At 35.8% G+C, this 129,025-nt stretch overlaps 1 protein-coding gene and 1 pseudogene across 3 annotated transcripts; one reads left to right on the forward strand and one right to left on the reverse strand.

Moving 5' to 3' along the window:
• Positions 1-3,034: 3,034 nt before the first annotated feature.
• Positions 3,035-118,177, forward strand: Arih1 (ariadne RBR E3 ubiquitin protein ligase 1). Of its 3 annotated transcripts, XM_076851053.1 has the most exons (15): positions 4,137-4,314; positions 30,559-30,626; positions 54,880-54,947; positions 74,932-75,076; positions 83,393-83,485; positions 83,978-84,033; positions 96,846-96,912; positions 98,412-98,518; positions 101,306-101,348; positions 101,851-101,922; positions 105,444-105,574; positions 110,283-110,340; positions 111,953-112,213; positions 113,701-113,813; positions 114,815-118,177. In XM_076851053.1, the coding sequence occupies exons 1-15, from the start codon at positions 4,296-4,298 to the stop codon at positions 114,897-114,899; spliced, it is 1,386 nt and encodes a 461-aa protein (XP_076707168.1). In that variant the 5' UTR covers positions 4,137-4,295; the 3' UTR covers positions 114,900-118,177. The 3 variants fall into 3 exon arrangements, with proteins under 3 accessions (XP_076707167.1, XP_076707166.1, XP_076707168.1); XM_076851052.2 differs by lacking the exons at positions 4,137-4,314; positions 30,559-30,626 and adding an exon at positions 3,035-3,736 and having other exon boundaries at positions 112,016-112,213; XM_076851051.2 differs by lacking the exons at positions 4,137-4,314; positions 30,559-30,626 and adding an exon at positions 3,036-3,736.
• Positions 60,807-60,914, reverse strand: LOC143396195 (small nucleolar RNA U13; annotated as a pseudogene).
• Positions 118,178-129,025: the final 10,848 nt, after the last annotated feature.

Below are 129,025 nucleotides of genomic sequence, written 5' to 3' on the forward strand. Positions count from 1 at the left end.
AAAGGTGAAAGAGATTCAGTAATATGCTCAAGATTACAGATAGAGATGGGAGGGGCAAAGGCAAATTCAGATCTTCTTCAAGGCCTAAGCTATTAACCTTCATCCTATGGTGCTTTTCAACACTACTGACATAAACTCTTATAAAATTGTATCTCCAGTTCTAAATTTTTATTTCAGTATTGTACATTAGTATATGGAATTGCCTACTCAATGACTCTATTTTGATGTCTAATAAGCATCTCAAAGTTAACATGTTTCAATATATAGTACCACCATTCACCCACTTGCTCAAACTCTAAATTTAGTAGGCATCCTTGATTCCTCTATAAAACCCAAAGTCAAGCCATCAGTGAATTGGCTTTGCTTTCAAATTATAATTGAATCTGACTATTTCTTAACATCTCCACTGTTACAACCCTAGTTTAAACCATTATTATTATTCACAGAGATTACTGGATTACTGATTTAGCCTCATAATTGGTTTCTGCTTTCATGGTTCATCCTCTCCAAAGCAACCAGAATTATTATTTACTTTTGCAATACATAGGGGATCAAACCCAGGGGTGCTCTACCACTGAGTTATATCTCCAGCTCTTTTTAGTTTTTATTTTGAGATGAGATTCTCCTTTAGTTCCTAAATAGATCTTAAACTTGTGATCCTCCTGCCTCAGCCTGCTGAGTAGCTGAGATCATAGGCCACCCTACCCTTCTCAGGGTTTAAAAACACAGATCAGGGTGGGATGTAGCTAGGTAGTAGAATGCTTGCTTGGTGTGCTCTGGGTTCCATCCTCAGCACCAAATAAAAAGCACAAAAACACAGATCATATCGTCTCATTCTTCTGCTTAAAAGCCTTTAATATTTCTCATATTAAATAATGTGATACATATAAATATAGCTTGTAAGAATCTACTGGGGCTGGGGATGTGGCTCAAGTGGTAGCGCGCTCGCCTGGCATGCGAGCGGCCTGGGTTCAATCCTCAGCACCACATACAAACAAAGGTGTTGTGTCCCCCAATAACTAAAAAATAAATATTAAAAAATTGTCTCTCTCTTAAAAAAAAAAAAAAAAGAATCTACTGGCCTCTGTCTTGATCTGCCTTTTCTGACTTTATCTGTTGTACTCTTCTTTGCCCAGAATGTTTCAATTACATTGGTCCTGGAGTTTTCAAATTTCTCTGTGACTTGAAGTCATCTGCTTTGAGAAGACTCAAACTGAAGAAGGTATGAAAGAGTAGCTTAGAGTGGGAGAACAATTTGGAAAAATTTAACAGGATTGTTGGGTAGCATTCAGCTTTGCTTTGTGATTGAAATTCAGGAATAGAATGCATATGGCTATTCATATTTCTCTAATAGTGGTCAATTGCTCAACTGCTCCAGTATCAAAAGGTAGGCAATCCTTCAAGGTATGGGTAATATGAAAAAGAAAAATGGGACAAATTTGAGGCTCTGACAACTTTTACTTTTTTTTCCCCATAGGAATAGCACACCAGAGATGGGGAGAAGGGTGCTTGTGTCCAAGGCTTGCCTGAATTGCAGCAACAACCTAGAACTGCTAAAAGAAACACTAAATAAAAAGGACCAAGACAGCCTAGAACTGAGGTTCAAAGCTTTAATTGATATATCCTGGTATTAAGACATCTTATTATTTAATGGACAAATTAGTACAGACATATTTATATTAATCTTTTACTTTTCCAAATCAATTTCTAAAGTGAATCTATGTTAAACAGTACAATTTACCAGTAAGTTAGAGATTTATATTTTAAGATTTTCAGTCTGGCCAATCTTTCAAATTATCTGAAGAGAGAGCCTTCTGCCTCTTTTTCATTCAGAACACTGCTCTGATTCTTTTGATCTGTTTACAAAGATTTATGTTCACTTCTAATTTGCTCAACATTTTGCCATTTACCTCCTTGCAGTGTAAGTTTCACACTATCAACTACCTCACACCTTCTTATGTTTTTGTTTAGTTGTTCTCTTAGGCTAGATCATCTTAACTTACCTTCTCTGTTGAACTCCTGGCCTGCACACGTCAACATGAACCTTACACAACACACTTCCAGATAAGAGTCAAGCACTATCTCTGCAACTACATTTTATCTTGTAGATAGATATTTCTCTTATTGCCTCCATTGTGGTATAGTACAATGCATTTTATACATTGTGCTGTATATAACACAAATTATGCATCATAAAGCCTTTTTGATTGCTGTTTCGGGGCACCCAGAAGCTAAAACAGGGCAAGTGCGTGGTTTTAGTTAAGTACTATCTTTTCGTGGTGGTGGTGCTGGGGACCGAACCCAGGGCCTTGTGCTGGCTAGGCAAGAGTTCTACCAATGTCACGCCTCCAGCCTTTCTTTCTCTTTCTGAGCTTCATATCCCTCAGGTATAAAATGGGTACTAACGCTCAGTGAAAACGAGAGTCAATCTACGTAAGTCCCTCCGACAGTGCACAATTAAGGAAAGTCATGGCTGTTTACATTGTTTAGGGTCCTCCAGAGGTGCTGGTCCAGCCGACTTCAGTAAATGCCTCTTTAAAATGACGTCACCGTAGAGACTTGAAAACCAATGCATGTCTGTACAAGTGGACAGCACCACTACCTACCAAAAGTGAGGTTCACCTGCCACACAGTTTAGAGGTTCCGCATACAAAAGATTTCCACTTAGCTTGGGCAACAGCACTTTTAATTCAACAGCTCAGGGCTTCCTTGGGCGGGCGGTAAATGCATTTACTCCGAGGTAGGAAGGCTGGATCCCTATGGCCGGAGGCAAAAGCCACCACCTGGGCGGTCCGAGGGCCTCTACTTCCCGCAGTTATCCGGAGGCCGCAGCCTTTTCGTTTCAAAAGGTCTACCCGTCTCCGCCAGGCGCGCAGAACTGGCGCAGACGGAACCACCAAGACGATTCCCGCGCCGCAGCGATCCCAGGCCCTCGGAGGCCGGGCCGTGGGGTCTCCCCGCACACCACGCAGGGGCAGCGGGGCGGGGCGCAGTGACGCACAGAGGAGTGACGCGACGACGCAGCGCGACGCGGTGACGCACGCCCCTTTGTTGGCTCAGTAGCGGTAGCAGCGGCCGTGGAGGTGGCGCTGGGGACTGTTTTCTCTCGGAGGCCGGAGCGGAGCCGAGTCTGACTGAGGCGGGCAGCAAGCGGCCCCCTCGCTCCCTCCCTCCCTCCTCCGCGCCCTCCCCGCCGCCACCAGCCGCCAACCGCCAACCGCCGCGCCCGGGGAGGAGCCGCGGCCCGCGGGCCAGAGCCAGGCCTGCGTCCGGACATCAGCCGGAGCCGGAGCGAGAGCCGGGGCCTCGGCGTCCCCGCCCTCTCCCCGCCTCGGCCAGCGTCCGCCGGGCCTCCGCGCGCCGCGCCATGGACTCAGACGAGGGCTACAACTACGAGTTCGACGAGGACGAGGAGTGCAGCGAGGAGGACAGCGGTGCCGAGGAGGAGGAAGACGAGGACGATGACGAGCCGGACGATGATAACCTGGATCTGGGCGAGGTGGAGCTGGTGGAGCCCGGGCTGGGCGTCGGCGGGGAGCGGGACGGACTGCTGTGCGGGGAAACGGGCGGCGGCGGCGGCAGTGCTCTGGGGCCCGGTGGTGGCGGTGGCGGTGGCGGCGGCGGCGGCGGACCAGGACACGAGCAGGAGGAGGATTACCGCTACGAGGTGCTCACGGCCGAGCAGATTCTACAACACATGGTGGAATGTATCCGGGAGGTCAACGAGGTCATCCAGGTGAGGGGGGCCGCCGCGCTGCCTTGATCGGGCTGAACCGGGGAGCTGATTCTGGCGGCCTGCGCGGCCCTGAGGGGCAGGCCTGGGCCTGGTGCGCAGCCCAGCCCGATGCCTCCTGGCCCTGTCTTCTTCACTGCCTCTACTGGGGACAGAGGGTGTCGAAAACAGATATTCGCCAGATAGCCGGGTGTAGGGAGTTGCACTGGGGGCGGTGCTTCCCAGGACCTGCTAAGGCCGAGAGGCCTGTGGCCGCGAAAGCCTTCTTTTGCGGATAATTCCTGCTAGTTCCTGGGCCCAGTGTCCTTCCTGTGGCCGGAGGATTGCCTTACGGGGGCCGGGTGGGTAGGTAGGGAAGAGTCTGGAAGAATTGGGTCCCTACCAGGGTTATCAGCCTTCTGTCTCTTGAGCACTTCTGGGAGGGATTATGGTAGGCCTGTGAGGATCTTGGCATACGGTTGCCCCAAGTGGGCACCAGTTAATAAAGAAATGGATCTCCTTGGCAGTCTTAAGTGCCTACTTAAAGGTGGGGGAAGGGAACTATTTCTCGGAAGAGGCGCTGATGGGACTTCTTTTTGATGGTGAGACTTCTGCTTATATCTTTTATTAAAAATTTTTAAAAATGTTTTTGCTGTTCGTTTGGGATTTAACTGCTACTTTTCCCAGGCCTAGTTTAGTATGTAACTTGCTGAAGCTGTTGGAATAGTTATTGCAGATTGCCTACCCATCCTTGCAGCTACAACACTAAACAAAACGCAGTGTTGTCTAATTGGACAAGACTCTATTGTGATTAAGAAAGCAGACGCTTTCTGCTTTTGAACTAATTCCTCTGACAATTTCTATTTTATGCTCACTAAGGTATGTTTGGTTTAAGTAATAATCACATCTCATTTAACCTAGTGCTTCAGATTTTGCATTTTTGAGCTTTAGGATATACTTTTCCACTTGGGAAAAAAGTTGAGGGGTAAGGGATGACTGGAAAATAAAAAATGAAGACTTGATTCAGTGCAGCTTTTAGAAAATATTAGTTACGTGGAGGGAAACTATACATAAAAAAGCAAGTTATTGCTTTCTTGCAGGTTACTCATTACTTTTTTCTTTAACTTAAAGTGGTTGGTTAAGTAAAGGTTCACTGACAGATCATCAGTATGTTGTCTACTTGTTGACTTTCCATTAACAGATTTTTTTATAGTGTGTAATCATAAGTTTTGAAAATGAAACTGTCTATTTAGACAATATTTGAAGATCATGTTTTAAATAACACAAAAATCTCATACCTAGTGCTGTTACTAAAATGTGGAAATCTCAAACTTTAGTATAGATAATGAGGTCTAAGAAGGATATAGAAGGATTGTGGAGGTAAGATAAGTTTACCTGCTATTTTTCTGATCTGCTGGGGTTGTGGCTCAGTGGTAGAGCGCTCACCTCCTACGCCTGAGATCCTGGGTTCCATCCTCAGCACCACATACAAAAATAAACAAGTGAAATAAAGATGTTATGTCCAACTACAACTAAAAAAATAAATATTAAAAAAAATACGACAGTTAAGTTCTTCAGCCACTAAATGAAGACATTTTCTTTTTTGGTACTGGGGATTGAACTCAGGTTGTTTTATCACTGAGCCCAGCCCTTTTTATTTTTGAGACAGGGTCTTGCTAAGTTGCCCAGTTGGCCTTGAACTTCTGCCTCAGCCTCCTGAGTCACTGGGGTAACAAGAGTGTGCCACCTCCATTTTCTTTGCTTTTTTAAAGGGAACTTTTATTAAAGAATATGAGGTAAAATTCTCTTTATAAATCTGCAACTATATGAAATCTGATGTTCTTAAGCTTATTACCTAGCTTCCTGGCATTTTAATTAGCATTTTCAAGAACCCGGTGACATAATATTTAATATTTTGACTTATTTCTTAATGTCTTTTTTTCCTGTAGTTAAATCTCATTCAACTTTCTCAAGTCTTAGGTGTGTCTTGATACTGAGGCCAAAAGCAAGTTCTTTATGTCATTTCTGGAATAGAAATGTAGCTGAATCTGACATTATTCTTTCTTGGTTTAGATGGGAGAATAAATGTTGATGAAATTAATCAGACCTACAAAAAACTAGGGATTTTTTTTTAGATGTCTTAATTTATATTCTGTTTTCATTGCTTGAAAAACTTTCTAGTCTACTTCATTGTAAGGATGTTTTTAAGTAGAAATCCTAAATGTGTAGCATCCCTTGTTGAAAGTTCATATTTAGAAATACTAGTGCAATCAAAGGGGTAATACTGTGTATTCTAGACTATCTTCATATGGTATATTTACTTGTTCTAAACTGAGTTTGGTTATGTTGCAGGTTGTGTTGATGTTAATAGAGTTAAATTAAAAAAACATACAAATAGTGCACATTTTAAGAAAAAACTGATTAGTCAAGAAAAAATTAAAAGACTGAAGTTATCTTTCCAGAGCTCTGAATAACTCTACACATTTTTTAAAACAATGGAATCACAAAGTATATGCTTATTTTCAGTGGGAAAAAAACAGGTTGCAAAATCAGAAAGAATCTCAGAGCAACTTTCTCCTGTCAATAAATAACTATTTTTGAAGAGCTTAGTGATTACCGATTACTAATTTATATAATCAGTCTGCTATTGGTCTTTTTATTTTCAGTTTATGGCTTTCATAAGCCCCATTGAGAATATCCTCAATAGGTCTCTCTTTGAATGTTTTATTACTTTTTTTGGGATATGTGAAATTGCAGAGTCAAATAATTTATTACTTTTAAAGATTTTGATATATATTACCACATTGCTTTCAAAATGGTCATTTAAAAAAAACTATCAAGGTTGAACTTTTAGCATGTTTATTGGGCTAAGTATTTCTTTTGTAAATTGTCCTTTTTTTTTGCCCATTTTATCCCTTTTGGAATATTTATTTTTTTATTGGTTTATAAGACTTATTTGTATTCAAAGAGCTTTTAAATGTCAGTTGGATAGGATTTCAGTTTTTTTTTAAAATCAGTTTGGGTTTAATATGTCAACATGTAGGCCTCAGCATGCTAAGCACAGGCTCTACCACTGAACTATACCAATTACAGGTTTTATAAAGTTAAAAAAAATTAAATTCTACTTGGTGCACACTAGGGAGCTTACTATAATTAACTCTAAAAATAAATTCCTTGCTCCCTTATGCTACTTTTTCAGTATGAAATCATATGTTATTAGTGAATTTTAAAATACATTTATAGGAGAAAAAGTTTGAAATGTGAAAAGATCACCAAGTTAATTTACTATTTCCATGGGAATTTGTTTACTTTTTCTGAGGTTTTTTTTTTTTTTTAAACTATTTCTGGGCCAACAACAGATAAATACTATTCTTTGCCCATATTTGCAGATTAGTTCTGTCTCTTTGTTTTTGTTTTTGCCCTGTTACAGATTAAACTCAGAGCCTCAAGCATAGTAACATGCATTCTATCAGCACTCAGTTTTGGTCTTTTTTATTTTGCAGTAGGAGGGATTAAACCCCCCCCCCCCAAGGGTCTCATTAAGTTTGCACTGGCTGGCCTCCTTTTTCAGTTTCCCTGGTACCAGAGATCATAGACATGTACTGCTGTGCTTTGCTAGTTCAGGTCTTTTAAAGTCAGCACTGTTTTTCTTTTTTAATTTGTTTATTCTTTTTGTAGTTGTTTTACTTTTATGTGGTGCTAAGGATCGAATGCAGTGCCTCACATATGCTAGGCAAGTCCTCTGCCACTGAGCTACAGCCCCTGCCCAGCACTGTTTTTCTTTTAGAAGACTCTTTGTTTTCTGGCTTTATGTAACTCCCTGATTGTTTTGTTTAATATGATCTTGTTTTACTTAACTCTTTTGTGGCAACCTATCTTTTTAAAAAATTTTTTTTTTTAGTTGTAGTTCGACACACTACCTTTATTTTATCTATTTTTATGTGGTGCTGAGTATTGAACCAAGTTCATTGCACTGCTAAGTGAGCGCTCTACCACTTAGTCACAACCCCAGCCCGGCAACCTACCTATCTTACCTTTTGAGCTTTTTAAAAGAAATTCAGAGATTTTCTTTAGTGTTACCTATACCAATGACAGAGAAGTACTTAAAGTTTTCAGTTTGTTTACTAGGTTATTTAATTACTATTGGTAATATTAAAAAGTGGTTTTCTGGGCCGGAGGTATACTACCATGCAGGAAGCCCCGGGTTCTATCCTTAGAACAAACCCCCCCCCCCCCCCCCCCCCGAAGAAAAAAAGAGCTAGTTAATAATAATAAACTAGCCATTACACATGTCTGCAATTGGGGAATGTTTAAACTTGCCATTTTGTATTTCTACAACAATGTTCAGAAAAATTAGTTGTGCCTCAACCAGGCTCTATGTTAAGTAGATGTGGTTTTTGCCTAAGGAGAGCATATAGGATGGGAAACATAGAGATAGAGGTCCTTGGGCTCTATTTCCAGCGATTCTTATAAATAAATAAGAATAGTTAGGTCTGAGGTGGAGCCTCAGCATCTATGTATTTTAGCTACTTCAGTAGTGATAATTTCTTTATCATCATGATTTTGACCCAGGGAGAGTGAGTAAAGTGAGAAGAGTACCAGCCCTTAGGAGTACCATATTAGGTGGTATGCTGATAAAGAGGGACCTGAAACTATGGGATATGAGTGGTCAAAGTGGAACTATAAAGAAAAGTGAGTATGAGTTTTTCTTTTGTAAGGTTATGCTAAATAGCCTATTCTAGATTTTTATTTTCTGGTACTGAGATTGAACCTAGGTCCTTGCACATGCCATATCCCCAGCCTATTTTAAAACCTATCAGCTGGGTGCAGTGGTGCATGCCTGTAATCCCAGCAGTTTGGGAAGCTGAGGCAGGAAGATCAAAAGTTTAAAATCAGTCTCAGCAATTTAGGGAGACAACCCGAGCAATTTAGCAAGATGGTGTCTCAAAATACAACATAAAAAGAGTTGGGGATGCGCCTCAGTGGTTAAGCCCCTCTGGGTTCAATTCCTAATACCAAAAACAAAAACAAACGAAAAACCCCCAAGAAATATCTAGCCTTATATATATATATATATATATATATATATATATATATATATATATATGTATATTTAGTGTAGTCGGACACAATACCTTTATTTATTTATTTTTATGTGGTGCTGAGGATTGAACCCAGTGCCTCACATGTGCAAGGCAAGTGCTCTACTGCTGGACCGTAGCCCCAGCCCCTATCTAGCTTATTTTAAAGAACAGAAATATCTAACCCTGTCTGAGGAAGTTTTGTTGGCTGTTTAATTATATTTCACCAATTTAAAGTGAGTTACAAGCATAAACAGGGAGGCAGTGTATTCTGGAGTATTGGTTGGAAGTCATTTCTGGCCTTGTGTTTTCCTCTAACTGGTAAGTTAACATCTCAGAACCTTTAGTGTTTGTTTTAATCTAAGAGGTGAAAACAAGAAAGTTGAACTTCTAAATCAGTCTTTTACTTTACTTTTAACATTGTTTTAAAAACCTGTTAATTATAGAGATGTTCATTGCACATAAGACAGTGAATTCCAGTATGCATATTAAGTTAAAATTAACTTAATTGGGAAAGGATATAAGGTCTCAAATACTTTAAATGGACCTATTCAGTAAAGGAATTGGGAGGAGGGTGTGTTTTGAAGCTGTTGAACTTTTTTTTTATTATTTATTTTTTATGTGGTGCTGAGGATCCAACCCAGGGCCTCACACATGCTCTACCTCTGAGCCACAACCCCAGCCTGAAGCTATTGAACTTTTATCTTTTCCCAGCTGATCTCCTTGAGCTGTGAGTCTAATTTTAAGACTCATTTAATTGGTTATGGAAGCATTCCTGTGAATCAAACTCTGAGGTTTAGTCATCTGGTTTAATAAACCTTCCAGGTGTTGGTGATGCAAGCTAAAGTTTGAAAACCACTGGTGTAGTTGAATTTTAATGCCAGATTTTCTCCACATATATCTACTGCTAAAATATGTTAATGACAGAAGTTTTTTTTAAAGAAATTAATAAAAGAAAAATTTCCAGATATTGAACTTAGGATTGGAAGGAGTTTGTCATTATTGGTGTTATTCTTCAGATAAAGTAGCTTTCTTCTTTTTCTTTTTTTCTAAGTTTTTTTGGGGGGCTGGGATTGTACCTGAGTGGTATAGAGTGCTTGCCTCCCATGTGTGAGGCCCTGGGTTTGATCCTCAGCACCACATAAAAATAAATAAAGATATTGTGTCCATCTACAGCTTAAAAAAATAAATAAGTTCTTAAATTTTTTTTTTGTAATTGTAGATGGACAGCATGCCTTTATTTTATTTGCTTATTTTTTGTATGTGGTGCTGAGGATTGAACCCAGTGCTTCTCACTTGCTAGGCGAGTAAGTGCTCTGCTATTGAGCCACAACCTGGCCCCCTTTTTCTTTCTTTCTTCCTTCCTTCCTTTCTTTCCTTTTTCTTTTCTTTCTTTTTTTTTTTTTTTTTTTTTTTTTTTAAGACAAGCTCTCACTGTGTAACTCAGGCTGGCCTTAAACTTCTAGGCTCAAACAATTCTCCTGCCTCGGCTTCCTGAGTAGTTGTGATTATGGGTGTGTGCCAGGGTACTGGGCATAAGGTGGCCATTACTCAATTTCAAACATGCAAAGAAAGCAGACTATTGCTATCTAACATTCTAGATCAGAGCACTTGACTTTCCTTCCACTCCTTTTTCCTTATTTTTTTTTAATATAATAGTTGAATTCCTTATTAATATGCTGGAAGTGTAGTATAAGGTCTCAAATACTTTGAATGAACCTACTCAGTAAAGGTACTCAATATCGAAGCCGACTTATTCTCAAGGAGACTTAAAACACTCAAAGCTATTTGGTCAGCAAGTAGTTTAATGAAGTGCTAAGTAGATAGCAGTAGGTGTTCATGGAAGAGAGATGCATGTTTTCTGGAAGATGGCCAAGATTTGGATGAATAGAAAAGAGGGATAGGATACTTAAGATATTGCATGAGATGGGAATGAGAAGGCTGTCTGGAAAATGATGAGATCGCCTAAAGTAGAACTGAGTATATAAATGGTGGAGAATTATATAGAACGTGGGAGATTTGGTACTACAAAGAAAGGCAAAAGTTATTACACTGTAGTGGGTATATGTATTGGTTATCTTTCTCACTATTTATCTATCCCCAAACTTAGTGTCTTAAAAACAGCATTCGTTTATTATCTTTCAGTTTTCTGTAAGTCTTGATTCTGGGCACAGCTAACCCAGGTGCCTGTGGCTTCAGGGACTCTTTCAAGGCTGTTACCAAGGTGTCAGATGGGTTGGAATTCTCAAGACTTGACTGGGGAGGATCCCCTTCCAAACTCATTCTTGTGACTGTTGGCAGGCCTCAAATTTTCACTGGCTGGTTGTTGGCCTCCCCCATAACATGGTTCAAAACATAGTAGCTTCTTTCTTTTAGAGTGGGAATTTGAGAGAAGGCCCCTCCAAGGTAGAAACCACAGCTTTTTTTTTTTTTTTTTTTATATAATTTTAAGTTTTTAAAAATTTTTTATTTTGTAACTGGATACAATATCTATTTATTTATTTTTATGTGGTGCTGAGGATCGGACCTAGGGCCTCACATGTGCTAGGCAAGTGTTCTACCACTGAGCCACAATCCCAGCCCCGACACAGCTTTAAAAAAAAAAAAAAACTTTATTTGTAGGTGGACACAATGCCTTTTATTTTTACTTATTTCTTTATGTGGTGCTGAGGATTGAACCCAGTGCCTCACCCGTGCTAGGCAAGCACTGAGCCACAACCCCAGCCCCACAGCTTTTTTCTAACTCAATATCAGAAGTAACATTCTATTATTTTGCTCTCTTCTATTTGTTTTAAGTGAATAGCTAACTCTAGCCCACACTCAAGAAGAGGGATTATACAAAGTTGTGACAATCGAGAGATGCAGCTCTTTGGGGGCCATCTTAGACTACTCACTACTTAATACATTCATCCATCCATCTGTTAGTCAAGAGATGAAGGACAGACCTGGGGTTGTGGTTCAGTGGCAGAGTGCTCGCCTAGCACGAGTGAGGCACTGGGTTCTATTTCTCAGTACCGCATATAAATAAATACAATAAAAAGGTCCATTGACAACTAAAAAAACTTAATTGTGTAATGTGTAACAATTGTGTAATGCTGATATCTATCCTGTCAATTTGTGTATCACTGTGAAAGCATAGTTAGTTTGGATATTTTTTGTGGTAGTGGAGATTTAACCCACTGTACTTTACCACTGAGCTGCATCCCAGCACTTTTTATTTTTTGTTTTGAGATATTGTCGTAAGTTGCCAAGGCTGGTCTCAAACTTGTGATCTTCTGGCTCAGGCTCCCAAGTTGCTGGAATTACAGGCATGTATGACCCTCCCTGATCAGAATTTTTAAATTTTTGACTGATCATTTTATGCCTATAAAATGATGTGCATTTCTAATTACTTTTCAGTGGTTAAGATCAAAATAATAGTGTGTGCTTAGAATTGGCAGGAATGTGAGACTCTATAGTCCACTGATTTTTTTTTTCTTTTCTTTTTCTTTTTAACCCTAGTTACACCTAGCAAACAAACAAACCTAGTTACACACCACAAACCTAGTTATACCACAAACAAACAAAACACCCTAGTTAACCTAGTTACACCACAGACAAACAAATACCCCAGTTACATAGTGAAATCTCCAGAGAGTATGTTCATTATGCTTCTTAGATAATTGTAAATTTATTTATTTTTAATATTTTTTTGTTTTAGGTGGACACAATATCTTTATTTGATTTTTATGTGGTGCTAAGGAGCCAACTCAGTGCTTCACATGTGCCAGGCAAGCACTGTACCGCTTGAGCCACAAACCTAGCTCGATAATTATAAATTTATATTCAGTTGCAAGAAATAATGCAGATATTCTCAATACTCTTTGATTTTTCTGTAGTATCTTAGAAATAATGTCTTAATAAAACATCTTGCACTTTATCACAACCAGGATGTTGACATTGATGCAATCTTCTCATCTTAGAGTTTGTTACTTCTGGGTGTTGTAAAGTTCAGGAACCCAGACTCCACTCAAGACCAGTAGATAGGCCATTGTGGATTTGGGCCAGGCAAAGCCATTAAACAAAAATCTTCCTGGATTATTTTAGTGCACAACAAGTGTTGAGATCCCCTGTTCTTGTTTAATGTTTCCAAGAATTCCTTTTGTTATTCTCTTTGCTTAACTACAAATAAATGATGGTGATCTGTTTTGTGATGTAACTTATTCCGCTAAGTGACTCCTGATTTTTTTTTAAAGTGGAAATAAAATATGTTTCCATGTTAGCTTTCACTCTGTTGTTCCTAGAGTGAACCGCCCCCCAAAGTTTGTTTATTTATTTATTTACTCTTTTTTTATATAACTGTCATTTTGGAAGCCTGGGGGGGCGGGGAAATACTCCCTTAAGTTAATCAATTTACCTTCCTTCCCTTGTCCTTCATTCTTTATTTCCTTTTTTGACAGTGAATCTTTCCCCCCACCCCTTTTTTTTATTTGCTAGTTCTGGGGATCAAACCTAGCATGCTATGCTAGGCAAGTGCTTTACCATTGAGCTACATCCCCCAATCCTTAATTCGTTTTGTTTTTCCTTCAGTTTGTATTTTTTTAATTTGTTCTAATTAGTTATACATGACAGCAGAATGCATTTCGATTCATTGTACACAAATGGAGCACAACTTTTCATTTCTCTGGGTGTACAGAAGTGGTCAGCACCATATGTGCAGGTCATACATGTACCTAGGATAATGATGTCTATCTCATTCCACCATGTTTCCTGCCCCCATACCTCCTCTCCACCCTTCCCTCCCCTTTGCTCAATTCCTTAATTCATTTTTTTTTTAGTTAGTTTTGTTTTAAAATGGAGTCTCACTATTGCTGCCCATGCTTGTCTGCTTCTGGGCTCAAGCAGACCTTTTGCTTCAGCCTCTCCATTGTTGGGACTACAGACACATTACTATGCCAGGCTGAACCTGTATATTTGATGATGCATTTTGCATAGTTCTCTATTTTGCAGTTTATACATTCCCTTTTTAAAAAGACACAGCATCAAAGACTAAAATCCTTGACAATATATATGCAGCCCAGCCTTTGATCTTGACACTATAACTTTATAAATAGTTTAATAACTACTATTAAATGTTTCGATTGGCATTTTATGATTACTTGCTGGATGAAAGAATGGGTAGTCTTTTAACTTGGTGAATGAGATCTTTTTGGATCTGTGGAGATAGTGGCATTCCTTCCATTTTCAGTTAAAAAGCCTGAGTTTCTTTGTTTTTGTTTTTAACTGCCAACTCACTTTATTATAGGGTCAGTACATTTCTGTAATCATGTATGATTTAAATTTCTTAATGATTTTTGCTCTTTTCCTAATTTTCTACTCACCCAGTGATAGGTGCTCACCTGGCTTTATTTTTAGATATTTTAACAGTACATATTTTTTATATAGAACAGTGGACTTCATTGTGTCCATATGTTATATTCATTATGTTCATATAATATGTTATATGCATATATGACTATGCTTTTTCACTTTGCTTCTTCCATTCCTTCTTTTTAGTCATATATGCATATTACATATTATATGAACACAATGAATATAACATACATGTATTATGTGTATATATGTTATATGCATATTACATGCATAGTCATATGCATACAACATATTTTGATCATATAACAAATTTTGATCATTTTCATCGTATCACCCTCTTTCACTAATGTTTCCTTTCTACATTGATGTTGTCTTTTTTTTTTGCATCCCCAGAGTCTACATAAGAGAGACAAAAAAGTGATATTTGTTTTTCTGCATTTGGCTTATTTCACTTAATGTGATGATCTCTAGTTGCATCCATTTTTCTGTATATCACATGATTTCATTCTTTATTGGTGAACAATACTCCATTGTGTGTATATATATATTACATTATCTGTATCATCTCTTTGTTGATGGGCACCTAGACTGTTTTCATAATTTGGCTGTTGAGAAGTATGCCTCTATAAACACGAGTATGCAGATAACTATTTCAATAGTATGCTCACTTTAATTCTTTGAGATCCATGCAGAGGAGTGATATATATCTGACTTTATTTTGAATAATGTTTCATTTGGTGTGTCGAGGTGTATAGTAGAAGTCCAATTAGTATTGGAGTTAAATCGATGGGTAGTTTCCATTAATGGTATATCAGAAGGCATCTTAAAAAGTTCTTATTTTTGCCAGAGCTAGCATCTGCTCTGGCAAATCAACTTTTTAGAGCCCCACTTTTCTTTTTCTTCCCATTTTAAAATAAAATATTGTTTTAAGGTCAAAAGGTTGTGAGGATCTTTTTTAAAATTTTTTTTTAGTTGTCAATGGACTTTTTTTTTCGGTGGGCACAACATCTTTATTTTTATTTTATGTGGTGCTAAGGATCGAACCCAGTGCCCCACGCATGCCAGGCGAGAGCATTACCGCTTGAGCCACATCCCCAGCCCCTGGACTTTCATTTTATTTATTTGTATACAGTGCTGAGACTTGAACCCAGTGCCTCACACATTCTAGGCAAGCACTCTGCCACTGATCCACAGCCCCAACAAGTTGTGAGGATTTTAAATGAGAAAAACCAAGTATTGTTCTGGAAGTTTTTCCATCTAACTTTTTTTCTCCATGTAAACATTGTTTTCCCTTTTTTTTTTTTTCCCTGTGTTCCATTAAAAGAAGTGTCAGAAGTGACCTGACACTTATTAATACATTTTGGCAAAAAGTATAGCAGATGATGAAGTATTATGTAACATTTCCATATTACTGAGACAATTATTTAGACAATGTTATGAATAGCTGTATCTCAGACACTTCTCAGGCTCATTTTCTTATTCCTTTGAAACTGTCATACTTTTAATTCAGATATTGCTGACTCCAGTTACTTGATAATATGTCCTTTTTTTTTCTTTTTAAGACAGAGAGAGAGAGAGAATTTTTTTTAATATTTATTTTTTAGTTCTTGGCGAACACAACATCTTTGTTGTATGTGGTGCTGAGGATTGAACCCGGGCCGCATGCATGCCAGGCGAGCGCGCTACTGCTTGAGCCACATCTCCTGCCCAATATGTCCTCTTAATCACAGTGTTAACAGTTTTCTAGAGATTAAGTGTAAACTACAGATAGTAGAAGTATTTTCTACATTCCGTTTTTAAAAAATAGTCTCCTCCTTTATTAATATTTTTAAAACCTTTTTATTGCATATAAGGAAAAAAATGAATTTCCAGAGTGACATGAATTCTGCAACAGAGCTCAGGTAAAAGAAATTCACTTTGCTTCCTCCACCTCTTCTCTGTAAATCCTCCTTTTCCACTTCCTTGAAGTTTCTGAGAAAAGTTTGAGGAGAGAGAGGATGGGGTTGTTTTCCTCTAAAAGGAAGCATCCAGCTGGGTGTGGTATCACATGTCTATAATCCCAGCAACTCTTGAGGCCAGCCTCAGCAATTTAGTGAGGCCCTCAGCAGTTTTGACTCTTGCTCAAAATAAAAAGGGCTGGGGATATGGTAAGCACCCCCGGGTTCAATCCAAAACAAAACCCACAAAAACAGTATTGTACAACATGAAAGAAGAGACCTATATTGGCTCTTAAAATATCACAAGAATATTAAAATTTACTTAATATAGACTAAACAGGGATGGCAAGTACTTCCTTCTCCCAACAACTCTGCTCAGTAAGAATTGAGAATATGCAAATTATTATAAAGTTTCTGGTCTTCAAATTGTTAATTTATTTATTTGTCGAAGGTTTTTGAAATTTTTATTGTTTCCACTTGACATGGTGAAAGAAAAATATATATTTGTAAATCCACATTGAGGGAAATGCCTTTTAACACCTCTCCCACCTGGTGGGCTCAGCTATCTTTTTCTTCAGCCACAGCTTCCAGACCAGTTTGGGTGGAAGTTGCCTTGGGCGTAAATTGTTTAACTTTCACCCCAATCACTTGGTGCAGCAGAGGTTTCTGAGCCAGATCCCAGATAGTATTTTCTACATTTTAAACAAGTATTTATAACAAAAACCTCTAATGTGGTCACTTAGAATTTTTATCATTTTGGACAGAGGTTTCTCTTCTTCCAGAGATAGGTGGTTCTTCCTTTGATTGACTTTTCTATTATGGATTTGTGGAATTTGAGAGTCATTCTTGATTCTTTTCTGGCATTTTCCACATCCAGTTAGCTCTGATCATACTAGGTCTTAAATTTGTTTCATATTGTTGCCATCCTTTTTATTTTTACTCATCCTTAGTCTAGTGCCTCATAATTTTACCTCCTATTTCTAGGCTTCCTGTCCATCTGTTATCCTGCTTCTGATCACAAATGTAATAGTTATTCTCCTGCTAAAGAGACTTATTGAAAGTCTGTTCCAGTCTCCTTAATTTGGCATTCATGGTGGTGGCGCTAGTGGTGGCAGTGGCTACTGCCTCTACTGCTGCTTCTTTTTTTCAAATATGTGCATTCATGGCTCTTACATCTTATTGTCAGATTTCTTTTTTTCCCATTCTCATCTGCTACTGTTGCTCATTCCCCCCACTTTTACTGGTTATAATTCCTTATTATAACATATATTTGTGTTTTCCTACTTTTGTACATGCTAGTCATTCTTGTGATACTCTTTCTGTCTTTAACTGATGTATTCCTTTTCAAAATCCCCTCATACATTACCTCATCTCTTTCCAGGTACTCCTCCGCTACTTTTCTAGTTCATCATCAACTATGTTTGCATAGCACTTCATTTGGATATTTGGTGTAGCCCATAAGAACTTGTAACATAGCCTAGCCATCTTTATACCTAAATCTGTCTAATTAGCTAGATATGAGGGTTTTGAGTGTGAGAGCTTAACTCCTTGGTCTTTATGTTGATAGCATACAGCACATTAATAGTCTTTGATGTTAGATACTAGGTAAATATGGGAAGTATGTTCTTGCTTATTAAATGCTACTGCTTCAGTTTTCTTAATCTTTAAGCCAAAAAGGGTGCTAGGTGAAATTTTCTTCTGGTACTTGTAAATTATGATTTCTAGATAATCTCAAAGTCCTGGTGTAAGAAGATGATAAGAAAATGTTTAAATTCCAAGAGGACAAGCTTTATCAGGCCCCTCAATATATACCACAGCCCTTTTATTTACTTGTTTTTGGTGGTTCTAGAAATTGAACCCAGGGCATCACACAATGCTAGTGGGCCTCACACCACTGAGCTACTATATTCCCAATCCTATAGCAACCCTTTTAGATTGACATTTTATTGTTTGCATATGGTTTCTTTACACTTCATAGGAACTGACACAGTGATGTTAATTGAATCATATTAAAACAATAGTTTTCAAAGGATGATCCTCGAGGAGCAAAACTGTTTGATTTATATGAACTGACACAGTGATATTAACAGTTGAATTGCTTTGAAACATTAGTTTTCAAAGGATGATCCACAAAGAGCAGAACTATTTGATAATATCTGGGCACTGTGGCACATGCCTCTAATCCCAGCTACTTGGTGAGGGTAAAGCAGGGGATCTCAAATTATGGCCAGCCTGGGCAACTTAGGGAGTCCCTGTCTCAAAATAAAAAATAGAAAGGTTAGAGTACTTCTGGGATCAACCCTTGGTACCATCCCAAAGCAAGTAAATAAACAAAAATCCAACTATTTGATTAAGACATTATTTGCTGTTTTAAATATTCCAACATTTGTAGTGATGGTGCAAAAGCAATGGATGGGTGGGTAAAGCCACTGGCACCTTAGCCCAAATTAAATCATTGATATCCTACCTGATAGTAAAAACAAAAACAAAAACAAAAACAAACAAAAAAAAAAACAGTTCCGGGCTGGGGTTGTAGCTCAGTGGTAGAGCGCTTCCCTGGCACAAGTGAGGCACTGGTTTTCATCCTCAGCACCACATAAAAATGAAAAAATAAAGGTGTTGTGTCTATCTACAACAAAAAAACTTTTTAAACAATTTTTTAAAAAGTTTTACTTTCTGTTCTAAATGAGGCAGTAAAAGTTTTTAGTTTTATTTTATCCTTAATGTGTACCGCTTCTTGATAGCCTGTGTGACAGAATGAGACACATGCATAAAGCACTTCTGCATACTTGAAGTATGTTGATTTTCTCAAAGAAAAAAAATGTACATTTTTGACTTGGAAGCTTAACATTGATGAGACACTATTTTTACTTCAGAGAATGACAAAACCGGGGCTGGGGTTGTGGCTCAGTGGTAGAATGCTCATCTAGCATGTGCAGGCACTGGGTTGATCCTCAGCACCACATAAAAATAAATAAGTAAAATAAAGGTATTGTCTCCAACTACATCTAAAAAAAATTAAAATAAAAAAATGACAAAATCATGGTTATATAGATGTGTGGCAAATATATGGTATTTCTTCACACGGAGTATACCTTTTATTTCAAGGAAAATAGCTATAACTTTTGTTGCTAATGGGAAAATTAGAGGTTTGGAAAACTATCTGCTGTTGTGAAAACTAATTGCTTTCTAGTACTGAAGCTTTTCTGATGAGATAGTATATAATAAAATATAGCAACATTTGAAAGATCTGTTTAATGTAATCAACCAGTGGGAATGGTATGAAATGCTTACTTTTTTCAAGGACCTAACAGAGACGCTACTTAACATATCTCATCTAATTTATTTATATTTTGATTTTGTACACTAAGATGAAAACTTGATGAGGACAGGGACTTCATTTTGTTTATTTTTTTGTACCAGAGCAAAGAACAGTACCTGGTGTATGCAGTGGGCACTTAGTAAACTTTTTGTTGTAAATATTTTTATTTTATTCCCCCCCCCAATGCTGGAGATTGAATGCAGAACCTCACATATGCTAGGCATGCTGTTTACTACTGAGCTACGTTCCTAGCCCTACTTAAAAAAACTTTTAATATTTTTTAAAAGGTTCTTCCCGTACTTTAAAAATTCCATTGTTTTCTGATTTCCGAGGTTTCTGTTAGGAGGAAGGTAAAGGGTCTTATTGTTGTTGTTGTTTCTTTTCTTTTGCTGTGTTATTTTGAACCTGGGTGGGTTTAAATTAAAAAAAAAAAGTCTTTGGAATATGGATTTAAAACCAATTAATGTGCCAGGTGAGGTAGTGTATCTGTAATAAAAAATAAAAAGATCAGGGGATGTAACTCAGTATAAAGTGCCCTGGGTTTAATACCCAGTACCAAAACAATATCAAATGAGCATCCCCCACCCCTAAAAAAGAAAAATACTAGTTAATATGTCCAGTGGAGGTTTTCTTTGCTTTTTTTTTGGTGTGTGTGTGTGTGGGGGGGGGGGTTTCAGATTCTTTTGACTCTTTGAGAGTAATGTCTTTTTATCAGTTTTTGGAAATTCTTAGTTCTGTCTCATTGTTTATCTTTTTTCCTTCTGAGATTCAGTTATACATTATTTACAAGAGTTTTAAAAATTATTATGAATGTGTATGTGTCCAATGGCCTTTTGAATTATTTTCCATCCTTTTTTCTGTTTCAGTTTGAATAATTTCTATTGATTTACCTTCTAGGTTTCTAAATCTCTCTTATGTCTAATCTGTTATTTTTATTTTATTTTACTTTTCTTTTTTGGTACTGGAAATTAAATTCAGGGGTCTTCTACCATTGAGCTATGTTCCTCAAGCACACAACCCCCCTGGTTTTTTTGAGTCAGGGTCTTGCTGAATTTCTCAGGCTGGTCTTGAATTTGTGATACTTGTGTCTCAACTTTTGGAGTTGCTGGAATTACAGGCATGCACCTCAGTGCCTGGCCTATTCTGCTGTTAAACATACCCTGATTAGTGTTTAATCTCAAACTATTAATTTCTGGAATTTGTTTGACAAGTAAACTATCAAACTTAGATTATCATTTTCTGGCAATCTGTTTTCATATATCTTTAAATTTTTACTCCATTTTCTCTAGGATATGAATCATTAGTTTTTTTCAGCAAACTACAGAATCTGAATAATTTTAGAGTTTCTTTTGGTATCCCTAGGATTTTGGTCATATGTTGCTGTCATTTGACCGACTTGATTGTGTGCCCTGTATTTTCTTAAAACACTTTAGAGATTCTAGGTGTTGGATTCTTTCTTCTGATTGGTCGAGTAGTGAACAAAAATTTAATCTAGTAAGGTTGAGTTTTTACCCTGCTCAGTCTCTGTCTGATCTGCTTGTAGTCCTTTAGAATTTTTAATTTGGAACTTGCTGGGTTCTTAGCAGTCTCTTTTCTTTTTCATCTTTGACTGAAAGTATTAGTCTGTGTTACTTAAGATTTTTAGCAAATACTGAGGGAAAAATGATCCATTCTTTGAGATACCAGTTAAGAAAGAATCTTTTGGTTACTCTGTGTATTAGTTTCCCGTTGTTTTTGCTCTAAAAAGTTACCGCAGTGTATTATTTTAAGAGTTCTGAAAGTCAGTTGGGTATGGTGTGGTGATGTACACCTATTATCCCTTGGCTCTGAAGGCCGAAGCAAAGAGGATCACAGGTTCAAAGCCATCCTCAGCAACTTATTGAAGGTCCTGTCTCTAAGATAAAAAAAAGGGCTAGGGATGTGGCTCAGTAGTTAAGAGCCTTGGGTTCAATCCTTGGTGTACCACTCCAGCCCCCAGGGGGGGAAAAAACACCAAAAGAGACAGTTCTGAATGTCACATATCTGAAATGGATCTCACTAGGCTAAAATCAAGGTGCCAGCATACTGTATTCCTTCTGGAGGTCCTTGGGGAGAATCCATTTCCTCGACTTTTCCACTCCTAAATGTCACCTAATTTGCTTGGGATGTGACTTCTTCCTCCATCTTCGGTGCCAGCACATAGCATTTTTAAATTTCTTACCTCCATTTTGCCTCCATCTTCCACTTCAGTGTGAATAATTAAAGTAACTTGGATCATATAGAACAATCTCCTTATTTCACAGTCAGCTCATAACCAACCTTAATTCTGTCTGCGATATTAATTTTCTCTTGCCACATGTAACATAACATCATCATAGTTTCTACGTACTAGGATGTGAACATTTTGGGGGGATAAACATATTCTACTACAATGTCTACTAGCAGTGTGCTTTGGTTAATCTGCTTTCTCCCAATAGCAACTGTCAAGTGCCTGCAGAGTAAAGGCTACTGCAGATGTAAGATCACAAATTTCTTCAGTTCTTGTTATTCTCAGCAGTTCTGTGTTCCTTCTAAGACGTAACTTTTCTCATCCCACTGTTTGTCTTGAACTTGACACTCTTGGATTTTACTGTCCCTGAAACCACCGTTTTATCTTTTTAGCATTATGTTCTGTCAAATCTATACTCAACCTTGCCTCTATGCCTCTTCCAGTACACGTGCTTGACAGTAAGTATACAAAGACCAATGCAAAAGATTCCTTTTTCCCTAGAAAGGGAGACTGACCTGTAAATAAATATTTGGTTTAAAAAGGCAATAATTCAGAACTTACCTTGACTATCTTTATCCATGTATAACCTGTTCTGTTTCTGGATGCAACCTGGCCTAGTCCTTTATTGAGATATATGGTATGTTGCCATTACCCAGAAATTCCACACCTTATCAATTTGTCGTTTGAAATGTTATTTATTTAATTTGATGCTGGGGATTGAACCCAGTGCCTTGCACATGCTAAGTATGCACTTTGCCATGAGCTATACCCCAGTCATTTCTTTCTTTCTTCCTTTCTTTCTTTATTTATTTTAATATTTATTTTTTAGTTTTCGGCGGACACAACATCTTAGTTTGTATGTGGTGCTGAGGATCGAACCCGGGCCGCACGCATGCCAGGCGAGCGTGCTACCGCTTGAGCCACATCCCCAGCCCCCCCCAGTCCTTTAGATGTTACTTTTACAAGATGTCAGTCCTGGTGTGGTTCATTTTGTTGACTATTGACCCTTCCTTGCCCCTGGATTAAGAAGCTCCTTACCTTCCAAAGCGGTCAGTTAGTTTTTAGGAAAAAAGGAAAGCACAGATCTTTGTGAATAAGGAGTCTTGTTAGAAAATATGAGCAGTTATTAGAAAAATTTAAAAAATGATGATTGAAAATGGAGCTTTGCAGCTTGTGAGTATTTTATAGTCACCACAGATTCCCCCCCCCCCCACCTCCAGGGAATGCTGGAATGTTTCCTTTTCTTGCACAGGTTAGTTTATGACAGGGTAAAAATTTTTTTTTTGTGAATATATAGCCTGAAGGAATACTTGAAATCATTATCATTCTTGATAAAGGGGTGTGTGCAGTGGTGGTGGGGTAGTACAGAATAGGAAACAATAAAGAAGAACCTCCTTAGCAGAACCTGTTCTTGAGCCTTGAAGTCCCAGTAAATAAAGATGCATATTAGAATAAAAGATTATTTAGTGCAATAGATCAGGCTTTTCATAATTTTACCGTATCTTCCACTTTTTGAATATCATCCTTGCAAAGCAAAATAATGATACTTCTTGTAAAAATTTTTCTTTTGTCTCTATGAGGGTTTTTCTTTTGCTTTAAATGTTTTTCCTTTCAAATACATTCATATTTCAATACCTACCTTTAAAGTTTCTTCCTTGAATCCTTTCCTGTGAGTAGGTCTCAGAATTTTGTACAGACTTTTTAAAAAAGCTCTTATTATTATATTTCCACTATGGATAGACTCTAAATTCCTTGAGGGTAAGACCAATATACTGGTTTTGGTATTCTTGTTGATAAGCACATTTCCCAGAACAGCTAATAAATGTTATTAAATAGACAAGAATGAATGAACTGACTTTCTTCCTTTCTGGACTTATGCATGGTATGACTGAACTGTATCTTGAACCCTGAATTGATAAAAATAATTTGAGTATTACCTCTATTTTTTATTTTATGAATTGTTCACATTTCTCTTGCTGACTTCCCTGAATTAGCTCTTCTTTCATTCTCTAACATACTTTGTTTTTTTCTCTTCATCAGTTATCTCAAGGGATTTTAGTTCAAATGACATTTTTACTGTTTTAAGGGTAAGGAAATTGAGACTTAGAGGAATTAAATTGCCCAAGTTTTCATAAATGGGATCGGAACTCAGCATTTTATGTCACTACATAAAAACAAATATATGGGATGGGCATGATGGTGCATGCCTATAATTCCAATTATCCCAGCAGTTTGGGAGGCTGAGGCAGGAAGATCTGAGTTCAAAGCCAGCTTCAGCAATGGTGAGGTGCTAAGCAACTCAGTGAGACCCTAAATAAAATACAAAATAGGGCTAGGGATGTGGCTCATTGGTCTAGTGTCCCTGAGTTCAATCCCTGGTAAACACTCCTCTCCCGAAACAAAACAAAACAAAACAAAAACAAATGGATAAAAAGTCCATTTAGGTATTTCATTGTATGTATGTTTTACATCCCTAGAAAATGAATCCTAAAAGTTTTCCTCCTGTGTATTGTCCTTGTGCTACTTTGTGGTCCATGATGCCAGCTGAGGTTATCAATACGATGAAACCAAACTGACAGATGGGAATGCCATTTTTCTAGATCTTTAGCACATCAAATCTGGGGCTGATCACTCTACACTTGTTTAAGCTGTCTGTAAGTTTAGAACAGTTTTCCCAGCTCTTTGGTCTTCATGATTTCAAATTTGCCTATGTAACCATGCTTCATCATCATATAAATCAGATGATGACTTTGGAGCGCTGCCTAATAAGCATCTGGCATTTTGCCTCTCTTTTTGGTATTGTTGATGCTTTTGAGAGTATCAACCAGGACATTCATTCATAGTGTCATGGCAGCTGAAAAGATGGTGGAAAGGTGAAAACAAACGAATGTTACCATCTTGTGTGCTGGGTATTTTCTGTTTACCTCTTCAGATGTACACTACCTTTTTCCATTCTGCTCTGAGCTGTAATACACTGACCTGAATAATGTTTATTATTGGGCTCTGACTTGTGACTTCACTACTATGACATATGAATCCAAGTAAATAATAAACAAAGAGTGGAATAGAGTCAGAGGTCTATTGCACACCTCATTTTAGATTTTACATCTTAAATGTTACCTTTCTAAAGAAAATTTTAAGCCAAAATTTCTATAATAACATTTATTATTTTCTAGCCCATTGTAAACATGTGAAAGCACAAAGTTTTATATATAATTCCAATGTTTGAAGCTATGGAATGTATATTTTGTAAGATTTATTCATGATTTATGCATGAAATCACAAACTTAAATCAGTGGTTCACAGAGCCCAGCATTCTCTTTCTGATGGAAGCACCCCAAAATTTTGAAAGAATAGCATTGTGAAATTGTTATGCGTGCATTAGATAACAAATTATGGTTCTGGGGAATCAAACCTAGTGCCTCCTCGCACATGCTAAACAAGGATTTTATCACTGAGCTATACTTCAGCCCACAAGTGCTTCTTTTAAAAGGGAGAAGAGCTGATTATGCTTATTTTGCTCAATAATAAGAATATAGTTCTTAAGTGAAGTTCTCAGATGAGTTCATGATACCCATACCCATCTCAGATGAGTTCATTTACCGATCAAATTTAAGAAAACATATTTACCTTTAAACTTATTGTTTATCACCTCAGTTCTTATGCAGGTGAAAATTTAAGGAGAGCTTCAGATAACTTGACAATTAATCATGAAATAGTCCTTAGAAAAGAAAGGCTGTGCTTGGTGGAGCCTGCCTATAATTTCAGCAAAATGACAGGCTAGGCAGGAGAAGCATGAGTCTGAGGCCTGTCTTGGCAACTGAGTGAGACCCTGTCTAAAAATTAGAGGAGCTGGTGATGTAGCTAGTGTTAGAGTGCCCCTGAGTTCAATTCCCAATAATGCATGAAGAAGAGAGAGTGCATACATAATTTCACTTACTGGTTTGTTATTATTTTTGCACAGTACTGGGAATGGAACCCAGGGCATTGTCACACATGCTAGGCAAGTGCTCTACCACTAAGCTACATCCCTAGCCCTTTTTAAAATTCTGTTTTGAAACAGGGTCTAAGTTACTAACGCTGGCCTCCAATTTGCTGTACATGTGCCTCAGACTCCTGAGTAGCTGAGATTACAGGCATGTGCCACCATGGATGGCCTGTTGGTTACTGCATTTTTAAATGTAGTGGTTCCACCTCACTGGCTCCTAAAAATTTTTGTCTGCTTTTTAAATTATTTTATCACATATTTCATTAGTGTAGTTATAGCTGGGTCTTTGGGATATATGACAGTGTCTGAAGCTTTATTTTAATGATGTATACTATCCACTTAAAGCCAAAGTTGTGAGAATGGAACTTAAAATCATAAAAATAGTCACTCTTAGAAATAAAAATATAACATTTAAGTAATAGTCGAAGAATTACAGATGACAGTAAACTTGCTTAATGTTACTGGGTTCATATCAGAATGAACACAATTTTTGATTTACATATTCAGAATAACAAGGTTGGAAGGGATTTTAGTTGTTATCCAGGCCATTTGTTAAGTACCACTTCTTCCCTTTTGGTGATCCCTGAGCTTGCTTTTTAAAAATGTTTTTTTTTTTAGATGTTGATGAACCTTTGTTTTTTTCATTTACTTATATACTGTGCTGAGAATGGAACCCAGTACCTCACACATGCTAGGCAAGCGCTCTGTCACTGGGCTACAACTCCAGCCCCCTGAGCTTATTCTTAAACCTCCACGATGCCTAAAACCTCCATATGGTCTTCTAGACATCAGCACATTTCATATTTGAGCAGCTGCATGTACTAATATCAATCTACCTGTACTTTTTAACTTGAGCCTACTTGATTCTAACCCTTATTATAGCCTTTCTATAATTTTAAAGACTTATTTAACATGTTGGAGACTACCAATACATTAACCTATATCCTGATAACACTTTTTTTTTGGTAGGCAGAATCCAGAATAAAGCTTTTACTTTTATACTAAGAGATCATTTGTTAGGAAGATTTTCTGCATTGGTATTTTGGAATCAGACCTCTTCATGTCTACTCAAGCATAGTTACACAGGGTAAAATGCCATAGCAGCACATAGGCACTTTGTTCAATTAAATGCCAGCCAAAAGAAAGGGAGATTTGTTTTTTTTATACCCTTATTGCAGATATTGGTGGGTTTTGCAGTTAAGAAAAGAACAAATTGCCCTGCCCTACTGGGGATTGAATTAAGGTTTCTCTATCACTGAGTTATATTCCTAGCCCCTTTAAAAAATATTTAATTTTGAGACCAGGCCTCTCCTAAGTTGTCCAGGCTGGCCTTGAACAATCCTTTTACCTCAGCCTCCTGAGTTGCTGGACTTGTGTGTATCACCTGCCAGACAAGTCATTCATCTTGATATTACTGTATTAAGAGTTTTGAAGTTTTAAACTGTGTACTTCTCTTTCCATTTATAAGAATTAAAGCAGTTGTGAAACAATGTTAACTAGGGAGCTCTGAATAAAACATCTTCTACTATCTTAGGGTTCTGTTATTTTAAGGTTCTGGGTAGTTTAAATGAAGAATATTGAAACTGCAGTGCAAACTTACCTTTGTGAATCAGCCTTGTGTGTGTGTGTGTGTGTGTGTGTAATAAAAACAGAGAGGTAAGTTGAATGCTGAGGCCAATGTGACTGAACTCTACTCCATAACCTCTGATTTAAAAAACAACAAAACCTGAAAGTTCTCTTAGTGTGGTAAGATAAACCCTTGATCAACTTCTTTCAAGATTTAATTTTTTAATTACTGTACCATGTGTATTAAATTGGGTGAAAATTTAGGAAATGTAAAAGAAAAAAAAAATCTACCTTTAAATATCTCTCCCTCAGGCAACCACTATGATTTCTTATTATATTTTGGTGCTGGGTATTGAACCTAGGGCCTCATGCATGTTAAGCATATGCTTTCCTGCTGAGCTACTCTTCTAACCAAATAGTATTATTAATATCATAGTTCTTTTTTTTTTTTTAATGTGGTTCTAGGGCTTGAACCCAGTATCTTTTACCACTGAGCTATATATAGCCCTGGTCTTTTTTATTTTGATAAAAGATCCCCAGAGTTGCCTAGGTGGCCTTGAACATGTGGTCCTCCTGCATCAGCCTCCTGAGGACCTGGCTTTTACAGATGTGCACCCAGCCAAACTCTTTAAAAATATTATTTATTTATTTATTTTTATGTGGTGCTGGGGATCGAACTCAGTGCCTCATGCATGCTAGGCTAGCACTCTACCACTGAGCACAAACCTCAGCCTCCTGATTTTTTATTCTTGTAAGATCCCCAATATTGTGTTACTATTATTTTCTGAATTTCTGAGGTGAATGAGTCCCTAAAACAACCCTTCAGTTTAATTTAGGAATAGTATGTAACTAATTTTTTTACCACGTAATATTACTTGAAAATACAGATGTTGAATGACTAAGGCATGTATAAGTAAATTACAATAAAGTAATGCTTAATGATAGAAGTTTAAGGTCGGAAGGACTGACAAATCCTGGTAGAGTTGAAAGCTGGGTTTTGAAAAATGAATAGTTAGCTTACTAAGCAGACTAGGGAGGAGGAGGCATAGAATGTACAAAAGGCAGAAGCTGTTAGTGGTCTGGTGTGTTGAGTGAATAGTAAGGAATTATGGGAAATAGAATGGTCAGAGCAGGCACTATATGATCAGTTTTTGAAAGGCTTTTAGGGTTGTGCTGAAATAAACCCTAGATAAACTCAAAGGCTATGTGAAACAACTTTATAATTTTAAATTAGTATTTAGAACAGACTGCTGGCATTATAGGGAATAAATGAGAAAACAGGTAAGACTAGAAAACCAGTAGAGTGGGGCTTAGTGGTAGAGCGCTTGCCTAGCACATGCGATGCCCTGGGTTCAATCCTCAGCACCACATAAAAATAAATGAATAAAATAAAAGTATTGTGTTCATTTACAACTAAAAAAAAAAAATTAACAAAAAACAAAAGAAAACCAGGAGAGTGGTGAGAAGTCTGTTAGAATAATCAAGACAAGAAAAAGTGGTGAGATTAGCAAGGCTGAAATGGAGAGTTGAAGGAAATCATTCATAATATTAGGAGGTATATCAGTGAGAAATGATGAATTAGTTTATCAGGAGACAAAATAATTTAGTTGGTTAAGCCATTAACATCATATAGACCTAAGTTGGTTTCTAGTTTTGTCAACTTGTATGACTTTGTTTCAACCTCTTTTTGAAACAGTTAACAAATTGTTGCCTTATCCGTAAAATGAGTATTATTGGTTTAGTTACAGCTTTATGCAGCTTCCATGTAACTAATTTGCTGAATTAATAGTTGCTCTCTTCATTGTCTCATTAACACAGACTTATTTGATATGTATGACAGACTCTCAGTTTGATGGCTTTCCCACATAAGTAAATGGGAAAATTAATCACAGTGTTATATTAGTCATATGAAATTTCCAGAATAGCTAAATCCAAGGAGACAGAAAGGAGATTGGTTGGCAGAGGCTGGGTGGGGGAGGGAGAGCTACTAAATACTTAAAAAAAAAAAGTTGCTGAGGCTGGCCTTATATGCAGTTTCTTTTCAGGATGATGAAATATTCTAAAATTAATAGTTGATACAATTATGTCACAACTGTGAGTATCAAAACCTCTGAACCACTTTATTAAGTATAACTCAATGTGGTTGTCATTATACACACACATGCACACACACAACACAGTGACTTTAAATTTCTTCAGTTGTCCAGTGTACTTTGTTTGTAGGAGTGTGCTGGGGATCAAACCTGGGGCTTTAGGCACGCATTCTACCACTGAGCCACATTTCTAGCTTCAGTGTCTTTTAATAGCTTTTCTTCTTTTACTCAAGTGTCGTGCATTTCATTTTTGATTATCATGTTTCTTCCCCTGCTCATGTTTTTGATGGGTTTTAATAATAAGAATGTATAAATGGTTAGATTTCTTGGAAATAGAAGGGGGAACATTTTTCCTTTTTAAAATGTAATATAGATCTAGTTTATTTTAGGTTTATGCAAAATAAAATATTTGATTAAAATTGATTTTTGCCTGGGAACAAACTTGAAGATGGGTGAAATAGGCATTTGGGAGTAATGTCTGAGTGAAAATTTCTCTATCAAAGTATAATACTTAAGCTGTTGGCATTTTGAGATAATAAGGTTAAAAAAAACCTTAAGCTTCTTGAAGTATGTTTAATCTTTTGAATCAGTTTGAAGTTACAGAATACTACATAGCTTTTAAAGTTACTGTTGATAATTTTCTCTATAAATATGGTACTATAGCATGGTAATTGGCATCAGTGGCACTATTATGTACTGTTTTAAGCCTCTGTAGTTATCTTGTTGTGGTGCTAGCAATTATCTGTATATAAGGCAAGAAAATGTAAAATGCTGAAAATTTTAGTTATTGATTCCAAGTACATCTTATTACAGTGACAGTAATATTACAGTAGAAATTTTCTACATGTAATAATTGTCATTTTAATTTTGGTATAGAAATTCTTCTGAAGATAGCCTGTTGTATATGGAAGAGCAGTTTATTTTGAAGAAACACTGTGGCATGGTTACAGAAGTGCCTGCTATATCTGTTTAAGTGTCAGTGTTATTAAAAGTACTGGTCAATTTATTTTGCCTGTTACAGTGCTACTATTTTATTATACATTTAAGAAGGAAATATGTGTTTAATAATAGATTATTTGGGTAGTCTGTGGGAGGGTTGCAGACATCAATTTCAGGAATTTTATTATAGAATATATATAGATATATTCTCTTGTAGTTTCCCCCACCCTTTTATATATCTTGATTTTTAATTTTTATCAAGTCTGTCTCTCTGGCCTTTGCCGCTGTGGCCCATTGATCTGTCCATCTGTCTGTTACAGTGCATATTGAGTACTTCCAGAAGTATGAATTCAGTGATGCAAAGGACAGGCGGGCTGCAGCAGCAAAGGTAGGACAGAATCATTCCAAAGACAAGTCATTAAAAGGACCATTATAAGCACACAAACTTGTATCATACACGTGTTGGCAGCAAGTACCTTGTTATTTAAAGGCACACTGTTTATTCTGTAAACCTTAATGGGAAAGACTGTTCTGTCATGATAAATTTAACAAATTTGTAAAGTGCACAGTTTTATTTATTTTGGGATGCTGGAGATCCAGACCAGGGCCTTATGTGTGCATACTAAGTGAGAACTCTACCGCTGAGCTATATCACTAGCCCTATTATTTTTTTGAAACAGAAACCTACTTGGCATTTAAGCAACAAAGTAAAATTGGCCTTTGCCACTATCATTGTTTAAAACACTGAATAATAAATAGATACTCAAATGATGGATATTAATGATATTAACTTGATTCATGCACCTGGTTGATTTTCAGAAACTATGGTGACAAAGGATCCCATTTTGTAAACAGTGGGAAGAGGAACCACTAAAGGTTCATATTTATATGTTCATATTTATATGTTAATATATATTTGTATGTTAATATTTGGCAGTACTGGGGCTTGAACCCAGAGCTTCACCTGTGCTAAGCAAGCACTCTCCAACCTTTTATATTCTTTTTTTTTTAAATGACAATACCTTTATTTATTTATTTTTATGTGGTGCTGAGGATCCAACCCAGCGCCTTGCACATGCCAGGCAAGTGCTCTGTCACTGAGCCCCAGCCCCAGCCCCACTTTATATTCTTGATTTTGGAATATTTTGATGAAAATTATCTAAATTTTCAAGGTGGTTCTTTGGATGACTTTTTTATAAGGAATTTTTAAGGATTTCTATTTAAATATTTGTACCGTTTACTTAAATATTTGTATCCATTTACTTGCTACGTGATAGCAACTAACAATATCAATTCCCTGCTGCTGCTGCTTTTTTCTTTAAAAAAAAAAAACCTAGTTAAAATGGAAGAGCTATAGCATTTTTATATTCAATTCTAAAACCTCAATTATAAAGATTTAAGAACTTCAGCTAGGACTAAGGATGTAGCACAGTGGTAGAGTGCTTGCCTGGCATGTGCAAAGTCTTAGGTTGGGTCCCCAGCATTGCAAACAAAAAACTTAAGCTGTACAGTACAAAACATTCAAAGAAAAAGAAAGAAAATGGAAGGCTTATAAGGTTAATGTTAAGTTGCTCATATCATGCTAGTATTAACTGTAAAGTGAGGTACTAGAGAGATAGCTGAGTGATGCAGATTTTGGTGTAATTTTCTTTTGCTCTGTTATGCTTCTGAAAAGAGGCTGTGGATTTTCTAGATATGTTAATAATGTGCTACTCAAATGAGAAGGTGTAGAGTCAAGTCAAATTGTAAACCCTAAGATCTTAAATATCCACAGCCCAAATTCTGGCTCAGAAGACTGACGCTGGTGGTAGTTAATACTGCAATAAAGTCCAAATACTATGTTGAGGAAATCTAGTCTACTATTTCTTGAGCGTGGAAATGTATTTTGAAGTGAAATTTCATGATATATTGCAGTATTGCAGGAAGGGTATTTTGAATTAAGTATTAGAATAAGGTGTTTTAAAATGGCTTTTTTTTTTTTTTCCTGGTCTTGGAAACCATTTTGGTTTTTAACTTTTTGCTTTATATTTGGTTCTTAGCATCTTCTTCTGAATGTATTCTTGGTATTTCTGGTGCAGTAAACAGATCATAAGCCTCTTTTTAAAAATATTTTTATGGCATGGTAATATTAAAATAAATATTAATCATCTATAATTTCTTGAAAATTGTCAGGCCTAGCAGCCCAAATTCAGATAAATTCAAATAGTTCTACATTTTAAACAACTAAGCTCTAATCCTGGCACAGCCAGTGTTAACAAAAGTAACTTCTATATTGGTTGGTGATGCATACCTGTAATCTCAGCAGTTTGGGAGACTGAGATAGGAAGATCTCTAGTTCAATGCCAGTCTTGAAAATTAAGTGAGACTTTGTCTCAAAATAAATTTTTTTAAAAGGGGGTTTGGGGCCAGGTGCAGTGGTGCATGCCTATAATTCCAGTGGCTTGAGACACAGAGGCACAAGGATTACAAGTTCAAAGCCAGCCTCAGCAAAAGCAAGGTGCTAAGCAACTCAATGAGACCCTGTCTCTAAATGAAATACAAAATAGGGCAAGGAATGTGGCTCAGTGGTCAAGTGCCCCTGAGATCAATCCCTAGTTACTTACCCCCCCCCCAAAAAAAAAAAAAGGTGGGGGGTTGGGGGTAATGTGGCTCAGTGGTAAAGCACCATTCCCCAAGTACTGGGGAAATAAAGTAACTTCTGTTTTTCACTTTTCTTCAAAAATAAACGTTGAGCTGGGCTTGGTGGTGCATGCCTATTTTTTCCAGCCACTTGGAAGGCTGAGGCAGGAGGATCACAAGTTTGAGACCATTCTCAGCAATTTAGCTGAGGTGCTTTACCAGTGAGCGACATCCTAAGCAACTTAGACTCTCAAAAATAAAAAGGACTGGGGATGTGACTCAGTATCTAAGTACCCCTGAGAATACCAAATACCAAAATGAAGGAAAGGAAAAAGAAAAGGGTGCATGTTGGTGGTGACTTAAAACAAATTGGTTAACCTGTATTTATGGAAAGAAGAGGGTAAAGGTGACTAGATCTAAATTATCACTCAGAGTGATTTGATTTTTTAAAAGCCATTTTTTAGTTGTAGACAGACACAATACCTTTCTTTTATTTTATGGGGTGCTGAGGATCAACTCCAGTGCCTTATACACTCTGCAACTGAGCCACAACCTCAGCCCTGATTTTTTAAAATAGTGTTTTCTTATGTCAGTAAACTTTTAAATATAAAACTGAACTGTTTAATTTTAGAACAATATATTTTTTGCACATTTCTCTCTTCTTACTCCACTTCCACTTTTATTAAGTGGCTGTTTTTTTTTTTTCTTTCATAGTATACTGTGGATTTGACAATATTATAGTATTTTCTAATGTGACCACATCAGTTTATAATTTTCCCTGTTGTTGGACATTTAGTTCATTCTATATTATATCTCCTATTTCCTTTTCTTACAGTTTATAAATAAGGCTGGATGTTTTCCTAAAACGTTGAGGGTTTATCTTTATACCAACAGTGTGTGAACTAGCATTTTTCTCTACACTCTTGGTGACAACTATTAAGAATATTCAGTAGGCTGGGGTTGTGTACCTCAGTGGTAGAGCACTTGCCTAGCACATGTGAGGCACTGGGTTTGATCCTCAGCACCAGATAAAAATAAATAAAGGTATATGTTCATCTACAACTAAAAAAAATTAAAACAAAAAAATTCAAATTTTTATTCTGGTAAAATATTATTTGGTAATTTTAATTTATGCAATATCTTTTTATAACCTTTGTGTCTATTTTAATTTTTTTTCTTTTTTTGTATTGAGTATTGAACCCAGAGTGAGTGACATACCCTAGCCCTTTTTACTTTTGTTTTTGAGAGAGGATCTCACTGAGTTGCTGAGGGCCTTGCTAAGTTGCTAGACTGGCCTCAAACTCGGCAGTCTTCCTGCCTCAGCCTTGGCAGTTGCAGCAATAACAGGTATGGGTGGAGCTTTTTGCACCTTTCTTAATGTATCATTGTTATTGTAGCTATTTAATTTGTTCTTGAGGGGGGAAAAAAAGGAATACATGCATGTGACAACAAATGGAAAAAGTTATAGTTTCTAATAATCACATTATAGCCTTTCTATAGCTCCCTTTTCTTTAAAAAAATATGTATATATTTTAGTGGTAGTTGGGCACAATACCTTTAATTTATTTTTATGTAGTGCTGAGGATCGAACCCAGGGACTAGCACGTCTAGGCTAGTGCTCTACCGCTGAGCCACAACCCTAGCTCAATATAGCTCCTTTTTCCATTGGCTTTTGACATTCTCTTTCCTCCTTTTGACATTTTCTTTTTCCTCTTTGAAAATCCCTCTCAGCCTGAGCAATTTAATGAGGCTGCAAGCAAGTAACGAGACCCTATCTCTAAATAAAGAAAATATTAAAAGTGCTGGGGATGTTATGGGACTCAGTGGTGGAATGAATGCCTCTGGGTTCAACCCCCAGTAACCCCCCCCAGCCCCCCCCAAAAAAAGGAAGAAGAAAAAGAAAGAAAATCCCTCTTTATACTAACTCTACTCTTATCAAATCCTTGCCTTAGGATCATAATCCAGTCATAAATTTGCTCATTGCTAGATTCTTTTAAATGACACCATTGAAGGTTTATAAATATTATTCAGGAATATTCCAAATAATATATTATAATCAGATGATTATTGGTTATTATTTTTCTTGTCTCTCTCTCTCTCTGTGGGCCTTGCACCTGGTGGGAAAGTGCCCAACCACTGAACTACTCCTTTGACCTTTGTTTTTGTTTGTTTTGAGGGGCAGGGGTGCCAGGGATTGAACTCAAGGGCATTCAACCACTGAGCCACATCCCCATCTCAATTTTGAGTTTTATTAGAGACAGGGACTCACCAAATTACTTAGTACTTTTCTGTTGCTGAGGTTGGCTTTGAACTCATGATCCTTCTGTCTTAGCTTCTCCAGCTGCCGGGATTACAGTGTGTGCCACCACACCCCGCACCTTTGGCCTTCTTTATTTTTAATAGATCTAGTATCAAATGCTTGGCGTCAAGTGTTTGATTTATTTACACTCTTTGGAGCCCTCCATTCTGCTCTTTAAATCAGTGTAGCCTTCGCTCAAAGCCTCTTACATATAGCTTTTAATCATGGACTTTGTGTCATTATTCTGTGATTCATAGATCATTTGCTTGATTTAATCTTACTTGACTTCACTACATTGTCGCAGTCTGGCTGGGCACAATTCAGGAGCCACTTGTCAAAAGAAACTAACTTTATTTTTAGAACCACACTCTCCAAACCACACAGCTCCTCAGGAAAAAACCCTCAGAGCCCAACTGCCACCACCGGCTTCCCACAAGCCACACTCCCCAACCACCAGCCTCCACACCTCCCACAATCCTCTTCCTCTTGAGGCCGGTTGGCTGGGTCGCATGGGCGGAGCCAAAAAGTCCCCCAATGAGCAGCTCCGTGGCCTGAAAGGGCAGGGAAACAGCCCAATGAGCTTCACCACAGAGGAGCCAATCAGCTAGAAGTTCCTCGGGCCGCTGTGAGCCAATCATCAGCTGGCAGTCTGAAAGTTTGCTGGGGCCCCTTTGCCTGTGGCTCTCAACACTACATTCTTAATTTAATCCCCCAAAACTTTTCTTAGGATGTTAATTCATTGTGGCCTTGATAATGTGCTTTACTTTTCCTTCAGATTTGATTGTGAGATTGGTTAGATGGGAAACTCTTGTTGGAATCTTTATGAAAAACATTTCCTTCTGTATTCACTGTTGCTAATAAGACTGATAACAGTCTGGTTCTTCTTTGACTATTTAAAGTTTCAGTGTTTTTATCTTGGGTGTTTTGAAGATGTGTAAGGGTGGATCTTCTTATATATTGTTCTGGACCTTCAGTAGGCTCATTCCATGGAAAGACTTTTGTTCTTTTGAAGCTTTTTGAAGTTACTTTTGTTACTGCTTTAGTAGTTTCCTTCCCTCTTTTTTTCCTTCTGTAGTTCCTTTTAGTTGAAAATTAAAAACAAAGATAGTGGTTTAGCTAAAAATTATGTAAAATTATGTAAGAAAATTAGGGAGAGGTGGGCACATGTAGAAGTGCTCAATCCTTTAGGTGGTAGTTTCTACAATGAAATTAAGAACTATGAGACTGGCATATTATTTTAGGAATAAAATACTAGAAGAAACAAGGTAGAAGAGTTTAAAATGGTTACCTTAGAAAATTACAAATCAGTAGTGACTCAGGTATGATAAAGAATAATTAAACCTTGTACCACTGTAAATATGTTTAATAAAATAATTTATAGCAGTGGTTTAGTTCAATCCCCAGTTGTATACAAATAATATCTTATTCTTTAAAATCCCCTCAGCAAATATACATAGGTGTGCTTTTATTGTTTGCTGTTTTTTTTTTTTTTTTTTTTTTTTTTTGGTACCAGAGATTGGAGGGGCAGGTCTTAACCACTGAGCTATATCCCCAGCCTTTTTATACTTTTATTTAGAGACAGGGTCTTATGTGTGCCACCATGCCTGTGTTTTTAGTGAGCATGTGTAGGTCATTTGTTCCTTTGCCATGATTTTTTTTTTTTAATTTGTAGATGGGCACAATACCTTTATTTATTTTTACATGTGGTGCTGGGGATTGAACCTAGTGCCTCACACATGCTAGGCAAGCACTCTACCATTGAGCCACAACCCAAGCCCCTTTTGCCATGATTCTTAATTATTGAGCTACGTTTTTAAGAGTAACAAGCAAGCAAATGTACTTGTGATTTATGTGGTTTGTTATGACTTGGTTGTAAAACTTCAGGCATTCAGGAGTGTGATCAAAGTTGTGATCCTTCTGCCTCAGCCTCCCAAGTTACTGGGTTTACATGTGAGCACTACCATGCCTGGCTTATGATGCCCCCCCCCCTTTTTTTAATTAAGAATTTTTCTTAGAAAACAGTTTGTGAGTGTCTTCTGAAATAAAATAAATACTATTATTTTTTACTTTTTATTTTTTGGTACTGGTGATTGAATCCAGGGCCCACATACTGAGCAAGGACTCTCCCACTGAGTTGAGCTGTATCTCCAGTCCTTTTTATTTTGATCAGGTCTTACTGAATTGCCTAGGCTGTCTTGGACTTTGAGTCTTTCTGCCTCAGCCTCCCACATAGCTGGGTTTATAGGCACATGCCACCATGGAACCATGATTTTTAAATAATATCACTTATGTTTGTTCTTGTACAAAATTTAATGTACTATATTCATATCCATATAATATGAATAAGTACAAATAATGAATTGCTAATCAGAATTTTACCATTATCCATAGCATTTTGAATTGCTATATGGGAAGGGAAGGATAATAGTAAAAAGATAAGATTTGAGAGCGCTGTTTCAGATACTTGTTAAAATTTGTAATTTAGAAGTCATTGGGGACTGGGGGTGAAGGTACTTAGTAGAGTACATGCTTAGCAAGTGTGGGGCCCTGGGTTGTCCCCAGCATCACCAAAACAAGTAGTTGGGAATTTTGTATAGGGATTTCTTTTTTCCTTTTTTTTTTTTTTTTTCCTTTCCTTTGCAGTTTGGCATATTGAACCCAGGCCCTTTCCCATGCTAGGCAAGCATTTTACCGCTACATCTTTTTATTTTATTTTTCAGATAGGGTCTTGTTGTGTTGCCTAGGCTGGCTTTGAAGTTGCAGTCCCCCTGCCTCCATAATCCTGAGTAGCTGAAATTACTGGGTGGGCCACCTTACCTTGTTTCTTTTAAAAATTTTTTACTTTAGATCATTTATTTTCAGAGAAAGGTTAGCCACATACCATATTTAAGAGTACTCAGTTCAAGTTACAGAACTAAATTTTGGACACCCAATTCTAGATAGTTTGGAATGGAGGTATGTTAAAGTTACCCAAATGTTTTGCTTAGGTGTTTTGGTGGAACAATTTAAGTGTGCCACAGTAGGTAGGCATTAGAATGCTAATACTTTGGGTTTTACCCTTGGAACACAGAGGTGAGGTTGTGAATAATATCCCTCACAATTTTGAACCACAACAAAAAATAATAAAGTAGCATGGATTGGTCTGTATTTGTGGTTTAAATTAGCTTTATTTGGCCAAGGCAGTTTTGAATTGGAGTTAGCTGGTTTTTGGTCTTACCTTTAGTTCTTTAATCTTTTTGTCTACAGAACACCCTACTCCCACCTGTCCCAAGGAATAACCAGTTTTCTAACTGCAACCAGAAAATGTTGCCTGAATTGGGGCCTCATGTAATGGTATAAATTTGAAATCAGGGTTATATATGTTGGTGGTGACTTGATTTTTGATGCTAAAGCATTTTGCTATTTAAAATGTTGTTTGTTTTTCTGATGAAAAAAATGGAAGTTTTATCTTAGAAATTATTCTGTTGTTTATATAAATATATTCCACCCGTTACCCCTCCCCCTGGTGTGCAGTTAAATTTTTATTGAAAAAAATCATTATGCATTGATACCATCTATCCTTCCACTTAGACATTTTATTAGACCTAGAGGTGACATTTTTATGACCTTTCAAACTTGGGGTGACATGGAAGGAAATAATTTCCATTGTAAAATGTATGTATAAGGACAGGTGATCTGTAAAACCATGAAGGCTTATTGGCTAGGTGCATTCATTTACAAGTTTTGGTGCACCTGGATTACTTTTGTAGTTCAAATGCATACTTTATCAAAATTTCAAATTTTCATGAATGTGCTACAGGATTACAGTTAATCAAACTTTTTTGGTGTTAATTTTTTTTTTTTTTTAAGTAATCTCTAAGTGTAGTGCTAAAATAATCTGACAGGCATCTTCAAGGAGGAGATTTCCCAAGAGTATACTTTGAACCTTTCCCCCTTCTCTTTTACCTTCCTTCTTCTGTGGGTTACTTAGAGGGAAATATTCATAAGTGGTATTTGGGTGATTATCATTGTTTAGTTGTAAATGTTTTTTAAACATATGCTACCTTCAAGCCATCTGGAGATTGTGAGAATTGTACTACTTGGTAGGCTAGAACATAGTAGGTAGTAGGGCTTACTACTGAACAGTCTTCTTCAGTTTCCTGGGATATCAAGAGACTGTTGTGGTAAAAGTAGCAGCCAGATTTTTGTTTCAGTGTGTATATTTGTGTGTCTATGAGGCATTTGTGTCTGTGGCAACTTCCTGATTTCTAGCATTTTAATCCTTGGATCATAATTATCTGCTGTATGCTCTTCAATTTAGTGGCTCCATATGTGGCTTACTGGAGGAGAGCTTCTTGTGATTTCAGTTTTGCAGTGTTCTGGTAGTCACTCCTGGAAGACTGCATGTTTATAGACCTTTAGCCCTTCCAATAATTATGCTTCTAATTTGTTTTATTAGCTTCCCTTTGCTCACAATATCTAGTTTCTGTTTCTATCACCAAATTTTGATTGATCCAAGTCATGAGCATCCTTTGGTGATGAAATACTGCTCTTTTGTAGGTGTACTGCTTGAACTTCAGATATATATTCAGCATTTATTCTGTGGTATGTCATTGACTAAGCATTGATATTATCAATAATATTTTGCAGCCTTTTAATGACTTAATAATTTTTTTTAAATATTTATTTTTTACTTGTAGTTGGACACAATACCATTATTTGATTTACTTACTTTTATGTGGTGCTGAGGATCGAACCCAGGGCCTTGCACATGCTAGGCGAGCACTCTACCGCTGAGCCACAACCTCAGTCCCAAGACTTAATAATTTCTTAGAAGGAAATCGAGTGTTTAATCATGATATTTCATTCCAAAACCATTACAGATTTTATGCCAAATTGTTTTGCAAATAAGTGGGTTTATGATTATAGAAGTACTCTCCCTCCCCATCTTTTATTTATTTTTTGTACATTTGTGCTGTATTAGTTAAAAACCTTTTGTTACTAAACTGTCTTTGGTCCAAGATTGGGATGCATGAAACACCCGAGACTTATGTTAATATTTTGGGTGAAGTGTGCAGTATCTGAGAAGAATTTGGAAACAGTTACAGTTACAGTGTAACCAACTCCCAGAATGTTACTTCCTGTAGTGCTTCTCAAATTTTAAAGTGAATACAGATCACCTCAACTTATTGGTCTGGTTGAAATGAAGTCAAGAAGTGTGGGTTGGGACCTAGGATTCTGCATTTCTAACATACTTCCAGGTAATTGCAATTATATGAGCCACATTCTTCAGAAGCAAGGCCTGTACCATATAGTTATTTATTATATAGGTGATATTTTAAATTCCTATTTATAAGTTAAAAGCTTTCATCCCTCATCCAATCCTCAGGAATGACGATTGCCAATGGTAGCTTTAATGTTGAGAGCCACAGCCAAAAAAAATCCCCCAATGAGCAGCTCCATGGTCTGAAAAGGCGGGGAAACAGCCCAATGAGCATCACTGCAGAGGAGCCAATCAGTTGGCAGCTTGAAGTTGCTGGGGCTGGCTGATGCTTTAATATATATCCTTCTAAACTCTTTCACTGACATTTATTTAATTTTCAGAAAAATGGATTTTATACACTGGTGTGTGATTTGCTTTTTCCATTCAGTGATATCATGAGGATGTCCTCCTTCATCTGTGCATATGGATCTGGTTTTTTTAATGATTATAATTTCAAAAAACAGTCTCTTGGAAAAATTTGGAAATGGAAAAATGCTTTTCCAAATTAGTTGATGTGAAAATTCTTATGTATTTCTGTTAGGTATGTTTCCAGAATTTCTAGTTCCTAGTTCATGTGCATTTAAAATTTTGATCATTTTTGCCAAACTACCCTCACAAAAGATTACTAAAGTTGTCCTTCACTAATATATTACAACACATTATGATCCTTTCCCATACCTTTGTCACTGTATATTATTTGTGTCATGGGTTTAAAACATTCATTGTATTAAAGAGGTAGAATACTTTATATTTTTTTCAGTTGAACTCTCAAAGTTAATCTGAAATAGAATTAAATATGCTAAAGACTTCACTCAGTTGAATTCTGTGAATTTGAATTACTTGTCTTTTATGGTTCATGTATTTTGCTTTTTTTTTTTTTTTTAACTGTGTAGACTGTGGGATTCTAATATTAAGAAGTCCTACAAAACAGTAGCCTTTAATTTTTCAACTTTCAGCAGCTCTCAAGATTGTAGATTAAATGAGGTGGGGCTGGGCCCAGTGGCTAATGCCTGTAATTCCAGCTGTGTAGGAGGCTGAGGAAGAAGTTTGAGGCCAGCCTCAGCAGTTTAGGGAGACCCTGTCTCAAAAAAAAAAAAAAAAAAAAACAAAATACCAAAATATTCAACTGGGGGTGTTGTTCTGTGGTAAACCGCCCCTGGGTTCATTCCTCACTACCAATAAATAACAAAATAGGTAGAAACAATACAGACTCATGAACCTATTCTTATATAGGCAAATCTTCAAACTGAGTGAAGTCTTTAGCATATTTAATTCTATTTCAGACCAACTTTGAGATAAAAGAAAAACTAGGTTTTGGAGGCTATTTGTTAATTGGGGTAAACCTTTTTTTTCTTTTATGGTTGTATGACAGACTACTATTTTTGTTATAAGACATCTAATATTTATTAAACTTTCTCCTAAAAAACAAGGTGGTCTATTGAAGAGAAAATAAAAATAAAAATGGTTGTGTCCCACCTTACTAAATTTAGGAATGTCATTCAACAACTTGGTGTTGATTTTGCCTGGAGACTGTCACATTTTTTTTTTTCCCCTTGTCTCTCTCTCTTCTTTTGAGGGGGCAGTTCTGGGGATCAAACCCAGGACCTTGTGCAGACTAGGCAAGCACTCTTATCATATGTCACATTCTTGATTGAGGGGCCTCTCTGTACACATATGTGCATCTAGAATTGGAGTTCTCTAGTTTGACTGCTTATTGGAATTGCCTGGAAGCATTTTAAAAACTGGTAATATCCAGGTGTTCTCCCCTCCCCATTCTGATGTATTTGGCTTGAAGTGTGGCTTTTGTACATCAAGGGGTGTGTGTGTGTGTGTGTGTATGTATGTATGTGTGTGTTAAGCTCCCCAGATAATTTGGATATGTTTCTAAAATTGGGAACCACTTGATCAAAGAATAGAGAATGATGGTACATCTAATGTTAAAACTTTAGCCAGGACAGTTGGCATATTTAGACTCATGAATAAATGCTTTAAAAATGCAAAAATACAATTACGGAGGTGCTTTCAAAACAAACACAGCAGTTATAAACCATAGATGGTAATTTTCTTTTATTACTAAATACGACACTCCTGTGTTCATTTGGGAGTTCTACAAATTACTTTTTTCAGAGCTTCTTATACTGGGAAATTCTTTTTTTTTTTTAATATTATTTTTTAGTTGTAGTTGGACCAGAATATCTTTATTTTTATGTGGTACTGAGGATCGAACCCAGGGCCTCACACGTGCTAAGCGAACGCTCTACCGATGAGCCACAATCCCAGCCCTATTGGGAAATTATTCTTCTTCTTCTTTTTTTTTTTTTTTTTAAGAGAGGGAGGGAGGGAGAGAGAGAGAGAGAGAGAGAGAGAGAGAGAGAGAGAGAGAGAGAGAATTTTAATATTTATTTATTAGTTATTGGCGGACACAACATCTTTGTTTTGTATGTGGTGCTGAGGATCGAACCCGGGCCGCAGGCATGCCAGGTGAGCACACCACCGCTTGAGCCACATCCCCAGCCCCTGGGAAATTCTTTAAAGCAGTAATTTCCAATTATGACTATATAAGTATTACCTGTGGGAATTTTAAAAACTTGGGGTGAAAAATATGCATATTCATATCCTACCCCAACAGATAAGAATTGCTAGGGGCAAGGCCCAGATATTGGTATTTTTAAAGTTCTCCAGGAAATTCTAATATGTAGTCAGAATGGGGAGGAGTACACTGTTTTAGGGCTTATAACTAGATAAGATGTGACATTTTTTTAGGTTACATTGCAATCCTTAAAGTTAAGTGTACTGCTGTTATTATTTGTATTAGTTTTCTAATTATAATAATTTTTGCTCAATTTTTCTTGTTGTTGTTTAGTACTGGGGATTTAATCCAGGGCCTTGTGCATGCTAACTGGATGCTCTTCTACTTAGCTACATCCCAGCCCTTTTTAAAATTTTTATTCTGAGGCAGGGGTCTCCCTTAATTGCCCAGGTTGAGCTCAGATTTGCAGTCCTCTTGGCTCAGTTTCCCAAGTAGCTGCAATTACAGGTGTGTGCCACCCTGCCCAGCTTTAAAGTTCATTTTCTTTTTCGGGGCACGGGGGTAAGTGTGTTGTTATTGGTGGTGTACTGGGGATCGAATCCAAGGGCTATGTTCTACCACTGAACTACATTCCAGCACTTTTTATTTTTTATTTTGAGACAGTCCTTGCGTTGAATTTGGGATCCTCCTTCCTTAGTCTTACAAATTGCTGGAATTATAGGAGACTCTGAGATTACAAGCAGGTTAGAAATGGTTTGGTTTGTTTTGTTTCTGTCTTTTAAAAAATAAAAAGCACCAGTAAGACCTTTTATTTCAGCCAAGAGGTGAAATTGATCTTTGACTAAAATAGTTAACTTTCAGTTTGGGTATCATAAGTGTGGATTTTTCTCCTTTGACCACTCTGTAGGAATGGTGCTATAAGCATAAACATTTTAAAAATTTCCTCTAATAAATATTCAACAGCTCCTAACCTATGTGATTTGGGGCCAAGTCACTTACCTCTCTAACTTCATCTGTAAAATGAATAATGCCTACCATACATAAAGTATTGATCTGAGGTTTAAACATAACTGTAATGTAATATAGTGAGTTTTTTTTATTTTTTATTTTCTGTTTTGGTTTGTTTGGTTTTTGGTGCTGAAGATTTAACCCATGTATGCTCCACTACTGAGTTACATCATCAGCCCTTTTCGTTTTTCATTTTGAGATAGGATCTCACTAAGTTACTGAGGCCAGTCTTGGCAACTTCCTGCCTCAGCCTCTTGAATTGTTGAGATTGTAGGCATGAGGGTACTGTACCCAGTAAAGTGTTTAGCAATTGTGTCTAAGTAATTTTGAATTTGTTCATCTGTTCATTTTTTGGCCAGGGGTAAGGGGGAGTGCTGGGGATTGAACCCAGGGTCTTGTGTATGCTAGGCAAGCACTTTCCCAACTGATCTATATCCCCAGCCCCTGTTCATTTCCTTTTGACACTCATTTTTCCTTTTAAAAGAACTATGCTGTGGGTTCTGTGCAGGTTGGATTACTTTTATAATTTAGTATTTAAAATTTTTTAAAAAAATATTTACTTTTCAGTGTAGTTGGACAAAATACCTTTTTTTTTTGGTTGTAACTGGACATAATATCTTTATTTTATTTATTTATTTTTATGTGGTGCTGAGGATCGAACCCAGGGCCTCCCATGTGCTAGGTGAGCACTCTACCTCTGAGCCACAACCCCAGCCCCTAATTTTTGAAATTTTACATTATATACAATGAAATGTACTCTTTGGGGTATGCAATTCTGAGTTGACAAATTCCTGGAACTGTGTAAGCTACCCAGCACAATGTTTATAAACAATCCCCCCATCCCAGTCTCTCTCTCTCTCTCATTTATTCAGTCAAACCCTTCCCCACTCTTCATTCTTGGCAACAATAGATCTGTACTTCATCCCTATAATTTTGCCTTTTCTATTGTATCAAATAATCATACAAACCCATTTCTTATTGTACTGCTGAGGATCCAACCTAGGACCCTCAAGCGTGCACTCTACCACTGAGTTACATCCCCAGCCTCATTGTAACTTACATTTTTGTTTTCTTGTTAGAGTTTAAGAGATTTAAAAATATAGTTTCTAGATACAAGTTTTTTAGTGTTGATGGACCTTTATTTTATTCATTTATTTATATGTGATGCTGAGAATTGAACCCAGTGCCTCACACATGTGAGGCAAGCACTCTACCATTGAGCCACAATCCCAGCCCCTAGATATAAGCACTTTGTCACACGTGTGATTTGCAAATGTTTTCTTCCACTTTGTGTTGTATTTTTTTAAAAAAAAAATTTTAAAGAGCGAGAGAGAGAGAGAAAGAGAATTTTTAATATTTAGTTTTTAGTTTTCGGTGGACACAACATTTTTATTTTTATGTGGTGCTGAGGATTGAACCCAGCGCCCTATGCATGTCAGGCGAGCACGTTACTGCTTGAGCCACATACCCAGTCCAGGTTGTTATTTTATTTATTTATTTTTATGTGGTGCTGAGGATTGAATTATTTGCATTCTGCTAATAGTGTCTTTTTACTTATTTACTTACTTACTTATTTATTTATTGACACTGGGAATTTAACCCAGGGGTACTCAACCACTGAGCCATATCCCCAGCCCTATTTTGTGTTTTATTTACAGCCGAGGTCTTACTGAATTGCTTAACATCTTGCCCTACTGAGGCTGGCTTTGAATTGTGATCCTCCTGCATCAGCCTCCCGGCTATTGGGATTATAGGTGTGCACCACCTGGCTTCCTCCTTTTACTTTTGATGAATTCCAGTTTATCAGTATTCTTTTAAGGATTGTGCTTTGGATATTGTGTCTATTAACTATTTGTCAACTCAAGGTCACAACGATTTTCTCCTAGAAGTGTTGTAGTCAGATTACATTTATGGGTTTTTATATAAAATGTGAGATACCGTTAAAGTAGATTTTTTAAAAATGTCGGTGTCTTAATTATTGCAGTATTGCTTTTTAGAAAGACCTATTTTCACCATTGAATTGTTTATTATTATTATTTCATATAAAGTCATTTGCCATCTATTTCTGGTCTCTAGTCACTTAATGTGTGTAACCAATGTTTTTCCCAAACTGTAGTTTTAAAAGAGAAGTCAGGTAATATTCTTTTTCAAAATTTGGTGATTCTGGTTTTCTTGCTATTCCATATAAATTTTAGAATCAGTTTGATAACTACCAAAAAACAAAACAAGGGGCTGGGGATGTGGCTCAAGCGGTAGCGCCCTCGCCTGGCATGCGTGCGGCCTGGGTTCGATCCTCAGCACCACATACAAAGATGTTGTGTCTGCCGAAAACTAAAAAATAAATGTTAAAAAAAATTCTCTCTCTCTCTCTTAAAATAAAACAAAACAAAATAATTTACTGGGATTTTGATCGTTGCTGAGTGATATACAGGTCAATTTGGGAAGAATTAACTTTTTTATTTGTTTGTTTGTTTTTGTATTGGAGATTGAACTCAGGGGCACCCTGAGCCACATCCCCTGCCCTATTTTGTATTTTATTTAGAGACTGGGTCTCACTGAGTTGCTTAGAGCCTTGCTTTTGCTGAGGTTGGCTTTGAACTCCTGCCTCTCCGCCTCCTGAGCCACTGGGATTACAGGCTTGTGCCACTGGGCTTGGAGGAAAAAAATTTAACTTTTAATTGTTTTCTTTCAGTCTGTGAAGATGGTACATCTCTCCATTATTTCCGTGTTTCATCAGTATTTTGGAGTTTTTAGCACATCAGTCCTTTACATGTACTCTAGATCTTGCTAAACTTATTTATTCTAGCAATTTTTGGAGGGAGAGCCATATGGTTTTTTGTATAGTCAGACACATCCGTGCCTAGAGACAGCTTTCTTCTTTTTTCCTCTCCTCTCCCTCCCTCTGTTTCTTCCTTCCTTGGTGTGCTGAGGTTAGAACCCAGGGCCTCATGCATGCTAAGTGAGTTTGGCCCATTAACAGGCAAAGAGTTTTCTATAGCATTTGTCAAAACATTTGAAAACTTTTTTTCTTATTATATAAGTATTTTGTATGATAAATTTTTGCATAAACTCTTGTCAGCTACATCCGGCAAAGTTTGATGTACTTTATTTTCATTTTTTTTCTTTGAGATTTCCTTTTTTACCCTTGGGTTATTTTAGTAAAAAATGGTATAATTTCCAAGTAGTTTCTTGGTTTAGAGAATTAATGAGAGAAGAATATTGAAATATCTAAGTATTGTGGATTTGTCTGTTTTTCTGTAATTTCTATTGGTTTTTGCATATTTTGAAGCAAAAACCAATAGAAATTACATGTTGGGGACATATATTTAGGATTACATCTTTTTGGTGAATCATTGCTTTTTACTATTGCTTTAGGGTTTTGATTGTTTTTGTTTTATTTTTATTTATTTTTTTTAACTTTTTAAATATTTATTTATTTTTTAGAATTTGGCAGACACAACATCTTTGTTTGTATGTGGTGCTGAGGATCGAACCTGGGCTGCACGCATGCCAGGTGAGCGTGCTAGCGCTTGAGCCACATCTCCAGTCCCTGTTTTTCTTTTAATAGAGTTTTTTTTTTTTTTGGACCAGGAATTGAACCCAGGGACATTTTAACACTGAGCTACATCCCTAGCCTTTTCTATTTTTAATTTTCAGACAGTGTCTTTCTAAGCTGCTTAGGGTCTCCTTAAATTGCTGAAACTGGCTTTGAACTTGTAATTCTCCTGCCTCAACTTCCTTAGTTTCTGGGATTACTGGTGTGCTCCACTGCGTCCTACCCATTGTAAGGTTTTTGACTGATAATTTTCCTTGTTCTTGTTTACTTTGCTAGAACTATAGCAACTGCAGCTTTTATTTGGTTAGTGTTTGCATGATGTATTTTTTCTGCCTTTTTGCTTTTAATCTGTATGCTTTACTACCTTAAAAAATGGTAGTAAAACATAGTTTTTTGTTTGTTTGTTAAGGGCAAAACTAAGCTGGCAATTTGTCTTTTAAATGGTTTGTTTTGAATATTTACAGTTAGTGTAGTTATTGATGTGATTGGATTTAGGTCTTCTTTTTTTCCTTGTTTTTCTGCCTTCTGGACTATTTGAAATTTTAAAAATATTCTTTTATATGTGTGTTGCTTGCTCGTTCATTCATTCATTACCCATTGCAGGGGCGTTTTAAACACCTAGCCACATTCCCAGCCATTTTAAAAAATTTTTATAGGGCCTGGAGTTATGGCTCAGCGGTAGAGCGCTCGCCTCCCACGGGCGAGACCTTGGGTTCGATCCTCAGCACCACATACAAAAATAAACAAGTGAAATAAAGGTGTTGTGTCCAACTACAACTAAAAAAAAAAAAATTAAAAAAAAAAATAAAAACTTTTTTTTGGAGACGGTGTCTTGCTAAATTGCTGAGGCTGACTTTGTTCTTGGGATCTTCCTGCCTCAGCTTCCTGAGCTGCTGGGATTATAGGTGTTGTGTCCAGCTATATGTTCCTTTTTTTTTTTTTTTTTAAAGTTATATCTATTGGTCTTACTTTTTAAAGTGATTGTTCTGGGGTTGTGGCTCATTGGTAGAATGCTCGCCTAGCATGCACGAGGCACTGGGTTCGATCCTCAGCACCACATAAATGTAAAATAAAGATATGGTGTCCACCTAAACTTAAAAAACCTTAAAAAAATAAATATATAACTATTCACACTCCACTCAGAATTGGTATTTTTCCACTTGAAGTTAAACCATAGAAACCTTAGTTATGTATAGATTACTTTTATCCCAGCCTCTTTATATGATATTTGCCATGAGTTCTGTCTGTATACATTTAAACCACCACACATTCTCATTTTTTCACTTTTAACGGTTTTATGTTCTCAAGAACTCAAGAGGAGAAAAATAGTCTAAAATATGTACCCAGATATTTACCATTGCTGTTGCTTTTGTCTTATATCTAGTTTGAGCTTTCTTTTTTGTATTATTTTTCTTCTACCTGAAGAACTTCTTTGGGCATTTGTTTTAGAACAAGTCTGCTAGCCTTGACTTTTTCCCCCTTTCTTTTGTCTGTGAATGTCTTTGTCTTTATTCCTGAACTTTACTTTGCCTGAATATACAATTCTGGGTTTACTCCTTATATCCCACAGGGCCCTGAAGGAGAGGATTCATTATTTATAAATTTATCTTATTTATTTTTTTGTGTTTATAGGGAATTGAACTCAAGGCCTTGCACAGACCTGTACTCTATCACTGAGCTACACCCCCAATCCTGTTCATTATTTTTTCAAAAGAATGTATCTGTTGAGATTTTATGGGGCTGGGGATGTGGCTCAAGCGGTAGCGCGCTCGCCTGGCATGCCTGTGGCCCGGGTTCGATCCTCAGCACCACATACAAACAAAGATGTTATGTCCGCCGAGAACTAAAAAATAAATATTAAAAAATTCTCTCTCTCTCTCTTTCTCCCTCTCCCACTCTCTCTTTATAAAAAGATTTTATAATTTTTATTGATATTTTTTCAAGTTCACATGTGTGGGCTTTCTCTCATCCAGCAAGGAGGTCCACGGAACAGAGTAGAGTGTGGCTGCAGAGTTGCTAATCAAGACCTCCACAGAGATCAAGGCTGGAAGCAGGTCTGATTTTATTGTGCAGTTACCATGTGTATATACTCAGGCAGTATCTAAGCAGATTTCAGGCAGCCACCAATACAGTTTCTTGCCAACTGTCCTTGCAGCAACCATTTGAGAAGTAGGCTGTGGAGCAAGTGCAGGGACTGAAACATGTGGCCTCACACCCAGGACTGTGACTACTAAGGGGTAAGCAGTTTACCGCCTAGGCACCTAGCCCGAGGGGAATGGTTTGTTACTCAGATTCCCTTAACATATGCCATGTATACAGTACCTCCATGCACTTTCCCCACATTCACTGAGTTCTCTGTCATATCCTTTCTGACAATGAGCCAATCCCAGTGAATTTTGTGGTTTTTAGTTCCAAAATTGCCATTTGTTTTTTTTGTGTAGTTTGTTTGTCTTGTTTCAAGATGTTCACTCCAACCTAATGGATCATGACTCTAATAGGTGTTCTAAAATTCTTTGATTATTCCAATATTTGGGTCATGTAGGGGCCAGCATCTATTGTTTTCGAAAAATGGATCTGTTGTCTCTTTTTAGAGTAAGATTTTGTTGTTTTGCCATGTCTGATAATTTAGATTCTTTTTTTTTTAAATATATATATTTATTTATTTTTTAGGTGTAGATGGACACAACATAATGCCTTTATTTTTATGTGGTGCTGAGGATCGAACCCAGGTCCCACTCTGCTAGGCGAGTGATCTACCACTGAGCCACAATCCCAGCCCCCTAATTTAGATTCTATATTGGACATTTTTCATGTTACATGAATTCTGGGTCCTCTTAAAATCCATTAGAAAATGTTGAAGATTTACAAGTCAACCAGGTCAGGAAATAACTTCAAGTTCTTTCTCATTTTACAAAGATGGTGGTTTTGTAAGTTTCCAGAGTCTTTGCTATGTTTGAGTTTGCACCTCCCAGTTTCACTTAGTTTAATCTAGAACTTAGGCAATGATTTGTTTTATAGTTTTGTTGTTAATAGTTGTCCTAGAATACTTTGTTGTTGTTGTTGTTTTAGGAACACCTAAGGCTGTGCTAGTTCTCAGCGCTGTCATAACAAAGTACCACAAACTGGATGGTCCTAATTTTGGAACCTTTTGAAAGTCTGATGTCTGAAATCAAAGTGTAAGCAGATGAGCTCATATCATAGCATGGATCCCTAAAAGACCTTGAAAAGTCTTCTTTGTCATTGAGATATTTCAGAGTTGGGTACCTGAGTTATAACTGTGAAAACAAAGTAAAAAGTAACTTGGTATTTCTCAGAGGAAAAGGAAGGAAATATTATTATTGTTGTTGTTGTTTAAATTTTCAGCACTGTTAATCTTTTTTTAAAATATATTTTTAGTTGTAGTTGGACACAATATCTTTATTTATTTTTAGGTGATGATGAGGATTGAACCCAGTTCCTCACACGTGAGACGTGGGCGCTCTAACATTGAGCTACAGCCCCAGCCCAACAGTCATTTTTTATGATTTCTGAATCACAAACAATATCTGTGTTTTCTTAGAAAATTTCTGACCTCTGTTGTATCTAAAATTTAGTGTTAGTGAAGTATTTTTCATCTTTCTTTTATACTACCATGAAAAGAAAATAATACTGCAGTAAATATGACAACACGATATAGTTTCTAATATGCTCAAAATGTTTGAGCAGATTATGAACCCTATAGAAAATTTAAAAACTGCATTTGAATTCTGTGGGGGAAAAAAAAAGTAACGGTCTGACTCCTGGCCATATAATAAACAAGCCTACAAATATTTGTGTAAATGCACTTGAAATTCTAAATAAGGTTTTAGGGGCTGGGGTTGTGGCTCATTGTTGTAGTGCTTGTCTGGCACTTTTCAATCCTTAGCACCACATAAAAATAAATAAAAATAAAATAAAGGTATTGTGACCTACAACTTAAAAAAAAATAAAATAAATAAGGTTTTGATCCACAAATTGCTTTTATAAAGTATCAATGTGGTTTAGAAAAAAAAGTGCTAGCAGACCCACATTTACCTCACAGAGGACACAGAAGAGTTCTTCTTAACTCTTTCTTGTTTCTGATAGTTGCTGCGAATCCTTTGTATTACTTGGCCTGAAGATGCCTCATTCTGATCTCTGCCCTTGTCTTCTCTTGGTTTCCTTCCTTGGTCTTCTCAGTGCCTCTGTGTCCTGTCCTATAAGTCTTAAGCCTTGTTCCACATATGCACACCTTGCAGGTTAGCCCAGGACTTGGTTCAGATACATTATGGAGTTTACTTCTCCATGTGTTATATTCTCAGCGATGTCCTCCAAACTCTTCAATTCTATGGGCATTTTCTTTACTTCCCTAGTCAGAAACCTGGAGTTCTTTCAGTTTTAGTCTCCTGCCCATGCCTTGGAGTGAAAGAACAAGGAGGGTGGTGGATAAAAAGGTGGGGAGGACAACCCTCCTATTCTCTTCTTGCCCCAACAGCAGCCTACTTTCTAATTTCCTCTGCTCAGAGTGCTACTTCACAAAGTAATTTTGTAACTGGTGGTGGTCAGGAGAAAGAGAGGAGGGGAAAAAAAGAAAAGAAAGATTCTCTGTACATTCTCTAGGAGTTTTTACCTCATTCTCTGCCCCACCCCCCAAAAAAATGCACTTCTCTTTTTTGACTGATCACATTCATTATGTGATTTTCCTAATTGGTCCAACCTACCATCTTATTGGTTGTTCTTCACTGCCTTCCCAACCCCCATTTGGCCTGCTTTTAATTTTCAGAGTTCTCTCTGAGTTGCACTTTGTTTTCTGTCCATAATTTTTAATTGTAAATTAAATGGGAGATAGAAACTACAGTGGGCTGGCTATACTCCATAATGACTAGAATCAAAAGGCAGATTGATTTGTTTTGTTTTCAAATAAATGAACATTGCAGTAATTTTTCTTTATTTGCTGTTTAGCTTGTTCTCCATGGTTTCCGTTACCCATTGTCAATCAATAGTATGAAAATATTAAATGTTCCAGAAATGAACAATTAATTGTTGAATGCAGAGGTGCTTAACCACTGGGCAACAGACAGGATCTCACTCAGTTGCTGAGTCTGGCTTTGAACTTGTGATCTTTCTGCCTAGTTGCTGGGATTACAGGTATGCACCACTGTGCATGGCCTAACAATTAAATTGTGCACTGTTCTTGGCACTAAGATAAAATCTGAAATCTCAAGAAGTGAACCATTCCTTTGTCTAGTGTATTTACCTTGGCTACACTCTGCTTTGTTAATCACTTAATAGCCTTCTCAGTTATCAGATCAGGTGTTGAGGTATCACAGTATCAGGTGTTCACAGGTGTGCCCTGTGAATAACATGTAAACATACAAGTTTTATGAGACTAAATGGACCCACTTAAGGGTAGAGTTTTGAATTTTGAGAAATGTATACCCTCAATCACCTGCATGAGATTAATTTTTTTGTAACCTTTGGTGCTTAGTTCAAAAAGGGAGTCAGGGCTGTGGTTGTGGCTCAGAGGTAGAGTGTTCACCTAGCCTGTATGAGGCGCTAGGTTTGATCCTCAGCATCACATAAAAATAAAATAAAGATATTGTGTCCACCTATAACTAAAAAATAAATATTTAAAAAAAACTTAAAAAGAGAGTCAGTACATTTACCTTACAGAGTGTTTTGAGAATTAAATGAGGTACATAAAGTATCTTGTACAGGGCCTAGTATACAATAAACACAATGTAAGCATGATCCCTCATCAACTTTCCTTATGTGCAGTGCACATAAATGACTAGCCATTGATACAGTGACTATCTAAAAATTGTTTAGTGCAATAGATCAGGTACTGAGCAAGGAAGAGCCCAAGGAGGCTTTTCCCCAAACCTATTAAATGAAATTATTAGGATAGAACCTAGGTATTTATAAGACTTTGCATAGTGAGTTTTGATAAATTAATAATGGACTGGAACCAGTGATTAATATTGGAACTCAAGACACAGAAGAGGCACACTGGCAACAAGTCATTCTCTCTCTCTCTTTTTTTGCTTTTGCAAGTTGAGACTCTTGACAATTCCTAAAACATTTTTGCCCAAGCCCACTATGTAGTGGAGGAGAATGTAGTGTGCTGGATGTCATATTAAAGCGAAATGATTCTAGTGAATACCATTAAACTTAATTCTCTCAGTTGATTTCATACAAATAAACATGTATTTATGATTAGTTCATAGGTTTCTTTTACATTTTAACAGTTTTTAGATTGATGATGTTTTTCTGGAGTTTTGAGTTAAAGAAGGATTGTTAAGGTGTCTTGGTCTAAGAAGTAAGAAGCACAAAGGTAAATTAGGAAAATGTGCCTGGGTGGGTGGAACAGTATCTGTGTCCTTTGCTTTTTTGTGAGGTAGAGTAGACATGAATGTCTACAAACAGCAATGTTAGCAACAGTTTATATCCCTTTCATGACATTTTTATAGAAGATTATTTTAAATCAATAGTTAACTAGTACGTTGATCTAACTACAGAGAAATTAAAATTTTAGTCTATAGAGATCACTTTTTTTGTGGGGGGTGGGTAGTACTAGGGATGAAGCTTGGGACTCTGGTTTATTCTAGGAGAATAAACTACTACTGCTTTGTAAGTTGTTATTATATATGAAAAATAAAAAGCCAATTCAGGTTTGAGTTCTACTTCTAACATTGTAACTTGTGCTAGTATCTTTGAATGAGTCAGGTTTTTGCTAAACTCTTAGACCTGGTTGTGCTGTAAGTCAAAATTCAGTACCCAGATAGTGAGCACATTAGTTTTGTGGGAAATTGAGGTGTTTTTTTTTTTTTTTTTTTTTTTACCAGCACTGAATGATAGGGCAGTAAACTTTGGTTTTATTTCATGTTGGCTTATTGTTCTAGAAATAAAATAGCTACTAAAGGTGAAAGTGCAGCCTAAGTGCATGCTGTATATTATTACATGATACAGATAATTTTTCATTTAGATTAACTGTGAATGAATGGTTTCAACTCATTTGAACTGTTTGATACAGAAAGTCTCAGATATTTTTATTGATTATATTTAGTGTGCTCATTGGTAGTCTGTTAAATCTCAGTTGCAAAAAAAAAAAAATTTTTAATTAGAGCCTGATTTAGTGTAGTAACTTACTTTGTAATTTCCTTTTCTTTTGGCTTATTTTGACTCCTATAGAAACCTGAAAGTGTGGCGGAATATTTTTAAATAGTCTTACCTTGCAGTTAAAATTTTGTATATTCTTAAAGGGAATAAAAATATATTCAAGGAAAGGAAACTTGGCTGGAGTATTATGGAAACTTAACATTTATTGAAATTCTAGGTTAAATTTAACAATGCAATTAAGTTAAAATGACTCTCTTTCCCTCCTCTTTAGAATCCAGCTACTATCACAAGAATACTTCTTAGCCACTTCAATTGGGATAAAGAGAAGTTAATGGAAAGGTAAGGAACTATATTTTCAGCTTTGTATTTAGAACAGAAAGCCTGTTGAACTGAACTTGTAAGAAGTATGGAGTTAATATGTGAATAAACCAATGTGCAAATAATATAACTACTTTAATTTCTTATATTTTTTATCTGTGCACTTTGCAGTAAACTTAGTATTAGGGAATTCAGACTTAATTGTCTTATTTTGGAGGGAAAGTGAGTGCTCTACTTAAGTACCAAGAATTAAAAGTAGATTGAGGGAAAAACGGCACTCGATACATTCTTGGAGCACACAAATAAGACCTTCCTTTAATTGCTTAAAAACATGTTTTGTTCATAAACCTTAAAGTCCATATTAGGCATTAAAATGACATTTTATTCAGTGAAAACAAAATTGAAAAGTTGTCTAGTGTTTCCTGGGCACCAAACCAGCTATTTGTGTGGTTCTCTGATTTCAGGTAGGATTCTAACTTATTTATTGGGTATTTTTCTATTTTCTTTGAAAATCTTTCTAGTTCTAAAAGAGAAAAAATTATTTGGATTGGAAACTGTCAATGCCATCATTTATCTTTTTCTGGGTCTTAGATTGAAAATTTGGGACATTTAATAAGGAGGTAGAACTTGTATTTATTCTCTCAACCTTATAGTTAGCGATCTTAGTTATAATAAATAATTACGACTCCTTTTTTGGGAACTGAGAATTCAATATTGGGGGAAATAAGTGTAAAATATTGTCCATTTGGTTGTAAAACTCACAGAGCTTTGTAAAACAGATATTAGATAATACCAAGAATGTAACCTATTTCATGCACCTTGTGTCCTCTCTAAGTTCAGTAGTAACATTAATAACTATCAATTTTTGAGCACCCTCTGTGGGGCATTATTAGATTTTATCCACCAGATAGTTTTATGAGGTTAGAAACTATTATCACTACTTAATTGATATGAAGACTAAGTTTAGAACTTAAGTGATCTCCATTTATAACACAGGGATTTAATTAGCAGCAGTATAAAAGTGTTCCTTTTTTCTATTTTCAGAAGGATTTATTGGATTCCAAACCATATATTATAAACAGCTTGACCAGGATTCATGAAGGACTAGTGAAATTAAAAAAAAAAAAAAAAATCTGTGCTAGGAATTGAACTTAGGGCCTTACCCATGCTAGGCAAGTGCTCTACCACTGAACTATATACCCCCAGTTGTGTTTTTATTGGAGCACTATAGTGATGGTCCATGCACACAATGTAGCAATATAATTTGGCCAATATCACTCTTCAGTGCTGCTTCCCTATTTCCCCATCTCTTACCTCTTGGCCCCTTTCCTTATTAATCTCCTTTGGTTTTCATAAGATTCTTACCCCACTCCCATCCCTTTTCCTTTTTCCTCTCTAGCTTTTAAATATGGGAGAAAAGATACAACCCTTGACTTCCCGAATTTGACTTATTTTACTCAACATAATGGTCTCTTAATTTCATCAACTTTTCTGCAGATGACATAATTTCATATGGCTGAATAAACTCCATTGTGTATATATACACACCTCATTTTCTTTCTCCATTCACACACAGGCAGTTTCATAATTTGACTGTTGTGAATTGTGCTTGTGCATGTATCACTGTAGTGTGATGACATTAATTTTATATAAGTATAAATATTGAGTAATGATACAGTTGGGCCATATGGTAGTTCCATGTCTATTCTTCTGAGAAACCTCCATACTGATTTCCATAGTGGTTGTACTAATTTACAATCCCACCAACAGTATAAAGGTGTTCCTTTTTCTTCACATCTTACCCAGCATTTATTATTGTTTGTAATCTTGATGATTGCCATTCTAACTGGGGTGAGATAAAATTTCACTGTAGTTTTGATTTTCATTTCTGTAACTGCTAATGATTTTGAACATTTTTCATACATTTGTGGCTATTTGTATTTCTAATTTTTGAGAAGTGTCTGTTTTAAATTAATTTACCAAATTTCTAATTAATTTATTTACTTTTTGTGGTGCTGGGGATTGAATCTAGGGCCTTGTGCATGCAAGGCAAGCACTCTATCATCTGAGCTATATCCCCAGCCCCAAATTTGTCCATTTATTGATTGGGTTATTTGATTTTTGTGGTGATACTTTTTTTAAATTTGTTAATGGATCTTTGTTTATTAATTTATATGTGGTGCTGAGAATCAAACCCATTGCCCCACACATGCTAGGCAAGCGCTCTACCACTGAGCCACAACCTCAGTCCCAGTGTTAAGGTTTTTGAGTTCTTTATATATTTTGGATACTAATCCTCTGTCAGAAGAGAAGCTAGCAAAGATTTTCTCCCATTCTGTAAGTTGTGTTTTCTTATTCCTAATTGTTTCCTTTGCTGTGCAGAACAGTTTGAGGGGTATTGGCATTGGTTCTTCTTTAAGGTTTTGTAGAATTCAGCTGAGAATCCATCTGGTCCTGGACTTTTCTTTGTTGGAAGGCTTTTTGTTACCGTTGCTATCTCATTACAAGTCTGCTTAGGTTTTCTATGTGATCTTGATTCAGATATACCATTTGTATGGTGTATCAATTTTCATCCTTTCACTTTCAGCCTGTGGCTATCTTTGCCTATTAAGTGCATCTCTTGCAAATAGCATAAAGTTGATTTTGTTTTTTAATCCATCCTGCTAGCCTGTGTCTTTTTTTTATTATTTTTATTTAAAAAATTATTTTTTAGTTGTAGTTGGACACAATACCTTTATTTTACTTATTTATTTTTATGTGGTGCTGAGGATTGAACCTAGGACCTCATGCATGCTCGGCGAGCACTCTACCGCTGAGCCACAACCCCAGCCCCTAGCCTGTGTCTTTAATTGGAGTGTTGAAATCATTTACATTTAATGTTATTACAGAGAGATGTTTATTAATTCATGCTGTTGATCATGTTTAATTTGATCCCGTTTCTCATTAGTTAAGTTCTGTGGAGCTGGTTTAGTAGTCATCAGTTCCTTTAGTTTCTACTTGTCTTGGAAGGTTTTTATTTCACCTTTGATTTGGAAGGATACCTTTTTCTGGATCAGCAGTCTTGATTGTTGACAGTTACTTTCTTTCAGAACTTGGAACACATCATTCCAAGCCCTCCTGGCTTTTGGAATTTGTGCTGAGAAATCAGAAGTGATTCTGTTTGGCTTGCCTCTAAATATTTTCCAACTTTTTTTCTCTTGAAACTTCTAAAATTCTGTTGTGGAGAGGTTCTTTTTTGATTTTATCTATTTGGGGTTCTGAATTCTTCCTGTTCCTGGGTGTCTGTCTCATTCTGATGCTTTGAAACTTTTTCTGTAATTATTTCCCTGAAGAGGTTATCCATTCCACTAGCCTATTTCTCATACCTCTCCTGAATTCTAGTGATTCTTAAATTTGGTCTCTTAATGTTGTTCCAAAGTTCTTATATAATTATGGTTACTTATTTTCTTGTGTGTGTGTGTGTATTTATTTATGGTGCTGAGAATTGAACCCAGCACCTCACACATGCCATGTAAGTGCTCTACCATCGAGCCACAACCCTAGCCCCTTATTTTCTTTCATGTTGTCTGAATATTCAAGGATGGCTACATGGTCTTCCAGCTCTGAGATTCTGTCTTCAGCATGGTGTACTCTATTAGAGAGGTTTTCAACTGAATATTTTATTTGATTTTATTGTGTCTTTCATTTTCAAGCTTTCTTTGGTTCTTTTTCAGTATTCACCTCCTTATCGAATTTCTCATTTATATCCTGTACTGTCTTCCTTAATTTATTCCATTCTTTTTCTATGTTCCTTGGAATTCATTGTCATTTTTATAATGATTCTTTTGAATTCTTCATGTGATATTTTATCTACTTCAAAAATTTTGGGGTCAGTTGCTGGTGAATTATGGACCTTAAAAGGTGTTGTATATGGCTGGGGTTGTAGTTCAGTGATAGAGCGCTTGCCTAGGATGTGTGAGGTGCTAGGTTTGATCCTTAGCACCATATAAAAATAAACAAGTAAAATAAAGGTATTGTGTCTATCTAGAACTAAAAAATATATTTTTTATTAAAGAGATGTTACATAGCCTTGTTATTTTCCTATTTCTTGTATTTTTCTGTGTTGAGTTTTATGCATCTACTCTTATGTGTGGGCCTTTTTAGGGCACAGTGTTTAGCTGTCAAAATGTCCTAGAGTGATCTAGATTGAGAACCAACCTCCCTTGTACCTGTGGTATTCAGAGCCTTTGTGTTAAAGAGTCTTTTTGCTGTAGCCATTTCTACTTGGGGCCTGGTCCTAAGATTGGGATTTTGTCTATTCTATTCTTTGTGTTAAAGTGCAGCTGAAGTTTGAGTGTCATTAATTTGTGTGTGGAGCAGCGTGCAACTAAAGCATTTTGGTTGAGTTAAAGTTCAGCAGCAGACTCTCTACCTGTGAACTTGTAGTGTTCCTTTAAGTTCCCAGGACCTCATGGAAAGAGCAAAATAAATAATAGCAACAGCTGGTGAAAACAATATATAGCATTAAAGTAAATAACCTGATTCCTACTATGATATCTACAATGATTTTAAGCCACAAACCCCCAAAATGGTAGAGTCAACAATTACCAACAGCGAAACAAACAATCAAAAAACCACCACAACAAAAAACCCACATGCCGCAGTCTCTGGCTGGGCACAAATCACCAGCCACCACACAGCTTGTAGATTCAAACAGCAATTCTTTATTCCCATCTCACACCCGCCTTCTACAAACACGTTCTGGGGAAATCCACGTTCTCTGCCCAAATCCACTCTCTGCCCAAATCCACTACTCCTGGGCTTCTGTCTCCCAAAATATACTGTCTGACCCTAAGAACTCAAGAGGAACTCAGCAGCAGGATATGCCCTATTCTAAAGGGGGAACACCCTAATCTCCTATTATGCTAAACCCTAAACACGGATCCGCCCTGGTCCTTGAGCAAGGTCACCTTACATGCAATGTCCTGCAAAATGTCCTATTTCCATGAGTCCTTCCACTAAAGAAACATGGGGGTACGCTGGCAAGGAAATTGTCATACCTACTTGGCTGATGGCTCCCAGCACCCACACATAAACTAGTTCTGGCATTAAAGCAAACAGAAATCAGTTATGCCAGCCACCACAGTAATAACTGCACCAACATTAATGATGGGCTCAGGAGTTACATAAACCAATTATTCCTAAAAGGTCTTAGAAATATAGTTAATATAAGGAAATATGATAGAAAGACAGAAGAGTTTATAGTTTGAAAAAGTGAACAGAGAGAATGCAGAAAAGATGTAGCAGGTGATGGTTACAAGGAAGGAGTAGAAAATAAATGGAGAAAGAAAACAAAGTTTACGTGTTAGCAGGAAAAGAAAAGAGAGAAAGGGAAACCAGAGAAACAAATGAAAGCAATACAAAGCAAAAAGTAAAATATATAAACCAAGACCAAATAACTCTCAAAAGACAAGATAAGGAAAAATAACTACAGTTAATAAATACTAAGAATGAGGAAAAAAAGGAACAAATACATATATGTGTCCATGAACCCATCAACACAGTAAGAACACACACATGGTTTTTAATGAGCAAGTGTCTGAGGGGTTGTTAACCCCTTCCTGTTTTTGTTTTGCCCTTTGAGCTGCCGGTTAGAGTGGCCCAAGACTAAAGCTTGTTGAGATAAGTCTCAGCTCCCTTTTTTTACTTGTGTGAGATAGGATGAAATGGGAAGGTACTACTGTCAGTTCGAATTTTGTCTACTTAGACCAGATTGATGCATCACGTGTGACTGCTTCAGAATTTTATCTGAAGTTAGTAGTGTTTCTTAATTTTGGTATTATTTTTAGGCTTATTTATGATATCTTTATTAGGAAAAGAGTGTGGTTTTAGTGGTGGTGGGATCCACGTTGGATACTATGCTGATGTTGCAGAAAGATTTAGAGGGAGGCACACTTCCCACAACAGCTTGAAAAATCCAATTATCATGCTTATGAACTGAAAAGGAGTTTTCATTGTTATATTTGAAACTCCTTTGGTGGACTAGGTTGGCTCAGAATTTGTCTTTTATTAATATATTTATCTTAAACACATTCTGAATTTTATCCTGTAACAGAGCTGTAAGCATTTTTCAATTAAATATTGTGATTAAACATGGTAAATATGAATTAGAAGATAAGAGGCTTTTGGAAAACTTATGCAAGTTGTGAACTGTTTTTGGTTTTACCTTGTGGTTTCTGTTTTTGTGTTTCTGAAGAAAATGACTTGGGTAACTCAGGATTTATAATTGAATCTTTTAAGTAGTGTATTGAAATGCTAGAAGCACATAGTTCAGTGGCAAAGCACTTGCTAGAAGTGTATAATTCAGTGGCAAAACACTTACTTGCCTAGCATATGTAAGGGTCTGGGTTTGATTCCAGCATATCTTTTTGTCTCATTCACTAATTTTCATATTGTAACATTGCCACACTTTTTTTTTTTTTAAAGTTTTTGATACTTTAAAAAACAATTTAGTCTTCCTGGATTATTTGGCCTCAGGTATATCTTTTGTAATCAACATGTTGGTGATTAAAAATACAACCCCCAAAACTAGGGCTGGGGGGATATAGCTCAGTGGTAGTGTGTTTGCTCAGTGCCCTAGATTTACTCCCCAGTACAATGCCCCCATGCCCCTCAATGAACAAACAAACAAACAAACAAAACCCCAACAAAAACAGTCTATAAGTATACCTTTTCATAGCTGAGATTAATAACGCATCAGTATTTTATGCTAAAGTTATATATGTTACTGCCATTTTAAGATTTACTATATCTTCTACTTGGGTATTTTGTTTGCTTCATCAAATTTTACTTTTCTCTATTAATTTCAAAGTATTATTTTATTTCAGTTTTTCTAGTAGTTATCCTTTTAATTTGTATATACATATTTAAAACTAAGTTTATAACAATATTTCTAGTATTCATATCCATCCCCTGCACAAGACAAAACTATAGTATCTCTTCCTCCTGCCTTCTTCCCCTTTCAGTATGGTAAATTGATGATAATTTAAATTTTCATTTATGGTAAAGCTTTTTTAATTATTTATGTATCCTCCTGGGGAGGTGTGCAGTTTGTTTCTTGTTTTTTCTCCTTTAGAATATATTTCGAAGTAAGTCCAGTTTCATATGTGGTAAAATAAGAGTATTATAAGAGAAATTCCTAAGTGTTCTGAAATACACTGTAATATTTTTAGATGTGAGTTTTGAAGATATAACTACTGGGCCCTTTTTAACCAGAGATCTCATGTTGTTGTTTTGAAAGATTCTTAATTGTTATTTTATTCAGTGTGCCTTTCTTCCATTCTCTTGATTCTTTTTGAAATTGTTAGTCACTTGCAGCCTCTTTTTTTTTTTTTTCAAAATACTACTTCTGTATTGTCATATTTATATTCTGTTTGGTTAAAGTTCCTCAGATTTTTTTAATTAATTCACTTTCCTTCTTGGGTTCTCTTTAACCATCTTGAATTATTTCAGCAATATCCAAGATATTCTATTAACTTCATTCTTGGTGTGTGGGAGCAGTTTATTTTCTTTGTATATTAATTTGTCCACCTTGTTATATTAACTAAAATAATTAGAACTAAATAATGAACGTACAAATGAGAGAAGCACCTGAAGAGGTACCGTGAAATTTATAGTCTTAAGTGACTTTGTTAAAAAAATAGAATGAAGAAGAAGTAGAACCAATCTTTTGAATCAAGGGGTGAGAAAAATAAGTCCTAAGTAGATTAGGTATTTAAGATAAAAGCAAACATTAATGAAATAGAGAACAAAAAAAAATACATTAAACAGAAAAATCTCTGAAAGTAGATTTTAAAAGGGGAACATTAAGAGAATGACAAGAAAAGCTATAGACTAGGAGAAAATATTTGCATGTATTAGAATGGCAGAAACCCAAAACACTGCCAACACCATATGCAGATGAGAATGTAGACTAACAGGAACTTTCATTCCTTGCTGGTGGGAATGCAGAATAGCACAGCCACTTTGGAAGACTGTTGCAGTTTATTGTAAGAAAATGTACTGGTACCATACGATCCAGCAGTTGTGCTACTTGATGTGTACCCAAATGAGCTGAAAAGTTCAGTCCACACAAAAACCTGTATGTGGACATTCAAAGAAGCTTTATTCATAATTGCCAAAATATTGAAGCAACCAAGATGTCCTTCAGTAGGTGAATGGATGAGTAAAGTGTGGTACATTCAGAAATGGAACGTTAAGGGATGAGGTTGTGGCTCAGTGGTAGAGCGCTTGCTGAGTATGTGTGAGGCACTGGGTTCGATTCACAGCACTGCATATAAATAAATAAAAGATCATCAACAACTGAAAAAATTTTTTTAAATGGAATATTAATCAGTGCTAAAAGGAAATGAGCGTCAGACAATTAAAAATAATGGAGAAATCAGAAATGCATGTTATACTAAGTGAAAGAAGTCAATCTGAAATGACTACGTACTCTATGATTCCAATTATGTGACATTTTAAAAAATCAAAACTGGAGACACTGTTACTCAGCATTAAAATTGATGGAGTTGGAGAATATCATGCTAAGTGAAGTAAGCCAATCTCCAAAAGCCAAAGATTGAATGTTCTCTCTGATAAGTAGATGCTGATCCATAATGGGGGTGGGAATGGGAAAAATGGAGGAACTTTGTTTGGGCAAAGGGGCGGGAGGGGTGGTAAGGGAACATCGGGGCAGGAAATTGGTAGAATGAGATGGGCATCATTACCCTAGGTACATGTATGATTGCACATGTGGTGTGATGTTACCTTGTGTACAACCAGAGAAATGAAAAGTTGTACTGCAGTTGTGTATAATGAATCAAAATGCATTCTGCTGTCATACCTACCTAATTAAAATAAACAACTGGAGAGAGGAGAAGGAATAGTGGTTTCTAGGAGTTAAGGGAGAGGGAGAAATGAGCAATTGGAGTGCAGATGTTTTTTACGGCAATTAAAAATAGTTATATATTTTTTTTTGATATTGTAATAGAGAATACATGTCCTTGTACATTTCTCCAAACTTGGAACATGGAACATCAAATATGAATCCTAATGTAAACTGGATTTTAAGTGATAATATTATGTCAATGAAGGATATTCTAATGTACCATTCTAAGGTTGTCTGGTAATAGCGAAGGATGTTGTCTTTTGTTTTTGGGAGAGGGCACAAACAACATTGGAAATGAGACATAGTTAAAAATAGGAAAAATATTTCAGAATTATAAATGAATATGGTGTACTTGAAAGCTTGGAAATAACCAAGACTGTCCCCCAAGAAGAACACTAGTAGAATAAACTAATAACCATAGAAAAATATAGTGAACATAGTAAAAGATCCCTCTGCTTCCCCACAAAGCACTAGATGATTTTGTAAGAAAGTTCTTAAACCTTATACTTTATAAGAAAGTTCTTAAAGTAGCTTAAAGTAACAGTCAGTTGCCACTGACAATTAACCTTAGGACATGGAAAAGATAGGATTATCATTTATTTATGTTAGTAAAACTCTGGTTCCAAAATTTGACAAAAACAGTGTGAGAAAACAATATTATGAATGTAGCTATTGAATTTATAAATAAAATAACTCCTACTTTGAATGAATTAATGGTTCTGGTAGAATTTCTCCTAGGACTGTAAAAATAGATCATTGTTGGGGAGGGTTATCTTTAGCATTTACTATATTAACAGATTAATGAAGAGAAACCAAAAGGCAATAATAATAAAAGCTAGTTATAAAATTAATAAAATTGTACATTTGCAATTCATGATTTAGTAAAAACAAAATTGTTACTGAACTGAAAAGTTAGTTTTTCAGCTTGATAAAGGGTATCAATTAGCATTGAAGCATTAGAATGCTAATGTAGATCACTTGAGCCCAGGAGTTCAAGGCCCGCCTGGGCAACTTGGCAAGATCCAGTCTCAAAAGACAACAGCAACAAAACCAAAAAGAATAATGATTGACCCTACTATTTGTACGTATTGGAAATTCTGATCAATAAAACACGAACAATAAATAAGTGGCATAAAATGAGAAAGGAAGAAAAATTGTGTGTAAATAATATAATTATGAAATGAAATCCAAGAGAATCAACTTAAACAAAACAGAACAAAAAACAGTATCCAGACCTATCCTCTTTATACTGTCCTCCCTTAGTCTCCTCAGAAAATGAAGAAACATGGACTGTGTTTAACTTTGGTGACAGTGTTACAGGGCTGAGGCCTTCCAGGAAACTAAGGCAGTGGAGAGTTCCTCCTTCAAACACTGAGTCATGCATTCAAGTCAAATATTTTAGAAATGTTGCTTAGTATTCGTAATTGGCATGAGTTTATTAGAAGGGACGGAAAAGGGAATACTCTGAAGGGAGAAAATAGGTTTTCTCAGAAGTGTGCCTTCCTTCCCCCCAGTTTTATGGGAGCCCCAGGAATATCCAGAGTCACCTCTTGACTTTTAACTGACGCCAGAGGACATCATACTCATTGCCTTGACTATTCTGAGTTCCTTTAGCTCATACTAAGTGGTTCTAATTGGAACTTGTTCTTACAAGTTTGGTGGGGGAGGTGTATTGGGGTTTGAACTCAAGGGGCACTTGACCGCTGAGCCACATCCCCAGTCTTTTTATGTATTTTATTTAGAGACAGGGTCTCACTGAGTTGCTTAGCGCCTCGCTTTTAAAGCTCAGGCTGGCTTTGCACTTGCTATCCTCCTGTCCCCGCCTCCCAAGCCACTGTGATTGCAAGTTTATGCCACCACACCCAGCTTGTTCTTAAGGATTTTATGATTAGGGGGAATTATCCTTATCTCCCTGAATTCTGTGTTCTAGTCTTTGTGAAGGTCACAAAAGTCTCCCCCTTTAGGGTAACTTGTGTTCCTCTTATTGACATTTCTCCTGCAAATAAGAAATAGTTTGTTGAAGAATGTGACATATCCTAACCATTTAAGCCAGGCAGGACTTCAAGTAAATTGCTTCTTGGAAAAGAAAGCATGTGGAAGTCAGCCCAGTGGGCCCATTTTATAGAATATTGCTTTAACCTCATGTTCCTACCACTCACATTTCCCTGTCCTCTACCAACACTGTGCTACTTATCTTGAGAAGAAATGGAGATTACTTGTAGGATAATCCTATAACTATTTAGGATCCCAGCAATCAGGAAAAAGGTAGAAACAACATGGCCATTACATGGCATAGTGTCTTTATAATACTGGATAATAATGGATTTATGTAGTATCATCAGTCTGTAGTTCAAATGAATTTGTTCAGACCCTAAGAATAAATGTGGTTTATTCTTTTGAAAAATAAATTCTTGGTGAAGAGGAGGAACTGGTGGAGAACGTACAATTTTAACTTTATGGTCTCTCTTTTATCCGTTATAGCATGCTTCCAAACCTTTACCCCTTCCTTCCTTCCTCCCTCCCTCCCTCCCTCCCTCCCTCCCTCCCTCCCTTCCTTAACTTAAGCCTGTTTTTTTTCAAACTTTGCATTGTACTTGCCCTTCTGTTTTATCAATTAAACAAAAATTTTTCCCTAAACTGGTTTTCTTCTCGTGCTTCTCCAGATGAAACAAAGCAAAGCAGAGAATCAGAACTGCAGCCAAAAAATATACCTGTTAAACCTACTGTCCTGTTTATTCTGGGATATTGCTTCCATTGTTTCATTTGTTGTATCTTAAGCCTTCTCTGTTGATGTTTTATCAGAGTTGTTAGGTGTAATCGGATTTTAAGAGGATAAGTGATATTAATGATAGAATTGATAGGAAGATTTTATGAGCCAGAAATTCATGAGCCAACCTGGATAACATACTGAGGACCCCCCACCACCACTACCACACACACACCATCCCTTCACTTCTCCTCACAAAATTGAGAATCAGATGTGAAGGCTGCATCCCAGATAATGCTCAAATCACAATGTTAAAACTGTCTTTTAGTGGTGGCACTGCTGTTATTGCCATAGTGTAATTCTCGGAGGAAGAGACCACCAAGAGACTGACTCTATGCAATAAGCAGGAGGGGGTTTATTGAGATACCAGCATGCTGGGTGAGCAGCCCAGAACCCAGAGCAGAGGTCAAGCAGTGCTTAAGTATACTTTTTGAGGAGGGCGGGGGCTTTGTATACATCAGAACAAATCATCATGAGGCGCGGGAAAATTGAACAACAACTCTGAGACATGATTAGCACATTCATTGGCGGGAACAGATTGGGCGTGGGTGATTGGTCACTCCTAAGCGGGGTACACATTCAAACTGATTGGTTCCGGGCCCTGTATGCCTATGTGACAAGCTGCACAGGGCCCTAGGCTATTAATCAGCTTAATGGCTAGTAGGGCATTGTCTTAACTGCCTCAGGAATTTCAGGTTCTGGGTGTAGCAGAGGAACTTAACAATACAATGCCCGGTCTTTTACACTTTAACTCAGGCTTTGCAGCTTAGAAGCAGCTTAGAAATTTTACCCTTTCAATAGGGCACAGGCATCTCATATTGGTATTGAGCATGTGACACCAGGACTAGAACCTCTGATCTTGGAGCCTCTGAAAGCTGGTTATCTCCTTATTCTTTCAGAATAAGTTCCTCATTGAACCTTCTTCAAATATAAAGTTTTGATAATCTCTTGGTCTCCCTACTCCTGCTATGCTTGAGTCTTCTCAATGGGTAGATGGGGAAAGTGAGTTGTTCTCCTCCTCCCACCTTTTTCTTTCTTTTTTGACAGCAAGGCTCTTAAAAACCCAGGTTCTGTCTACCTTTCTGGCATCTTCTTTTCTATATCATTTCTGTTCCCAATTACACTTAAGTAGTAGTACCAAGCTTCTAAAGTAGGTCACATAGTTAAATTTTGTGCTGCCTCAACTTTGCATGTGCTTTTTTCTTTTATTTTTTTTACATGAGAGGCCTCTGTGTGGCTCGGTCTAGACTGTTTCCTATATAGCTCTAGGCAGCATCTTTCAAATTGTACTGTCATTGACCCAGACCTGACTTGCCTTCTTTATTGTCCTTTTTCTAAATGTCTTTAAAAACCCAGCCTAAGTATTATTTCTAAGAACTTTTCTTATTTCTCAATGCATTTAATCATTACCTCTATTGTACCTTAGTGTGTATTTAATATTTTACCATTTTTATCAAGGTTCTTTGTACAAAACCTCTTTTTAAATATCTTGTATTCCTACATAAAATGTAATTCCTAAAATATAGTGTCTAAATTTTTAATTAAAATAACCATTTTCATTTCTGCAATAGAATTTTTTTGAAATTGTGACATGAATATAAATCAAATTTTATTTTGATGGGATTTAGAAACAATGCAGCCAAAATGGAACTCCTTTAGAATTCGAAACAAAAAATTGTCTCTCCTAGCTCATATTTTTTTAAAATCTACTTTTGTAAATTTGTAAATTTAAGTAATTTTTGATGAGTATATAAGGTGAGTTAGCTGGTATATTTATAGCAAGAGGTAATAACTTTTAATAGACAGAATCAAAGAATTCAGAAGAATGATTTCAGTCTTTCCTGGACTGTGAAAATGGCTTTCACTTTTCATTATGAAGCATTACTATTTTCCATTTAATGAACAGCACTTCTGATTATGATAATGTTGGGGAAAACAGACTGGTAGAGAAGCAGCAAGCAGCACTCAGGAGTAGAACTCTAAAAGTTTTCTTTACACCTGAGGCCCCAGAGAAAAACAAAATTTCAAATTCTGAGCCCTAATCCACTGTTTCTCATAACATTTATAGGTTATTTGGTGTCATTCATCCCATCCTATCATTGGGGCTTTTTTTCCTCTTAAAAAAATTTTCCATATCTGCTTGACTGCCTTGTGCAGGGTCTCTAACAAAGCATGCCTACCGAAACAGATAGGAAATGGCTCTTTTCACAGGTATCTGTTACATTCCAAGAGGGAGTAGTCAAATTCCTAGGGCTTTTTACAATCCAAAAGGTAGGGACCCATGGTTAATTAAGCTTCCTGGAAGAAGGCTGAGGAGGAATGGGGAACTGACCCTTTCCCCAGTTCTTACCATAACATTTTTTGTTATGTTAGTTTCTTACCATAACATTTTTATAATTTCATTTCACAACCAGGTCTGGTTTTGCCATTACAATAACATGGAAGTTTTCTTATTTATCTTAGTAATATATTGTTTCATAAATAAGTTTTGAGATGTGAAAGTGAATTTGGTTTTTAAAATCCTTGCTTTTATGGTGTTTATTCTTTTATAATACAGTGAGATTTTTCCTGTTTAAATAATTTGGGTATTATTGGGAAGTGTAGTATATGGAAAGAGGCAGACGTACCATCACATGATAGTGTATTAGTTGAGAGCATGGAATCCTTGTTCCATCATTGACTAGTTACCTTGTTTTTCTCCCTAAGTTACCTTGTTTGAAGTGAATTTTCTTATTTTGTTGTCCCCAGTCTCCCTGCTATCCTGCTATCTTATAGATTCATAAATTTTGGTTTGGGTACTGGGGATTGAGTTTAGGGTGCTCTACCATTGAACTACATCCATACTTTTTTATTTTTGATAAAGGGTTTCACTAATTGCTAAGGTTCGAATTTGTGAAATCCTGCCTGACCCTGTCAGTTTGCTGGGATTAAGGCATGCACCACCACACTGGGCTTAATACATAATAATTTCAAGAATTTTTAAAATAGCAGCTCTGTTTAGACCTTGAGTAGAGGTTTGGTGATGAGAAAGGTATGCACAGCAATTTTTCCAGTTTCAACCTCCATGGTACTTAGAGTTTTATGGGAGTGTATAAAAGGTCATTTCTGGCTCACCACCTTTGTTGTACCCTTGAAAAAGGAAAAATATTCATTATTGTGGTTGTATTTTGTTGGACTAGAAAAGAGCGGAGGATATTAGTATTTGGATATTTGAGGATGAGAAAACAGAATCAAGTGGATTCTGTATGTTGAACATTAATGGGATTTAGTGGCTACGGTACATGAAAAATAGAAGGGGAATGGTTGGGAATATTTAATAGCCTGCTGGGTTCTAACCAGATTAACTTGATGTTTTCTCTATTTATTGGGAAGTCCTTGAAGGTTGTGGTAAAAGGAAAATATTGTCCTGATTTAGGCTAGAAATAGCTTAATTGATAGCAGAGGAATAGAAGAAATGTAAAAATGGAGTTTTAACTGAGAAAAAAATATGACACTGAAGGAAATTTAGTAATTTGGACCCATTGAAATCTAGATATCAATTTGACTATGTGTCATTTGGGTGGCCTAGAAAACCTCAAGCCTTGAACTTGGGTGATGATGGTCCCAGCTGTTTATGTCCCTAAGCACTTGAAAGAAGGCAAATATAAATTTTTTCTGAGAGAGAAAATTTTTTAAGCTTTAAACTACTTCCTCAATGTTTTTTTTTTTCTAATTAAAACATACCAATCTGGGACTTTGGAGATACTGGAATTGTCAGATCTAGACTAAAATGAGTATGCTTTCACCAGGAAACCGGAAAGTATGAGCTATTATTTAGATGTGTATGTATGTGTGTGGGGCAATTTCTATGAACAAAAAAAGGTTAAAAATTGAATTAGTAAATTAGTTTTAACAGCATATTGGACAAAGCTTAAAGAGAGTTTAGCATATTAGAAGATAAAAAAATCTAGATTTAAACATATCTACTAAAATGTGGAAAATATAGAGAAGTTAAGAAATAAATGGAGGGGGCCGGGATTGTGGTTCAGTGGTAGAGCTTGCCTAGCCATGTGTGAGACACTAGGTTTGATCCCTGGCCCCATATTAAAAAAATAAAGATATTTTGTCCATCTACAACTTTAAAAAAAAAAAAAGGGAGGGAGGGATATGAGAAGTTCTCATCGAGTCTTAGTTGACAGAATGGGGCAGAGGTAATATGTGAAGATGTAATGGTTGAGAATTTTCCAGATTAATAAGATAAGTGTCTCTACTAGGTGCAGTGGTGCATACCTCAGGAGATTGAAGGAGGAGGATCGAAAGTTTGAGGCCAGCCACAGCAACTTATTGAGACTCTGTCTCAAAATTTAAAAAAAAGGTTGGGGATATAGAAAAGTGGTAATACCAGTACAAGGGGGGAAAAATTAATTTTTTTTAATTAAATCTGGGGATATGGCTCTTGGGTTCAGTACCCTCCCCCCCAAAAAAGTCTGATTGAACAAGTCAACATTTCCTATGCAAAATGCCTATTTCACTGATTCTAAGTTGTGCAGTTTTTCATATTTTAACATGTCTGAAATCTGCATTTTTTTTTAAGAGAGAATGAGAGAGGAGAGAGAGAGAGAATTTTTTTTTTTGATATTTATTTTTTAGTTTTCGGCGGACACAACATCTTTGTTTGTATGTGGTGCTGAGAATCGAACCTGTGCCGCACGCATGCCAGGCGAGTGCGCTACCACTTGAGCCACATCCCCAGCCCTGCATTTTTGATTGATGGAATTTTACAACCCCCCCAACATCAAAATTTCAGTATGAAAACATTTTAGATTTAATGAAATGTGGTAAGAAGAAATTTATATAGTAAACTGCAAAGTCAACAAAATTGAAATTTTGATAGCAACAAAACATACTGTTATTTTCAAAGACTGAAAGTGTTAATATATATTATTTTATAGAATAGCTGACTTCTCAAAATTGAAAGTGATTAAGATGATGCCACAGTGGGTTAAAGGAAAATAAATAGCAACCTACATTATTGTTTATTAAAAATGTATTTATAGTAGAGTACCGTGTTTCACGTAATATGCCGTTGACCCTTGAATAGCTATTACATTTGAAATTACATGCAGGTTTTTATTTTGGAGATCGGTGACAATTTGAGAAAATACTGTTGAATTGAACCACACGAATTAGAATTACCACAATAAGAAAAAGATAATGTAAAAAAATAGGTACATAATAGTCTATCATTTACTACCATGAAATAGACACAAATGTATTATTAAAAAGTTAGATTTTATTAAAAAAAATACACAAACACTGTTTTAGTCCGTTTTTTTTTTTTTCAGTGCTGTGACCACAAGACTTGACAAGAACAATTAGAGGAGTAAAAGTTTATTTGGGGGCTCATAGTTTCAGAGTGTTAGTCCAAAAACAACCAGCCCTAGGTGAGGCTGAACATCATGGTAAAAGGGTGTGATGGAGGAAAGTGGCTCAGGAAGGAGAGAAAGAGACAGACAGACAGACAGACAGACATAATACTGCCATACTTACTGAGTGACTACACTATGCATACATAGGAAAGATTTAATAAGGGTTGTAGTAATAAGGGTTGTATTCATCTTAAAAATCCCAATAATGTGCTAGATGTTCAAAGATAGAAAAAGAACAAGAAAATAAGTACAAAGAAAATACAAGAAAAGATATATACCCCAAAGGAATGCCTGTAATTACCCACCTCTTCCAGCTATACCTTGCCTTCAGTTACCACTCAGTTAATTCCTATCAGGGCATTCATTCACTGATTAGGTTAAGGCTTTCATAACCCTATCATTTCACCTTCTAAACCTTCCTTTTTGTTTTGTTTTACCAGGAGGCACATACCCAGTTCTTTTTGTTTTTTATTTTGAGACAGGTTCTTGCTAAATTGCTGATGTTGACCTCAATCATGCTATCCTTCTGCCTCAGGCATGTGTTACCCATCACAGCACCTTAAGCTTTTCTTGCATTGTCTCACTTAGGAGCTTTTGGGGGATACTTCACATCCATACAATAACAAACATAGAAGATATATGGTACAATTTGTAGCCATTAGAAGTACAAACAATCTAAAGGTCCAACATTAAAGTAACTATAATACATCCTCTACTAGTGTAATAATTTCATAGATATCTCCCGTTGCTATTATGGTGAGCTCAGTGATCTGCTTAAAGGCCTGTGATGCTAATCTTTGTATGAGCAGTTGTCTCAGTGTAAATAGCAAATGGAAGTACAATGTGATCTCATGATTCTTGTGTTTTTCACCACATGTCCTGCACATAGCATACAAAATATGTTGTTTATCACCGAGGTTTCCAGTCAACAGTAGGGCATTAATAAAGTTTGTGGGGAGTTAGAAGTACTATGCAGGCATGGGGATGGGGATATGGCACTGAGAGCTTGTCTAGCAGGTGCAAGACCCCAAGTTCAGTTCCCCAGCACTGAAAAAATATCAAGTTACATGCAGACTGGGGTAGTAGGGAGCTAGCATTCTTAAATTCTCTACTTTAAGGGTCAATTTTAAATGGTTGTGTCTTTCTTAAGCCCATATTTTTTTCTGCTGTGTTTAATAGTTTCAATTACACATAATTGTTATTAAAGCTACTATTTGTCTGTTGTTGTGGGACTTGTTTTGAATGTAGTCTAATTATATTTTGAGTGAACATTAGGACCTTAAATGCATACATAGGAAAGTAACAAGGGTTGTAGTAATAAGGGTTGTATTCATCTTAAAAATCCCAATTATGTGCTAGATGTCCAAAGATAGAAAAAGAACAACAAAATAAATACAGAGAAAATACAGGAAAAGAAATTTAAAACATCAGAATTTAATAAAACAAAACATAATGGAAAAGTTCAAGAAGCCAGAAGGTGTGGTGGTTGTTTTGTTATGACAAAGTTTGATCTACTGGTGAGGTTGATCAAGAAAGAGAGAAAGAAGAAAGGCCCAAATAACCAGTATCTAGAATGAAAAAGAATGTCACTATGAATCCTCTACATTAAAAAAAAATGTATTATAGACGATTTAAAATTGTAGATTAAATGAATAAATTCTTAGAAATATACTGTTTCTTAAAACTGATGTAAGAAATAGAAAACCTGTATAGTGCTGTAATGATAAAGAGATGAAACCCATAATTCAGAATTTATCAGTGAAGAAAAGTCCAGATGGATTTAAAATTTCAACAATTTTTTTTTAAAAAATTTCTTGGATCTTTTTAGTTACACATAACAGTAGAATCCATATTTGATAAAATTGTACATGTATAGAACATATCTTATTCTAATTAGGGGGCCAGACTTGTGAATGTACATGTATGGTGGGGTTTGCTGGGATATATTCACATAGGAAAGTGAAAGTCTTTCTACTATTTTTCCTGTTCCTAGGAAATGAAGAAGCCCTTCCTTTCATTCCCTTTTGCCTGATCCTCTGGACCACTCCACCCCCACTGCTTATTGTGGTTAGTTTCCACACATCAGAGAAAACATTCACCCTTTGGGTTTTTGGGGGGATTGGCTATTTCATTTAGAATGATAGTCTCTAGATTCATCCATTTACCAGCAAATGTCAAAAGAATATAGAGAGCAAGCCTGTTGTACAGAATGAGACACATGATAATTTCATTTTAAAAATGATTTATGGGGTGAGATATGCTTTGTAAGTCGTTTATTAAAGCTAATGTATGTAAAGTGGCTTAACCTCAATTATTTATGAAATTCATTCATTTTTATAACAGAGCTAAGTTTTTAAAAAATATCGTTAGTCTTCACACGTAACGCTAGAAATAGCACAACTTTCATCCTTAAAGTTTAATTGTAATACTGTTAACATTCCAGTAGCTTTTATTGAAATTTTAATTCCCAGGACTTCAGAAACAAATTTTTTTAAAAATTCAAAGGGCCCGGGGTGGGGGGGGCAGTATCCAAAGGGGGCAGTAAAACCCCAGATTTGCACGTGCGCGCTCTCTCTCTCTCTCTCTCTCTCTCTCTCTCTCTCTCTCTCTCACACACACACACACACACACACACACACTTTTTGTGTGTGTGTGTATGTGAGTGTGTGTGTGGTGCTGGGGCTTGAACTCATGGCCTTGTTCATGCGAGGCAAATACTCTACCAACTGAGCTACATCCCCAGACCACACACACCTGTCTTTGATGTAATTGTAGTTATATTACTTTTATATCCTCTGAGCAAAAAAAGTTATGATTTTGGTTTATTTCATTTTATTGCTTTTCCCAGTAGACAATCAAGGTTTTGGAGAGCTCTGACTATGCTATTGCTGGGCTTTCATCCTTTCTGTTTAAATAATGCAGGTACTTTGATGGAAACCTGGAGAAGCTCTTTGCTGAGTGTCATGTAATTAATCCAAGTAAAAAGTCTCGAACACGCCAGATGAATACAAGGTCATCAGCACAGGATATGCCTTGTCAGATCTGCTACTTGAACTACCCTAACTCGGTGAGTATCTGGTAGTTTAAGGCTAGCACTCTATATTTCAGAGAGTAAATCACTTTCATTATTTAAACAAAGGGAAATCTGGGGGGTTTGGAGAAGTAACATATAACCAGTAACCTCTCAGTATATTAAGGATAATGATAGGAAAAGAAATAATAAGAGCTTGGTTCCATTTACCCTCAACACCTTTGTTTTTAAAAGCACCAACTTGTCTAAGTTGATGCTACATACTTAAATCTTTGTAGAGTTAACTTTATCACCATGGGGAGAATTGTGTGCTATACAATGAGTTAACTTATTTTTTATCTAAATTAAAATAGATTTAAAAATCTTTAGTTGCTTTTGAAATATCCAGAACCCATATAAAATGTCTATAATACTGTTGCTGGGGAACTTTCAGAATTTTTCCTAAGAAAAGATTTTCACTTAAATCCATTCAGGTGGAAAAATAAAAGTATGGCAAGGGGGACTGAATAAGAACAGAGAACAAAACTAAACAATAGATGTTTCTCCTAAGAATTTGTCTTAAAATTTTATTGCATTAACATGGTTTACTTGGTGTGATATGTGTATTTGGAATTGTAATACATTCTGCTGTCATATATAACAAATTAAAGTTTAAAAATGCAAAGAAATAAACTGTTAAAGAATGCTCATCATTCTTTTATCACATCATCATGAATACTGATGATGTGATAAAAGAAAAAAAATGGGTTACTTGGTGTGTTCAGTAAGAAATTTTAGTCTTAAGTAATCTTCCTTATGAAGGCATTACTTTATTAGTAACAATAGGAAAGTTTTATTTATAACATAAATAAGTGTTTAGTTACCTGGAATTCAGCTTTTAAGACCTTTCAATATGTCTTAAGATATTACTTAATGGTATTATAATTGTAACTATCTTGTTGATATTTGTGCATTAATAGGTAAACAGCTGTTTTCTAATAATTATTTTATACAAGGTATTTTGCACTGCCATTTTAACATTGAAGGATTTTTCAATGTTAATCTTAGAATTGTATATGTATCTCTAAAGAAATCTACTGGAATGGCGCTAATTTGGTCAAATATATAACTGACTACAAAAGTTTTTAAAAACTTAGAGAAATAGAATGATGAGTGAAGTTATAATAATGTAGAAAGTAAAGGGCTGAAGTTAGTTTCTGAATTCTCAACTTCTGATCATAGTTCTAATGCTTCAAATATTTGGCTTTGGGGTGGATAGCAAGTAGATTATTAATGTCTTTGGTTCTCAGTTCTTTTTTCAGTTCTTATCTGTCAGATCAGTTGACTTAGATGTTCTTTGAAATCTCTTCTTGCCTGAGAATTGTTATTTCCCTCTACTTAAATTACAATCCTAACTTGAGTATTTATAAAACAGTCAAGTGTTGATATTAAAATAATTATTAAATTCATATTTGAACAGTGTTATTATCTTTAACATGTTATCTGCTCCAGTTGGTATTTATATAGTGCCTACAGTTTGTAAGTTTCTGTGAGGTAGGACTAAGATCTGAATAATGTGTCCCAGGTTAGTTTTCCTTAGTCCTTGGACATTTTTCCTTCTGATTTATTATAGCTAGTTTGTCCTTCATTTAAATCTTAATTCTAATTTGAATACCGGCACTAGTTGCTTACAAATATCCACTGCAATTTTCTCGGTGTCCTTGATATTATCCAACAAACAAGAACTGAGGTTCTTATACACTTCTGCTTTGTACCTGTAACTGATGGAAAACTTTACTATTCATTCATCATGCCAGGTGCTATTCTAAAATTTTGAAATATACTGGGGAATAAATATATAATCCCTGTTTTCAAATAATTTATAGGTTACCTGGGCAGATAAGTACTATTACATTCAGAAAGAATGGTAAGTGCTTTAGCAGGACAAACACATGATATGATACTATTGGGAACATGGTAGATGGAAACCAAATTTAGGGTTTGTTTAGGATATTGTTTTTGGTGCTAGGAATTGAACCCCAGGGATTTGCACATGCTAGCCTTATTCAGTTTTTGATCAGGTAGTACTTTCTACAGAAATTGACATATAAACTAACCTAAAAAGGCAAGGTAGTTAAGTGAAGCAGGAAAATTAGCAGTGCAGAAACAAAGGAAGAGAAATTTTTTTCAACAATGAAGAAATGCTAAAAGCTTCAGACAAAAGAAAAGTGGATTTGAAGTTTATTAGGAGTTTACGGGTGACCCCCGGAAAGTTATTTTAAGTAGTGTGGGTAGGATGGGAAGTCACTGCAGCTGAAGAGTCATTAACTTTAAGGTGCAGAAGATAGTAAAAGCAATAAAGGTAGATAGTTTTTTTTTTTTTCTTTTCTTTTTTAAAGGAGAGTTAGAGAGAATTTTTCAATATTTTCTAGTTTTCGGCAGGCACAACATCTTTGTTTGTATGTGGTGCTGAGGATCGAACCCAGGCTACACACATGCCAGGCGAGCGCGCTACCGCTGCAGCCACATCCCCAGCCCAAGTTTTTCTTTTAAAAAAAAAAAAAAAAAATTGAGTAAGTGGCAGGAGAAGATAGCAAAAGCAGCAAACTCTTTGGGTTGGTAATTAATTTAAAGAGTTATAGAAACTATGCAGTTATGAAAAATATAACCATGACAAAACTAGGACTTCTTTTCTCCTAATGTTTAGACTAATACAGAAGGATATTTATAACCTCTTCAGTTTTGAAAGTAAATATCACCTGAAATTCTTCGTGAAGCTTTACCACTTTATTACTTGTATGAGTATTATAGAACTCCCATGTTTCACTTCTACTGCTCTCTGATTTTCTTTTATTTACATGTATCTTCAATACCTTCCTTTATCCTTATAGAAAGCAGTTTTAGCATTATGCAGTGCCACATGAGAACAGAGGTTGAGAGCCAGAGCTGAAGGGGCCCCAGCAAACTTCCAGCTGCCACAGAGCTGATGATTGGCTCCTCTGTGGTGATGCTCATTGGGCTGTTTCCCCGCCTTTTCAGACCATGGAGCTGCTCATGGGGGAACTTTTTGGCTCCGCCCATGCAACCCAGCCAATTGGCCTCAAGAGCAGGAGGAGTGGGGGAGGTTGAGAGGCTTGTGGGAAGCCGGTGGTGGCAGTTGGGCTCTGAAGGTTTTTCCTGAGGAGCTGTTTTGTTTGGCGTGTGTGGTTCTAAAAATAAAGTTCATTTCTTTTGACAAGTGGCTTCTGAATTGTACCCAGCCAGACTGTGGCACTTGGTGGCCCGTAGGGGGGACGAACCCACGACCTTGGCATGTGTGGTTCTAAAAATAAAGTTAGTTTCTTTTGACAAGTGGCTCCTGAATTGTGCCCAGCCAGACTGCGCCAAACTGGTTTTTAAAAATAAATGCTTTTTGTATCTTTGTACTTTGGGATTAATGTCCTAGGTGGTTTCCACTTGGAATTTCCCAAGTCTTTGGAGCACTGTGTAAATCCTCTTCATTCCCCCTTGTAGCAAATTCAGAAGTCTCCTAACCTCAACAACAATTGCTTTATAATAATGTTTTGAATCAAAGTAGGTTAAGATGTGATTGTACTAACCCAGCATTCCGGGGCTGAAATATCTCACTTTAATGAAGTAAATAATGTTTTATTTTCTAATAATAAAATAGGTCAAATAGGTAAAATCAGATTTGAAGAGTGTGAGGGGCGGTTCACCCCTTTCATTCCTAACCTTCAATCCTCCCCTGTGTAATCTTGGCACTCTTGGGAATACTGCTTGAAAACATCGGATCCAGGTTCAACTTTATCTTCCTTTTAACCCATTGTATTATGATCATGATAGAGCTGATACTGAGATTATTTGCTCCATTTGTGTAAACAAAATGACTTCAGATTTAGAGATTATATGAACAATTTCTGATAGAAGAAAAATGAGTTACTGTTCATACTGCTGTTTAACATTAGTTGTTACATATAAAGTGGTGGAGATAAGCAAAACCTTTTCATGTGTAATGTTGTTTTAGAGGCTTTAAAAAAAACATAAATTACTACTATAGCTTTTTCATAGATAGAGTCAGTAATCTAGTCCCAATTTAAGGGGAATCCCAGGGAGCTAAGAGGAGGTAAGCATGAGGTAGTAAGGGAGCAAACATAAACATGTTTAAGGAGAAGGGAAAGGAAAATAACAACAGAAGATACATAGATGGAGGATAATGCAGGTATTTCTTGCACATTATATTTAGGTTAGGTGTTTATTTATCTTGAAATATGCATGTGTGTGATTTTTGTAATTTATCTTGTTTAATCTTGTGGTCTATCTAATTAGAAAAGTCACTGAAAAGAAACCTTTAAAGAATATAAGACTTTCTTTACTGTCGTCTCTCATAGTAGGACCTAAACTAGAACTCACCAAGGTTTGGGATTTCTCCAGCGATCACTGGTTAATTGTGACTATTAATCTCTTAGCTTTAAGAATTTTTATTTGAAAAAAGAATAAAGCACATGGCCATGTGTATGTTTCTGCGTAAAATATTTTGAAGTTGTTGAAATATTTTATATATATATCCCTTACAGAATGCCCCTTTTTATAGCTATGAAAAATAAAGATTTCTCCCTTAGTGATCTAATAACAATTTCATACCAAATCTCCTTCACTAATGAAGAGTAATGAGATTATACTCTTTTAAACTTGACATGTATTTTACATGCCATTCTGTCTGTAAAACCAGTCTCTTAGGAGTCTGGTGTATTTCCTTCCATGACCACTTCTGTGTGTTTAAAAAATGTAATTGATATACTATATATAGAATGTTCTTTTCTTCGTTGCCCGACCCCCCTTACTACTGGTCCTAGAATTGAGTCTGGGGCACTCTACCACTGAGTTGTATCTCCAGCCCTTCTTATTTTTATTTTTTTACCTTCGTAAAAAAATTTACTTATTTTTATGTGGTGCTCAGGATCAAACCCAGTGCCTCACATGTGCTAGGCAACTGCTCTACCACTGAGCTACACTGAGCTTTTTTTATTTTGAGTCAGAGTCTTGCCAAGTTGCTGCAGCTGGCCTTGAGCTTATGGTCCTCCTGCCTCTGCCTCCTGGGTAGCTGGAATTGCAGGCATGCACCACTGCGCCCAACTACATATGTAGAATTTTCTATCCTGTTTGCATCTAATATCATGAACTATATCAAGTATTATATTTCAAATAATATTTAAATAGATAATGTTGCAATAAAAAATACTTTCTGTAAGAGAGAGAGAGACAAAGAGAGAAAGAAATAGGCTCAGAATAAATTTGACAAGAAATGTGAAACATCTGATGAAGAAATTTTTTAGTACCAAGAGACAAAAAGTTGACTTGAGTGTTTGACTTGAGTGTTTGTTTGAAAAATATTGAAAAAGAATAGGTTGGTAGGGGAAAGCAGGAAGAGGACTAATCCTACCAGATGCAAAGAATTGACAAAGCAGTGGAACAAAATAAAGTCAAATATGCATGAAAATATAGTGTATTATGGAGAAGGTATGGCAATAGGTAAGATTATTCAGTAAATGGTTTTAGAACAACTTAGTAGCCTTCTGGGAGAGAAACTTAAATTCCTTCCTAGCCTCTTATGTCGGAGTTAATTTAGGAACCATAAATTTAAACATTGATGCATTTCACTTATATATAAGTAAAGTGCTTCTGCATGGCAACACAATATGAAGAAGCAGAATTGAAACTGAGAGAAAATGTTTTCCATATTTATTAGTGTCCAGTTTCCTATGTAAGTACAAAGTCCCCCTAAATTGATTAGTGTAATAGTGTAAAATAAGCAAAATATGTGAAGAGAGTACCCAGAAAAAGAAATACACAGCCTTAAATCTTTTCTTTTTCAAATGTTTAATTGAAAATCAAAATTAATGAAATTAGTTCATTTTTTTATATGTTAGTTTGGTAAAGATCAAGAAATTGGATGATATACTATGTTGGCATAAGTGTGAGAAACTGCATAGTATAAATTACTACAGCCTTGTTTCAGGAAAGCCTTGGAATATCTTATCAAATTTTGAATATATACCTATTATAGTATCACTTTTACACATTTGTCTGAAGATGTAGTCACATGATCACAAAGATGTATATACACTATACATTAATTAACTGTTCATTAATCATGGACTGTTTGAATAAATGGGGGCACTTTCTTCAGACTTTAAAAAGAGGTAAAGCATCTGGGCATGGTGGCCCACGCCCGTAATTCAGTGGCTCAGGAGGCTTAGGCAGAAAGATCATGAGTTCAAAGCCAGCCTCAGCAACAGTGAGGTGCTAAGACCATGTCTCTAAATAAAATACAAAAAGGGGTGAGGTTGTGGTTCAGTTGTTGAGTGCCCTAAGCTCAATCCCCAGTACCACCTCCCACACACAAAAAAAGAGGTAAACCAATGTGAAACCACATAAGAAATCTGTTAAATTAATAAACAATAAACATCATAGAAGAGATTATTACCTTCTTCCACTGTGTGTATTTGAACATTAGAAATCTCTGGAAGAATATGTAAGAAATGGAACTAATTGATTCTAGGTATAGGATACAGGACAGAGATGGGGATGAAGGAGAATCATTTTTTATCACAAACTTACACTATAAAACAATATTACTACTACTACTACTACTTCTATTATTAACAATAATATTCTTATTCACAATATGTTATTATTATTATTATTATTAATATTTTTGTCTTGTTATGTTGCACAGGCTGAATTGTACTATCTAAGGGTGGTATACTTATTCTCATACTTATTGCCAAGACCTAATAGGGCAGTAGAACCCTTAACACTTGATTCCTCCTGCCTTAGTTCACATGTAGCTGGGACTACAGGTGTAATCCACCATGCCTCACTCATTAAAAATTTTTTGGCCGTGAACCTATATTCGAATTTAGTAGTAAATATTTTTTTAAATATAATTCTTTATATTTAAAATAGTTTAATGACCCACTACAGATCACAAAATACTTCATTGAACTGTCTAAAGTTATTAACATTTCAAATCATGTCAATAATTTTAGAACAAAATGTTATTCGTAGTAATTTGGAATAGATCTTTTGATTTACCATGAGGTTTTTATTTTCTAGATTAGCTACATCCCATGCAGTAATGGAGTTCTGTCCATTGACACTTTTAAAATGACATGTTTCTTGAGCTGTATAATTCAGTACTATCCAGTTCACCCATTTAAAGTGGTTTTTATTGTTTTGAGAGTTCTGCAACAGGGCTGGGGATGTGGCTCAAGCGGTAGGGCGCTCGCCAGTGCGGCCCGGGTTCAATCCTCAGCACCACATACAAACAAAGATGTTGTGTCTGCCGAGAACTAAAAAATAAATATTAAAAAATTCTCTCTCTCTCTCTTTCTCCCTCCCCCACTCTCTCTCTCCCACTCTCTCTTTAAAAAAAAAAATTAGAGTTGTGCAACCATTGCGGTTAATTTTAGATCATTTTTAACCCCAAAGAAATTCTATACCCTTTTGTATTCATTCCCTGATTCAGGCAACTGCTCACCTGCTTCCTTTAAGGATTTGTTTATTCTGGATCTTTTACATAAATGAAATCAAACAATATATGGTCTTTCATTTAGCATGTTTTCAAGGTTCATCCCTGTCTTAGCATGTATCAGTACTTCATTCCTTTTTGTGGCAAAATAATATTTCATTATATGGATTGTCTACATTTTGTTAAAATCATCCATCATTTGATGGATTTCTGGGTTATTTATACTTTTTGGCTATTTTAACGATGTTGCCATGAATTCTTGTGTACAAGTTAATGTATGGATGTGTGTTTTCATTTCTTTGGGCTTTATATACCTAGGATTAGAATTGCTGGGTCATATGATATCTCTTTGTGTAATATTTTGAGGTACTGCATGATTATTCCCTAAAATTGCTACTCCATTTTACATTCCTATTGACAGGGCATGAGTGTTCCAGTTTTTCCATATACTTACCTAAAACTCTTGTTATTTTCTGTCTTTTTTTATTATGGCTGTCCTAGTGAGTGTAAGGTGGTGTCTCATGATTTGGCTTATATTTCCATAATGCTTATTAATATATGGTATAATCTTACATTTAATACAAACTTATTATTGCCTGCTTTTCTTAAAATTTTGTAAATATATACCATACATGTGTTTCTTAGGTGTTTTATATTCTGTGTATTTGCATATCTAGGTTTCATCACCTAGAATTTCATTTTAGGAGACTGTCTATTCTTGTTATATTGGAGATTTTTAGTCACTGGGAGAAATGTGACCTAAAAGAGCACTGAGTCACTAGGTGTAGAAAATTTTTTGAAAATGTCTTTGTTTAAAAGTTCATGTTTTATTTTTGTTGCAGTATTTCACTGGCCTTGAATGTGGACATAAGTTTTGTATGCAGTGCTGGAGTGAATATTTAACTACCAAAATAATGGAGGAAGGCATGGGACAGGTAAAGATCCCAAAATGATTTTTAGTTTTTATTGAATTTCCTGTAGTGTTTAGTTTAGACCCTTGTATAAATATCAACTAGTGAAACTTTTTGGATTGTGAATTGCATGAGCAAAATTTTTCTATATTAAAACAACTTAAAATAGGTTCTTTTTCATTTTACAATGGGACATTTTAGTTAAAGACCCAAATTAGGCAAAGTTTTTCCAGCAGGCATCAACGTTGGTAATATAACAAACAGAACTTTTACACAGTTTTGTCATATTTTACTTTAACCTTTTAATATTTTGTTGCAGAACCACTTGGGTCAGCAATTCCATTACTTCATAGTGATAAACACATACGCACACTTATTTCATTTAAATAGAAAGGGAAGGATTGAAATCCTGTAAACATTGAAGTGTCCCCAGACCTAGCAAAGTGCCTGGCAGTGGTAAGCATTCAATAAATATTTGTTGAATGAAGACATAGTTTAAATTTCAATCTTTTTCAGACTATTTCGTGTCCTGCTCATGGTTGTGATATCTTAGTGGATGACAACACAGTTATGTAAGTATTTTGGGTAGATTTTGCATGTTGAATATTGGTTAGTTGGTTAAACCAGATTCACTTCCAACACCACAAAGAAGGTGAACTTTAAAGGTCCAAAGAGAAATTCCATTCTATATATTCCTTTGTGTTATTAAAACACTTTTTTAGCTTGGTTAAACATCCAATCTCTTTTCGTAAATATTGGAATTGAAGATTAGGATATGTCAATTTGTCAGTTGGGGTCCTCTGTGAAAGAGATGCTAAGAAGAGTTAAAAATGAAAGAGTTAGGGGCTGGGGATGTAGCTCAGTGGTAGAGCTCTTGCCTAACATGTGTGAGGCCCTGTGTTTGTCCCCAGCACCACACACATTATCCCTACACAACCCCACTTCACCCCGCCCCCCCAAAAAAAGAAAAAGCCTCATTGGAATAACATCTGTGCTGTAATAGGGGGGAAAAGAGGAACAGATAACTCTCCAGGCATATACGATGTCTGAGGAAGGGAGGAAGAAAGATATTTTCAATAGGAAGAGATTCTGAATATAGTGTGGCTGTGAGAGTCTGTGGCAACCCAGCAGGGGGTGGGGAGTGGGGAGTGGGTGGGGGTGAGGAAGACAGACAGGACACCACTATGATGACTCTAGTACTTAGAATTTCCCATAGAGTAATGCCTCAGTAAGAAGTAAGAGCTCAGGTACCTTTGTGTTCATTCATTGGCTGGGACTACCCAGGATGGAACACTGCTACTGATCACAAAGGTTCTGCAGCTGAAGGCTGTCAGCTAATACCTTCCCTAGTGAAAGATTCTCTTTTCAAGGGAGTAAGAAACTTGGAGAAAGAGCCATAATGAGTTTCGGGGCCTCCCAGCTTGCTTAATTCCTTATTCAGTGCTGTTTTTATAACCTCAAGTTAACCTGCTTGACTTATTCCACAATGAGGGATTGAGGACTTTAATGATCTACAAATGAATAGTATAATTAATCCTGGATTATTATCTATACAGAAAGGTATATTGTAATAAAAGTAAAAGCAGCCATTTGCTTTAATAAATGAATTTCTTAGCCTAATAAAGACGTATATTGACTAGACCAGCACAGTTTATAAAGCTCACTGATTGTACTTTGGTTTATTTGAAACATTTACTGGTATTACCATCTCTGTGTTAATCCTTGTTCTTTTAGTAATCTTATTTTCATTACCGTTTTAGGCTAGCAAAAATAAATCATGTATTATCATTCTTCCTGTTGACTTTGTCTTGTCTCCCCTTATGCTGTCTGATCTTTGTATCCTTTCATCAATTCATCATTTTTCATTGTACATTTCACCAGTATAGGTCAGTGTATCCTTTTATCCATACCTCAAACATTTAGGGGAGCATACTTGCTGGCACATAATGTATAGGGAACAACAACGAAAAACTGTAATGTAAAGAGTTTTAAGCAAAAGACATAAAAGTATACATGTACAGATATCTATATAGATACAGATAGAAACGTTTAAAAAATTATTCTCTCTGAAGCGTTTAGGGGAGACTTACTTGATTTAATTAGTAGCATAAAAAGGGTAAATATTAGGATTGAGGGAGCAGAGGTAGTATTGATGATTAAAGAATGTCAATATTTTTTAAATAGACTAGGAACTTCTCTATTTAGAGTTTTTCTGTGAGAAGGGCACAGAGTGAGAGGTTATTAAAAATGAGGATACTTTGTAATGAGGTTTTGTTTGTTTGTTTTTGTTTTTGTTCCAGAGATAGTTGTAAAGGCTGATAAGAATTGCATTTTAGAAATACAGTTTTGGGTGTGGTGGCATACACCTGAAATCTCAGCCACTAGGAAGCTTTGGCAGGAGGATGGCAAGTTCAAGGCCAGTCTGGGCAACTTAGATCCTGCCTCAAAATAAAAAGGACTGGGCATGTGTCACTCACTGGAAGCACCCTTGGGCTTAATCTCTATTATCATGAAAACATCTTTTGTGTAGTGGAGGATACTTTAAAGTGGATAAGCATTTGGGCAATGAGACTTGGTTAGAGGGTAATTACAGAATAGGTTAAATGTGATAGAGTGAGAGATGGGATTTTAGAGAGGAGCCAATAGAAAGAACAGAATTTAAAGACAGATTGGTTATGGGGTATGAAAAAACTCTAGTATGAATTTTCACTTTTTAAATTTGATTCATTAGATAGAACCTAGTACCCTTCAGGTTTGGAATTCAGTAAACAAATAAGTAAACAGTTGAAATAATGAGGGGGCCATTACTCTTGGGAAAAATGTAGAATGAAAAAAGATAGACTGAAGTCTTAGAGTGTTAAATTTTAAGTGATAAGGAGGGAGAGGGAGGGGATCAGTGAAAGACACTCAGGTTATTCATTTAGACAGTAATAGAGGAACCAATGGAGTAGAGACTGTCAGCAAAAGAAGTCAGTAATGATGTTACTTTCTATAGAGGTATGATCAAGAACACTATTGAAAAGAGATCATTGGATTTCCCTCTTAGCAAAGCAACTTTATGAGAAGGTTGATGGTAGAAAGCAGATTGCAGTGATTTCAGGCATGAATGAAAAGTAGAGAAAAGTATGGCTGTTTTTGGAGAGGAAACTTATACCCAGTGGATTGCATTTTCATTTATATCATCTAGATAATTAGAAGACTTTTGTAAACCAAAGAAATTGATTAGAGCCCATAAATGTATTATCACCATTTGTGTTTAAAAACTTGTACAGTTTACTTAGGTATTCTTAGGACATTCTCCTGATAGAGTGATTAAGCAAATCACAAATTGTTTGTTTTATCAGATTTTACACAGTGAACCCATAAGTTTCCTGAAGGTACTTTAGGAGCTCTGATGGGAGGACTCCTTCCTCTGTGTTCATCTGGAGGAGCTTTTGTATCTTTCTTCTTATAATGGATTTCTGGATAAGATACTAACTGGGAGAAGACTAGTGGGGATGTAGACAAAATATATCAAACACATAAAACAAGTATGACTAAATTTTCTTGGTATAATGTGGCTCTTAGAAATCATTAGAAAGAATGGGCACCATGGTGTGTGTGTATGTAATCCCATCAACTTGAGAGTCTGAGATAGGAGATTCAAAAGTTAAGGCTACCTGGACAGTTTAGCATAACTGTGTTTCAAGAATAAAAGAAAAAGAGAAAGAAAAAAACGGGGAGGGTTAGGGAATGAGTTCAATGGTATGGTGCCCCTGAGTTCATTCCCTGTACCACAAAAAAGTGAGGGTTGCTGGAGACATATCTCAGTGGTAGAGTGCTTCTGGGTTCAGTCCCTAGTACCATATAAGTAGGTAGGTAGGAAGGATGGTTGGCTGGGTAGATGGATGGATAGATAGACAGACAGATGGTAGGAGGGTCTTTTCATTTGTGAAAGACATAAGCAGTTCACAATGAAAGAAATTTAAATTGTCTTAAACAATAACTATCCTGCTTAAATAAATGTAAGTCAGGCATAGTGGAAAACACCTGTAATCCCAAAGACTAAGGAGGCAGAGACTGGAGGATCCTGAGTTTAAGGTTAGGCTAGGCAACTTGGTGAGATCTCATCTCCAAAAAGGAAAAAAAAAAAAAGGTAGATGGGTAGGAACATAACCAAGTAATAGTATGCTCCTGAGTTTAATCACCACCTACAAACACACACACACCTGAGATGCTCTAAATTTAAAAGATCCTTTCCTCTTTCTTTCTTTCTTTCTTTCTTTCTTTTTTTTTAGCATTTCAAGTTAGTTAAGAATTAAAGAATTTGATGTCAAATATGATAATATAGTAGAGAGTATACTCTCTTGTAGCCTTTTTTAAACTGTTCTAATTTTTAAAATTTTGTTAGTTACATATGACAGTACAATGACCTTGACATATCATACATTTGAATCAGATGGGATATAAGTTCTCTTTTTTTTTTTTTTTTGAGTCTACAGGTTGCAGAATCACATGGTCATGTAGTCACATATATACACACAGCAATAATAATGTCTATTTCATTCTACTATCTTGTAGCCTTTTTAAAATGCCATTTGGCAGTTTCTAAAGATTTATGTGCTCTTTGGACTTTCATCCAATAGTTTTTAGCACTTGGGTATGTCATTCCACTGCTTTTTTTCTTATTGTTTTTGATAAGACAGCCATTCATCATATCTTTTTTTGGTGTGTCCCTGTCCACCACCCCCCACCCCGGCAATTTGGTGCTTTTAAGATTTTCTGTGTCTTTTGGCTTACAGAAGTTTGTGATTTGTTTAGATGTGGTTCTCTTTGTATTTATCCTGTGGGGGCGCTTATTAAGTTTTTTAGGTGAGGAAATTAATGTTTTTCATAAATTTGGGGGCTTTTGCCCATTGTTTCTTAATATATTTATCATTTTCTGTCCTCTCTTTATGGTAATCCTTTCACACATATTGCCATTGACTTTGTCTCACATGTTGTATAGGCTGTGTTCATTTTCATGTCTTTTTTCCTGTTTTTCATGTTGGATAGTTTTTGGTGATATATCTTTGGTGATATATCTTTTGGTGATATATATATTTTTAAGTGTTTTTTAGTGTTTATGTATTTTACCATCTTAAATCTGCTACTGTATAGTTCTAGTCAATTTTCACTTTAATTTATGCTTCCATTCATTCCTTCTTTCTTTTCCCTTCTCTCCCTCTCCCATTCCCCTTTCCTCTGTTACTTCCATCCAATCCAGGGCCTCCAGCATGCTAGGCAAATGCTTTACCACTGAGCTACGTCGCCAGCACTTTGCTATTTTATTTTGAGATAGGGTCTTGCTAGGTTGCCCCGGCTGGCCTCAGGCTTACGGTCTTTCCTTCAACTGCTCAAATAGTTGGGATTACACGCATGTACTACCATCCCCAGCTTATGCTTTTCTTTTCTTTTTTCTTTTTCAGGGCTGGGGATCGAAGTTATTATGCTTTTCACCTGTAGAATTTCCAGTTGGTACTTTTCTATAATTTTTATTTATTGAGATTCTCTATTTGTTTTATTTTATTTGACTTTATTTTTTTGAGACAGGGTACTCATTATGTTGTCCAGGCTGGCCTTGACCTCACGATTCTCCTGCCTCAGCTTCCTGAGTAGGTGTGGGTACAGAAGAATACCATCATTCCTGAACTGAGATTCTCTATTGTTGATTTCATTATCAACATAATTTCTTTTAGTTCTTTGAATATATTTATAATAGTGGCATAGAAGTCTTTGCTAACTCTGACATCTGGGGTCTCCTTACAGACTTGTCTTGACTGCTTTTCTCCCCATGTATGGGTCACTTCTTTCTTTCTTTCTTTCTTTCTTTCTTTCTTTCTTTCTTTCTTTCTTTCTTTCTTTCTTGTCTAGTATATAATTTTTAGATGAAAATGGACATTTCGGCAAGAGAGTTATAAGCTCTATGTTGTTTTCTAGGTTTGTTGATCTATCTTCCTTTACCACACTCTGTGGTATCATTATCTCCTTGCACAGTGCATAGCTGATAGCTCTGATCAGTTTTTAAATTCTTATTTTTTAACTAGGCTTTTTTAAGGGTCACTCCTGTGTCTGTATAACAGAAATTGTACTGAAAACACTTCCAGCCTTAGGAGTAAGGCATTTAAAATTGCAGCCAGTTCTCAAATTTCCCTCGACTTTGACTATTTGATGGATTCTTGTTTCTTTTCTGTACAGTTACATAGTTTCTATAGGTAGTCCTTGGAAATACCAGATTTACATTTCTAAATTAGCCTCTCAGGGATCTCCGTCTATATATTCTACAGGCCTTATCTCGTCCATCCCTTGCACCACCAAACTCACTCTTTCTTGCTTCTCAGTAACAAAGAAAGAAATCATAGATGTTAAAGATTTACAACCTTGATGCTATCCCTGATTTATTTTTATCCTACACCTCCCAGAACCACCCTTACACCAAATTCTTTCAGATCCACATCCCCACATCCATTCCTTCTGCCATTAACCTGATCCGGGCCATACTCTTCTTTTTTTTTTTAGCTGAAAATTTGGTACTAGTTCCCGAGTGTTTCATACCTAGTTTCATCACCTTTGAGTTCTTCACAAATGGCTCTCACTGTCCTACATTGCACACCTGTACATCTCCTGTACATAGTTGGGATTACACGCACGTACTACCATCCCCAGCTTATGCTTTTCTTTTCTTTGTGAGGTGAGGAAATTGGTGCCGTCATTCTATTGATCAGAAAATTATAAACAAATACATTTATAAAAACATAACTATATAAATATTATCTTTTACTTCATCTTTTCTTATATTTTCTGTTCCTGCCATGTAGAATCTAGTTTCTTGAAGATACTGTTTATTTGCATTTAGTTTTGTTCGAATTTTATTTTGTTCTCTTTTGCCTCCTGGCTTTTTCACATACAATACTCTTTCCAAATTACTCTTCATTTCTTTTAACCTACTGATCCTCTTGTTCATACTTTAGCCTCAGTTTAGATTTTAGTTGGTTTGGGCAGATAGTCTATGAGCTTCTAAAATACGCCCCTGCCCCATCTCATTCACAATTCACTTTTTTTTCCCCCTCTGTAATTTCACTTGTATTTCTTTCTTAAGTTATATGTATAAGTTGTATGATCCAAAGTACACAATTTATGTTGATTGAATCCTCTGCATATTTTCATTCAGGATATGTGGTTCTAACCTTGGAAATAATACACTCAAAGTAGTGATTCACTCATTATTTAGTGCTTTTTGAGACTTACCCCCTCCCCTTATTGGTGCTGGGTATTGAACCCCAGGAATCTTGCACTCTAAGATGATGTTCGGGCCACTGGATTATACACTCTTATCTCAACTCTTAATTCTTCATAATGGTAATTGAATGACTTTGCTTTTGTTATTTTGTTTTGTTTTTATTTTTGTATTCGGTACTAGGGAATGAACCCAGAGGCACTTAATCACTGAACCAGCCTTTTTATTGTTTGAGACAGAGTTTTGCTAAGTTGCTAAGGGCCTCTCTAAGTCGCTGAGGCTGGCCTTAAACTTGTGATCTTCCTGCCTCATCCTCCCAAACCTCTGGATTTTAGGTGTGTACCACCACATCCAGCTGAAATTTCTTTTTTTGTGTGCTCCTTAGGTACTGGCATTTAATAGTCATGTATCTTTGAATACATGTATACAGTAACACAATCACTTATTCTCCTTTGCCTTCATAAACATATGACATCATTGAAAGCCTCAGTGATTAATTTGTGCTGTAATATCATACCATCAAGGGTATTGGATTAAGTGGGGCTTCTCTACACAATGGCTTCATAAAGGTAACATTATACTTTGAGAACTTTTTGTCACAAGATTTGTCCTTATACTTTCATGAGATTAGTAAAAATTCTCTGAAGTATATATATCAATTGTGACTAAATAAATGTTTCTGTTTATCTTAGTAGTTAGTTGGTTGTTTTTTGTTGTTTTTCTTTTTTTCTTTTACTTATTTAGGATCTAAGTTTCTATATAGCTCCTCTACTAATCTTAGGGAGGATAAAGGTAAATTTGTTATCTATAAAGTCTTTCAAGATCTTCAAGTAGTGTATTGGTATTTTCATGTACGGGTTTTAGAAATAGATGAAGGCAGAAACTCACTTCTAGAAGAATTAGGCCCATTGCTTTTTTCCACTCTGTGGTGCTAGGGATGGAATCCAGGGCCTAAAACACACTTGGCAAACACTGTACAACTCAACTACATCGCCATCCTTGCCCATTACTTTTTAAAATGCTTTTTCTGGGGCTGGTGGTATAGCTTAGTGGTAAGTGCTCCTGTTTAGCATACACAAAAAAAGGCTTTAAACTGATAGTTTTTTACAAATGGTTCTTAAGATCATGGCATAGAAAATACATAAGTCTATTGGTTAGTTTCTCACTCCTGAAAAACGCAATCAATACTGGTCTTTTTAAAAATAGATTTTTAAAAATTAAATAATATAAACTTAGATGCTATTCATCAGTGTATTTCCTGTTCTATTAATTTTTTAATGTATTTTTTTAGTTGACAATAGACCTTTATTTATTTATGTGTGGTACTGAGAATCAAATCCAGGGCCTCACAGGTGCTAGGCAAGTGCCCTACCACGGAGACACAGCCCAGCCCCTGCTCTGTCAATTTTAAGCAGTACATTTTAACTTCTAACTACGTGAGGTGAGGAAATTGGTGCCGTCATTCTATTAATCAGAAAATTATAAACAAATACATTTATAAAAACATAACTGTATAAATATTAATTGAGAACCAAATAGTTTTGGGGGCCTAAAGAAAAATAAATGGAATCCTTTAAGTCTGTGCTGTTTCAAGCCTCAAGTCAGATGATTATGTTTTACATTCTGTCAGTATCTTAAAAATGACAAATAAGTTTTTGAAGCTACCAGGATCCTTAGTAATTAAGTACAGTCATATAGTTCTTGCCATTAGGAAAGAAACTACATTTCAATATGTGTGTTAATTGCATTTCACATGGAAAACATTGGTCTTATTTAATTATTAGCCCAATTTGCTCCATATTGATTTTCATTTCATTTTTTGTTTTGTTTTTTTGTTAAGTCCTACCACCCAGATCAGGGTATACAACTTTCGCAGTACTCAGTATGTTCATCCTTATGCCCTTTCCTAGTCAGTATTCATCTTACCTTGGCTTTTGTTACCATCAGTTAGTTTTGCCTGTTCTTGAACATCATCGAAATGGAATTGTGTTGCGTATGTTCTTTTGTGAATATTTTTGATGGTTGTGCATGTTGTTAGATACATGTGTTTTGTTTTGTTATTATTATTATTCCTATATAATATTTCAATTTTCTAATAATAGATGCTTGGAGTTTTTTTGACTGATCTGTTTGGTTTTACCTATTGTGAAAAAAACTACAAAGAACATTCCTATGTCTTCTAGCAGATATCCATTGATTTTTTTAGGGTATGTGTTCAGGAGTGAGATTTTTAACTTGAATATATACTGCCACTGTTTTCCAAAGTGGTTGTATACCCACCCTCCTAGCTATAGATAAGTCATCTGTCTCAAAAAATTTTAGCCTTTCTGATGGGTATGTAGGCATATTTACCTGTAGTGGCTTTGAGGATATTTTGCAGGGTGAGGGCGGTACTGGGGATTGAACTTATAGGTGCTCTACCACTGAGCTATATCCCCAATGCTCTCTAAGCTGTGGAGGCTGCCTAGAACTTGTGATCCTCCTGCCTTAGCCTCCTGAATAGCTGGCGTGTATTGCTATTCCTGGCCTAAGTTGTGTTTATTTATTTATGGAGAATCCTTTGATAACATTTGTGTTCCCACAAATAGTTTCCAGGTCTTATAGAAATGTAAAATAAAATAATAGGTTTTGGTGCTCAGTAAAGTTAAATATAGATGGAATAAATTACTGATAAGCATTAGTAATTTTTAACTTTTATGTTGTTGAACTGTAATTAAAAAATGTGCAGAGTGAAGGGAGGCAGGGAAGAGTTGGGGAGGGTTATGAAGTAGATTCTGTGGTGTCTGATAAGTCATTGTATGTTCTTTGGCTTTTATTCTACTTATTTCATTTGGCCATGAAGATATTTTGAGCAGAGGATTGCGTTGACTGCTGGTGTTTGAGACAAAAGAAAAGACTATAAATGGGAACAGAGAGATTAGATGGAAGACTGTTACATAGTCTAGGCAAGATGGTGGTAGTTTGAATCAGAATGGTGGCAGAAGACATGACGATAAATGGTTTGGATTTTGGATATATTTTCAAGTTAGAGTCAAGTTTAAATATGGGGTAGAAACAAAAGAGATGGGATAGGAATGACGATAAGATAATTTTCACCTTTGTGATTAAATAAAATTTAGGTAATATTAAATGTCATTGATTTTTTATAATAAAAATTAACAAAGATTTTTTTATAAAGATGGTAATCACATTGTCATAATTCATAACCCCAAGACCCAATAGTGGGGGAAAATGGAATGTAGTGTAACCATTAAACGTGATTTTGTGAAGCTGGGGCTGTAGTTCAATGGTGGAGTGCTTGCCTAGCTTGTGGGAGCCACTGGGTTTGATCATTAGCACCACATAAAAATAAGTAAATAAAATGATTGTTTTTGTTTGTTTGTTTGTTTTTAAGTGATTTTTTTTCCCCAGGGGTTCTGGAGGCTGAGGTAGGAGGATTTCAAGTTACAGGCATTCTCAGCAACTTGGTTAGGCCCTTAGCAACTCAGCAAGACTCTGTCTCAACATAAAATGCATGAATGAATGAATGAGTGAGTGAATGAGTGAATGAATAAAAAGGCTGGGGATTGTGGGTAAGTGGTTAAGTGCTCCTGGGATCAAAAAAGTAAAATAAATCATAGCTCTCTTTTTCCCTCATTTGTTAAAGTGAATTATTGCCAAACTCAAATGTGGTAAAATGCATCTGACGTTACTCATCAGTGTAATAAGTTTTCACTAGAGATTATTTTGTTTACCTGATAGCTGCATTCCATTAGGAGTATTGGCACTATAATTCAACATAAGTAAACAGATTATTGTCTTCACTGTCAACGTAAACTAATAACTGACTGACCTTTACTCTAACAGATCTTAGTTGTGGCCATGCCAGATTTAGGCAGCTACTTCTTATAGGGTCAGCTGTGAAAAATCATTAGAAGTCAGGTGCAGTGGCACACATATATACTCTCAATTGCTTAGAGAGATCTTAAGCAATTTAGTGAGACCCTGTCTCAAAAAATAAAAAGGACTGGGATATTTAGCTCAGTGGTAATGTTCCCCTGACTTCAATCCCCAACACCAAAAGAGAAAATCATTGGAATTTTTTAGGTCAGAGAAATAGTGAATGATAGATGTACATTATGTTTGTTTGCGAACCTGAGCATCTAACTTCGGGTTTCATGTTTCCTTTATTTTTATTGATGTGAAATTCATGTGACATTGTCACCATTTTAATTATTTAAGTTATATAATTAAGGGACTTTTAGTGCTTTAGTAATGTGATAGAACCATCATCACTACCTAATTCTGGAATATTTTCATGGAAAATATTCGTTCAGCCATTCTCTCCTCTCCTAGCCACCAATTACCAGTTTTCTGTCTCTCTGCATTTGTCTATTCTGGACATTTCATATAAATGGAATCATAATATGTGGTCTTTAGAGACTTCCTTCTTTCAGCTAGTGTTTTCAAGGTTCATCCATGTTGAAATATAAATTAGTTTTTCATTTATTTTTATTGGTGAATAATGTTCCATTATGTGGATATTTCCACTTTTTTGAGAATATTTTTGTTGTATGAAAATATTAACGTTGTTTGCAACTTTTTGATAAAGGCCTGATATATACCTAGGAGAGGAGTTGCTGGGTCATAGGGTAATGCTGTGTTTAACTATGTGAGGAACTATCAAATATATTAATTATTTTTAGATCTCATCTTCAACCTCTGTGAATATAATTTGCCCATTTAAGAAATGAACACATTCTTCAGGCCAGGCACCATGCTGAATACAGAAGATCCTTTCGTGGAGCTTATTTTTTGGGTATAAGTAAGCAGGAAGATATCAAGCAAGTGATTATATAGATAACTGTCTAAAATTACAATGAGTTCTATAAAGGAGAGGTTTTAGATACCAGGCAAACTAAGAGGGGTTCCACATCTAGACTGGTGTGGTGAATTATCAGGAAAGGCTTCCTTGAGTGAATAATAATATATTTCAACTGATTGAAGTAATATAATAATATAGCAATTAGTGTTTATTTGGTGCTTACTATTTGCCAGGCACTCACAACTTTTCATTTCTGCTGTTTTGCAGATTTAATAAGCTGAGGAACATAAAGAGTTCAAAGGACTAAATCCTCAATTCATAGCTAGGGTGTTATAAAGTCGTTACATGGTCTGTCCCACCTCAGAACCCCATCATGCCATTCTCCGCTTTCATTTCCAAGGGAGGCAGTCTTAAGCGATACCTCTGAGGAAGAGTTGTACTTGATAATTTTCAGGAAATATAAGAATATAGATGACAGGAGTTTAAAAAAAAATGGCATAGTACAGGGTACGATCTTATGGAAGGGCAGAGTAAAAAGATATGAAGCTTAAGAATTAGGTAAAACCAGACTTGTCCTGTTCATTTAGAAAACTTCAGTGGGGTAGACCCCATGCATGTTCAATATAGTTCTTCTTGGCCTCATCAATAGTTATCTTCCCCATTCCCTGTGCCCATCCCACTTCAACATCATTTTCTTATAACACATTCAGAAGGGTCTTTACCATAAAACTAAAGTTTTAGGGTTTCTCACTTTTATGGGCTTCTATTGTGAGTCATAGAAATTGTTGTGAATTATAAAGTGTTCAGGGTGGACAGAGGAAGCCAGTTTGCAGTCAGTAAATATTTCCAATAAATGGCAAAGAATTCCCAAATGAAAAAGACCCTAAAAATTATATAATGCAAATTTATTCCTTAACATTCCTCTCAACATCTGCCTTATTTCACACACCAGTTTGGGTGGGGATCTAAAGGAAAGTTACCAAGAATTGCTGTGTTAAGGCATGATAATATCAGAGTCAGAAGTCTCTGAAGTGAGTTTAACTTGGCAATAGTTGGTAGGTAAGTCTTTAGGTTTGTAATACACACTTGGTGTAAAGACACAGAATATTTAGACTATAAGAAACATGAAGAAACTGTCTAAACTGCAGAAAGTTGGAAATTATTTTGATGAGTTAGATTTGTTGATAGCGTAAGTGTAGTTCAGTGTCTTCCATGTAGGACAGTTTTGATTACCATAGCATAAACAGTTTTTTAAATTATATGTTATAAATATGGAAAATACTGTTGGCTAAAAACTTCCTAATTGTTTTTATTCTTGGTTTCAGGCGCCTGATAACAGATTCAAAAGTTAAATTAAAGTATCAGCATTTAATAACAAATAGCTTTGTAGAGGTAAGTGAAATCAGAATTCTGTCTATTAAAATAGATATTACTTTTATAAACTTACAGCATGGGGATGTAGCTCAGAGTATATACCTTTCATTGGTGAGGTGCTTGGTTTGATACACAGCACCCAAGAAAACAAGCAAATATACAACCTGTTGAAAATAAGAAGCACTTACACCATATTTACAAACTACAGCCAAGTATCTTTATTCTCAAAGGGTATGACAATCCAATAAGTAGATCTTGAGCTTTGATATTAAAATTTTTACAATATTCTTCTTTATCCCTTATAGAGAATTGTAGTAGATGATTAATTATGTCATGTTTAATCTTCTTTGGGATTCTAACACTATTTCTGTGTTTGTTTTAGGTCCCATTAACTAAATTTAATAATAATGAACACTATTTTCTTTTGTCATATTTCTTTCTTAGAGCAGAGGTTGGTGAATTATGGCCTGCCTGTGTTTGTAAATAAAGATTTATTAGTACAAGTCTATAGCCATTTGTTTTATGTTTGCTTTTCTGCTACCATTGCAGGATTGAATATTTGCTACAGAAAGCATTAATGGACTTCTAGAAAATAGTTATTATTTCTGTTACGGGGTAAATTGGAAAATGTCACCTTTCAGAAATAGCATATTTCTTGAAATGTTCAGTTTTTTGCTTTTGTTGATAGGATAAGAAATTGAACCTAATGACCTACTGCCACTGAGCTACAGTACCCTCAGAACTTTTTATATATTATTTTGAGACAGGATCTTGCTAAGTTCCCAAGACTATCTTCGAATTTGTAATTCTTCTGTCTGAAGTCTCCTGAGTAGCTAGGATTACAGGCATATGCCCCACCTTGCCCAGCTTCAGTGTAGTTTGGAATCGAGTGCATAATATTGCTTTGAGCCATGTTTTTTTTCCCTAACAAAAATACTTTTAATGTTATATTTCCAGGCTGAGGTATGGCTTAGGGGCAGAACACTTCTCTAGACTGTGAGGCCCTGGGTTTGATCCCCAGCACTACCAAATAAATAAATAAAAGAAGTAGGTATATTTCCTTTTGAAGAACCAAAATGCGGACTTACCCTGTTGTTTAGTAACTAACTTTAGGAGGAATCACATATATATGCATTAACTTATCTTAAACTTTATTGTAGCCTCTAAACACCTTCCCCAAGTAGAAACACATATAGTTTTCTTGCATTTCATGAAAATTTCCCTGAAGTAACAATCATAAGTAAACTATTTTTTATAATCACATAATGAATACTTTAAAAATTTCTCAGTGGGATTTTGCAAATAAAATAAGAAGGTAGTTTGTGTATTTCATAAAACTAGGTCTTTAAGGGATTAATAATCTTGAGCAAATAGTGTATCTGTAAGATTGCCATGGAAGAAGGTTTTTGTATGCTTCTATCATCATCTGTTCTTTACTCCTCGCACTAAGTGTGTGAGGAGATTTTGCATGATTATTTAATTTGCTGTCATTTTAAGTTTTCTTACTTGCATTTTAGTGCAATCGACTGTTAAAGTGGTGTCCTGCCCCAGATTGCCACCATGTTGTTAAAGTTCAATATCCTGATGCTAAACCTGTTCGCTGCAAATGTGGTCGTCAATTTTGGTAAGCAAATGATTTTCTAAATGGAAGGTAGAGCATGTAGCTTTTTTTTTAATTCTTGGTTATAAAATAGTAGGAAAAAATTTACTATAGTCATGGAAATGAGTGATGTTGGTTAAAAATAGCGTGTGTGTGTGTGTGTGTGTGTGTGTATGTATGTATGTATTTATAAGTAAGAATTACATGGAGGGTTATAGTTGTGGCTCGGTGGTAGAGTGCTTGCCTAACGTGAGGCACTGGATTCCATTGTCAACACGACATAAAAATAAATGAATAAAATAAAGGTATTTGTCCATCTACATCTAATATATAATATATGTATATATATATTATATATATATATAAGAATTAAATGGAAAACTCACATCTTGAATAATGTTTTCTCTGTCTTTGATGTTCTAACCCTGTGACTGTTTTTCATGGGATAAAAATGCAGTTATACTCTCATTTTCCTTTATGCCTCACTGTAACTTATATGGGAGCAAACTTAGAGATCTGAACAAGGAACTTTAGTTCTTTTCATTTGGGGTTTTTTTGTTGTTGTTGTTGTTTTTTTTAAATCAAATTAGGTTGAGTTCTATAAGGCTCTTACTATACTTTCAGAGATTATCCCAGTGTAGCAAACACATTACACAAGCCTTTTTAAACTTTTTCTTCACCCAGACAAGTATTAATACTATTCATATAATGAAAAATTTCAGGTGAATTTGGTGGTTTTAACTGCTAAGAGTTTTCCAATGCCCAGCTTTATTGATAACCAGAGCCTTTGGAGTTCTGTAGCATATGTTTCAGCCTCTGGATTGTAGAGGATTCCCATGTATATGCATTAACTTATCTTAAACTTTATTGTAGCATCTAAACACCTTTCCCAAGTAGAAACATATATGGTTTTCTTGCATTTCATGAAAATTGCCCACTTACCAGGAATTTCTGACACCCATCTTAAAAGAGTGTTTTAGTATCTTTTGGGATTCCTTAACAGGCTTATCTATATTGCTTTATAGCAAGGATGGCCTTGCCTCTAGTTTGCAACAGGATGTTTCTCATTTTCTTCTGAGACCGCATCAGAATGGCCTTTATTGGCTGTATTTCAGACAAAATTTTATTCACTACCACTTAGGTGTTTCTGAGATGGGTGAAGCTTTTTTTACCCTTCTTTCTGAGCCCTCACCAAAATCACCCGTAATAATGTTTTTCTTTCTAGCATGTACCTCCAAACACTACCCCTTACCCACTTCCAAATAAGCTTCTACATTTAGGGTTTTGATAAAATGGCAACCCCACTTCACAGTACTAATTTTATGTCTTAATCTGTTCAGGCTGCTGTGACAAAATTTCATAAACCGGGTGAGCTTATAAACAACAGAAATTTAGTTCTCATAGTTATGCAGGCTCGGAAATCCCAGGTCAAGATGCCAGCAGATTTGTTGTGCAGTGAGGGCCCACTGTCTGTTCATAGATGGTACCTTTCTTGATGTGTCCTTGTATCTCTTTGAGACCTTTTATAAGGGCACCAGATCTGTTCATCACAGCAGCCCTCATGACGTAGTCAGCAGAACATTTGAACCATAGCAAGAAGGAAGGCTAGATGATCTTCCATTCCTATGAAGCTCTTTAGTAGGAGTGAAAAGGCAATCAAACCAAGAGCCTCTGGAGTTGGGAAATAGGCATTTTGTTGGTATTCCTTACCTTTATGTTTTTTCATCAATACAGATATAGAATTAGATTTATGCATTAATGATAAATATTCTCAAAACTGCCGGTATAACCAACATAGATAAATTCCTTTGTTTGATAAAAAGAATTTTTGGTATTCCTAAATTATAGGATTAGCTCATTAATCAACCATATCGTGGTTAGTTTTTCATAAACATTTGTGTTTGTTCTTAATTTATTATAACCTCTCTGCCCTTATTTCATAAATGCTGCATGTACCATTAGCCTAGAAAGCAGAAATGAATTATCAATGAACTTAATAATTACCTGGGGAGGCTGGGGTTGTGGCTCAGCTGTAGAGTGCTTGCCTAGCACATGCGAGGCCCTGGGTTCAATCCTCAGCACCACATAAAAAAATAAATAAAGTTAAGGTATTGTGTCCAATTATAAAATAAATATTTAAAAAAAATCATTGCCTGGGCAACTTAGTGAGACCTGTCTCCAAATTTAAAAAAAGAAAAAAGCGGGGCAAGGCAGGGTGGCTGAATGAGGCTCTTGACTTTTTGTTTTGAAGTACATTGCTCATGATTCTAGTTCCAAAATTTAATCTTGCGTGTGTGTGTGTGTGTGTGTCTGTCTGTCTGTCTGTCTGTGTCTGTGTTTACACTTAGAGAATATTTAGTCATATTTTATACCTAGGCCAGGTACCATTTCTTTTTCTGTGATATTGATGAAATCTAAAGTTACACAAAGATGTGCTTGTTCATTTCCTGAATATAATTGACCTATACAAGACTCTTCATTTGGGGTGCTAAGAAAAATTGAATACATTCTGATAAAGCATTAGTTGAAACTTCTCAGTACAGTCTTTAGTACCTTAGCAACAACTGTTAAGAAATTGTCATCAATGCATTGTCTGGTTGTTCTTCATTTCACACATGTTTGCGTAATCACTACATGATTAGTCCTGATACATACTGAATTCCCAAGTAATTTGCTATAAAATCATGGTCCCTGCCCTTTTGTTTGCCAGTGACTAGAAATTGAAACTAAAAAGCATCAGATGGGTGGGTGGTTTGTAAGGGTAAAAGTTAGTAGGACTTCATTCTTTTAATTCTTTGTGTCACCTAACAGCTTTAACTGTGGAGAAAATTGGCATGATCCTGTTAAATGTAAGGTGAGTTAGACATTTTCATTTTTAAATATTGGCATGATTTGTTTTAAGCCTTGATGGAAATAAAAACCAGTGACTTTGTTATCTGTTGATAAATAGAAAAAATTTTTTGTGAACTTTTTATTTCAGGTGATTATTGCAAGTATTCAGGAAATATTCCTTGGGAAAAATCTAGGTAGTTCATTATTATTACCGTAGTCATGGTTAAGGCACCTTTCAGTAGGATTTGTTATTAGGGGAATAGCACTCCTTGTAGCTCAACTTTTCTTTAAGCTCTATACTTCCCACTCAGTTGGTGCTAGAGAAAAATCCTCCTTTGGTTGATTTTTATGTACAGTAGATATTACAGTTATAAGATTTCCCTGGTTCAGGAGAAAGTAAGTCTAGTGATAATATTGTTCTTTGACTTTTACATTTAAGCTTGGCTTTAATTAAGTGCCGAAGGAATTTTCTCTGCTTTTTTTAAACCTTTTTAAAAACTCTAACAGTTATTGTTTTTAAACAGTGGTTAAAGAAGTGGATTAAAAAGTGTGATGATGACAGTGAAACCTCCAATTGGATTGCAGCCAACACAAAGGTTGGTGCTTTTTCTTCAGTAACTGTTCATAATGAAAGTGATAAGGATACATGTATCACTATTGGCAAAAAGCTATAAATTTACCTAGTTAACAGCCTTGTGACACTTTTTCATCTCCATCAAGCACCCCCCGAAAGAATCATTATCTATTAATAATTTCCCTTTATTTTAAAGTATTGAGTATTATACTGAGTGTGCAGAGTTACTCAGCTTTAGTTTTCTTTTATTGTAAAAGCATTTGTTTCCTTTGAAGAAAAAGCTGTGAATTTTTCTTGTCTGGAATGTATTCTTGACTGGCCTTTAATATATAGGTGTATTGTAGAAGTGCACTCTACGTAGCTTGAGTCTTATTAGACTAATTTACATTTCTTCCTTAAATCCTCAGTTTTACTTTTTAGAACTTATTAATTAGGGGCAGGATTTGAGCAGAGTAATTGAGGAACCATTAAGTTTTTATTATATAATTGAACTAGGTTAACAAAACAGTCTCTCCAAGTCTACTTCATGTTAAATTTATGAATTATGACTTAGCAAAAGATTTGCCTCTGAATAGCCAGGTGTACACCCGTAATCTTAGCTACTTGGTAAGATAGAGACAAGAGGATCACCAAGTTTGAGGTTAGCCTGGGTAACATAGGAAAACCCTGTATCAGTTAAAAACAAAACAAAAACAGTGGGGGAAAGGGGATATATAGTTCAGCCTATCCTTTTTTTTTTTTTTTTTTTTTTAAAAATACATTGCTCATGATTCTAGTTTCAAAATTCATCTCTTTATTACCCTAAACCACTTTCTTAACAACAGACCCAATATCTTAAAAATGAAATTAATTTTTAGCACTCCTCTTATAAATAATAAATTCACATTTGTATCCAAACTGTGTACACAGCTAGTTTCTTTCTTTTTTCTTTTTTTTTTTTAGTTGTAGATGGACAGATATCTTTATTTATTTTCATGTGGTGCTGAGGATCAAACCCAGTGCCTCACACGTGCAAGGCAGGCGCTCTACCATTGAGCTACAGTCCCAGTCCCCAGCTAGTTTCTTAATAGAAAAATTGTACCAAGATTCATTCTTGGGCTGGGGTTGTGGCTTAGTGGTAGAGTGAGTGCTTGCTTGCCTAGCGTATGTGAGGCATCGAGTTAGATTCTCAGCACCACATATAAATAAATGAATAAAATAAAGGTCCATCAACAACTAAAAATATTTGTAAATATTTTTTTAAATTTTTATATCTTATTTAAATCAGTCTTGCTGTATAGTAAGCGACTTGGGTAATGAATGATAGGTGATTGATTCATTGTCTGTTTCACATATAAAGATGGTGCTTTAAAGAACCTGAGTTATTTGGGATGTGACTGTGGCTCAGTGGTAGCACACTTGTTTGGCTTGTGTGAGGCACTGGGTTCAGTTCTTGGCACCGCATATAAATAAATAAAGGTCTATCAACAACTAAAAATGAAAAATAAAATTTTCCACTTAAAAAATAAAAACTTGAGTTATTTGACCAGCACTAGTTATAGCTTTGTACTGTGCTTAATCTGTGGTCAACACATACTTTTAAGGATACTCCTTGCTTATACTTATATGTATGGTGCAAGTATATGTTTCTCTTTCCTAGAAAGCGTTAGCAGTTAAAACAGTGAAATTTGTCACACAAAACAGTTTCCTGAATCTTTACGATATATATGGCAGCAATCAATATTTTTATGTTCTTTCCAACCATCATGGTAAGCATACTACACATCACTGAAGGAAATCTTGTTAAATGTACTGTGATGTCAGGAAGGTAGTAACTTCTATTGCTATTTTAAAAGAATTTCCTAGTTAAGCATTTCTTTTTGAAAATTGAAGGATTACCCATCAGAAATGTTCGTTAATATTCCAGATTCTTTAATGTGTCCTATGTTAATGTTTAGAAGAAGAGGGCAGCTATATTTTCACTAAGTTGTTTAAATATTATTCATCTTCTTTCTATGTTTAGAGAGATACTGTTGGCCTCCAAGAACTTTAAAATAGGTAGTATTGGATATGTTTGGTTTGGCCATAAGGCAGATTACCAAAGAAGAATGTCAGTTTGTAATAAATAACAAATTTAATCAGTCAGTAGTTCTGCAGTAAAACTGAAAATTTTTTTTCTCTCAAGAGGTTTAAGAAATTTTAAGGTTTAAGTATTGTTGTTATTAGCTTCTTGGGCATACTTGTAGACTTTCTTGGTATCTTAATATTTTGAAGGCTTAATACTATTTGTTTAAGAAATGTAGAATGAAACCTATTTTATGCCTAAAATTTGCTTCTTTGGCAATATGTAAAATTTCTTAAGTGAATGATTTAAAAATTTAGACCTAAAATATATATAATAAAAAATTGCCATATTGGCCTGCTTAAAATTAGTATAGTTTGTCAGCAGTGTGCAGTCTGTTTGAAAAAGGTCAAATTGTACAAATAGATCAGCCCTCCCTTATGGGGCCTAAAGTCATCAGACATAAATATGCAAATACAACAACAAAAAAATACAAATTTTCCACCTTCTTGGTTTAATAAAATGTAAGATTGATTTTTTACCCCCAAGATTTTTCAGAAACAAAAAAGGCCTGATAGATCTGAAACTTCAGTTTACCAGAGACTAAGAAAATGAAACAAACTTGGAGAAAACAATCTCATATTTTTCTCTGTAGCATTGTTAATGGATCACACTATAAAGAATTTAAAATATAGGTATTTGGCCAAAGAAAGTTGGGAAATATATTATGACTTTATATTAATAATCATGTCCTAATTTCCAGCTTGACTGTCAGGCAAGGACAGATTACTTGGGATGGATCCTGACTTTATCATTTCCTACCTGTGTGACCAAGAACTAGGTTCTTTATTGTTTTTTCTTCCATAGTTTATTCATCTCACAAATGAAAATAAAAATAATACTACCATAAGGATTATGAGTTAATGCATACAAAGCACTGAGAACAGTGCATGGGATATAGGATAAAGGAAAAAAATACTCTATAATTATTTCTAGATGATACTAGAGAATATATTTACAGGAAAAAATATTTTATTTTTCATAAAACGGTTACTATGTATCTGATTGAAAGTACTTAAAGTGTTTTTGTTGCTCAACCCCCCCTTAAAAAATTTGTAGACTGGGTATGATGGCACATGCCTATAAATCACAGCAATTTAGGAGGTTGAGGAAGGGTCACAAGTTTGAGGCTAGCATGGGCAACTTAGTGAGACCCTGTCTCAAAATGAAAAGGGCTGGAGGTGTAACTTAGTAGTAGTCTGCCCCTGGTTCAATCTCTAGCACTTGGTTTTGTGTAGGCGGTGTCCATAAATTATTGTATATTTTAAAACTCAGTAGTATTGATTAGTTCTACTCATTTTTAATAGTACTTATTAAATGTTTGACACTGTTCTAAGTGCTTTACATGTATTAACTACAATAAGTAAACCAAGGCTTCTCCTCAGTGTTAGTAATACAATCTAGTGTAGCATTGACACCAACTTTATAGTTTCTCTTCATAGGAATGTCCCAAATGCCATGTCACAATTGAGAAGGATGGCGGTTGTAATCACATGGTCTGTCGTAACCAGAACTGTAAAGCAGAGTTTTGCTGGGTGTGTCTTGGCCCTTGGGAACCACATGGATCTGCCTGGTAGGTTGGGGGAAATGGAAGAATATATTCACATAAGTATGTGATATGTGCCACGTATTTTGAGCAATATTTCTATCTCAACAAGTTTACTGTCCTGGGAACTAAATAAACAAAAGTTGATATGTGAGCTGTGTCACAAGAGAAGGATATACAAAATATCCGCAGAGCATGTTTCACAGAGGTGGTAACAACTGAGATGAACTTTTTTTAAAAGAGCTGAGAGCTCATTAGTTGAAAAAAATAGTAGGAAATACATTTAGGGCAAAAGGAGCAGCATGAACAAGGGAGAATGATGTGAAAAGGATGTGACTTTTTCATCACCTCAAATGTCTCTCTAGGCAATAATTGTAAGTAAGAGCTTTTGAGAAAACCCAACCCAGACATCATTAGACCAATATTTTATATAAAACTTGTAAAAATTGTAGCATTGCCCAGCAAAAGTCCATGTTTTTATTTTCTTAAGACTTATGTTTCTCTTTGGTAACAAGCACCTAAGACTAGGAAGCAGTCTTTTTGTAAGTGTCTTTGCCTTTCAGTTTGATATGTTCCCCCACAAGACTGAAGGATAATAACCCTAGTTACATATATAACTGTTCCTTGGCATCCTCTGGGAATTGGGTTCCAGGACCCCTTGTATGGATATCCATATTTGGGGATGCTCACGTGCTTTATAAAAAATATTACAGTATTTGTGTAAACCTGCACACGTCATCCTATATATTTTAAATCATCTGTAGATGATAATATAGTGCCTAATGCAATGAAAATGCTACAAATAGTTGTTTTATTGTTTAGGGAACAATGACAAGTAAAAAAAATTGTACATATTTAGTAAAGACGCATTTTCCCCAAAAATATATATATTTTTTAATCTACAATTGGACGAATCCACAAATGCATAATTCTTTTATGTAGTGTGCTAACTTTGTGACATGGCACCATTGTTCTTCATTTAGTAAGTGAAACATACTTTTACTCAATTCATACTTTTTATTTGGGAATGTCAAAGTTAGACTGTGGATGCCTTGAGTTTTGAGAAAAATGGGAGCTAGCACGTTTTTGACAATAGTGAAAATGCTTCTGAGTGTTTTAATGTGCAAAGGGCCCACTACTAATTTGTGTTACTTGCCTTTTTGAGTTTGTGACCCTGTGGGGAATAGGAAAAGAGTTCAGAAAGACACTGGAGCCTAGTAATTTGGATGTTATCTCAGGATTTTAAGTGGGAGTGACAGAGTTCAAACTGTTTTTTTTTTTAGATGAGAAGGTTCTGTATTAAGAGCTTTACAAAGGCTATAGCTCAATTGGTAAAGTGCCTGCCTCGCATGCACAAGGCCCTGGGTTCAATCGCTAGCAACACTCACACACACACACACACACACACACACACACACAAAAAAAAAAAAAAAACCTTTACATACATTATCTCATATTTCTTGCACTTTGTAGAGAGTAGATGGGAGGAAAGTGGATGCAGGTTCAAGAAAAAGTAAATAAGATGTGAACATAAGACAATGACATTTGTCATTAAGACAACTTCTGCCAGTTTTTCTGACTGATTAAATTCCAGTAAAGAAATTTTGTCATTGTAATTTAAGTCAACAACATACTATGTGAAAAGTGTATGGTTAGAGATGAAGTATTCTGGGGCTGGGGTTGTGACTGAGTGGTAGAATACTCACCTTGAGTGAATAAGGCACTGGGCTTGATCCTCACAGCACCACATAAAAATAAATAAAATTTTTTTAAAAATTGGGTTGTTTAAAAGAGCGAGCGAGTGAGCTGCAGTATTCTAAAGACTTTGTATCATTTTGGGAGAGTAAAGAAATTGTGCATTTGCTAGAGCCAAGAATTCCAGGTATAGCCAGGCAGGTTATCTAAATTTTGAGAAGGCATACTGGAGGATTAGATTGTTCTTACAAAGTAAATTTATCTTGTGCTCTTGTTTAAAAAAAAAAAAAAAAAGCCTCGTGATTAGGGGAGAGGGTAAAGAAGAGTTTTAAAGATGTATATGTTTGTGTAATATCATCTCTAATCACACTCAGATTTTAAATATGTTGTACTGAAACCTGAAAAGGGTACAGATGTTAGATATAGAAGAATGAATAATGACCCGGACAGGTGTCAGAAAATACTGCCTTACCTTTATGCATGCTGACATTTCAAGTGAATCATGATATTTTATTTCCTGTTTACATCTTTAAGTGCCTCACAATTGTCAATATATCATTCCAAAGTTATTTGAGTTAGAAATATAGATGAATGCTAGTTATTTGCTTTCTTAGCCTTAAAATCTGTACCATGGTGGCAGGGTGAAGCCCAGAATGGGATGAGGCTAATAAATATTTTTTAAGTTACTTTTTAAAATATACAGTATATAGACAAAATATTGATCAGTATAGATAAGGGAAGTTATCTTTAGGTTAGGTTGAATAGAGTGTTCATTCTCTGGCAAGGATTATGATCAATATTAAATCTCCTGACTTCAGTGAATTGTTGTCTGGGTTACTTCAGAAACTTGAAGTTGAGCTCAGTTGATTATTTCTGAGTAATTGTGGAAAATACAGATATATCAAAGACTGGGAGCAGATAAAGTGTTATCCCAGATTTCTAATATTTGTGATTTGATCCCAAAAATTACACCTGAACTACATAACTTATTTTTTGTCTCATGTTAAATTCCAGTATAAAATGATTTAAATAGGAGGATGGAGTATATAGGATGTTTTCTAGGCTTCAGCAAGGTATTTAATTGTGGATTGAGAAGTTTTTGGCCAAATCAGTGAATATAGGCAGGAATATTTGAGATAAATTGGCTGCTTTAAGTACACAAGATGGATTTGTATCTTACATAGGTGGGGAATGCTTTAAAAGCTTGCTGAAAGGCATTATCTTTCTTGTCTCCCCTTCCTCCCAAATATATTAAGTGCATAGTGCTTTTCTGGTCAATTTTTTAGTAATTTTCTTGAATAGATGAATCATATACATTTTGGACTAACTTAAGAGAGAGATTGAAAATACACTGAATATTATATCCTGAAGGAGCTGGGAGCATAACTCGGTGGTTGTAGCATGTGCAAGGCCCTGGGTTCAATCCCATGCACATCCCTCTCCACACCTCCCCTGCAAAGCTAGATAAGCTAGAACAACAGCTCCAATTTAACGTGATTTAAATTCAAAACTCTTCCTTTAGGAGGGAGGGTTGGGTTTTTTTTTAACAAACAAACAAAAAATTCCCTTCGGAGTAAAAAAGATTCTAAAGACAGGACATTAGCTTGTGGGTAATATACTCATTGGATAAGACCATGAGTATTCATTGACAGGCAAGTATAAGTTTTAATTACCAGCTCTGAAATTCTTCTTTGTGTGTATTGCTTATTCTCTAAATGTAATTCTTAAGCCAGATATGATGACACAGACCTGTGATCCCATTAACTTGGGAGGCTGAGACAGGAAGATCACAAGTTTGAGGTCAGTTTCAGCAATTAAGGGAGTCTCCAAGCAATTTAGTGAGACCTTGCCTCAAAGTGAAAAATAAAAAGGGCTGGGGATGTAGCTCAGTGGTAAAGTGCCTATAGATTCAATCCCCAGTATTCCCTCCCCACCCGCACCCAATATAATCCTTTATCTATTCAATAAAGACAGAAATACATATTTTATAAGGTGTTTTGAGGGGATTAAATGTGATAGTGCATTTACACTCCTTAGCCAAATGTATGATATTTAGTAAGTACTCATAAATAACTGCCGCTCCCTGAATGTAGGGTCCCCAATAAGAGATGTAGTAACCAGGACAAAGGACGTGCCACTCTTTCTTATCTCCACTCTGAGCTGACTTCTATGGGAATGTTCCCTTCTTTCTTACACTTAATGTATCTTTCAGTTTTAAGTGGCACTTAATTAACTATATAATAGCATGTAAAGCACATAGCACAGCGTCTGTTACAGAGTAGGGTGCCAATTATTGGCAGATAAGGTGAATAACTCTAGAAAATCAGAAGTATTAGGCTTGAATAACAGGTGGCCTAAGAGATAAGAATGGAGTTAGAAACTACTTATAGTAAATGGAACTTCTAGATAACAGTGTTTTCTAATAATTATAAATAAGCTGAGGGGCTGGGATTGTGGCTCAGCAGTAGACGCTAGCCTAGCATGTGGGAGGCCCTGGGTTCGATCCTCAGCACCACATAAAAATAAAACAATAAATAAAATAAAGATATTGTGTCCAGTTACAACCAAAAAGTAAATAAAATAAATGAATAAATAAGCTGATTTGGAACGCACTGCCTCAGAAGATGAAGAGAGTTCCCTATTACTGAGTAGAGAATGGATTGAATATTATAGAGAAAATTCAAGCAGTAGGAGTGTATGACATTAAACAACCCTTCCAATACCTTGGAGTAGCCCAATAATTTTATTATGATAATATAGAACCCTGGGTATTATAACTTCTTAGTTCATCCGTTGTAAGTGAGAATATTGGTTCTAGATAATCTCTAAATCTGGGTTAAAATTCTGTGGTTCAGGGCTGAGATTGTAGCTCAGTGGTAGAGCCCTTGCCTAGCATGGGTGAGGCACTGGGTTTGATCCTCAGCACCACACAAAAACAAATAAAGGCTAAATTTTGTAAAAAAGAAGTAAAGAGAATTCTGTGATTGATTTCCTTTTCATTGACTTATGGCTTTATAGAATCCTCTTAATTTACTTTAAGGTACAACTGTAACCGCTATAATGAGGATGATGCAAAGGCAGCAAGAGATGCACAGGAGGTAAGTACATTTATAATAGGATAATATTTGAATAGGAATGCACATTGTATATTCATTTGGGAATAATGCAGCAGAAGTTTTCAATAATGAGGGATTTGTGGAAGCCAGTTGTGGTGCGTGCCTTTAATTCCAGCAACATAGTGAGGCTTTAATTCCAGCAACATAGTGAGGCTCTAAGCAACTTAGCAAGATTCTATCTCAAAATTTTAAAAAAATTAAAAGGGTTGGGGATGTAGCTTAGTGAAAAGGGAACCCCTGGGTTCAAGTCCTAATCTCCCTCCGCCAAATTGTGGATAGACACTCCAGTAAATGTAGGATATCTGTTTATATTTAGAAAGGAAATCCTGTCCAAAAATGCTATCAAGGACATTATTTCTTGGCTTTCTTTTAATTAGTCAAGTTGCGTAATTTCAGGCATTACTAGTGTCAAACCGAAAGGAGAGTAGAGAACAATTGTTAAATGGCCCTTCTGCTATTTGTAGGCAATTATGTCACTTATTTTTTTGTTTTTATTATCTTGTTGTTCTTAGAGTTTCACAATATTTAGGTCCTTTAAAGGGCAAGAATATTTTTAAATTTCAATATTGATTTAAATATATTCAGTAGAATTTTATTTAAATATTACCTTAAATATATTCAGTAGAAAATTACTTAAAAAGCATTATCCCAATTGTAAACTCTTATGCTCTTAGCTACTCTGCAAACTAAACAAACTAAGAAAACTACAAAATCAGTGAGACTCAAGATTTATTTGCCAAATATGTTGTTTGTTGAAATGACTTTTGATGGGCTGTTGCATGGCAGTGTTTTTAAAATTTAATGTTGCTGTACTACTACCTCTGCCCAATCCGCATACTGGGAATCAAACCCATATCCTTGGTTTTCATCCCCAGCACTGCAAAGAAAAAAATCTGCTTCTTGATAGTTTTACATCTTATTTCATGCTATAGAACAATACCATCCAATAGAACTTTTTTTGTAATAATGAAAATGTTCTTTATTACCACTGTCCAATTTGGCAGCTACCTACCCAGATGTGACTTCTGAGTGCTGAGAGAGTAATTATTTTATTTTAAACATTCATTGAATACTAACTAGCAGAGAGACTATAGTCTTCCTTCCTGTGTAGTAGATATCAAAACTTAGTCCTCCTGTCTGAAATTGTACCCATTGATCAATAATTCCCCTTTCCTCCCCTGCTCTGCTAACCATTTATCATTTATTTTTATGCTCTCTGTGAGTTAAACTAAGTAAGATCATACAGCATTGTCTTTCTGTGCCAAGCTTTAGCATAATGTTTTCCAAGTTGATCCTCTTTGTCACACACAAAAAAACCAGGATTTCTTTTTTTTTTTTTTTAAGATTGAGTAATATTCCATTGTATGTGTGTATACCACATATTCTCTGTCCAGTCATTCATTAATAGATATTTTAATTGGTTCCATATCTTGGCTCTTTAGAACAATGCTGAAAAAACATGGAAGTATAATTATCCCTTCAACATGATTTTAGTTCTTTTGGCTATATAACCATTATGTGGGAGTACTAGATTGTTTGATACCAACTTTTGTGCATAGTAATTATGTAAACTTTATTTTTCTTAATGGGTCAGCGATCTAGAGCAGCTCTTCAGAGGTACCTGTTCTACTGTAATCGCTATATGAACCACATGCAGAGTCTACGCTTTGAGCACAAACTATATGCTCAAGTGAAGCAGAAAATGGAGGAGATGCAACAGCACAACATGTCCTGGATTGAGGTGCAGTTCCTGAAGAAAGCAGTTGATGTCCTCTGCCAGTGTCGTGCCACACTCATGTACACTTATGTCTTCGCTTTCTACCTCAAAAAGAATAACCAGTCCATTATCTTTGAGGTAGGGATGGCTCCTGGATGTGGAAAAAGACCACCTTGTGTTGTAGGACTGATTCCTTGTTTTTTGGTTTTTGTTTTTTTTGGTGCTGGGGATTGAACCCAGGGCCTTGTACATGTGAGGCAAGCACTCTACCAACTGAGCTATATTTCCAGCCCTTTCATAAATAAAACTATACATTTTATATATGGTCTCTTTCATATATAAAATATATAGAGTTTTGGGCTGGGGTTGTATCTTAGTGGTAGAGTTCTTGCCTAGCACATGTGAGGCACTGGGTTTGAGCACCAGCACCACATAAAAATAAATAAATAAATAAATTTATTTATCTACAACGAAATATATATATATATTTTGAGAGAGAGAGTGTGTGTTTTTTAAAGACTTCCATCCTTTCAGACAATGTTGATAAACATAGTACTTATTGAAAAATATAATAAATTTTTATTTTTTGTACTAAACTACATTCAAATTGATGTGTAGTATACAGACTCTGAAATCAGCCCTAGATTTGAAACATGTCTTTATCACTTTTTGGCTCTGTTGCTTTGGAGCAAATTACTTAACTTCTTATTTCTCTATTTTTAAAATGGGAATATTACCTTTCTTATATATTATTATGAGATTTAAATGTGAAGGATCCAGGTAATTTGCTTGTATACCTGTCACATCATAAATTCTCAGTGAAACTTTTATTCAGACTAGATTAATCTGTGGGATTAGAATTTAATATGGTGGTTACCTTTTATGAAGAGTAATGACTAAAAGGGGGCTTTTTGCAGTAAAGGTTTTTCAAGTAAAGATGCTCATTTAAAACTGATGCTTGAGGGGCTGGGTTGTGGCTCAGCGATAGAGCGCTCGCGCCTTTCGTGCAAGACCCTGGGTTTGATCCTCAGTACCACATAAAAATAAATAAGTGAAATAAAGGTATTGTGTCCAACTACAACTAAAAAAATAAATATTTTTAAAAAATTAAATTGATGCATGAAATATTGATGCCCATAAATGTATAGACAATAATACTGACCAGCAGATGGGAATTTAGATAAGAAACATGTATTGAATTGGCTATAGTTCTAAAGGATAATAAAATTTTAATTTTCCATACATTGTTTTTTTGAAATAGGTATATCAGCTATATCTGATAAGGTATAGCTGCAGCAAAATGTGAGCAAAAATGGGTTTCTGTTTTTTTATTCAAGTTTCCTTTTGAGTTTTTAATAAAGAATAGCTCTCAGATTTAGAGGATTCCAGAAGACTTTCAGTTCTTTCAAATTGTTATCAATATTCTTGCAGAGGCACTAGGATAAATCTTTAGCTTTTTTTTTTTTTTTAACGTTTTAATAATTGTTCTGGAAAAGAGAGAATACATTATTATAGGTGAAAGTATCAGTGTTGAGAGTGATCTATAGTCAGCAAAGCAGCCAAAATGGTTTATCTTTTTGCTTTAGTTTGAAACCAACATTTATTATGTATTATTTTTCTTGCAGAATAACCAAGCAGATCTAGAGAATGCCACAGAGGTGCTTTCGGGCTACCTCGAACGAGATATTTCCCAAGATTCTCTGCAGGATATAAAGCAAAAAGTACAAGATAAGTACAGGTAAGATTTTTTAATAGCTGTTATGCAAAAGTCTCTGCTAGTGTTGGTCTAGAGTACTTAATGGTGACATGTGACATGGTGAAATTGTGATTAATATAACCAGTACCAAGCTGCTGTCATATTTCCCACAGATTTCTTGTGTCTGTTGGGCAACAAGTTACAGATAGTAATATTGGTGAAGCATAGAGGAGAAATTCAACCATTTATCATATGGCTGATTATACTTCAGTTCAGCTTTTAACTATTCAGTTTCTACCCCATAAGGAAAAAAGAGCTTAAAAAGGAAAAGTGTTCATTATGATGAAAGGGTGAGAATAGAATGGTGTTATCCTGGGAATCCTGGATCATGGCTCTTGACAAGTGAGCTATATAAACTTTCTTTTTAGAATTTTTAGATTTTTTTTTCTTTCTCTCTTAAGGAGAGATATACTCTGTCATGGGAATAGAAAATACTTCAAAGATATGCCATCTCTTAAGCTACAGATGTAAAATTTTTGATTTCTCAACACAAAGCTCTTTCCCCCCAATGTTTTTTTTGTAAATTTCAATCTTTTTTTTAACAGTAATAGGAAACTGAGAGTTTGGAATATAATACAATTTAATCCTTACTAATATTTTTACTTTTCTTAGCCATCAGTAGCTACCTCATTGTGTTTAGAACTTTCATAATTAATAGATTTTATTGTTGTGAATAAATAACCCATGAAATTACTCCTTTCTGAAACAGTTACTTAACTGCAGGACTGTGGGATTAAGTTCATCAGAACTTGAAACAGTTTATGACTGTAAAATTAGAGTCTGGAAATTGGAACTTTAAAAAAAAAAAATACTCAACAGCATTAAAAGCTGTTTGATGTGTCTATACATATAGACCTTGAAAATATGCCAGGTGATTGGTTAAAGTGTAGGGGTGCTTAAAAATAAGTATATGCCTCTTTTTTATTATTGGAGGCTGACGACAAGTTTTTTTGTTTTTGTTTTTGTTTTCTCTTTGACTACAGATACTGTGAGAGTCGACGAAGGGTTTTGTTACAGCATGTGCATGAAGGCTATGAAAAAGATCTGTGGGAGTACATTGAGGACTGAGAATGGCCCTGCATAAAATGAACTCTGAAAACTTTACCATCTAGAGTGCTCATGCAATTAAAACAAAACAAAAACACAAACACAAACAAGGAGGCACTAAGCCTATTCTGACACTGCTGGTCTGTAGTACCAGAATTCTGTTTTGTTAACGGAAAGTTTAAGTAAATTATATTGTAATAAAAAAGGTAGATAAACCATTGTACAACAGTATTCTAGGCCGCCAACAAAAGTGTGACAGACACACTAAAAGCCCTCCAACTTTAACTTGTAACGTAGCTTCATTCTCAAAGCTGACTCCTTTTTTCTTTTTCTTTTTCCTAAGTGTAGTACAGTTAAAATTTCAAATAGCTCCTTGACACTGCTTTTCATGTCCAAACCAGCCATTTTGTTGTACTTTGGTAAAGTACCTCTTCCCCTTCCTCCCCTACACATACAAGTATACCCACACACACAGACTGATTCTCTTTCTCTCATACCCCAAGGTCATGAGTGAATGATGATTAGCTCCTTGTAAAGAAAATTCTTGGGATGGGGAAGGGGGTAGGCAGCAAGAGGATTAAACAAACAAAAAACAACAACAACAAAAAAAAACTTTGTATATGACTTTTAAAACAAGAGGACAACACAGTATTTTTCAAAATTGTATATAGCGCATATGCATGGATAAAGCAAGCGTGGCACGTGTTTGCATAATGTTTAATTACAAAAAAATATTTATTCTTTAAAAATCTTCAAGATTATGTCTATTTGCTGTGCATTTTCTTTTAGTTTGCTTTATCTTTCCAGGGTTGGGGTTGGGATAAAAGGTGTGTTTGTTTAGCACCTCTGGAAGACCTAACTAGAGCTCTTCAATTTCCCTTTCTTGAGGTTACTTTGCCCTTTCTGGTTTTGTTATGTCTTTTGCTGGCCATAGGCCTCAGAATTCCCAGCTCTTGATCAAGAACAAGGCAGTCAAGTTCTGAGTAAGTTTTCTGTGGCCTGTTAAAGACTGCAACAGGAAGTTTTATTGCCTCAGTTCATGAATGATCCTGTTCCCAACTTATTCCCCCTCCATGGCTTCATGCCTCTCCCCAGGCCTTCCTTGTGTGCCCCATGTCATGCACACAGCTATAGGCTTCTTAGGCTCCCCCTCACATCAAGAGGAAGCATTTCACAATTTTTTTTTCCTGTTTTTGTTTTCCTTTAATTGCTGCTTTGAGCCTTTCAAAATTTTAGTTATGGCTCGTCTTACCCCTTCTCTCCGTTAGGTTGTCAAATAGAATGTTTTTGCTTTAAATATAAATAAATAGCCATTCACATAGTCTCAAATTGTGAATTTAAAATGGCGGATATTGAAATTGCTTGTGTGTGTTGCTGTGGGTTCAGTTTGAAGGCAAACACCCCTAGAACATGATATTTCCCATCCAGTGTATTTAACTAGAAATCACTGAGTTTGCTTCTTTTCTATTGTCAGCAGATAAGAGAATTAATAATGCATTTTAGCTGTGATGTCCATTTTTATGAAATTTCTACTAAGAGCTATGTTAAAAGTAAAGGATGGTGGTGGTTTTATTAACTATATACCTGTTTAGGCCATTCTGGCTGTGGTATTTTTCAACAGGTCAGCATCCCTAAATATGTCAGTTTTATACAAGCGTGCAGAGTGAACTAGGCAACTAGATTAAGAGGTCTAAATATTAAGACCAGTTTTGGCTAAGGACCTCTTTGTCTTCCTTTAAATGTCTTGTGCCTAGGGAGTGTTTACCATTTGTGAGGCAGCTTTGTCTGCTCTTGCATTGTACATCTTATTACTCCATTGGGAAGTAGGTTCACTTTCCTCTGGCCTTTTGCCTAAGTTAGGCTTTGCTGAATCAACCCTACTTTTCCTTTTAGAAAAGGTTGTTACATGAGATGTACTTGCAACTGTTCTTTTCCCATCAAAAATCAGTGAATGTTTGCTGAGTGTATTATGCTGCTTCTTAAACCACTTGTTGCTTTAGGATCAACTTTATCTATACTCTTTTTCTTCCCCTTCCTTGCCACCTCAGGTGCAAATCTGAACTCACTGTCTGCTTCTTCCCTCTTCTCTTCCTTCACCAATCATCCATTTGACTTTATTTTACTTTAAATTACTGCACCAATTTTACAAGACATTTATCAAAACTAAAGAGATTTCTCCCCCTTTCTGATAACTTTGAAAAGCAAACAGAGTTGCTATGTAGACACATGTGACTCCCTCAAAATGCTTTGTGTATGTGTGGTGTTTAAAGAAAAATCTTTTCAGTATCTAGGTTTGAGTGTCCTACACTCTCTTCACATGCTCCCTTTGCAACAAGTATACAAAAACAGTGTATGCACTTAATAATATCAGCCCCCACCCATGGAGGAACAGTGCTTTCTAGAGATGCTTTTTAGTTCCAGTGTTGGCATACTACCTGAGGTTATTGCAGTTGTGGGTGCATTTCCTAATTCGTATGGATCAAGGTGAACTGTCTTTTCTACTTCCAAGCTTTTAACAGCTATCTCTGTATTTGACAGACTTCCCAGAGTTAATTGCTTTCATTGTTAACTTCAGTGCCCCTAGCTGGGATAGGCAAGCCATATTGTATAACAGCTTCCCTATTTCACCTAAGTCTATCAGAGGGCTCTATTCACAGTAAGCACCAGGGTCTCCCTGTTTTCTTGAGGTCAGTTATATTGTCTTTTGAAAAGTGCATGCTTCATTTGAACAATTCATTGAATGGCAGATGGACTTAAATGATTTATAATAAAATTTTGATCCAAAGCTCAGGATACAAACAATAGTGGTAAAATGGAGTAGCATATAATATCATCAGACTAAATTTTGTGTAATTTTTCTGCGACCCAGATTGTATGTGTTTTATGTGTGTTTAAATAAATACATTAAATGCACATGTGTATACATACACACATATACAACAGATCCAAGACTGACTGACTTAATTTGAAATGGTTGCATCTGCAGTGTAATATGTGGTTCAGCCTTGATTAGGAATTGAAATTTAGTACAAGAGAGGAAAGGACTTAATGTGACAAATTCTTTTAGCTATATATCCCGGTATAGAGCACTTGGGGGATGGGATGGGGTGGGTTGGTGAGACAATCAGATCGGTAAATTGATTAAATGCTCCTAACCCTGTAATTTTGTGCATAGAGCACCCTGTGCTGTGGAAATAACTGTTCTTAGATTTTCATTGTAACTGGACTGTTCAGGTTGCCCAGAGGGAAAGAACATTCCTAATTCTAATAAAATAAACTTTTATTTTGTTATTCCATTAGTTACTTATGTTTATTTTAGAGTTTAAAAAATGACCTATAGGTGGCTACCAGCCACTTGTATGTATTATGTACCTTATTCACTGTTCCTACTTAATATATCAGGATTTGGTTCTGTTTCTTTGCATTTAGGACTTGGTTAAATGAAGCTTCTAGAGTATTTTTTGAAAGCTTTCCAGTTTCTGTGTCTTGAACATTGAAGTTAGATTGCTGTTTGTGTTGTAACAGTGGTACACATTAGATGCTCAGTAGATCTTTGAATATCAGGTTTTTTATTTTTTAATTTTATTTTGGTACTGGGAATTTAACCCAGGGGTGTTTTACTGCTGAGCTATATCCCCAGCCTCCCCCCACCCCCACCCCTTTTTTTTTTTTTTAATTTTGAGACAGTGTCTCACTGAGTTGCTTAGGCCTTTGATAAGTTTCTGAGCCTTGCCTCAAACTTGCTTCCTCCTGCCTCTTGAGTCACTGGGATTACAGGCAGGTATATGCCACTGCGCCTAGCTGAATATCAATTTTTTTTAAAAGATAGGTACATTAAAAGTCATTCTCAGCCTCAAAATTTCTTTATGTTACTTCCATTTTGCTCACTCTTAGAAGCTGATATTTCTGATAGGGATGAAGCGGGAGACTTGTCTTGCAGAAGGTCTCAAAGTTGGAGAGTTATTGCTATTCTAAGTCCAGATTTTGAGGCAATTTAATTTGGTCTATTGGATCTATAATTAGAGTTCACAGTATCCTTCAGTCTGGATCCAAACAGCATTGGACTTTACAGTAGTCTGTATAATTTTCTTATTCTAATCTCAGAATGGCCTAGTATTCAGGATCAGGAAATGTAGTTTTTTTACTGTAGTGTTGTACTTTTAAATGACATCAACACTACAAGAATGCCTACCACGGCTACTGAGAGAATATTGTTGTATACTATCTCTGATCTTAATTTGTCATTGGCAGAATTTACAGTTAATATCCTATATTTTGCCTCATTGTTAAGAAACTAGCCAGGAATAGAAGAGAAGCACTTTTCATCAAGCAGATTAGGGTAGCTAGTCCTCATGTAAAGGTGATCCTATATGATGGTTGAAAACAAATGACTTAGCATGATTAGATTTGATAAATAATGACCAATTAATTTATAGCTGTTTATCTAGTTATTTTCAGTATAAGTAATTTTGGGTAGTCTACTGGACCTTGAGACAAGATTTATTTTATTACTGATAACTGAAAATGTACCAAACACAGATATGCATTCGACTTCAGCCTTCATCCTTGGAATTGGATGACCTTTGGAGCTTTAAGAATTTTATAAACAGTAAACATGGGAAAGTCTTAGATCCTTCAGAATCAGGAAAATGTGGACCCCTCATTTTCATATTTCTTTGGGGATAAAGTTGGTGCATATTTGATTTGTTTTAAGGGATTTGCAACTCAGAAATGTTTTAATTGGAAATCAGTCAAATGTCCAACATAGAAATAAACAGAGGAAGACAACTTTAGAATTGTGTGTGTGTGGAATTAAATCCCATTTTTGGAGCAGCTAAAAATTCTCTAAGCAGAATGGAAAAGTTACTAATGTGAGATTCTTGCGAAAAGCAGTTTTCAGACAATAATATGATTCATGGGACCATGGATATGCTAATCCAAGGTCTCAAGTAGTTCAGAAGATTCAAACTCAGATATCTATAGACAAGAATAAGGTCTGAGAAATGATATAAATTATATTTTGCTGTGTCTTATGAAAATATTGTGACGGTCAAATAAAAGTGGAGGTGCTACAGGAGCATTGGTGCACACTTGCCATCCCAACTCTTTGGGAGACTAAGGCCTAAAGATAGCAAGTTTGCTGACCAACTTAGCGTGACTGGCTCAAAATAGAAAGGGCTGGGGTTGTAGCTCAGTGATAAGAATGATTGGCTAGCACACATGAGGCCCTTGAGTTCCATCCTCAGTCCAGGGGTGGGGGTGGACAAAACCTACTTATAAATAATAAGCACATTGGTGCCAATTCAGAAAAAAAGAGCTATAGACTCCCAAATGCAGAATCATACCTAGGAACTGGAACAGCCATTTTGATGCTTATACCGGCATTGTCTGCCATTTGTATCCACATCATTCTATCCAGTAGTTTCTGATTTTCCTGTTCCTTACCCCATAGCTTGAGGCTGGGACAGACACAGGTAGACAGAACCAATTAGATTCGTCGTGCAGGATCATCAACAAGCGTAGCTTACCCCAGTGAATAGGAAGGCTGATCTTCTTGATCATGGTTAATTTTATATGCATCATAGAAGGTGTCTTACAAAACTCAAATGCCATGAAAGTTTTGTTTTTTAAGTAAATGTAAGTATTAGTATATAGTAGGTCATTATGGCTACTAGTGTAAGGATTGCCCAGGACTACTTAACCAATTAATAGAGCTGGAGCCACATTTGACCACTACACTATATTGCTTTTCAAACAGCCTTACGCAAAAGCACCGGCTAGAGGATTTTCAGCCGTAAATTGCCTTGAAAACTCAATAACCAATTCTTAATTGTAGCTCTTTTCTGTTAAAATCATGTGACTTTTGTTAGTAACCACAGATATACTGCTTACACATGTACCCCCAACCACATTTGGGAGACATTCTAGCAATTTAATGAGAGTTGAGAAGAAATACAAGGCTCCATATTTCCAAGCCCTTTCCGGAAGACCAGTCTTACTTCAGTTAATATTGACTCTCTACGCCTACAGTAACCTGAGTAATATTTGATATAAATTTTTATTAACTGTATATGTGTAAAAGTTTGATCTTTACCCTTCAAACCGCCTGCCTTTCACCACAGAGTATTCAAGTTTCAGGATGAAAATCCGGGGTGTGGTTATAAAAAATACAAAACCTGTATACTACCCTCTTGTAGACAGTGTATTCCCTATAAAGAAAGCACTTAGGCTGAAAATGTGTTCCTATAGATTTTGGATTTCCTTCTAATGATCACAGTTTTCTTCTGTATGCATAATAACAAAACAGTGCCCTAGAAGCCACTTCAGTGCACATTAAATGGCTATTAGAATTTTGAATCTAGGCCTTGTGCAATGTGGATCAGGCTCTGTGGAATTGGTTAGCAATATTGAGATTCCTGACAGCTGAGCAAACACAGAGCAGGATTTTGTCCTAAATTTTTTTGGAAACTCTATCCAAAGTTGCTACTTGAATGTTAGTTTTCTCTTGCAGGGAAAATCTCTTGCTATGTGTATTCCCATCTTTGCAGATCACCATTTTCTTGGAGAACAGCATCATAAAATGAGCACCTTTTGTGAGCCTACTTGAGCAGTAGACATCCTTATGGAATGCTCTAAAATTGTTCTTGCACCTGCTCTCAAGACATTTATAATCTAATAGCTGGTCTTCCTGGTGTGAACAAAGTTGTTTGCTTGTTAATAAATTCCTACCCACATATCCTGACTTGTGGTTCATTTTTACCTAATCTAGGGCAAATGCTAGAGTTTTCTAATAAGGGATGAAACTGACCTGAGTGTCCACCTGCTTTGGTAAAGATGCTTGGTTTGAATAGAAAATATTTTGTATCCAAAAATCCTTATATTAATTTGGAATATTGTAAAAGTCTTGGCAGCAGATGCCAGAAAATATGCCTAATGGTTGGTGATAGTGTTTTGCATGACTTTAAAGAATTAGTTTTTACCCTTTCATTCTGACCAACTTGCAATAAAGTAGGCTAAAAAATGTATTTTTAAAGAACTCTGTGATGTATTCTTGTAAAAAATTTAGTACAAGTCAGTGCCTTACAGTGATAAAATGTTTGCACACCAACTAATGTAAATATGATTGTTGGTTCTGTAAAATTGATTTACAGATTCCAAATGCTGTTTTGGGGGAATCTGGATTAAATTTCATTATCAAGCACCTAACCCTGAACAGATAGACACCCCCAAATCACTGAATTGAGCAGATCAGATAGGTCAGCAAAGAGTTGGAAACAGATGTCCACAGAATAGGAATTCTTGCCTTGTTTTAAATTGACATATAGAAATTTATTTATAGTAAATTGCATACACATCTTAAGTGTTCAGTTTGGTGTTTTGGCCATGGTGCACATCTATGTAATAACCACCCAGAAGAAGCTATAGAATATTAAAATTAAGTTCTCATCAAGTACCTTTAAAATCTTTGAGCCCCATCCCACTCCAGTGATCACTTGATGGTTTTTAATCACTGATGATTTGTTTTGCCTGCTTTTGAATTTTATATAAATGGATCATACAACACAAATTCTTGCATCTGGTTTCTTTCATTTATAACACGTTAAAGACTCATCCATATTGTGTATATCGGTAGATTGTTCTTTATTGCTGAATAGTATTTCATTGTATAAATATACCCCAATTTGTATATCTCTTTTTTTGAGTAGGCTGTTTCTGGTTTGGGGCAATTTGAGCGTTTTTTGTTTTTGTTTTTTTACTTTTTTGTAAATACATGTTTTCATTTCCCTTAGATAAATACCTAAGAGTAAAAAATTTATAGGTGATATGGTAAGCTTGTATTTATACAAAACTGGACTCCTTTTCTCTACAGTGGTTTTACTATTTTGTATGCCTATCAGTGATATATGAAGTTCCAATTGCTTCACATATGTCAACATTTCCTATTAATGTTTTTTTTTAATATTTACTTTTTAGTTTTAGGTGGACACAGTATCTTTATTTTGTGTTTATGTGGTGCTGAGAATTGAACCCAGTGCCTCACGCATGCTAGGCAAGCGCGCTACCACCTGAGCCACATCTCCAGCTCCTATTAATTTTTTTTATATTAGCTATTTTAGCAGGAATGGTATAACTCGGCTTTTTAATTTATATTACTTTTACCTGATGATTAATGATATTAAGCATATTTTTATATGCTTATCTTCTATTTGCATATCTATCTTTTACTAAGTATCTTTCATGTCTTTTCCTACATAAAAACTCTGTTTATAGCCAGACATACTGATCCATCTTAAATTAATGGTTTTGAGGATGTAGCTCAATGGCTGAGTGACCATGAGTTCATTCCCTGGCACACACAAAAATAATAATAATAATAATAATAATAATAATTTTGAGGTTTACATCTATGGTTGAGCTTTAATTTATGTGTATGATCCATTTCAAATTAATTTTTGTTAACATTGAGGTTTTATTTTGACATGAATATTCAGTTTACTGTAACATTTGTTTTAAAAGATTTACATCACCCATTAGATCTACTTAGCACTTTGGTTGAAAATCAGTTGATTAGCTGGGCATAGTGGTGTACACCTATAATTTCAGCCGCTTGGGAGGCTGAGGCAGGAGGTTTCACAAGTTTGAGGCCAACTTCAACAACTTAGCAAGACCCTGTTTCAAAATAATAAATAAGTGAATAAATAAAAGGACTAGGAATGCAGCTCAGTGGTAAAGTGTCTGTGGGTTCAATCCCCAGTTGTTTTAAAAAAAAAATTGTATTGCTTTCGTTATTTTAGATTATTTGCATTATTTGCTTTGCTATATAAAATTTAGGATGAGTGTGTCTTATTTTTTAGAAAGGGCTGCTGGAATCTTGATAAGGTTTCATTAAATCTATAGGTCAATTTAAGAAGATTGAATATTTTGTTAGTATTAAGTCAGTTAAGCCATAAATATGGTGTGCATTGTCATTTATTAGATTTTCTTTAATATTTTTATAGCAATGTTTTGTAGCTTTCCTTATAGGACTTGCTCTCTTTCATTAGATTGTTTTTCCTCAGGTATTTGATTTTTTAAGTACTAATTTATATTTTTATTTATTTTTATTTTTTCTTTTTGGTACTGGGGATTCAACCCAGAGGTGCTTAATTACTGAGCTACATCCTCATCCCCCAGCTGAGGCTGGCTTTGGACTTGAGATCCTCCTGCCTCAGGCTTCTGAGTTGATGGAATTACAGGAATGCGCCAACACACCTGGCTTAAGTACTAAGTTTTATATTCCAGTTTTTTATTTGTTGCTAGTATATAAAATTACGATTTTTTTGTACATTTATCTCTAATTCTGCCACCTTGCTAAGATTATTTATTAGTTTTAGACATAATGTAGAATCCATACAGTATTATATGTACACAAAAATATGATCTGTGAATCACATTTTTGTGCCTTTTATTTTGTTGTCTGCTCTTCTATTCTGGCTACAATATCTACTATAATGTTTAATACATGTGATAAGAACAGTTACTTTGCCAGATATGGTATTGCACACCATAATCCACCCACTCAGGAAACTGAGGCAGGATGATAACAAGTTTGAGACCACCCTGGGCAAATTAGCAAGAACCTGTTTCAAAATTTTGAAAAGTATGGGGATGTAGCTCAGTTGTAGAGGGCCCCTGGGTTCAATCCTGAGTACTGAAACAACAAAACAAACAAACAAACCAAAAAACATTCTTGCCTTGTTTGTTCTCAATAGTAGGAGTAAAGGTTTTATTGTTTTACCAGTAAGTGTAATGGTAACTGTAAGGGTTTGTTTTGTTTTTATGAATGTCCTTTACCAACCTAAGGAAATTTATTTCTTGTCCTAGTTTATATATATATATACATATACATATATATATATATATATATGTATATGTATATATATATGTATGTATATGTATATACTTTTAGTTGTAGATGGATACAATACCTTTATTTATTTATTTTTATGTGGTGCTATTTATTTATTTTTATGTGGTGTCTCACATGTGCCAGACAAGTGCTCTACCACTGAGCCACAACCCCAGTCCCTTCTTGCCCTAGTTTGCTAAGAATTTTTATTAGTAAGATAAAATTTAGTTTGTTAAATTTCATCTAATTTTTTTTCTGTTTCTATTAATTATTATAGAGTTTTTATTATGTTAAAATAGTATATTTCAAGGATTGACAAACTATGTCCCATAGGCCAAATCAATCCCATTGAGTGTTTTTGTACAAACCTGAAAGAATTTTTACTTTTATTTTTTTAAATTTTAATTCAATTTTTTTTTTTTTTTTTTTTTTTTGGGTACTGGGGATTTTATTTAATCCGGGGATTTTATTTAATCCAGGGATTTTTTACCACTAAGCTACATCCCCAACCCTTTTTATTTTTTTTAGACAGGATCTTGCTAAATTGCTTAGGGCCTAAGCTAAGGCTAACCTCAAACTTGCAATCTTCCTGCCTCAGCCTCCAGAGTTGCTAGGATCACAAATGTGTGCCACCATGCCCTGTTTGATTTACATTATTTGAAGTTTATAAATAGAAGGAAGAAGAAGTGGAGATTATGTGATCTGCAAACATTTTCATTCTCTTTGTTGCTCTAGAATAGCACGGTCCAATAGAACTTCCTATGATGACAGGAATATTCTCTGTCTGAATTGGTCAATATGGTAGGTACTTTGTGGTTATGTGGCTAGTGTAAATAGACTTTTAATTTTGTTTAATGAATTTAAATAGACGGTTATTACCAATGGCTACTTTATTGGAAAGTGCAACACTAAATAATATGTACTCTTAGAATACTCTTTTTATTTTATATTTTACTTATATATACTATAAACCCCACAATACTTTTAGCATTCTTTTATTGCAGTTTTCTAGAGGTGAATTCTCTCACTTTTTAATCTGTCAGAAAATATCTTTATTTTTGAGGGCTATTGTAGTTGATATGGTATTCTAATTCTATGGTAAGCTTTTATTCTTCTTTCAGTACTTTAAGGAAGTTATACTCAGGTCTCGCTTGTTTCTGGTGAGAGTCATCATTTTAATTTTTGTTTCACTGTCCACAATGTGTCCCCTCACAATGGTCGAATCTGTTCTTTGTCTTTAGTGTATAACAGGTTTACTATGATATGTCTACATGTTTTCCTTTGTATGGAGATTACTGTACCTTTCAAACCTTTGTTGATGTTTTTATTAATATTGGCTAATTCTTGATGATTAGCTCTTTAAATATTTCTTGTTCCATACTGCTGCTTTTCTCTGAGATTCCAATCTCATTGACTTAATCCTACAGATCTCAGATGATTTTCCCCCCACTCTTTTTTTGTTTGTTTGTTTGGTTTTCAGATTGGATGCTTTCTGATGATAACCTCTTAAAATCATCTGAGATCTTTTTTAAAAAATGACTTTTTAAAATTGGTTCTTTTTATAGTTATAATGCCTTTAAAATTTTTTTTTCAGTACTGGAATTGAACTCTCAGTGATATTCTATCATTGAGCCACATCCCCACCCCCTTTTTATCTTTTATTTTGAGATAAGTCCAGGCTGGTTTGGAACTTGTGATCTTCCTGCCTCAGCCTCCTGAGTAGCTAGGATTACAGGTGTGCACTACTGCACCTGGCTTCATGTAATGAATTCATTTCTGGTATTGTATTTTTTATTTCTAGCATTTCATTATGGTGTTTGTATAATTACCATTTTCTGCCAGAGTCTCCCATTTCTTCAAGCATGTTTTCCACTGGATTTTTTAAAAATAATTTTTTTGAGTTGTAGGTGAACACAATACCTTTATTTTATTTTATTTTATTTTATGTGGTGCTGAGGATCGAACGCAGTGCCTCACACATGCCAGGCAAGCACTCTTACCACTGAGCCAGAATCCCAGCCTTCCACTTGATTTTTTAGTATTATCATTGTTATTTCAAAAACCTTATCAGTAGAATGAGAACCATCAGCAACAGTCAATGACCAGGGCTGGGGATATCATTCAGTTGGTAGAGTGCCTGCCTCGAACGCACAGGGCCCTGGGTTCAAGCCCCAGCACCACAAAAAACAAACAAATAACAAAAAAAAAAACACCTGTTGATTCTAGTTATTTTGACTTCCACTAGAGTTTTTAGCATTTTAACCAGAGTTGTTATTTATTTACTTGTTTGTTTTATTTTTGGGTACTGATAATCTCAGGGGTGCTTTACCACTGAGCTATATCCCCAGACCTTTATTATTATTATTATTATTATTATTATTATTATTATTATAATATAGAGTCTCAGTAAATTGCTTAGGGCCTCCAGCTTGTGATCTTCCTGCCTCAACCTCCTGAGTCTCTGGGATTATAGTTGTGCACCACCATGCCTGGTCAGAGTTAATTTAAAGATCCCAACTGGTAATTCACCATCTGGGTCTTCTCTAGTTCTGCTTGTGTCTTCTCTCTTATCACTGGTCTCATTTTCTTGTTTTTGCACATGTCTTGTATACTGTCATATGTTTCATTATACAATGATCATCAACAGACGACACATACAATGGTAGTTCCATAAAATGAAAATTAAACTAAAAAATACTTATTACCTAGTATTATTACTTCAACTTTTCTGTTTAAATATGCTTAGATACACAAATATTATTTGTTACAACCACCTTCAGTATTTAGTACAGTAACATGCGTTCTATATTTATGGCATAGGAGCAATACACTATACCATGTAGCCTAGGTGTGTTGGAGGCTATTCCATCTAGGTTTGTGTATTATACTTGTGCAATGATGAAATTGCCTAACAAAATGTCCTGTTGTTAAGCAACACATGACTATTTCTGATTGTATGATGGATAATTTAAGAAAACTCAAGAGTAAGTCGGGTGCAATGGCACACGCCTGTAATCCCAGTGGCTCAAGAGACTGAGGCAGGAGGATTGTGAATTCAAAGCCAGCCTCAGTAACAGCAAAGCACTAAGCAACTCTGTGAGACCATGTCTCTAAATAAAATACAAAATAGGGCTGGGGCTGTGGCTTAGTGGTCAAGTTCCCCTGAGTTCAATCCCCAGTACCAAAAAAAACAAAAAAACAAGGGAGACTGAAGTAAGCATTATTCATTATCTACTTCCAAAATGGGGTGTGGCCATTTCTGTTTTAGGCTAATCTGATGTATATTTGATCTAGAACTGGACCTTATTGTAGCTTTAGTTTGATTGGGTTCACCACTAGTTACATATATTTTGAAGGTGAGAATTTTACTTCAGCAGGACCTGGATTTGGGATGCTGGCAAGATTCCAGAGATCCAACTGCTTAACAGTCTAACCATCAGCTTTTGGAAACAGTCTCTCTCTGCTTCATAGCTTTGACTCCAGGCTTGCTTGTTTCCTTCCTTCCTTCCTTCCTTCCTTCCTTCCTTCCTTCCTTCCTTCCTTCCTTCCTTTCTTTCTCTTTTTTTTTAATCATCTGGATGGGGGGTATTTTTCTCAGCAGCCACTTGTGCAGGTTCTTAGTCTTTTTTAAAGGAATGACCCCAATGCCTGAAGGATGAGACTTTCCACTCTCCTGCCCCCCCTAAAAGTCTTCAAGAGTGCCTCTGATGGATTTCTCAGCTCTTCTACCTTGCCCCCTCATTTTAAAAGGTATTTTGCACCTGGAAAGGCTCCTTAACATGGTAGATTTCTCTTCGATCTCCTAATATTCATTTACTTCCAAATTTGGTATACTACATGTATTTGTTTAATATCTATGAAGTAAGATTGGTGGGTGGGTACGAGCTTCCTCTGTGGATTTGGGTCCTCCCAGATATTAAAGTCATGCCAGCCTCTATGGGGCCATTAAAATTTTGTTAACTTTCAGCAAGTTTCTCTTTACTCCCCCTATGGTGGATGATTCTTTCTAGCATAGTTCAATTAGAAATATGAGCAGCAATGAGTCTTTTCTCTCTTATGAAGAACTTGGTTGACATTTTCTCAAATTTGGTTTATGTAGGTTTGTGTCCTCTTCTTCCTGATGAATTTAAGATTTTTTAAAATTTTTCAAGCTAAAATGGCTTCTTTTGTTATTTGATAGAGTGGGAGCAATATTCTCTTGTGACTTTCTGCATACAAAGCAGTTGTGAATTCCAGGAATTAGAGTTTTAAAATGGTT

This window comes from Callospermophilus lateralis, chromosome 3, assembly GCF_048772815.1.
Source record: "Callospermophilus lateralis isolate mCalLat2 chromosome 3, mCalLat2.hap1, whole genome shotgun sequence".
In the NCBI taxonomy this organism is placed as follows: domain Eukaryota; kingdom Metazoa; phylum Chordata; class Mammalia; order Rodentia; family Sciuridae; genus Callospermophilus; species Callospermophilus lateralis.

What these genes read in the sequence shown, in the direction of transcription:
- Arih1 (XM_076851051.2), top strand. Translation starts at nt 3,368, where the DNA reads ATGGACTCAGACGAGGGCTACAACTACGAGTTCGACGAGGACGAGGAG. An exon ending in ACTTGAACTACCCTAACTCG is followed by an intron (nt 75,077 to 83,392) that starts GTGAGTATCTGG and finishes TTTTTGTTGCAG; the next exon opens with TATTTCACTGGCCTTGAATG. An exon ending in AAATGTGGTCGTCAATTTTG is followed by an intron (nt 98,519 to 101,305) that starts GTAAGCAAATGA and finishes GTCACCTAACAG; the next exon opens with CTTTAACTGTGGAGAAAATT.